Here is a 144179-nt window from a genome sequence, read left to right on the forward strand (position 1 = left end):
CTGAATAAGACCCAATAGGCTGTGATGCAATGCATAACTTAAAATTACTCAAATGGCATTATGTCACAGCAATGAAATGGGATCAAATGGGATTTCAGCAAGTTTAGATCCATTTTATATCGCATAAACTATAAGTGTTTTCATTGCAAGCAGCACATGTAGGATTGATTAGTGGCACACATTGAGTGAGAGTGAATTGTACTCCACAGCCTTTAGATAATCATGTCACTCATAACTCAAGAATCCTAAATATCCTCACTATGTGTTCAGCAGCAGTGAAGTACTGCCTATTTGAGATTTTAATAAGCGTGTATTCTCATACACTGAGACATAAATAAGTAGTCCAAAGTAGTGGCGGATTAGACTCCATTTAATGCGTTCTATACCTCTTTACCTTTCCATGCCATTATTATGAGGTTATGCATAGATAATCAGTATGCCAAGCTGAGCATTTTGAAATTTTATTGTAACATGTACAGTGCATAAAGGCTGAGCTATGAATACAATGTGAGTAAATTGTACTCCAATGTATTCCATATGATATAATGGTTTTTTTTAATGCTTGAATGAAGTGTGTGTTGTTTACAATATACAAAACTATGGATATCTAGTTCATCAAAAAGCAAAATGCAGGGTGATTGCTGATTCAGCAAACGCACTTCTTATAGTAATTAGTGAAAATGAGCAATTTTTCTCCCACAGCAGCCACACAACAGCTGCACTGTGAAGTCAAGCTGTGAGACGCTGAGCTGCTGCATAATAATATAAATAATAATAATAATAATAATAGTAAAAGAACACAGATGTGTAGCAGCACTCAGGGCCAAGTCTCCAGGGATAACAACTGGAGTTTTTTCTCATTCATGCATACCATTTAAAAAGTCCTACTGCTAAAGCACAGTTTGCGATTTATTATATTTATTCCGTTTTATATTCTGATGGAATCACATCATCTGTTTAATATACATGGATTATCTCAGCAAAGTGTTTTTCTTGACTATTAGATGGAAATAAGAGATAATAACCACAGGAACCTGCTGGCATTCACACACATTTTATTATGAATGTATTAGCTGTAATGGTGGATTAAACTAATTTACCACATCGAGATGGGCACTCAAATACCCCCCCCCCCCCCCCTTTACTCCTTAAAGCTGACAAATGAACATGCTTCCGATTTCACCCCGTAAGAGAAAATTAAATGGTAGAGATGAATATCTGTGAGGGAAAGCGAACCAACAGCAGAAAGGAAAAAAAGCTGTTAGACAGCTGTCTTTTATTCATAATTATCCACGTTTTCCTTTGTCTAATTAATCCATTTACACCCCCCCCCTCAACTTGTGGTCTGCGTACCTGTCTACATCGCTCAAGCTGCCAGCCATCTTACAAATGGAGCTGTCTCTATTATAGCTTCCCGCAAAAATATGTGCACATGTACTATTTGGAATTAATTAACCTCCTTGTCCTTTTCACGCAACACAAACACTGCTCCAATTGTGTGTTTCTGTATTGTGTGTGTGTGTGTGGGGGGGGGGTCCACTGATAGCTAATTAATGCGAGATTTTCATCGTATATCCCACCCACGCAAGTCAATATGAACTGCAAGTGGAAAAATGCACAAAAAAATCTCTTATTTTTTATATCTGAAGTTGCTGCTTTAATGGATTTCTACAACTATTTGGCAATTAAGAACTGGATGGTGAGGTAGATTAAATAGAGATGTGTGCTAGACTCGGTAATTGTGTTTGGACCCAGTTTTTAAAATTGTCAGCTGACACTAAAGTCATGGCATCGGTCTTATAATGGACATATATCAATGCTGATATATGTCCTTGTCCACTAGGTGACAGTGTCCTCTTCAGAACAGATGGACACCAATGTTGTCTCCAAAGTGGCTGACAAATTCAAATTGAACAAATCATGCGCTGTCTCTTCTTCTCAGCTCGCTCTCACATGGAGAGGGGAAGAAAGATCTTTAACCAAAACAAGTAATGCAATATATATTGATCATACATATATACATTACAATGCTTTTCCATCTCCTGAACCCAAATCGAAGCTTGGTTTTGAGGTCAGGAAAACTAAAGAACAAGTGTAAAATTTCTTGCATGGGTAATTTTCATGATAGGTTGAATTATTTGAAATCCAGCATCACTCGTGATCCCTTGTCGCTGCTTAGAATGGACAATGTGTCTAAAGACACCGGCCGGGCAGATGTCCCATTATGTTTCAAGGCACAAATCATAACCTGTTACATAAACGCCATAAAGCTCTCCATTCCTAGAATAAAACGTCAGAAATGCCATCAGATACGAGATTTGTTGGTGAAAATGATAACATGAAGTCATACCGCATTCACACAGCTACAACCAGTTCAGCAAATAGAAATAACAATTTCAATCTTGCAAAAACAGAGCTGTATTTAATAAAAACTGCGGAGATGTTGCCAACATGACTTAACATTTTCTTCTGTGGCATATTAACACAAAACAATCTCACTGACCAATATTTCAGATGGTTATAGTGTATGTTAAGTGCATTTGATTCTTCAAAGTTGACACTGTATGCACAGCAATATCATAAACGTGCAAAGGTTGCTGACAACTTTCATGATGCTGTTGACAATAATTACTATAGATGGAAAAATTAAGCATGCAAAATGCTTCCATTAAAGGCACTTAACTATAACTTTTTACTAACTACAGTATATATGACACAATGTACAGTATATACATAATTGATTTGAATAATAAGGCACCCCTGTGTAGGCTGTATAATGACAGATTTCCATGATAAGAATTGTTACAATTAAATATTAAACTTAATTCATAGAACACTTTCTTAAAGTTACAAAGTGCTGTTTGGAAATTAACAGCAGATAAACAGCAAAACAACAAGAATACGATAAACAAAAATTAATAAAAAAAGGAAAAGGATTCCCCATAATTGTATTTCTGGCAGTGTGGAGAGAGCTTTAAAAAAACTAGTTGGACCATCATATTGAGAAATAACATTCAGAAATGGGCCTTTGTCATATTTCAATGACTCATTAATGAAATTTGACGAAGTTAAATCATTTTGTATTCACATCTTTGTGATCAAAAGTGTGTGTGGAGGTGTGTTTGGAAATAAAGAAAAATTCCATCTCTGCATTTAACCCTCATGTTGTCCTCGGGTCAAATTGACCTGTTTTCATATATTAATGTTCGTTTTAATTCCCCAAAATAACATGATTGATTCCACACAACGCTCTTTGCCAAGTACAAATCTCTACTTTCATTAATTTTGGGGCGTCTTATTCAATTTTATAGCATTTGAAAACAAATTGAAGTGTTTTTGAAATAGAATTGAGTAAAAGTTGACATATTCCAGTCTGTGATTATCATCAACATCCATTCCTTTAATTTTAGTCTCAATAATTCCTAATTTCTGCTTTTCTAACCCAAACATTAGGTGTAATTTACTATAAATTAGGTTTATTGACCACAAATTCCAAAAATAACAGTTAAACTTAAGTGAATAAGTTAGTGTTACACAGTGTTTAAAAATGTGACAAACATTGAAAAAAGCATCAAAAGGGTTGAAGAAAAGGACAAAAACTTAAGAAAAAGTTAAAAACATCGATAAAAAGCGTCAATAAATATGTTGATTTTCAATTTTGACGGGACGACAACACAAGGGTTAACCCACCCTATGTGTTAAGAGCAGTGGACAGCTACACACCCTGTTAGGGTTGTGGCTTTTTCTTGTTATATTTTCTGTTATATTTTGTACTTTCTGTATTTTTTGTAGTGTTTGGTTTCACGTGTCTTGGTCTAGCTTTGAGTCTCATTTGTCCAGAAGATGTTTCACCTGTTTGTTTGCCCCTGTATTTAATGTCCTGTTTTATTTTCAGTCTTAAGGCTCGCTCGAGACGAGCTGCACCCTGCCTGTAAAAGTGGACAAAAGAGGGCAGCAGCAGCCAGGGGGGGACGGACAAAAAGCCGCAGTCAAGCTGGACAGTTACCATCCGTTTCCAGCCGTTACCAGCCGTTACCAGCCGTTTCCAGCCGTTACCAGCCGTTTCCAGCCGTTACCAGCCGTTTCCAGCCGTTTCCAACCTTTACCAGCCGTTTCCAGCCGTTTCCAACCGTTACCAGCCGTTTCCAGCTGCCTCCTGTCTGAACAGGAAGTCACAGAAACACCCACACTCTGTTACGGTCCAATCAGATTCAATAAAATGTTATCAGACCCATATATCAGCTTGTACACAATCTCCAGGTTTTTTTTTTTTATGACAGAGCAGCTGGTTAAAATGCTCTGCAGGCGATCATTTGCTGATGTTAGCATACAACAGACTGTAGAAGCTCTGTTATCTGAACGGATTCAGTCTCTGTTGACTAAATGTCACTATCAGACACACAACAAGTGTTCTGTACACAACAAGCCTTTAAATCCGACAAATAGCAATTAAAATCCAAAACAAAACAAAAAGTTTATGTAAAACGTCCTGTTGAGACAATTCTGAACCAATCAGCTGTTAGCCAGACCTTTCCCATCATGCCCTGGGGCTCGCAGTTGGTGGAGAGTACCCGCGATGCCTGGGTCTCAGACCTGCGGCCGCCTTTATATCGTAAGGTTACCGTTGCCCACGTGTGCATGATGTCAGAGCAAGTCAGGATCAAGTCGGACACAAATCTACCCAGCATGCATTGGGCAGCGATCGCCAGTGATCTAATCTAGGCTGGCTGGCTCATCTCGAAGGAGCCTTTTGTCACGTTGTAGTCTATTGTCGAGTGTTTTTGCTTGTTTCCTTGGACCTGTTGTCTACCTAACCCTTGTGTTGGAGCTTTTGATGTCTTTTTGGAGTTTTGGAGTAGGATATTTTCGATTTTCCTCCCTCTGCTTGGATTCACGCGCTTCAGGATTCATGTAAACCGGTATTTTTCTCTTTTAATATATACTTCCCCTGCATCAGATCCTCATGTGTCGTGCATGAGGAACTCCGTTCTCCTGCCTGGGCATCTGGCCAGCCGTGACACATCCAGAGATGGGGTTCAGTGCTCAGGGACACTATGACAAGTGGCCGGAGGAGCCCGGGATCAAACCGCCAATCATGTGGTTTGGGGGACTCAAGTCCTGAGCACTTCTAAAACCTTGGCTCCGGCCCTGTGGTTAACAGAACTGTCACGTTATAGTGAAATATGTTCTTTGAGGGTGAGTTTGGAGCTTTAAGTGTCCCTTGGCCTTGTCAAACGATATTTAACAACTGTAGTCAGACAAGCAAGATGCAAGGAGCTCTGTAGTGCCAGTAGTTACGAGAATTTGGTCCTACCTGCCATAATGATGGAAAGTAACATTGAAGAGATATTTAAAGCATAGTCCAACAGATCCTAGTACTAAAGCTGTTTATGTGAAGCATGCCTCTTCTCTTGTCTGTTCACTCCCACACAGATTGCAGAAGGGATTACACAAAGAAAAGGCAGATTTGCTTTTATCTTGTAGATGGTCTGTCATGTTTATTTTGCAGATGGTCTGTCTTGTCTGAGCACACAAAGACAGAAGCTCTGTAAGTCTGTTTGGACTGTGTTTAAAGGGGAACTTAGGTGTTAGTGTTTAAGTGACTGATTGGAAAAACACTCTTTGAAATCGGTGCAGTATAAAGAAAGAGCGCTGCAGTCGGCAGTCAGCAAAACAAGCTACAATGTTCACAAGTATGTGTTTTGCCATTGACAATATTAATTATTATTCTATATAGTGTCTGACAACATTATAGAAAGGATTTCTAGGGAGTTAAAGAGTAAGATCCTTGCATAAACCATAAAAACATCCCCGAAATTAAATTTGCAAAAGCTTTACAGTGGCTCGCATAAGTTTACCCCCCCCCCCCCATGCTAAAGTTGATTATATAGAGGAATAAAATAAAACATCTTTTGGAAATTGATCTTAATGCCTTAATTCAAAAAAATTTAAAAAATCCAACCTTTTAAAGACACCAATTTTCTTTGTGAATTAAATAAATTAATACATTAAATTAATAAATTAAATATATATTCCTCCTTAAAATACAGGGGGCATAAGTATACACCCCCCTATGTTAAATTCCTATAGAGGCACGCAGATTTTTATTTTTAAAGGCCAGTTATTACATGGATCAGGATACTATGCATCCTGATAAAGTTCCCTTGGCCTTTGGAATCAAAATAGCCCCCCCCCCCCCCACGCACACACACAGAGATAGGCATGGGGAACTTTCCATAAGATCATCTCTCAATGCAAATCAAACCAGCTATTAAGCTAACTGAAATGAAGTCTCTATGTATGGTGAGGGGGGATGTGATGATGTGTGTGTGTGTGTGTGTGTGCCTGCTTCTGTAGGAATTTAGCATAGGGGGGTGTATACTTATGGACACCCTGTATTTTAACATGGGGGGGGGGGGGGGTGTATGCCTTTGCCCCCTGTATTTTAAGGAAGAAGATTTATTTATGTACGATACATTATTCATTCACAAAGAAAATTGGTGTCCTTAAAAGACTGGATTTTCCTAAATTTTTTGAATTAAACGCATTAAGATCAATTTCCAAAAGATGTTTTTTTATTCCTCTTTTTAATCAACTTTAGCATGGGGGGTAAACTTATGAAAACCACTGTATGTAATAAGTAAAAAAGCTTCATTCATACTCGACAGAAACAATGAAATATGAAAAGCCGTTTTTGTTCATCTTTCCACTTTTTCAACAACAACTCTAGTTTAGGTTGAAATAAACACGTAGCGTACCGATTTACATGTGAACATATGTAAATGTGCTGTATTTTTTACAGTTCTATACATGCTAAAAGCAAGTCAGGAGCAGAGTATAAGGGTCCTGACAGTACCTAGGTAAGGACTACTAGCCAGTCAGAAGCAGAGTATGAGGGTCCTGACAGTACCTAGGTAAGGACTACTAGCCAGTCAGAAGCAGAGTATGAGGGCCCTGACAGTACCTAGGTAAGGACTACTAGCCAGTCAGAAGCAGAGTATGAGGTCCTGACAGTACCTAGGTAAGGACTAGCTCAGAAGCAGTCAGACAGTACCTAGGTAGTATGAGTCAGAAGCCCCTGACAGTACCTAGGTAAGGACTACTAGCCAGTCAGAAGCAGAGTATGAGGTCCTGACAGTACCTAGGTAAGGACTACTAGCCAGTCAAGCAGAGCACAGTACCTAGGTAAGGACTGAGTCAGGCAGAGTATGAGGCCTGACAGTACCTAGGTAAGGACTACTAGCCAGTCAGAAGCAGAGTATGAGGGCCTGACAGTACCTAGGTAAGGACTACTAGCCAGTCAGAAGCAGAGTATGAGGCCCTGACAGTACCTAGGTAAGGACTACTAGCCAGTCAGAAGCAGAGTATGAGGCCTGACAGTACCTAGGTAAGGACTACTAGCCAGTCAGAGCAGAGTATGAGGCCCTGACAGTACCTAGGTAAGGACTACTTGCCAGTCAGAAGCAGAGTATGAGGGCCTGACAGTACCTAGGTAAGGACTACTAGCCAGTCAGAAGCAGAGTATGAGGGTCCTGACAGTACCTAGGTAAGGACTACTAGCCAGTCAGAAGCAGAGTATGAGGCCTGACAGTACCTAGGTAAGGACTACTAGCCAGTCAGAAGCAGAGTATGAGGGCCCTGACAGTACCTAGGTAAGGACTACTAGCCAGTCAGGAGCAGAGTATGAGGGCCCTGACAGTACCTAGGTAAGGACTACTAGCCAGTCAGAAGCAGAGTATGAGGGCCTGACAGTACCTAGGTAAGGACTACTAGCCAGTCAGAAGCAGAGTATGAGGGCCCTGACAGTACCTAGGTAAGGACTACTAGCCAGTCAGAAGCAGAGTATGAGGGCCCTGACAGTACCTAGGTAAGGACTACTAGCCAGTCAGAAGCAGAGTATGAGGCCCTGACAGTACCTAGTAAGGACTACTAGACAGTACCCTGACCTAGGTAAGGACTACTAGCCAGTCAGGAGCAGAGTATGAGGGCCCTGACAGTACCTAGGTAAGGACTACTAGCCAGTCAGAAGCAGAGTATGAGGGCCCTGACAGTACCTAGGTAAGGACTACTAGCCAGTCAGAAGCAGAGTATGAGGGCCCTGACAGTACCTAGGTAAGGACTACTAGCCAGTCAGAAGCAGAGTATGAGGCATTATGACGTGTGTTACAGATGATTACACACAGGGGGGGGGGGGGGGGGACTTTGCGCTTTTTCACTTTGTAAACCTATAACGTGCACAAAAAAAGCCAAAAAACACATTATAAGGTCTTTAATAATGTTGTCACACACTTAGAATTATAATCTAAGCCTTTAATTGACAAAATGAAGCACTTTGAGTTGACATAATTAACAATGCACATTGCCCTATATGATAGGACAGTGTTCTCGCTTTGTCCAATTTCAAAGGTTCTTGTTCCCATCAGTCACTTACACACAAAAACATAGGAAAATAGGCTCCACCAAAATTACCATTTAAATACGATCCTAGGTGAAGATAAGGAAAGTGGACAGACCAGAAGAGTTTATTTGACAATGTCTTAGAAAACATGACAAAAAAAAATGTTCTTCCAGCGTGAGGAGGAAGGAGAACTAAACTTTGAAAGGCTGCAGGAGTTGGTGTGGCGATCGTCCCACTGCACATATGGGCTCGGCATCATCTGCCTCTAAACATTTGGATTTTGTGCTTGTCTGCCAACAGCAGAGTGACATTATATTCGTGATCCCCATCATGGACTCCCGTGTGTCGGAACGCTCCGGCCAAATGGTTCTTCTCCCAGTAGTGGTGCCAGTTTCCATTCTGGTCCGCACCGAATCCAAACACACTGACCTGGAGCAGACGAGGGACAAAAGACCTGTGTCAGAAGCAAGGAATTGTGGGAGTGTGTGGAGACATCTAGTTCACGGAGCGCTTTCACACTAAATGTAGTGGTGCTACGCCCAACTGACTCTTCACTTGCAAAATTCTCTTTTAAGTTGATGATCATATGTGTAATTTCCAGAACATGATTAGGGCTACGTGTGAACATTTTGAATTCTCAAAACTACAGAACTAAAACAAACTACAATGGAAGTTAATAGGACAATTAGCCAGCTTTTACCTTCATTATAGTCAGAATAAAAAAAAAAAAATAAAGATTCTGAGAATTCTGACTTCTGAGAAAAGTCAGAATTCTGACATTTTTCTCATAATTTGGACATTTTTCTCAAAATTCGGACATTTTTCACAGAATTCTGACTTTAAACTCAGAGCTCAACATGACATCATGACGTCGCTTAAACATACAGTACACGCCAACTATCTTAAGCCATGTGGCGCGTTATCCGAACGCATTTTACACTCTATACAGATCCGTGCGCATGTAAGTTCTGTATGCAGTGGACATAAACATAAACCACGGGGCGTGTTATTGCGAGATTAAAGCAAAGGTTTAGGAAATGTCACACAGGGTTGGGTTTAGGAAAAGAAGCATGAGGTTGGATTTAGTGAAAGAAGAAACCACCACCCCCACCCCCACCCTCCTTATGTGGATTTTCCCCCTTTCATACTTGCTATGGCATAAATTCACACGCAATCACAGGGTAATGTAAGTCAATGGAGGTTGAACGGCATTGATATACACGCTTATGTGTCTTGATAACACGCCAACAATGGCGTACAAATCGGCGTGTCAAGCATACGCCATTTCATGAGATTAGTCTGCAGAACTTAAGGACTTTTTTCACATGTGGTCCTAATTCATGGCTCAATTCAGACGGGATCAAAAACCCCAACCCTAACCCCATTCACCACCATATTCTGAAATAAGTTCCCATTGGAAAGCAGAGAGACTTTGCTTCTCTGTATTCAATTTTCAGGTCAGATTCCTTATTTTTCAAAACAGTCTTGTGAAAGCGCAATGTACAAGGTTATTCCACTTTACTGAGGAATTTCAGTCGCTCTCATGTGTCGAGGTCCATCATGCTGCGGTTCAACTCACTTCATCGCATATGTGGATGGCGAGCAGTAAGCTGAGGAAGCCGGTGGAAGGATACCGGCCGTGACCGTCGAGCCAACTCTCGTAGACATATTTGAAAAATGTTGGGCTGTAAATCAACACCTGAAAAAGAGTCATAAGATTTATTTATTTTTTTACTCCTTTGGTATTTAGTGAAACAGTAGCAAAATATGTTGTACATTGCTTAAGGACATGTATTTAGTTACTTTCCACCACAGGAAATACCACTAACAATCAGCATGTAAAACAACATTAAGTGTTTTGGAATATGTTCAACAGTCACATGTAAATGTAAGGTTAGAGTGTCCATGTACTTATGGCAATATTGTGTATGCATGTATATATCTATTCATCCAAACCTTGGATTTAACCCTTGTGTTGTCTTCCCGTTAACCAGGTCAAAAATTGAAAATATTTTTTTTATTTTGCTGCTTTTTCTGATTTATTTGTCACTTTTTCCAACTCTTGGTGCTTTTTAAAAAAACCCGAGCTGGTTTAATAACAGGTTTTATTATTCTTATTCTTGGAATTCATGGTCAACAAACCTCATTTATATCAAATTATACATCCGTTTTTAGTTCAAAAGGCAGAAAAGATGAATTATTTTAACTAATAGTTAAGATCAGAGGATGTTGAGTGGATCTCAGATGTCAAAGTTTAGTCCGGATACTGTTTGGAAACCATTAAAAATAATAATTCAAATGCTAAAAGACTAAATAAAACACCCCAAAAAAATTCAATGAAACTAACGTATGGAATCATCTATGTTAATTTTGGGCAATTCGGTTGAAAGAAATCCATATTTCTAAAATAAAACCCATTGATACTGGTCAAATTTGACCCGAGGACAACACGAGGGTTAATGGGACATGGACGAGAATACGTCTTTTTAAAAAAAAAAAAAAAAAAATGTTATGATGGGTGAAAGAAACCCTCTATATGACTCACCTTATCTCTGTTTGCCTTTATCCTGGACATAACCGGTGCATACGTGCTGTAACACAAGAACATTTTGCCTTGAAAATCCTTGAAATTCTATTTTTAGCCAATCACAATTCGTCTACAATCATTATCAAATCCAAGTGTGAGGATCTATAAATTAATAGAATTCTTATCATTCCTTCTTTTCTGCAAATGAAACGCCTTTTTGAGCGTCTTATCATACATTTTTTCATATTACACTAGTTATTGTGAAAGTAAAGAATTAGAATTAGAGCAGTACTTAGAATTACATTACACGTTGTAAAATAATTTCATTGTTAGTTAACAGTCAAATAACTTCACTGAAGTTCAATTAACTATCAATTATTTCTCATTTAACCGAGGACATCAAAATATATTTTCCTTATTCCAACTGTCTGAGGAAAGCTGATTATGAAATCCTCAGTAAAATTAGATTAGATTAAATGCAGTTTGGGTCTAACCAGAAGTGCAATAGCAGCAGGTGCAGGATATACACTGGTTCCGTAAGTGTAGGACATGGATATGTACTGAATAAATATAGAAATGAATACTATTATAAACAGAATGGTAAAGATGGGTTTGTCCTATGAATATAATATGTAGATAACACGTATTGTGAGCAAGATTTACAGCTGGATATGTACTGAATATAATATACAGGTGGATATTACTATAAGTAGAAGTTTTTACAGATATGTGCAAGTAACATACTATACTGATGGTTTACGGAGTTTACATACTGTACGCATGCTGAGTGTCAGATATTTGCATTCTTTCGTGTTGCAATTTTCATATGGGCAAAATGGGTTTTTTCTACAGTTTTTATGAATAAAAAAAGGAGCTACGAATCAATCACAGTGAGCTGAAAAAGCGGAAACGTAACGTCAATGGGAATTCCACACCACGTCTACGTGCAGACTGTTGGAACTTTAAATGGACGGCATGCTAACGACTAAAATGACAAGTTATGATTACACTGCACGATACAATCCAGACAAATGTTCCCAATTTAAGTAGGGTTTATCAAGGCTAATGCCTCTGCAGCAATGTGTCTCATTAAAATTCAAGGATTACACAGACTGGTTTAATGCCGTTTGGATACGTTTGTGGTACAATAAACCAGCTCCTGTCTTCCCGTTTTGCGACGGATATGAAAATGGCCCGGCGTGCGTCTGTTGCATTATGTGATTCGCTACACTGTCCACCCCATGTCAAAAAACTACATCCTTCAACACACAGGCGTGACATATTTGCACAGTGCTTAAAATTCAATGGGAGACACAAACAGTCACTCCTGCGTCCCTTCACACAATTACGTCCTTTCCCACAGCCCCGTTCTATTTAACAAGACTAGAAAAATGTAACCAAATAATTCCCGGCACTCAGTTAAGATCTAACGGCTGTTTGGATAATGCTGCTACTACCGCCAGGGAAATGGAAATGTAATGATGCAGAATGATTGCCTTGGCGGAGTTGGAAGACAACTGCACATTTATTGGAAACATTTGTTTGGATTTAGCCGTCTTTCTACTGTCTAACATGTTGCCGTGTTGGAGTTACCGGCACTGGCTTCATTTTTTTGGGATGTGCAGTAATGAAGCTAATGATAACGGGTCTGTGAGAATGGAGCAGCTGAAGGGGAAATTGACTGGAAGATTAACACTGAGTGATTATCCTGATTATGGCAATCTGACGACTGGCATTACTGAGTGAGTGTCGTCATGACAATCTGGTATTTGAAAGGTGTACGTTGATTTGGGAGCGCGACACACACACACGATGAGTCATCCTATATTGCGTTCTAGGAGTTTACATTTTGAGGACAGTTAGTTTTTAAACTCAATTTTTTAAATTTCAAATGGTGTGCTAAAGAAAGGCACCTCTGCTTTTTGCAAATCCAAGACACACACACACACACACACACACACACACACACACACACACACACACACACACACACAATGCATATGTACATACAGTATCCATGTACAGTGCACACACACATACAGTATATATTATAAACATACACTGTATATCTATACACACAAACTATATATACACACGCACACACACACAGTATATACACATATATACTGTACACGTATACATATACTGTATGCATATATACATACAGTATACATATACAGTGCATACACAACACACACATACTGTATATATACACATACATATATACTGTACACGTATACATATAATGTATACATATACAGTGCATACACAATGTATATCTATACACACACATACTGTATATATACACATACATATATACTGTACACGTATACATATAATGTATACATATACAGTGCATACACAATGTATATCTATACACACACATACTGTATATATACACATACATATATACTGTACGTATACATATAATGTATGCATATATACATACAGTATACATTAGGGTGCATCAAAAAACACAATTCTTGAATTCTGATATGGCTGGGTGCTAAAAGTGTTCCAATATATGTAGAAACAACACATGCAAAATATTTTTCCAATACATGATGATTTAGGGGTGCCACCACACATCTGTTTTTGTTGGATAAAGTGGTAAACAGTGCTCAATGGTCGCCATGGAGATCTGAGGTAAACAACACTGCAGCTCAAGAAAACTAAGGTGATCTTTCTGTTAAATTGTGTTGGGTATGTATTATTACATATTACTAACATATCTGTAGTTGTGTCTTTGTATACTTAAGTCATGTGTATAGGTATTTGGTGTTCATTACATCTAGATAACGTTAGCTAGCAACAGTTTGCTAACCACAGTTAGCTATCCACGTTAGCTAAGCTATTAAGCTTAACATCAACAGTATTCTAGAGTGGACAATGTCATAGTCAGAGTATTGATGTCTCATGTTTATTGAGAGTAGCATTGTAGTTGTTACAGTAAATTAACATTTTAAATATAAGTATATTTGCGAGCACAGCTAGCTACTCTGGTAGTGATGTAACGGTAAGTTATGATGAAGTTAGACTTTGTAAAGCTAAAATTTGAGGCTTATGCAAGCATGGTTTATCATAATTGAGTCATATTAAGTATGCTAAGATATGATTTTAAACACTATCCTTGAGCTTGTATCCTTTTCATTCTCAGGCACTGCACAACACAACCCACCCCAGGATCCAGCTCTAAGATGCTGCCCTCACCAACTGGTCCCTGCCAGACTAGCAGTCGCATCCTGGTTTTTGGTCTGGGCCCCAGCATCACCAGTGAGGATGGCATCATCACCGGTGCCAAACTGCCAACTGGTCGCCAGATCTTACGTTGCATGCTTGCCAAGAAACCTGGTGCAAATGGAGCGTTGTCGCAGTTCGAAGCAGCCAAGGTTGTCCTGGAGCAGGTGCGGCCATTTTACAAGAAAGCCAACATCCCAATGGTGAGCAACAAGCGTGCGTGCCACAAGATGGTAGACTTAGTCAATGCTAACAACAAGCTGCGGAAAATCTCCCAGGCCAAGCGCTCCAGTGAGACTACAGCGAAACAATTGGAGAAAATGGAGTGCAGACTTGATGCTACATTTCCGCTGTGGCCTCCAAATGTGGAAAAGCTAATTGATAATCCAGAAGACCTAGCTTTCTTGGCCAGCATGAAGACCGACAGAGTGGCCACATTTGGTGTATTGGACAAAAAGCTGCAGCTCAAGGTGAAGCGGCGAGTGGAGCGTCAAGCTGCCGCAGCAGCCAGGCTGTTCCACTGTGAAAAGGAGCTGGAGGAGATGACTGCAATGTCCAGCTTGGTGTTGGAGAGTGATGAGGAGCCAGAGGAGGATACTAATACAGTCTGTCCGCCATCTGAGGGCGAACCATCCCACAAGTGTAAGAAGACTGGAGCAAGTGTCAAGCGTAAGAAGACTGGAACAAACGTCTTCATTCCACATGATATCCTTAGCCGACCAAGTGTCGTGTCACTGGCTACAAGGTTGAAGATGTCACCAATGCAACAGGCTGCCTTCACGCGTGGCCTGGTTGCAGAGTCAGGCGGGGAATGTACTCCTTGTGTTTAACAATAAAGTCAATTAAACTTTATATGTGTGGCCGACATCCATCACTGGTGCACAAAACTCAGGGTAAGGCCACGTGAGGCCACCTCCATTCGTTTTGTCTATAGGACAAATGAATGGAGAATCTTGAAAGTTGAATTCTGAGAAATGCCCAAGTTGCCCAAAGGGCAAACATACAACTTTTACTTTGATAACCCTATAGAACATGTTACTGTATAAAAGTTCACTGTACTTAACATTTCCAGGTCAACCTTTTGGCAATTAGACAAAAAATTGCCCATTTTTCGAAATTTCACAAAAGTTCATGTGTTAGGTGGCACCCCTAAATCTCAATGGAATTCCTCAAAACTTTGCAAAAGTCATTTTTATGTTAATTGGAACAAAATGCAATGCCAGCCAAATTGATATTTTGAAATTAAAATTTCCCATTCAAATTTGATGCACCCTAGTATACATATATAGTGCACACACATATTTTTAATGATACCTTCTAGAAAAAGTAATTTTAGAAAGGTGCCTCTTGTTTTGGATCTGTGACAACCAAGTTAAGAAGGAAATATGTCTTCATACACACTGCGTCTTAGAGCAGCAGTGTGTGGGATTTAGAGGCATCTAGTGGTGAGGTTGCAGATGGAAACCCCCCCCTCCCATTCCAAACACGTAGTACAACCTACGGCGACGTAAAAATGTGAAAGGCTCTCTCTACAGCCACTGTTGGGTTTGTCCTGTCCGGGCTACTGTAGGTGACTATGCAATGGTGACAAAATAATTATGAATCTTATTTTCCATTTCCGCCAATAGATCCCCCTTCATCAGGGGTGTCAATTTAGTTCATAGGCTACACACCCCTAATCTGATCTCAAGGGGGCCAGACCAGTAGACAACTCCAGAAAGATCCGAAACTATTACAGAGTTTCTTCTCAGCTTGATGTTGGCAATCACTTCTGAGACAGTGTTCTAAGGCCGTTGTAGGAAATTAAAATAATATTACGGACCCGGGAGAGAGGTGTAATATTCCGAGAAAAAGCACTTCTGAATAATTTCTATGATCAAAGTCGTACATTTCTGGAAAAATAACTTGGATATTCTCCAAGATTAAAGAGGTGAATTTGGAATTCATTACTTCTCTGCAATTTTCACACTTTCATCCAGTGGGCCCGATTAGACCCTTTGGTGGGCCGGTTCGGGCCCATGAGCCATATTTTTTCTTTTTATATTTAATTTCTTGCCTTGTTTTTTTTAAATATACTATTAAAATATTTTTAAGAGCTTGCTTATATTGCCATTGTTTTTATGTGTGACAATAAAATCAGTGAATGGCATGTATGCCTCTATTTTAAACCTCTATTGATAGATATTTTTGGTCCATTGGTGGCAGTGCAACAAACTGTTACACAACACTGACACATTATCACCTTTTTAAATTGATATGGCCAAATTGATATTTACACATCTAGAGTTGTGTTTGTGGCCACCTGCTTAATGCAAGCCCAATTTTGGTCTCCACCAGACAGACAACTCCACTATGTCCACATTAATGGTTTAGATGTGTGGTGCTGGGACGTGTACGGTGTTTTTTTTTTTTTTTAAATATGTTTTGCTGAAATCAGCTGTCTGCGGCAGATGGAAATGAGTTTGATGTATTGCGTAGTTGCTGTAAAAAAACAAAATAATGAGATGAAAGATGCTAAAAAGCTTCTTAGGCCTCTTCTGCAATCCGACTTTAAAACGGATAAAATCTATTTTTTGATCTATCTGGGATTAATACAGTTGAATTGAGAAACTGCATGGGTGATTAGTCTTTGTGAGTTCTATTCTAAGATTAACACATTTCACATTACACAGTCATTTGATTCATTCTTCATATACAAATATGGATTAGTGCAGCTTTAACAGTCAATAAGTCCACTTACTATTTAATAGTGCCCGTGGTCAGGGCGCTAACGATCCACTGCAGGTCCAGAGTCTTGAACGGGATCAGCACCAGAATTGTGCTGTTGTCCAGGTCTATGGCACTTTCTGGATACATGACGTGATGTGTCGTTCTGGTGCCGACATCCTCCTCAAAACCGCTGGTGGGTGCCTGGTTCATTCTGCGGTGACAAAGACGCAGAGATTTTAGGTTTCCGGGCAACTGCCATCTTTATCCTTTCCAGGACAGCTCAAATTGAGATTTATTCCACCCACGTGTTCTAAAGACTGGAACCGTTTGGCTTTGTGTTCTAATAATCCCCCCCAATCAAGAGAGGTTAGTAGTGAAGAATCCACCCAAGCCAGCCAAGCCATATGGCACCGAGACATTCATATCTAGCCACAATCACCATTTTGAAAAATAAGTGTAAACATAAAGACAAAAAAAACACAGGCTTCGGCATGTTTTGGACATCCTAACGGCAATTCAGACCAATCCAGTGTCCATTTAGAGCTCAATAATTACCACTTGGCAAGGTGTCCCTGTCATTATGTCCAACAACACACACTCAGAGCAGTAATTGGCGGTGATATAGCTGGACAATGGCAGTGTGTCGGCCAGTGGAAAGAAGTGACGCTGAGAAGAGATATGAAGCTGACCCCCCCCCCCATGTGACCAGCATCACCTGTTCGGGCACTCCGGTCTGAGCAATATAAGCCCCCTCATTACAGACTCTGAGATGACAGCTATACAACAACTTGACATTTTCAACCTGAGAATGTCAGGACTCAACACAACCTCGTCTTCCAGCTGTTGAGAAATGCGTTGCTATTCACAGCTGCAACATGTAAGATTGGATCATGTATAAAATGAAGCCTCTGGGGTTAAAAATTCACCGTGACCTTTTGGAAATAAATCTGTAGCCTGCCTGTAAAAAAATACTAGTCTTTGGCAAATAAAAAGGAGACAAACCGATCTTCATTATAAAACGAAATGAAATCAACTTTTATAAAAAGTTATTCAGCATTCCAATACATTAGCTTTGAATAAGCACAAATTCAACCATTCAAATGCACCCAACAACCTTTAATATTCATACGAAATAATTCAAAAGCTTTCTTTTGACCCTTTGCAATGGGAAGATTTAACCAGTACTTACACAGCCCAACAAAAACACGAATGTAAAACACGAATGTAATGTAAAACACGAATGTAATGTAAATGCGATTAGAAACATAAATAGGGATATCTTTCACCTTTTATTCATAGAGAATACAATTGTCTTTCCGGGTTAGGGTCTACGTAGTCTGGATCGTCCGGATAAGAAGGGCCGGACATCCCTCGCCTTGCAAAACCTCTGTTCGTTCTGGGAAACAACTAACTTTGAGCTAGTCAGCTACATACTGAAATAGACAAGTTTTGAAGAAAATTTGGATCACGCATCAAGGTACGCCTGCTTTGGTTTTTTTGGAAATGATTGTACAGCTTTACAAAGAATCTGTTAAAGGCGTTTCCTCTGTAACTGGGACGTTTTGGTACCGATGCGTGGGGATTGCTGTGGACGAAGGACACATGGCGGTACACTGGTAAAGGCAAATGTATTTAAATTTTAACCACGTATCAAGCTAATTCATACAAGTCATGTTCCTGTATTGTGTAACAGTTGACTTCATTTAATAAAAATGTGTGTGCCATTTTCTTTTGCGGGGTGCAAATGTCCCACCCAAACAACTTCCTTCCCAAGATTATTTTGCCGAGCCACCGTTAAAAATGAATCACCCTAACAAATAATGCAACATGTGTTAAATAAGCCTTTAAAAACAGGAGACAAAGAGACATGACGCACAGCTGTCTTTCAATGCAACAGCTAACTAAAGCAATGCATTGAGCTGTGAAATGGTGGGAAGGCCAATTAGTCCCAGAGGATAGAAGTGTTGTGTCACCAGTGATAAAGCTGCCACACCAGATGTGTCTGTGGTTATTATCGACACAGCATTGATTATTATGACACCGCATTACAAGTTGGATCATTCTGGGGGAGAAGGTGCATTTTTTACCGATGATGATGTGTCATCTTGCCTTAACAGATCTACAAAACTAACACAGACCGGTTGGTCCATTTTACATCAGCGACGGAGGAGAAAGAGCAATGGGTATGATCTCCATGAACAAGAACTGTATAGTTTCCTCTGTCAACTGTTCAGGGAAGTAAAGCCGGGTTTTGCCCCTGCTGCTTGTTGCTCTATATAGACTAAAACTGCAATGTATGGAAGAAGAGAAGTATTGCCAAGAGGTGTTATGGTTCAATATCTCAAGCGAAGACCCATTTTTGACAGGACCACATTGGAGGATTTCTCTATAAATGGTACAGCTTCTGGGAATTTAAGAATTACTCACCAAATGGATCCCTGCCGCCCAAAGCAGATGAAAAAGGACGGCGGAGGAACACCATGCCACAAATCAAAGAGGATAATGTGAAGAATTCATCACTTCTGCAGCACAGTTAGAGATTTGGGCCTTAACACTATTACTTTATGTTAGTCAGTTTTCCTTAGACTAGGCTTTAATGGAACTTTATATAATGTTCACACACACACACCACACACACACACACCCACACACACACACCCACACACACACAACCACACACACACACACACACACACACACCACACACACACACACACACACACACACACACACACACACACACACACACACCCACACACACACACACACACACACACAACACACACACACACACACACACACACACACACACACCACACACACACACACACACACACACACACACACACACACCTTATTTTCTCCTATTTTCTTTGTCCAAAAGTGACCAAACTATTTCCTATTTGACATTTTACACAACAGCTGAAAAGGAAAGTCACTTCTCTATTGTCTATTGTTGTAGTCAAGTCACCAACGAGTCCAAGTTACCAAAGAAGAGTTGGCGTTGAGTCACCATTAACTACGTTTGAGACAGAGTCGAGTCATAAGTCCAGAGAATAGCGACTTCAGTTGGACTCAAGTCTTAGTCCAGGACTTGAGTAGTCCATCACTGCCTATTACACATAAAAGAAGTCAGAAACTCCATCCCACTCTGAGTCCCATTTCATTAATGCTCAAGTCCAATTTCAAAAATCCTCAAGTCCGAGTCTAAGATATCAGTGCGCCAGTCCAAGGCGAGTCACAAGTCCAGAGAATAGCGACTTGAGTTGGACTCGAGTCCGAGTGCAGGACTTGAGTACTGCATCACTGCCTATTACACATATAAGAAGTCAGAAACTCCATCCAACTCTGAGTCCTATTTCATTAATGCTTAAGTCCAATTTCAAAAATCCTCAAGTCCAAGGAGAGTCACAAGTCCAGAGAATAGCGACTCGAGTCTGAGTCCAGGACTCCACACTGCTATTGTCATTCACCGACAGTCTGTCATTTCTTGAACCTTTGAGCCATTTTTTGTGTTGCTCAAAAGCTCCTCATGAGATCTTTAGAAGACTCTTGTCATTACTCACTGCTGGGGTCAATGCTACATTAAAGGGTCTGTAAAAGGGCACTGCAGAAGGTTGTTAAGTGGATTCAGTGGGCTGCTCCTTCACTTAATCTTGTGGGGGCGTACGGTGTCAACTGTTCTAAGGAGGTGAATATTTCAGATTGGTCTAATCAATATTCAACTTCTGCTCCAACTCCTCTCTTCGCACTGGAAATGTGTACCAGATGGACTTTAAACAAACCGAGGCAGATGCATTGAGCATTTGAAAAGCCCATCTCACCGACAAGATGGTCTGCTCATGCACAGGAAACAAAGGCTTTCTACCAGGAATACACAAACAGTCAGGAAACAGGATGGGAAATGAAAGACGCTTTTAAAATATTTAAGTGTAATGATCAAGGACAAGCGTGTGTCAAGATTTGAATGTGGCCCTCTGTGATAAAAGATCCGTAGACTTATAAAGCTGAGAGGGTCTGTTACTACCTTCCAGGGAAAGTATGAAACCAGAGCAGATGGCTCATTCTCCGTAGAGGAGTGGAGGTCCTTCTACTGATGACAGATGTCTTGCCAATCAATTCGTAGCACGGCTATGGAGGCTACAAGCATAAAGTGCCAGGACATTGAGCATCAATCAGCTTCACTCAATGAAAGTGACTCTTAAAAGCTCAGTTATACAAATAAAATGTATTTTAATTGTTTCTAAGATTTCATATCAATGTATCATTGCAGTTTAGTGTCATTCTTGCGTAACAGGCTGGCGTGGGCTTAATTATGCAGCACATCTCCCAGTGTGGATTATGGGCTGCTGCTGCGAGATCTACTGTATGCAAGTATTGGTCGAACATTAGGCCTCAGTGCTTGGTTATTTATGGATAATATAAAACAGTGTTCAAATGACAGGGTAGTCCTAGGGCGGGGCGTCGCAAATAAAGTGAAAAATGATCAACCATTCTCTCATAGAGAGTCCAATGCTGTAGGGAATGTTTAAGAGAAATGTCCAGTCATCTGTAGTTTGTAATGTGTGCTGCCACTGCGAGCACTGATAACCTTACCACACACACACACACCACACACACACACACACAACACACACACACACACACACAACACCACACACCACACACACACACACCACACCCACACACACACACACACCACACACACACACCACACACACACACACACACAACACACACAACACACACACACACACACAAAACACACACACACACACACACACACCACACACACACACACACCTACACTTTTAAAGAGAGACACACCGTCTAGTAAGAATTATTACACGGTAGTAGCTGTGAACAAACGGGTTCAAGTTTCTCATTTCAACCCAGCCCCCCCCCCCCCTCCCCTCCTGACGCTGCATGTGTCTGACACATTTAATGACTGATATCACTCGCACCGTGCTAGAGACCCTCTGAATGCCACAGAGTAATCCCAACACTTGTATAAAAACATGTAAGGGAAAGGTTGCCAATTTCTCAAGTAATAGAGATTCTGCTCCCAGGGCTTGTAACATGCTAGTTAGCTTTAAATGTTGTTAGCGGTGAGTGTGTGTGTGGGCAGGTTTGGGTCCGTAAATCCATACCAACATATTATTTTGCAGGCTAAAACTGTTTTTAGTATGTCCAGCATTATTGTAAATGTGCCTTGATTTCTTTTTGTCCCATCATTATTTTTTTCTCATTTTTAATGCTCTTATCAACATGGAAAAGTGGATCGGCTTGCTTTGTGCAAATGCTTTTTTATTGAAAACAACGTTAGCATATAGCCTACTGTAGTGTTCAAGACCCCAACCCCCCCAATCATATAGCCTACTGTAGTGTTCAAGACCCCAACCCCCCCAATCATGTAGCCTACTGTAGTGTTCAAGACCCACCCCCAGCATATAGCCTACTGTAGTGTTCAAGACCCCACCCCCCAATCATATAGCCTACTGTAGTGTTCAAGACCCACCCCCCAGCACATAGCCTACTGTAGTGTTCAAGACCCCCACCCCCCCAATCATATAGCCTACTGTAGTGTTCAAGACCCCCACCCCCCCAATCATATAGCCTACTGTAGTTCAAGACCCCAACCCCCCCAATCATATAACCTACTGCAGTGTTCAAGACCCACCCCCCAGCACATAGCCTACTGTAGTGTTCAAGACTCCCATCCCCCCAGCATATAGCCTACTGTAGTGTTCAAGACTCCCACCCCCCAGCATATAGCCTACTGTAGTGTTCAAGACCCCCCACCCCCAACATGTAGCCTACTGTAGTGTTCAAGACCCCCAGCATATAGCCTATTGTAGTGTTCAAGACCCCCCCCCCAGCATATAGCCTACTGTAGTGTTCAAGGGGGGGGGGGAGGGGGGTCATTTGTTTTCAATGGAAGCCGGCTTCTCTCAGCTGCAATGAGTGGCTTCATGTTAATGAGCTCTGACGCGGTTCAGCGGCTAACGCCAGCAACCAATCAGGACACAGACGTCCTTCGCGCTGGCTGATCCCGGAGAAACATACGATGTGAACTTTCGCTCCAACCAAAACATTCATTCTGAGGACGAGGTCAAAATCGCCGTTGCTGGGTTACCTATCGTTTATGATATCACGTTGGTTGTCCATAGGGACCAGTTAGCGTCGCCTGCCGTTCACATCGTCTCTAAACGGTTCGCTCACAGTGAATCCTGCACGGATCACTAGGTTAGTCGGGCTCAGCGGCTAACGAGTGAGTTAAGTGCTAACAGACACCGCTGCGATCAATTAACAATACAAATTCTGTCATTATACCGTACATAATTTATGAAAGGTTTCTACTGTCAGTGTATCGGTCGTGCAATGGCTGCATGTGCTTCCGCAGGTACTCTTTTTCGAAAGGACAGTTGCTCTTTTTCGGAAAGGTAGTTACTGTTTTTCAGAGGGGAGGTTAACCTTTTTCAAAATGGCAGTTACCGTTTTTCAGAAGGGCAGTTACCGTTTTACAGAAGGGCAGTTACCGTTTTACAGAAGGGCAGTTACCGTTTTTCAGAAGGGCAGTTACCGTTTTTCAGAAGGGCAGTTACCGTTTTTCAGAGGGGAGGTTAACCTTTTTCAAAATGGCAGTTACCGTTTTTCAGAAGGGCAGTTACCGTTTTACAGAAGGGCAGTTACCGTTTTACAGAAGGGCAGTTACCGTTTTACAGAAGGGCAGTTACCGTTTTACAGAAGGGCAGTTACCGTTTTTCAGAAGGGCAGTTACCGTTTTTCAGAAGGGCAGTTGCCGTTTTACAGAAGGGCAGTTGCCATTTTACAGAAGGGCAGTTGCCGTTTTTCAGAAGGGCAGTTGCCGTTTTTCAGAAGGGCAGTTGCCGTTTCAGAAGGGCAGTTGCCGTTTTTCAGAAGGGCAGTTACCGTTTTTCAGAAGGGCAGTTACCGTTTTTCAGAAGGGCAGTTACCGTTTTTCAGAAGGGCAGTTACCGTTTTTCAGAAGGGCAGTTACCGTTTTTCAGAAGGGCAGTTACCGTTTTTCAGAAGGGCAGTTGCTGTTTTTCAGAAGGGCAGTTGCCGTTTTTCAGAAGGGCAGTTACTGTTTTTCAGAAGGGCAGTTACTGTTTTTCAGAAGGGCAGTTGCTGTTTTTCAGAAGGGCAGTTACTTTTTTGAAACAGTAACTTATCATTCCTTACCCTTCTAATCATTCGTTATCAATTCAAAAACAGTAACTAATCATCGACTACCTATTTTTGTGTACAGTTGGAAAGTATTGTCAAGTGTGACCGAAGATAGTTATCCTGTCTGCAGAACATGCAGAAAAACTTTGCTACTAAAGGCACTGAACACACTTTTTAAAATAACAACAACAACAACACCGGAAACCGTTTTGTTGGTCACTATAACCGGGAGGTTACATTTTCATACCGTTACATCCCTAAGAACAACCCTTTTGAACCATATACCTGGCGAACGGACCCTTTATTGGTGGATATATACACGCCCTAATCCCACCTGCCCCAGGTGCTTCGCGCTGTGCATTTAGGTCGTTAAAATAGGGCCCTTAATCTCTAAAATGTATTTGATCAAACTAAAATCTCAGATCTGTTCAGTCGGAGAATTTCTTGGCTCTGTTTTTCTCCTCTTGAACAGTTCGAAAAGTGAGACTGATGCTGATAAATGATTAATGGCATCTTTAATGTCAAGGCTGTTTGCCTGCCAGCAGCCTGTTGGACATTTTGTCTAATTATTATTCATATATCCTCAAAATGCTCAAGCCAAGAACCATGGAACTCCCCACCACAGCCCTGTGCTTCAAGGCGCAGTCAGATCACGCAGCATGTAATCGCCATCCAACACTTTAAAAGGTCAGGGGTATTTTAGTACTGTCTCCTTTCTTCACATTCACCAGTTCGCTGCTCTCCTTTGTAAGCTTGATTGTGCGCACAAATGGCCTATGCAGTTCCAGCTGACTAATAATCATGATGTGTAATGAGCGCTGGGTACATTTTTATCAGGTAGGTGAAGCGGGGGGGGGCCCAGAATGAGGCAACAGCACCAGTTGAGATGAAGGCTGAGAGTCTCAGGTGGGGTTTTAAAGGTTGAGGCTTTGCAATTAGCAAGGCGAACACTAAACTTGCTATTGCTATTTGTGAGCGGTGTGGTACTCTGCCTGCTGGCTATAGGCAGCTTGCAGTTACCCTGAAACCACATCTGACATCCACCCGGTGTGGACTGATTAAATACCAGCAGCCCTCTGTAGATGTCTTGTAGGTGAATAGCAGAATGTTGCAATCAATTCTTGATCTCATTGTGAAGAGTTTGAAGAGTAAATCCAATGGTGTTTCATTAAAAGTTGAATGCATAACTCCTTGCCATACTGTAAAGTAAAATAGCCAACAAAAATGAATGTCCTTTTCTGGCTAGTCTGGATCAGCGGAACTACATTTCCAGGATAATTGCCTGACTTTGTCTCCTCCCCTTCCGCTCTCTGGGTGTTGCGGTTCTTAAACTCCCATTTGCCTCTCCGTGTCGGTCTTTCTCTCTCTCTCTCCTTTGTCTCTCTCTCTCACCCCCAACCGGTCGAGGCAGATGCCCACCCACCCTGAGCCATGGTTCTGCTCGAAGTTTCTGCCTCTCAAAGGAAGTTTTTCCTTGCTCTTGCTGGGTACTGTTGGGTTTCTGTAAATACCATCACAAAGTACGGTCTAGAACTGCTCTTTATGGAAAGCACAATGAGATAACTTGTTGTGATTTGGCGCTATACAATTAAATTGAAACAAACTTCGAGCTAGCAAGCTACACACTAAAAACGGCAAGTTTTGAAGAACAATTGTATCGTTCAACAAGGCACGCCTGATTGGTTCTTTCAGAGAATGATTGCAAAGATTTACAAAGAATATGTTCACAGCATTTACTCTCTAACTGAAGTTTTGGGACTGATTGGTGGGAATTGCTATGGACCCCTCATCGTCCACAGGCCCATCATCTTGTGTATGACCATCTCATTAAAGAGGGACTATAGTTGTAAAGGCACACACTTGTTGCTTTCACCTTTGGTTTCATCTAAAACAAAAGTAGTGGTTCATGCAATATGGCTAAACTGGGGTTGTAGACCCACTTATAGCCAAGCAACTTAATCTTATAATAAAATATAAAGAGAGGAATGATGGCCAAAGACTCTGAGCCAGAGTTGCCTACTAGTGATCCCCCATGGAAATCACTTGGAGTAGAGGCAACGTCAGACTGAAGATAGAAACCGAGTGTAACAACTTGACATCAGGCAATATTTTCAGAGCAATGGGCTCTTCGGAACAGTGGGCTTTTGTCTTCAGGATAATAGTTTGTCGGACTAATGGGCTTTCGGTCCAACGGGAACAATATTCAAATAATGGCCTGTCGGACCAATGGCCAGTCCCCGCCGTAGCGCCGCCGCATGCTCCTCCATGAAGAATGGGACTTCACATCAGGGCTGCAGCAGCTGCCGAGACACCACATGGAGATTGGCTGTTTGGGCCTTCCACAACTTTCAAATGCTGTTGCAGATTGGTGGTAGACAACATCAAACAGGTTGAACCAGGCTCGGTAATCTTCTCCATTTCAGTAATACACATTTAACAAAGCAGAGACTCTTCAGGAATAAATGCATGGAAACATGGCGACAGTAGTCAACAACCAGTCAGACAAATGGTGTGGAATACTATTACAGCAAATTATGGCCTGATCACGAAAGAACCATAAATCAAACTTTATGGCATGGGTGTAAATGACGAGACCTCGGTTAACCATTAACCATCCTCTACTTCCCTATGCCTGCCTGACTTTGCACACATTAAAAACCACTGAGATGTAAAAGAAAAAATGTAAAAGTCAGTCACTGCCATACATTTTTAAAAAGGGATTTTGTTATTTTATAGAGCAACTGAAAAATGAGAGGAAATGGCATTTAGCAAAGGGTCGCTTGTTGGATTTGAACCCGGGACGCACATGCTAAAGCTTATAAATGCACCCAGTACATTTCACTGTTGGAGAAAATAAAAAGGATCTTTACCAGTACATCCATACAAGTAGCCAAGCTACTTTAGAGACAATAGACTACATAAATAACATCAAAATAAAAATGAAGGTATGAGTCACCTGAAAATGCTCTGCAGTACAAATTGGCAGTCATTCAAATTCATGTCACAAAATGGACATTTGATGAATGCTCTTGAATTTCTTACAATGCCCCAGTGGCATTTATTTTGTAGCGTGGGTAGCCCGAGTGCCAATCAAGCCCCAGAACTCCATCGTTCTTTGTGTCAAGATAACAAAAAGGTGCCCCGAGCAAACGGACAGGATTGATTACAGAGTGGGAACGTGGAAACAAAGTCTTGATTGGAACATTTTTTGTAATGACGGCTCTTTAAAAGCACCATTCTCGCTGTGCTATAACAATAAGGAAGAACAATGCAGAAACAAGCTTTCAATAGATGACCACTGTTCACGCTTTAGGGGACTGATTGGAAACAAAAAGAGCAGCTGTGTAGGCGGTAGAGGCTGGTAATGGGTAAGAGGCCCTTGTAAGGAGCATTCTGGTCAGACGTGGGCCCCCAGGAGCATCATTACAGTAATAACGCTCTCACAGAGAAAGTAAAAAAGTGAATTTTCTCAATCTTTTTTACCGGTTTTAAAAGGGTCATCATTACTAGTTACGAGGCAAATTCAGGAGACAGCTAAAGCCAGAAAGCTCCTCTATCAGTTGTGTGAAAATCAGGTTTAAAGCCAATTGTGAAACAGGGATTTGGAGTCACAAATGTGACCTGCCTAGCCAACACATCTGCTGGCTTTGCAATCCATCTTAATGAAGTTATTTGCAAAGGCTTACATCATAGTTTAGAACATAAGCTTGACTGATCCTCAATTCAGCGATGTAAATATGAATGATGAGACAATCACACACCCAACACAGCCTACCGCCTCTCAAAAAAAGTATGCTGGTGTGCCACAGAGCGCGCAGAAATATTGCGAGAATATGATTGCATATGAGCAAATGCCCTCTGCTCAAGAGAGATGTGAGTGATTCAACAAAAATGAATCCTTATTTGTCTGGATTGAGAGGGCCCAGTGTTTTATTAAAAAAATGTATCCTAGGCATTTCATCATGCCCTCAAGCATGTTGCCCCGAGCTTTGTGAAATATGTATTCCACACCTAGGTGTTCCACTGATTGTTTCGGTGTAGCTAGGGTGACCTTTTGGCTCAGCACAATGGCTGCCAATCAAGCACGACTCCAAATGCGATTCTCAGGCCTGAATAAATAAAAAGAAAAAAAAAATTGCACATTTCAATAGCACGCTCTTGCAGGAAAGTATTCTGCTAATTGCAAAGAATAACTCTCGTCTCCTGCCATCCAATAATTGAACTGGTAGACAGTGCCATGCCGCTGTCGCAGCGGGGACTGCTAAAGAAGATAAGTGCAGTAATGTGGCTTCATACAGAGGCAACGTGTCACAGCAGGTTGCCAAAGCCACGCTGCGATAAATTAGGAGCCATGCGAGAATACCGCATCAAATTTGCTTTCGGATATTCAAGCGGCGCTCCGGTTCCTCTCCTAATAAGATCTGGGTGTCAGCCACATCATCATGAAGCCCATTTGCCATCAATCTTAACGGAGTCCTCTTTTACCAAGACAATGGTCTCCCACTACTGTACCCAGTGTTAACCTGCCACCTGATGCTGATATAATATGTAGTTTGAACCCTTCCCTTGACATTTCATTTTGATTGTGTAAATTCTGAGTGTAAAATCAATTCCCGGTGCCCTTTAAACTTTGCCCTAGTGCCATTTAAAATTCCCACAAGGGAAACTGTTTGCAAAATTGAATGTTACCACTAGAAAACGGGGAAAGTACTTTCTGGAGGGCTGCCATAGAAGCCATGTACTGTGAACCAACTTATGTCTTATTATTTGATCAAATATTGATCTTTGGTTAACAGTTGCTAGTAGTGGTTACGGTGTTGTTATGTTATTGTAGTGCACATTGTGATTATTTCATCTTGTCAAAATGTTTGTCTAAGGAAGTGGTTCAGAGGAGGGAGGAGGTTTCGGGAATGTGTGTGTGGGGGGGGGGTTCAGTCTCTAAATTATAGTGTGTTCTAGACCTGCTCTAGATCGGTAAAGTGTCCCGGGATAGCTTCTGTTATGATGTGACGCTAATCGCCATCACTCTCCCATTCGCTCCATCACACACTTCCCCCCCCCCCCCCCCCACACACACACGCCTGCCCAGCTAGTCTCTTAAAGAGACACACACACCAACGTACAAGTACAAACTTCAGGCCACTATGGTGAAAGCTCCACGTGAAGCCTCTGCAGAAGCATAAAATCAAGTTATACGCATTTAAATCAAGAGATTATTTATGTTTTTTTACTAAATAGGAGGATGCAATTTGTGATCCTATAAGAAGTTGGTTGAGTTAGACTTTAAACATTTGACACTATTGGTTCTCAAGGGTCCCTTATTATTCAGTTTGTCTCATTTTTGGAAAAAAAAAGGTTTTCAATGACTATTCATTATAGTTTTCCTAACCAAAATTAATAGTATCTATTTACATTGTTGAGAAGCTGTTCTAATTGAGATGCAGGCAGACATGGAAATATTGCCACACAGCAGCAGTCACTCACATAGTTATTCCCTTTGTTGTTTTTGTCTGCTCCATCAAGTTGCATTATTCCATTTGTTTCTGCTATTCATGCTTTATTTGCATGATTACAGTTTTTGTTATGCCCCTCACCTTTAAGTTGCACGTTGTATTATACTTAATTGATCGCAATGCGAGACAAGCGTCTGGTGGACCAGTTTTGTTTGTCGTTGGGTCCAAATTGTTATTTTTCACTATCTCGATGTCTTCCACTCCTTACAATTTCCACATTTACTAGATAAAAGCATCAACTTTTTGGGCCAATTTTTCTTTTAATCAGCAATAAAATATTAAGTGGAAATGGTGATAGTGTGTTATTTTCTCCTAAGTTTCCCTTCTATAAGATGGCCCAAAAAAAAAAAAAATGCCGTTGTGTGCATCGGCCTACCAATTAGTATGTACTCAAAGAACAAAAACTTAATTCACATCTAATTTTCATATTGACTTATTAGTGCTTCAAACAACATATCCGTACACATTCTGTTAAATTTTAAATCTATCAAGCTTATTTTTGTCAGGCGGATGTACAAAGTCTCTTTTCATGACTCAAATCCATTGCAATCTGCTGAGCAAACAAAAGGCTTTAGCCGCTACGCCAATGCATTTAATATTCATAAAGGTCTAAAAAGGAGGCTTTAGAGGATCTGGGAGGATTGCATTGTGGGTATTTGAAAGGCAATGGTTCTCAGTCTCTGGACTGTGTTCCCTTATGATTTGGAGCTGATATCCAATCAATGTCATTGATTTGATACATTCACTTTAAAAAAAAAAAAAAAAAAAAAAAAAAAAAAGGGAGTATTATGTGCAGGTGCTCGTGATAAGTATCTTCAATAACCATTCTGTGCAGGAACAAATTAGGATACTGATTGACTTTTTTTCTTGTATAGTAAACAATAGATTGTAACATATTCCAAATTGTTCTATAATATTTTAAGAGCAATTCAACAAAATTGGCAAAGTTAAGATACTTGCCTAACAGCGCCTGGACGTTCATAACGGTCACACGGCAATCTTTCTCCTCTCAGCTCTCTCTCGCTTTTCAAAATAAATAGACAGGTGAAAACTGGTAATTGTAGCCTGTGTGTGTGTGTGTGTGTGTGTGTGTGTGTGTGTGTGTGTGTGTGTGTGTGTGTGTGTGTGTGTGTGTGTGTGCGCGTCTGTCTGTCTGTCTGTCTGTCTGTCTGTCTGTCGGCCTCTCTCTCTCCCTGTGCCTGATCGCGTGTCTCGCTGTGAGAAGTCAAGACGGGCAAAAAAAAAAAATCACCTTTAACCTAGGTGTTTTATTTTGAAATGTTTTCTTTTGTAAAGTATCCGGCTGCACTGTGGTCTTCCTGAATGGGATTACCGGCCTGGCTTGACGCATTCGCTCGCCTCTCATTCTAGAAATTGAGGAGAAACTGAAACTACCGTAGCGTGCGGGCCGAGCCGGCCGTTCTGCGCCCGAGGTGGCCGGACAGATTGGATAACATTCGCGCAGAAATAAAAATCGATACGCGGCCATACACCAGACAGCTTATATATCTGGTGTGTTTTCACTGTTTTGGCATTTTTCGGCCACTGCAGGTCAGTATTAATGATTAGTATTAATTTTGACAAAATCTGCCAGGCTCAAATGGGTGACCTGTCCAGCATGGAGAAATTGCCTGGACATTGACCTGAAGCCTAAGCGAGAAGTTTGGTTTACCCTTCAACATCCAAATGAACTTCCTTTTATCATGAAGCCAACAGCTCTGCAGCAGAGCGCACTCCCACGACCCCTTCAGAAAATCTCCGTCTTCTGTTTTCCATCTTTTGGTCATGGCCCTCTAGCAGCCGTTTTTGTAAAAGTAGGCTAACAAATGTGTCATAACCACTTCATTTGACTTTCTGTCGCACCGTAGAGAAATTACCGTATAGTCAGGAGAAGCTCACAGCCAATCTGGGAACGTGGAGGCATGCAGTCAAGGGGAGAAGCCCATAGAGAGTCCAGTAAAGCATCGGAACAAAATATTTCATCATGATGGATTGGAAATACTTCAGTGTGTGGCGAGTGAGTTCATAAGAAGTAAAATGCATCCAACAGATTTCTCTTGACACAGCTACTAGAAGACTTACAACTGTCAGTCAGGTTGCTCACATCACAATATTGCGCAATACGCTCAGCCATCACCAGAAAAGAGCTTCTAATCAACTTTGCTGGTCTCTGTCGAAGTCTATGGCGTCACTGTGTCCATTTCTTTCACTGTCTATGGACACCACACTGAAATGAAAGCTTTTCCAGGATTCGTCCGTACTTAACTGATTATGAAACAAAACTAAACCCATGAGATGGATACGTTGCAGCTCACTTGATTGCATATTTGTTTTAGAATAGATCAGTGCTGCAGGAGATAGGAGACAAAATAAAAGCAAAAACTTCCAAACTAAAACTTATGAGTGAACCAAAATGAAACCGATCGTAGTTGTACATACAAAAGTACCTACAAAAGTACATACAAAAGTACTGTGATGACATTGTCCCTGGGACATTGTCGCATGTCATTTCCGCTCTCTGTTCTAATTTTTCACCTCTCTTCTTTCCACCCTTGAATGAAGACATCACCACGAAAAGTACTGAAGAATATGTACGCTAACTAAAGCCAAAACATGCTATAAATTCACCTTTTTAACTGTAAATATTTGCTGGTTTTCACAATCGTCTATGATGGTAAACTGAATGTCAATGGGTTAAGATGTGTTGGCTAGACTGTAGGGAATTGTGATTGGCATATTTCAGTATGCATTTCATTTCATTGTTTCATCTCCAAAAAAACAGAAAAGAAAAAGTGATTTAGACTTAAGCCAATCCAGCTACATGATTTGCTTGTTTCTTGCTAGCTTTCTGGGCTTGTCTCAGCAGTTACTGCAATATGTCCAAGACCTCAACATTTACTTTAGTGGGAACAAAGTCATCGTAACCGATTCAAATTTGGCAAAAGTTAAACAAATAAGTTGTAAAATGATCCTTTAAAACAAAAATGCAGTTAAAGCAGTGGAACTGAAACAAGTTCATGGGAAATGTCAAACGAAAATCACACCCCAGACTGAAGTGCTAACTGACCTTATGATGAAATCCCTGGAGTCGATGAGTTGGCCGTAGTGGGCCCCCTTCAGGTTCCCGGAGTTCCCCACCACGGCGCAGGTCCTGCAGCGCTCGGGGCTGGCGTCCATGTAGAGCACCTCATCAGGAATGACTTGGAACAGCTCCTCCAGCACTTCGTTGAAGTCGGCTGGCTGGCTCTCTGACTGCAGCCACTGGTGACACAGCAGCAGAGACAGACCTCAGAGAGGGGGAGAGACCCCAGGGCTACTTTAAGTTGAAGTGATTGAACAAGGGCAGCGGAGCTCGAGACACCGAGCACATTTCTGAAACAACCTCAGAGGCGGCTAAGCTTCGTCTGCGGGGGCTCTTTTGGCCCGGCCTTCTTCGGGTGGCTTTGAACTCGGAGAGACAGCGAATAAATGCAGGAATGTGTGTGCAGCGTATACTGTTATATATGGGGCTGTGGGGCTGGAAACGCTGAACGGATACAGAATGTTCTGCAATCTCTCATGAGTTTTAACAGAGTTTCAGTGACTCATGCTTTAAATAGCGCTGCTGTCTGGTGAATGCCTCGCGTGTCCAACACTGTTGCTTTACAGGACATGAAAAAGCCTCACTTGAAATTATATTAAGCAATTTACCTTCAGATGAAATCACCTCGTGACCCGACATAAAGGGGGACTAATAGCATTGATTTATGAAAAGATATTAAAATGACAAAATATAAAGGTATAAGGTTTGTGCCCTACGGCTACGTAGTATGACTGTGGGGGCTTTTCCACACTGCCAACACAGCTCTGGGGAAACCATTTTGTAATTTTATTTGGCACTGATAATGAGAAATAAGATCAAATGTTTTGCTATGTGTCTTTCAATCATTGTAATTATCACTACATGAAAAGAAAAAAAACAACAGATTTACTATGTGAAATGTATTGGACGTATTTTCTGCCTAATGCAAAACTGTCATTTGAGGAAATGCCATTTAGCCGAAACATGTCAACTTTAACGTCTCATTGGAGGAAGGAGCCCTGGGTACACCTGGTAGTCACGCAGCCCCAACCATCTGGCCAGAAGGCGTTGATATTTGACATTTGCCTCATCAAATTCCCTGAAATGAGTAGTGACAGGAGGCAACCCTGCAGTAATTTTTCTATTCTTGCCTTAATTGGACATGGTGTGAGGTGAATGTAGGAATGCCTAAGGCGCTGGATGCATTCCAGAGTGAGGTAAGATAACTGTGGACATAAATTTTGTGAATAGACTTTAATTTACAGCGTTGTACTGGGATGTACAGAAAATACAGTAGAACATATATAAAGTATATATTAAATTCTATACACAGTACCAGTCAAAACTTTGGACACGCTTTCCCATTTAAATGAATGAGAAAACGTGTCCAAACTTCTGACTGGTACTGTATATATACTGAATGTATATTGGTTGGATATAATGAAATTGAGGGTGCTTTGTAATTTGTCATATATCTGAAGCGGATTTCAACATGAAATTCTCCATAAAACAGCTATGTCTATTAATCTTGGTATCATTTTTATTCCATGCTGGGTGTTTAATGATCCCCGTGGATGACTGGCCAACTGTAGGTGGAATTACATCCATTAAGATGTTTCCAGTGGAGCGAGTTTAATATGAAGATATGTTTTAGCTCCACTAACAGTCAATACCAGGTTTATGTGTCAGTCACTTGGAATCCGAGGCTTTTCCCCCCCCTGGAGCAGCCATTTAACGCTGACACTGGGCAATCACACAGGTGACAAAATCTATCAGGGAAGAAGCTGAGATAACAATTCGTGCACTGACTGCAGTGTCAGGTAGTGTACGAGTCCAAACTAGATCAGACTTAACTTCACTAACTTGCACAGGAAAGGCTGAAAATGCAACCGACACATTCTCACACCCATAAGGGGGCTTAGTCAGGACCCCTTGGTGTCACATTTTAACGCTCTGGGTACCCCTTTGGTGTACTTTTTCAACATGCAGGTTAGTCTGATAGACTTTTTCAAACCAAACAACTTGGTTAAAGCAAAGACTGATTTACGTTTGTTGCGTAACTCACAATTGTGACATTAAGTATCTTCCAAAATGTAATTTTAAATAAGTCAATGTTGACCTTCGGTTTCACACGGGACACCAGGGGTGGGTAGTAACGAGTTACATTTAGCAACGCGGAGCAGGAGGACCCCCCCCCCCCCCCCCGGCCTCATAGTGAAAGCGTGGTTACCTTTTAGGAAAAGTGCGAAACAGCAGCTACGTCATGCGGCGTCTTCAGTGTCGACCAAAACAAACGGACATGTGAGCGTTCAACAACTCAACCTCTAACCTGAGGAGACGTAGCGGTGGTTTTAGTTTCTGCTGTGGAGAGGTGGATCTTTGTCTTTTAGGTCACATACAGTATGTTTTGCACATGCAGTATCCAAATTTGATGTGACAAGTCTCTTCACTTAAAACTATTTTGTAATTAATAAATACATTTTAATTTATTCTATGGATTGGATGAAGTATAATTTGCCTAAAGATGATTATTTTGTATTTTTGATGCTTGTGTTAAGAAATAAATCAGACATTACTCAACAGTTACTCACTACTTGAGTAGTTTTTTCCATCAAGTACTTTTTTACTCTTACTCAAGTAATTATTTGGATGACTACTTTTACTTTTACTCGAGTCATATTATACTAACAGTACTTTTACTTGAGTACAATTTTGGGCTACTCCACCCACCTCTGCGGGACACAAACCGTGTTCTCCAGGGTGAAAGGCCGGCGTTTGTCGGACCCATCCATCTACTCTACTCTGACCATGGATGTATTACATTATATTAACTAGATAGCAGATTCCAAAATGGCGGCCGTTTACTACAACGGAGTGGCTCGCCTGGCTTAAAAAGGTTTCTTAGCTTCTGGGTTTACTTCTGTAATATGTGGCTCACTAAGTATGCAGTTTAGCATCTGTTCTGACTTCACCTTATTCTCTTCAAATATGGATATTTATACTTTATACTTTTCCCAACTGTATGAACCTAGCTGTTTGTATTTTATATATTTTTTGACGTTATACATTTATATTTACCACTCTACACGCTCTGCACACCCATATAAGCTTTTATTTTACTTCATATGATAACTCGACTTTTCCACGTGTTTTTTAATTTTTTCTATGCTGTATCGTTTTAAGCTGTGAACTCGTAAGCACGTAATTTTGTACTACAGCGTACTGCGGTATGACAATAAAGAAATCTTGAATATCTTGAATATCAGTAGTGTTTCTCCTGTTGGTCCGTCTGAGAGTTCTCGCTAGACCCAAAGACTTCACATTGTGGTGACGTCCCAGGTTTTTAAATCACTTTTCTTAATCCATGGATTGGATGGACCTTGTTTACAGTTCGAAGTGTCCTGACGACAGTTTTACATGTATCTAATAAAAGATCGATACTTGGAATCTGTGTTGGAATACAGTATTTTCCCGGAGAAATCGCAATACTAGATTCCCGTGTTTCATTTACTCCACACACTCTGAATATCTTTACTATCTGTATTTATACATATTTTTTTTCAGTTACAAGTACTTACTTTTTCAGTATTACTTATGGTTACCTACTTTGCTAAACAATTTAAATTACATATTCAATTTAATTTAACGTCACTCACTTACACTGCAATATTGTTTTTCCTGTATCATTGCAACCGCACTTTATTTTGATGTCACTTACATTCAGCCATAAGGTTAAGTTACGTTATCACTTACATATACACACACCTTATCAAATTTGATTGAAAATATCTCCGTCTACAGATGGGTGAGAGTAAAACAACAATTTCAATATCCACCATCTTACTTGTTAAATGTGAACAAACTGTGCGTGGGAGTTTGCTTCACAACTTGATCCTGGTGAAGAGCCCTTGGATTTCAAACAATCAATGTGGCAAAAACCGACCTTTCTTGGGAGCGTTGGAGCATGAGCTCCCTTTTCACTACCTCAGGTGCTCTAAGAAGCTGAATGTGGGGGATTTTCAACTGGGGGGGGGGGGGGGTCCTCAGAGGTTGTATACGTGGGCCGCCAAATTACATTTAAATGAGTATTGTCAATTCAGTTTCTACCCACAAGCCATCTCTCTGATGAACAGTTGACTTCTGACCCACAATTCAATTCTGGTCAATAACCCAGTAACACTGTCTCTACAGCACCTGGTATTGGTTCCACTTATTATTCCACTTATTTAGTATTCATCATTCTCATATCTCACTTATTTAGTATTTATTATTCTCATATCTCAATTATTATTTACTATTTACTCATCATTCCCATTCTCACATCTCTTATTGTTATTTATTCATCATTCTCATTTCCTATTTCAGAACTGTCCATAATGTTCATACGGTTCATATTGTAATGTAATAACATAATAGTATTTATCCCAGTATCCTTGCACTATGCTCCATATTTAAACAATTTTTATTGAACTCTTTGTTCACTCATGCCTCTATATTGTTCCTGTTTAGAGTATGTATATGTTGGGTATATATATTAGTGTGTATATTTTTGTTTTGGTGGTTTTGTGTGTGTGAGCACAGTGTGAGTAACGATGCTCCAAAGAAAAAATCCTCGTATGTGTCCTCATACCTGTCAAATAAAGCTGATTCTGATTATTGAACTTTTTTTTTTTCAAACTTTTTGACATGTCTTAAGATCCATTATGAGTCTAAAATTTTATCATTTGTGGAAAACATTTTATTTACACATTAAAGATAAGCTGGCTGTAGGTAGGGTGGTTACCATGGTAGCCATACTGATAAGCTTAAACATTTAACTCCATTTATTTTTATCCATCCGGCCCAGTTTAATGCAACTAAGTTACATACTACAGCACATGGAGTCCCTACTCAGTCTCTTTCAGCTAAGGGGTTTGTAACTGTCTGAGGGACAGTGCTACTGAGATTACTTGTTAGTACATATTTTGATAATTCCATTGGTGTGTGAATTCATACGATAGTTAGAAACCTTGAAAAAGGTAATAAATAAGTTTAAAAAACGGATGTTGGATTTAAAATTTTACTAAAATATTTCACATTTAAATTTGATTTTGTTTACATTTGGTTCTTTCTTACAAATGCTATTTTTTTTTATGTTGAAGTCAAAAAGTCAAATGACCAGAGTTTAGTGAAGGCCACACCTGTTGCATTGTGGGTAAAATAGATGAACAGAAAGAGCCAACGGAGGAAAAATGTTCAAATGCTCAAACTAAGATTATGCACCATCCAAGAAGCACACACAGTAATTGTGCTTTTGTATTTCAGCCTTGTTATATTTAATATTTGTGGGAATTTCTTTGCATTTAAACGCACTTGTTGGTACTGTTGGGACGCTAACATTGTGGGGCCTGTCTAGTTAAGGAAACGTGTTTAAGAGACTGTAAAATGACTGAAAGAAGTATATTTGACTCATTGTATTGTTTGTGTTGTTTTCACGGTGTCTTACGATGGAACTGTGTAAATAAATGTTAAAAGGACATCTGCATGATGCATGGCAGAATTCAATTGGACCAGTGTAATTACAGGGTTCTTGGACTAAAAAATGTCAAAGACCCCTGCTCTGTAGGACACAAACCCCCCTGAACACATCCCCTGAGACTTACCTGCCACCATTTAAAGGTTTCATCGGAGAGCACGCTGTTCTCCCTGGTCATCAGAGGGTGGACGGACTGATTGAAGTGCTCAGCAAACCAAGGATCCTCGTCCTGCTCCATCATGCACTGGCGACAGGCACATAGCCCTTTGGAGAGAAAGTTGTCCGACAGGCGAAACGCGTGCTTGAAGTAGAGCGATGGGTCCCCGAAAGTGTAACTGAACAGGAATGTTGTAAACGTAATGACGCAAAACAGGAGGGCAAAAGTCCTGATTTTCCTCCGCTTGGGTAGAGACATGTCCTTACAGTCCAAACCAGTTGGTCTCAAATGTATCACCGCCGTCCAATGAGCATGCCCTGTTCTTCTCGTTCAGACCACACGGGACCGGGTTCATGAACGTCCTTCACGAAGTGTATCGCCGCGGTTTCTTTGCAGATTCATCCAAACCAAAAAAGGTAAATCCACTGATTCTGTCTGCTTGACGGCTCCTGGTTAATCAACTCTCAAATGTTGACTCTGCGGGGTGAGTGACTGACGTACTATCCATTCTTTAATGATCCACCTAGAAAGCAAATACAAGGACTTATGTGACACACAGACACTTGGGAAAAACAGCTGGTGGAGCTCTAATACTCTTTAAATGTATAAATACACAAGGGAGTGTAAATAATGCGCGTCGCAGTATTCTTGGTAAATTATTCTTTAATTTCACACCACTAACCCCTTCCATGATGACAGCATCACACTCCAAGATGACAATTTCACACTAATATTTGCTGTGCATGACTGCATGTTTCATTTGCAGTGCTTTGTTATTATTGCTATTTTTTTTCCCCAAGACCAAATTAGACAGGATGTAGTAGTCTCTCAGCTCTTAAAAACGACCATCAAAACACCAAAAGTGTCTGGATTGATTGTGAAAATGATGAGTTTTCCTGGAACAAACAAGCAGCAACCTTGTGGGCGACAACCCCCCCACCCCCCCCCAGCCCACTGTTCGGGACACGTCAATAACTACAAAGAGCTTTTGTTAACGGAGATCAAATCATTGACAAACTGGGATAATAGCAGAATGAGTCATTGATAAAAAGGAACACATTCCACAATCCCAACTCCTAACAAGTGTCCATTTGGAAACCATCTGCGGTCATGTTGCTCTTTCACACCAGTGGGTTACATGATTTAAACCAGTGACTCTAACCTGGTGAGAAAGATTGTGGAGTAGCTCAACTAATGTGGATAAATAGACATTACAAAAAAACGAAATTATAATAGATCTCCCTCATATTAAAAACTATAGAAAAGAATTTCAACATTTGGAAATATCACATATGTGTAAAATTGTAATGAAACAGTCCAAATACTTAAAATAGATAGCTAACATGGATAAATTCCTAAATAAATAAATGGCTAATAGCTGAGAAAAATAATACTGAAAAAGATTAAATTGGCTGAAAAAAAATGTAATGCAAACTTACTGACCATTACTGCAACCATATAGCCTGGAAATCCAGACCCAAATCCAAAAGAGAAAGGGTCTGGCATTGAGCAATGGAAGTTGCCCATCTTGAGGGGCGGGACCAAGCGTGCATTTGAAAATCTCACTGCACGCAATTGGATAACACTAGGACCAATCACAACAACACGCCGGGTGACGTATCCAGAGCCCCGAACTACCAGAGGAGCTAACTGGTAGATTATACTGTCGTCATCTGGCCCCGCCTATATCAGATACACCAATGTGATTGGTGCAGCTCGGCTCTGGCCCCGCCTATATCAGGTACACCGATGTGATTGGTGCAGCTCGGCAACAAGGGTATAGTTAATGAGCAGCATTACTCGATGCCAGAGTAACTCGCTGAGCAAATTGTGCTGTCTAGAGAACACTGGATTTCCAGGGTAGCAACAATATCCACTTAAGTTGATGAATGGTGTAAAATAACATCCAGTTTGCAATCATTTGAAATGAACACCTGAGGGGGGGGCTGTGTTCTGTACTAAGTTGGTCCGACAGGGCTGTAGGGATACATCTGACAAAAAGGGTTAGGAACCGCTGGGTCTTAACCATGTTCCAGCTCCTACAGAGCATACACAGGCTACATTTAGTCAGTAACCTGCTGGTGACAAATAAAATGGTCACAGAATAAATTACAGTCGGGGAATGGTTTTTTTCCCCAGACGCTGTTTTTTTTTTTATGACTGACAAAGCAGGCGGACCTCCTGGGGTTTCATTTTCAACATGAAAAGGCCACCTCTGCCTTTAAACAGGGCCCGGGTTTCATTTTAATGTGCAGCTGTGTTTAGGGTTCTACAAATACTTCTATATTTAGCCAACAGCAGATGATAGACAGTATCCACGCTGGAGATAAAGTGCCATTATCGCCACACACGGGGAGAAATACATCTTGAAAATAAAACACATTATTCCTGCCCTTTGCTCTCCACAATTTCTGAGTGAGCCCTCCATATAAAAGATTTGTGGGAAAGTCTATTACCACAAGAGAAAGGGCTCTGGGTCTTTTCTGATTAGAAATTGATCAGGTCATTCAAATACCACGCTGGAGGGAAGCAAAGAGGATTGGGCTCAACACTGAGAAAGACTATGCAGCAACACAGTTTGCCTGCTGATTTTCATTCTCCCTATTAAAGCAGAAAAACAAACTGTACAGACGTTTCTATCAGCAGCACTGACACAGGCCAATGCACAGAAAGGCTTACAAGTGATCCCGTCGGCTGTTTGGCGCTCCGTGACTCTCAGCAGACTGCTGATTTGCATACAGCCCAAGGTTACTTATTGTCTAAGGCAGCAAGTTTGACAAGGATACCTGGGGACACTTATAATGGACACTTCAATAAAGAGTCCCAGTTGCATGAAGCAGGCTGTTGACTCCACTCGCTGTGAAGCCCCTTGGCATCAAGGGTTCAGCTAGATGTGAGAGCAAGCGCAATTATGTAGTCTCAAACAGGTGGCAACTCCCCGGTTTTGACAACACACGGGCCATCATCTTGTTCCCCTGACCTTGTCCGATTGAAGGCCGGCAACCCCGGCGCTGATCAAAGTTTGCTGAGCTGAGACAGCAAAGCGTCTGTTCACACTTCAGAGAAGGAGGGGAGAGAGAGAGAGAGAGAGAGAGAGAGGGGGGGGGTGGCAAGCAGCGGTGTGTGTGTGAGCTGTGATTTTCACCCTAATCTTCGCTTCTGAGGAGTCATCAACTTTGCAGGGCGTCGTTAGAGCAGAGTGTTTTCACTCCGTGTCGCGTGGAAATTGTTTTTCTCCCCGGCTTACCTCCGCTACTTGTGAGCGGTTTTGAGAAATCAACATTTTGCAGTTTCGAACACTCCTTTGTATTATAGACTCGAGAAAGGTCTCTCTGCTGAGTTGGGAGCAGCGTTGTTGTATCAAGTCTTGGTTTTAAGACCGGTCTCAAGACCACTATTTGAAGGTCACGTAATATTCGTGATTGGTCTTGGATAAAGAGGACTTTAGGATTTTATTTTAAGATCAGTCAAGACCACAACTACAGTAACATCATTGCCTATGCATTGTCAATTTTTTTGTGTTAACATCATTATTGTGATTGGATGCAAGACTTCCTGCTTAAAACGTAACCAATAACTCAACTAATTTCCTACCTGAAATTTGTTACTATTAACCCCATCTCCCCACCTCCCTTAAGAACTTGAATCTTGGAGACAGAAGAACAAAATCTTTCTGTCTAGCACCGGTCTGTTCTTGGTCTTGACTCTGTCTCGCCCTGCCTTGGTCTTGACTCGGTCTTCCCCTGCCTTGTTCTTGGTCTTGACTCAGTCTCAACCCCTCAAAGTCTTGATCTTGTCTCTGTCTCGCCCCACCTTGTTCTTATTCTTGACTCTGTCTAAATTAAAATTTGTTATTAACCCCCTCTCACGCCCCCCTTAAGAATATGAATCTTTGAGCGCCGGTCTGGTCTTGCCCTGCCTTGCTTTTGGTCTTGACTCGGTCTCAACCCCTCAAAGTCTTTATCTTGTCTCGGTCTCGCCCTGCCTTGTTCTTGGTCTTGTCTCGGTCTCGCCCTGTCTTCTTGGTGGTCTTGACTCTGTCTCACTCTGCCTTGGTTTTGGTCTTGACTCGGTCTCAACCCCTCAAAATCTTGGTTGTGTCTTGGTCTTGCCCTGCCTTGTTGTTGTCTCGGTCTTGCCCTGCCTTGCTGTTGTCTCGGTCTTGCCCTGCCTTGTTGTTGTTGTCTCGGTCTCGCCCTGCCTTGTTGTTGTCTCGGTCTCGCCCTGCCTTGTTCTTGGTCTGGACTCGGTCTCGCCCTTCCTTCTTGTTGGTCTTTCCTCGGTCTCGCCCTGCCTTGGTTTTTGTCTTGACACAGTCTCAGCCCCTCAAAGTCTTGGTTGTGTCCCGGGCTCCATACACCCTGGTCTCGGTGATGACTTGGTCTCGGGTTAGGTGGTTGAGAGAGTATTGAACCCAGTTCTCTCCAAGTGGGAGTCAACTATAAGAAGGAACCTTGGTACAGGGACACACCTCATTACATAAGCATGATTGCAATTCAACACGTCAGCATCAGGTCACAATAAGCGCCCGAGTCATTTTACTTAACTACGATGACAAGGTTAAACATGATTTGTTATCAAGAACACCAAATTTAGTATTGATATATTCTTATTATTGATTTATTATATTTATGTTTTTGAAGATAATCTCAATTTGTGAGCCTATAAAAATTGTGTTGCAGCAAAAAGACTTTCCACGAATAATAATCAGACCAGCTGTCACCCTTTTATTTAAATGGTCATTCATGGATGAATTTATGAATATCAAGCAAAATACTTTACATACAGCATGTGAGCAAATGAGAGTCCCTGTTTAAAGCCTTTGCAAATCAAGGCTTGTGCACTGTTGTACTTTGTGAAATAGGCCGCAGAATCAAAATTGAAAGACACTACATGAACAGACAGAAGAACGCAGCAATGTTAGGGTTTCATGTAGAAACAATACAGCAGATTAATAGCCAATATGAACAATATTATGTCAAAAGTAGGAATCAAATCAGAATTTCTGCTGTCATCCACATTCAATATCTGAAACTGCACCAGATGGGATAAATGAGAAAAGTTAAAGTTGAAGACAGCATTGATGAAATCCAGAAGGATTTTCGGTGAGATTTCCGCTTCATAACTAATAATATCACGCAGGGTATAATAAAGGCAAAAAGCTTTTTGATGGCATCAGATCTATGAGTCTTCATGCTCTGGTTTCTGACATGGGTAGAATTTCAATACGTCATTTTCACAGATATTGACTTTCAGTCAGTTATGTTTTTTGTTCAAGCGCATAAAGAGGATTCGAGGCGCATTGAGGGATTGAAAGGTGCGGGCAAGGTCTTCTCATAAGATTAAAATAAATGGAAAAGTGGCCCTGAAGTCAGTTCACAGATAAGAAATACTGGGTCCGTAGTCTGATGCAGTTAATTAAGTTGAAAGGTGGATTGTACGTTTTGTGGTCTTAAAAATATGGTTTTCAGAGGGCTGGCAACAGCGTGGGACCACTGGTTCCATAAACCCCAGAAACATAATCCAGAAGACAAAATGGAAGAATTGCAGAGCGGCCAAACTCAAAGTGCAGCTGTTTATCCATGTCCTGACATTTTGAAGGTGAGAGGGTTTATTTTGGCCCCGCAGCAATGTGTTAGTTATACATTTTTAAACTGGCATAGTGTGCTTTTCTAGCTATTGATGTTTACACATCCTGATTTGTGTATGTGACCGGCATCCTCACACACGTCAGAGGGAACAAACTGCTCTTCATCATCAAAAACAGTCACTGCTGGAAATGGTATTCAGATCTTTTACTCAAGTAAATACTTACAATCAGGAAAATGTACTTAAAGCATTTAAAGTGCACCCCTAAAAATCCTCACATTTTAGATTTCAGTATGTGTTTTGTGTGCAAAAATCTTAATTTGTAAAGTAACTAAAGCTGTCAGATGAATGTAGTGGAGTAAAAATTAGAATATCTTTCTTAGAAATGTAGTGGAGTAAAAGTAAAGACTCAAGTAAAATACAAGTACCTAAAATGTGTACTTAAGTACAGTACTTGAGTACATGTACTTAGTTACAATCCACCACTGAAAACAGTGACACTCCAAAGTGACCATTTGCTTTGGTTGTGACTGACATGAAGGCTAGAGACCACTACTCTACCTTCTTATGTGTTATAGGATAAGGCTAGAGTCATTTTTCTTATTGTCCAAATCCCATGAAAAAACACTAACAAAAATATTGTCTCTGTATTTATGCACAGTGGTGATTCGAGCCAAACGCTAACACTAGCCTGCAGCTAACAGGCCTGGGTAAAGCAGCTTGCACTGACATGTTCCTTCATCATGATGAACATGTACACCAGACCTTTATTTTGAGTCCATCGCACCAATCAATCGCTGCTGCAAATACAGACAGAGCTGATTAATATAGAGGGAATGGAAGGCCATTTTAAAGGATCAATGAAATAGTACGAGGATATTTGTCTCTGAAATTGTTTATAAGTGGTATAGCATTCTCAGCATTTTAACAGTTTTCTTTCTTACTTTCTACATATTTAATTTTAATCTTTAATCTGTTTTTATTGATTACAATTTACACTCTGTGTCCACACTTTGTTAGTTAACACACAACACACACACAACACACACACACACACACACACACACACACACACACACACACACCCACACACAACACACACACACAACACACACCACACACACACACACACCCCACACACACACACACACACACACACACACACACACACACACACACACACACACACAAACACTAATGGTAAACACGTTTATTTCGGATCAGACGGCAGCTGATTTGACATATGAGACTCCAGGATTAATCTTAGCCCGGCTGTTAGCCTGCTCTGGACCAGGCTAGCCGCAAAGACTAAATCTCCATGGTAACTTGGCTGGGTTTAATTCAATCTGGTTTCGTGCAACCGAGTCCAAGCTAAATTCATCCAGGATAACTTGAATATCCCGGCTTAATCCCTTATCCTGGTTTCGTGCAACAGGCCCCTGGTCACTCTTGAAAAAGAAACATGTTTCCAGGTGTGTCAACTGCGGCGCCTGGGCAAGAAGGAACCGGGATGAATGAGGACAGAAACATCAACATAAATATTCTTAAATAAGTCCCATTCACCTTGTCTCACGTCACCGTCAACGGAAATGTTCAGATTAATGGGATTTAGGGAGTTTCCACTCATCCCTCATCTTCAGTTAAAGCCAAACCAAAATTACAGGTGTGAAACCTCAAAAGACCAAGTTTTGGTCAGATAAACAGAGGTGGTCTTGGTGAACCATGGTCTGGTTGGTTTATGGACTTTCGGACCAAATACAATGGCGGCCCCCCCTTGTGTTACAAGACCAGGGAAGCTCCTTTACGGACTAGCCCTAGTGTGTAGGCTACATGAGAGAGAGAGTGAGGGTGAATGCGCTCAGAGCAGACAGCTGACGGCTATCAGACAGCTATCAGGCTACTGGGGGGGGCAGCAGTCAGTAGAAAAAACTGCAACACAGTGGGGGGATACGAGGGGACGGGGAAGCCCGTCTACAGACGGATCAATTCTAAATATCTGGAGACACAGCTCACGTATGTGTAGTTTGGTCACGTGGAGATGCAGTGTGAAACCAAAACTTACCAGATCAAATATATACAATGTAACAAAAACATGGACCTTGGACTTTCATGTGTGAAAACGCCCTTATAGTCTCGCATTACTAGACCTTCCTACACAGCGCTATGGAGGACGGTCTGGCCAGTCCATGCAGCGTTCCCGGGATGGGAATGCCTGTGGTTTATCTTTAAACCAATCACAATCGTCTTGGGTGTTGCTAAGCGCCAGACAGAGCGCCGCTGCAAAATAGCCACGGGAAGTAACTTGTTTTGGTGGAACATGTGTATGTTCAGAAGTTTTAGTCGTGCAACAGAAAACTCCGATTGGACAGATAGATCTCTGCAGGGTAAATCCAGACAGCTAGCTAGACTGAGAACCAGGTAACTATAGTCCTCAGATTGGACAGATAGTCTAGCTAGCTGTCTGGATTTACCCTGCAGAGATCTGAGGACCAGGTAACCATAGTCCTCAGATTGGACAGATAGTCTAGCTAGCTGTCTGGATTTACCCTGCAGAGACCTGAGGACCAGGTAACCATAGTCCTCAGATTGGACAGATAGTCTAGCTAGCTGTCTGGATTTACCCTGCAGAGATCTGAGGACCAGGTAACCATAGTCCTCAGATTGGACAGATAGTCTAGCTAGCTGTCTGGATTTACCCTGCAGAGACCTGAGGACCAGGTAACCATAGTCCTCAGATTGGACAGATAGTCTAGCTAGCTGTCTGGATTTACCCTGCAGAGACGTGAGGACCAGGTAACCATAGTCCTCAGAAATCAGCCAGAGGTTAGAACGCCAACACAAAGAAAGCGGAAGCTAACGGCTGAAAAGATGGACATCTGGCGGAAATTCCGGCAAAAATTGGGGCAATCCTGGAAGTAGAACGTCGTAGATATAGACCATGTGAATTTCAACATTAGGCCACAGAGTTTATGTTGCTATGGACCCAGTCTTCCAAAACGGACAATTTTCTTTAACGAAACAAAATAAAATCCTTTTTAAAAAAAAAAAAAAAAATCAACATTTTGTGTCAAATTCTTGATTTGGTAAGTAGCCAACTAACAAGCGGGATACTGCAGAGCCAGAGGGTAAGGCCTCACCCTGTCGGGGATTGTATTTGCTATAATGACCGGCTCTCTTACATATTTAATGTTTACCTTATTCACCATCATCACAATGGCAATGCACAATGTCATTTATGTGTCAAATATCATGGATGCAAAATGACAATGCTCCCCATGAGGGAATGTCACATCATTTGACTTTAAGGCCGTAGCATGTGTTAGACATGCGATCTAATAGCTGGGTTATGTGGATTTTGATGAAAAAGCATCTCACTAGTACATGGCAACATAAGTAGGAAAAAGAAATTCCCTGTGTCCGGTCCTTTGATTTGTGGTAATTATTGCAGTACTTGGCAACACTGAGTCAAAGCATCGACATTCAGCACCGATCTTTCTATTCACATCATCCCCTGATTCTTTTATTAACTTATTACTGCAGTTTTACTGTTAATAACATCGCTCTAATGGACCTTTACTCATTTGCCCCGGCTCAGCAGCTCTAATTTTATTATTGCAAAATTGTATTATCCACCCACGTAGACATTCTCTTATTGTGTTACCACTGATTACTGCAGACTTGTCTTCGCCACGTCCTTCACACCCAGTCGTGTACCTGTGGTTGCCAGGGGCGATACAGTTTCCCTGGTGTGTTGACTCCCCGTGAGGCTGCGTGCTCACTTCAGGCTGGTGTCGTTGAATGGGAGCACAGAGCACTGCAGTCTGAGATCAAGCCCCACACTGTAGTTCTGAACAACTCGCCCAGCTCTGACTTACTATTGCAAACCCTATAACATACAGCCCCGCCCCCCCCCCCCCCCCCCGTTTTCCTCTTAAGTAGCTTTGATTTGGGAAACATCACATCCATGTAGGACAGTATCAAAGTAAACTGTGTAATGTTCCATCTTCTCATTGGAGATATATGATGTTTACACTGAGTAAAATATTCAGTCCTAAAACTCAATGTTTTTTTACATCAAGTGAAAATATATACTGTTTATCTTTTAAATTCAGTCTGATTTGTTTGGTATCTTTAGGGTTCGGTATTTTATTTTAATAATTTATTTGACAGGGACAGTGTACATTAATCAACATTGCTGTAAATGCACCAGAATTAGCCAAAAGGCTATTTTTCATCCGTTGTCCCTGTTTTTTTTTTTGTTTTTTTCTGATACCGGTGCTAAAATGGTGCCTGAACCAAAATATGTTTATCATATATTTGTAATGTATATAACAAAAATTATAAAAAAGGGAACACAAAATGACAATTGGCGACATTAAAGAACGGCTTGTTTATTGCTACAGCCATATGGTCAAAATTAAATGATTAATAATGTAAAAACTAACTTATAAGAATGACTTATTTCACCAGTAAATTGCTGGTAAACGACAAAAACAAGCACCAGGTGGGGAAAAAGTAATTTACAATAACTGAAAATGCAGCACATGGCTGGCGAGTTTCCAGTAAACGCACCGTCTCTGTGTAGGCAGCGGCAGACTGTTACGTCCCGGTGTTGGAGTCCTTTAAAAAAGGGAAATACAGTCACACTTTACACCGCTTAATTTAAGATGTCAGCATTTTAACCATCCTGTTTAATCCAGCTGCTAGCTAACGGAAACGTAGCGCCTCGGGCAGTGATGCTTCTGAAAAAAATACTTTGGGTTCTCATTTAGTCTCGTTACTACCCTTTACAATGGAACCGGTGCCCTATTGGCACCACGTTTTGGGACCCAACCCCAGGTCTCTTTGGATTCTTTGGCATCTCCATTGGCATTTAAAATGATATCAACAATTTTTGTCCCCAAACGGTGTTTGTTCAGTAATGACTGACCCACTGGTGAGCCAGTGAGGTTTAGAATTTAGTACTAATGACCAGGCTTTAATCTATGCAGAGTCCATAATTTAACATGAAATAAATGCTGTTATGCTTGATCAGCCGCATACTATATGTCTGGTAACATATACAGTACATAGATGGACATCATAAATAATTACAAAATGTATTTCATATCATAGTCGCTATTTGAAAAACTTGAGATTTTCAAAATTCCAATTGCTGCTTTTTAAAATGTGAATTTACAGAGTCTAAGACACAGTTTAACGGTTTGTGTCTGACAAGCTGAAGCAAGTAGTCAGTGTTAAAGCCAGCAACTTTTGGAAATGACAACTGCCGCAAGCAAATTTACCCAGCAGTCAACTCGGCAGTTAGGGAATGTAAATGTCGGAATCTTCCAGTTAAACCCAGTTCAGACTAAAGGGGCATTTTATCAGAATACAGCTTAGAAAAAAGAATCAAGGAAATGATGGATAGGATAGAACATCATAATGGAATTCAGCTCAGTAATACATCACGTCTTGTTCTCAACTCAGTGGATGGATATCCAAATGCAATACCCATTTTCTATAGGCTCAGTCAGATCGTTGTCTTGGAAACATTAATTGGTCATGTGACAAGGGCAGGGAAGATTGGCAGAACAGGCAGCCAATGACAGTACTAGACGTCAAGCTCAAAGCAAAAGAACGGTGGGCTGAGGCAGCGTTGTGCGACTCTAAACCACTGTGTCTGTTTCCAGTTCACAGAGCCAGAGTTGTGTATGAACAGGAAATCTTCCTTCAGCTCACACGCAGAACGGACAGCTGGCGGACAGTGACCGATGTTTGCTGGATTTGAGAAAAAGTATTAGATCAGACTCCCAGACTCTACCTTGACGGACATCATATTACTGTTGAAAGCTCAGAATCTGGACCTTCAAGGTTTAGGGCTGTGAAGCAGCTCATTCTGTTTGTGTGTGAAGATAACGCTAGCTTAAACAACGCAGAGCTGCCAACTGAACAACCAACACTTCTAACTTGCCAACTACTCTCACTTAGCCAGACCATTGACACGCTGCAGAGCTGAGCAAGGTCTGGCAAGTCCACATAGCATTCCGGGATGGGAGAAAATTGTGCTCTGGTTTAATGGAATTTCTTTAAACCAATTACAATCGTCATGGGCGGAGCATCATGAATAGTCATGCAAGAGAAATCTCCGATTGGACAGATAGTCTAGCTAGCTGTCTGGATTTACCCTGCAGAGACCTGAGGACCAGGTAACCATAGTCCTCAGATTGGACAGATAGTCTAGCTAGCTGTCTGGATTTACCCTGCAGAGACCTGAGGACCAGGTAACCATAGTCCTCAGATTGGACAGATAGTCTAGCTAGCTGTCTGGATTTACCCTGCAGAGATCTGAGGACCAGGTAACCATAGTCCTCAGATTGGACAGATAGTCTAGCTAGCTGTCTGGATTTACCCTGCAGAGATCTGAGGACCAGGTAACCATAGTCCTCAGATTGGACAGATAGTCTAGCTAGCTGTCTGGATTTACCCTGCAGAGATCTGAGGACCAGGTAACCATAGTCCTCAGATTGGACAGATAGTCTAGCTAGCTGTCTGGATTTACCCTGCAGAGATCTGAGGACCAGGTAACCATAGTCCTCAGATTGGACAGATAGTCTAGCTAGCTGTCTGGAGTTACCCTGCAGAGATCTGAGGACCAGGTCACCATAGTCCTCAGAAATCAGCCAAAGGTTAAAATTCCTTCACAAAGAAAGCGGAAGGAAACTACCTGCATCCAGTGTTATTTCCTGCAGCATCGGAGTAATCCTGGAAGTGGAACGTCTTAATGTCAAATACACTGTACCTCTACTTTTGAATGTCACGATTATATTTGAACATTAATATAGCACTGATGAAATATATTAAATGGAGCTAAACTGGTTAAATTTGCTGTAGAAAACTAGGAGTTTGCTTGTTTTCTCTAACACACATTTTATCTGATGCTGTAGAAAGATATTGTGATAATACTTGCATAATGATTGCAAGATCAATTACAACTGCAATGCAGGTCTGAAAAATTGTAAATTGATATTTTCCAGAAATTATTTAGGCCTACTCTGTGCTGTATATAAATAGGGGACATTTCTTATAAAAAGGAAGACCAAGAAAGGAATATGGTAATGAAACCCACAAATGTAACCCACATGTTAGCTGTCTGGATACCATCAACCATCAAACCATCAACCAAACTCAGGTAACGGAAGCCGCAGCCCCCTGAAAATTGGTTTTGATGTTTACTTTTGAATTGGAAATTCTCCAACCATTTTGTATGCAGTCAAATGGGATTTTTCTTCCTGCACATCCACTGATAGCAAAGTGGACCGAATGTGAAGCAGCGCCGGTTATTGATGCGTGTTGTCAAGCACTTTCCCTGTCCAAAATGAGACGTCTGTCCCATTAATCATTAACAAAGCGGAAGACGTGGGATGCCTCTGATGAAATAACATGGGCAGTCCGTTTGCACGTTTTTCAACACAGAAGACGTGTTCCCATGATGCTGGGGAGTTTTTTTTCCTCCAGTTTCCTATGTTTTTTTGAAGAGGCCTTTTTGCATGAAGACAAATGTCTCTTCCTGCACTTTTACTGATAGCTAGATGTAGCCAGGAAGAGAATGTCAAACAGGCAGTAGTATTAATGTGTTTCGTCAGGGAAGTTCTCCACAATGCAATGGCCGCCCCATTAATCACGAGCACCGGGTGTGGGAAGCCTCACTCGAAATAAACAAGTCCATTTGCATTTTGTCAACATAACTATGTCCACCACGAGGATGGTGATTTTTTTTTGAAAATGTGAGGAGATCAGATGACAAGGCAGCATGCTTACTGAAGGCTGGCTACTTTATATACCACAGCAAAATAAGTTACAGTGTGAAGGAATACTCCAAGGACTTTGAGAGATTTCTAACACAACTAGGAGAGAGAACTGTCTCCTATGCAACTGCACGGCATAGGGACAGTCTCTTTGTTTCATTTCTGACAATCTTTTTTTCCAGACATGAGTTGGGATGGCAGATCTGCCACGCTAGTACATCAACAGGGCGGATTTCGTTTTGCTGCACTGAATGGTTTCCCTACCGGTGTCAGTCAGATCCACTGAGGAGTTCAGTCTATCTCTGATCTTGCTCCAGATCCACTACACCAAAAACTCAATACGAACATGAAAAGTATACTGTACTTCCCAGAGAATGACAGCATTGGAGGTTTGTTGAAACATAAAAGAACTTCTGGTTATGTTCAGTCGCAGCAGGAAGTGGTGTGATGTCCTTGTTGAACAGACAAAGAATGTCTGGGAGGATGGTACAAAGACCGTGATGCACATCACATCCTTTACCAACACGCAACTATGGGGTCCTTTAACCATGACCACAATTTAACTGGGGACGTTTTGGTGCCTAAACGTACCCAAATCATAGTCTCCATTGCCGGACCTTTCTCCACAGCTCTGTGGAGAAAGGTCTGGCTACACCACACACACATTCTGGGATAGGGACAGGAGAGAAAAAAAAAAAAAAACTTTCAACCAATCCCTATCGTCTTGGGTGGCGCTAAGCTCTGGACGCAGCGACGGCGGCTCTGCAAAATAGTCTCTGGAAGGAACTTGTTTTGGTGGAACATTTGCACCCCGCAAAAGAAAACGCCAAATAATATTAAATGTAGTTAAAGCTTTAGTGCGTAGTTTTTGTCGCCCCCATGAGGAATTCTAAGTAACGACAACCATACTGTGGCGCATCCACATGACGAGCGTATTGGAATCCTGTGCCGCCCCCACCCCTCCTCCACATAGTTTCCTTGAAAAACATGATGTCTCTTCAGAATAGGTAATTATCTTTAGTTGTTTCTTTGTGTGAAAGTCGCCGGACCACTTTATTTTCTCATCATAGTCGTACTGACGGACAGACAGAGCGTTGTGGAGCAGACAGTCTCATTTGGCGATGGCTGAATGTAACAGACATTCATTAATATCAAAAAAGTTACGCACTAAAGCTTTAACTGTTCACACAATCCAGTAACGTCAGCTTTTAAAATTAACTGGATCCATCCAATCCCCACCCATTGGTTCAAAACGTCCGAGAATAAATTCCATATTCTTTGGAAATCTTTGCAATCATTCCCTGAAAAAAAAAAAACAAGCAGGCCTATTTAAGTTTGTCGTTTCTCAACGGGAACACAGTTTCAGAACGGCGACGCACAAAGAGCAGAAGGGAAGGGGACATCAGGCGCCGTTGGATATGAGGCAATCATCCAGACTACCCAGAGCCTAACAATGGGAACTGCAAGGGTTTGAACAGTCCATTTTGTTGATAAGATATTTAACCTTATCAGCAAGACGACTCTAACCCTCCAACTGTCCGCTCCAATCAGCCCAGTGACCATGATACTGTATATCTGCAGGGTATTGATATCGTTGTTGATCAATACCAATCAACAATGCCGACCTTTCAAGCTTTCTTTCCGGCCTGTGCTCTGTTCTGGAACAAAGACTCCCTTACCCCCCAATGATCCAATCTTGTCTCCCAACCCATACGCAGCTCCACAGTATTTCTGTATTCTACAGTAAAATATTTAGGGACCTTTTTTAACGATCTACGTGCAGAGTGTTAGGTGCAGGTGCGTTTAGGGCGAGTCCAAATCCACTTTTGCTAGTTTGATGGCAAAAAAAAAAAAAAGGTCCGGTCACATGGTTCAACAGGGTTGTACTTAGTTTCTTCATTAATTCATAGGTGTGTTTTGGTCGTAACATGCAATCAACCAATCGGAGGTCATCTCCCATTCCCTTTAAAAGCCAGGCGCGTTAGTTTCTACCTTGGCGCATAGCCGTTGTGATGGTGGACGGCACCATTTTTATTTCTAATCTTTTGCATGCGTGTGTGCTGCTGCGTGTCCCTGTGTGTGTGTGTGTGTGTGTGTGTGTGTGTAACAAGCATATTGTACGCGTTGTGCATAAGCCTTTACACATTAAAATAAAATGATGCGTTAATGACTTTAGACCAAGTTTTTTTTTGGTCAATGGCACGATCACCCCCCTCTGCGTCAACATAGCAATACGCCCAGAATGCACCTGAACACCCCTCCTTGTAAGACCAGCACGCCCAGAATGCACCTGAACACCCCTCCTTGTAAGACCAGTACGCCCAGAATGCACCTGAACACCCCTCCTTGTAAGACCAGCACGCCCAGAATGCACCTGAACACCCCTCCTTGTAAGACCAGCACGCCCAGAATGCACCTGAACACACCTCCTTGTAAGACCAGCACGCCCAGAATGCACCTGAACACCCCTCCCTGTAAGACCAGCACGCCCAGAATGCACCTGAACACCCCTCCCTGTAAGACCAGCACGCCCAGAATGTACCTGAACACCCCTCCCTGTAAGACCAGCATGCCCAGAATGCACCTGAACAAATATGTGTGTGTGTGTGTGTGTGTGTGTGTGTGTGTGTGTGTGTGTGTGTGTGTGTTGGGGGGGGGGGGGGGGTCGGTCTTACAATATCAAAGACGCCGGGTGCAAAATAGGGCCCTTCAGCTGTAATGGCTAAAGCTAAAACATAGGGATGTGACACACAACTCAATATGATTTTAACTTAACGATTCAATTTTCTCACGATTTTTATAACTATCATAAAATATTGCTTTATTTATATAAAATGATACATTCTTCATTCAAAAGGAAAATTGGTGTCCTTAAAGGTTGGATTTATTTATTCTTCTTTTTAGTCAACTTTAGCATGGGTTCATAAACTTATGAGTACCACGGTACGGTGCAATTATATTGTAGGTGGTGGCTTGAGCTTCACCTGTTCACCTAGGGGTGCACTTATCTTGACTCACAAAGTAACTTTACATTTTGTAAATCTTTACATCTCTGTGTTCAGTCCAGCGCGGCAGCACTTTGTTGGAGCACATAAAGTACAAAAAACAGTAAGGCTTCTCCCTAAAATATCTCCTAGTAGCAGCTTGTGTCAAGGTAAACGTTTCTGAATTAAAATGATAATGTATTAGTTTTGGTGGATGTCCACCTCCCCTAACACTCTTTGGTGGACTTCACATGTAGCTAGCTGCTACTGATGACTGACTTCCTGTCACGGATTTATTTAACAGTAGATGTGAAAAAAAAAAAAGCTTCAGCCAAAATGGCAAATGGCCCTACAGTCGCAATGCTTTTAAAGTACTTTTCGCTAGAACTTTGGTTGGGTCTCTGCTGTTAACTAGCTTCCTCATCTCTGGAATGAATAAGTGCCGGGGGTGCCAGAAACAGACGAGAGGGGGATCGGGGAGACGGTGTAGAGGCGTGCGTAGGAGGAGAGACTTCATCAGTGCTGTTACAAATTGTACTGGTCCTCAAGAGAAATTGATAGAAACCATATAATGGTTCATGGGCGTGTTAATATGAACTACATGTCTTGAGAAATCACCTTCAAATGAGTGTTACTTCCCTGTGGTAATCTCAAGGGAAGCACAGAAACTGGTTTTGAGAGCCTTATGCTCTCTTTTTACACTCCCCTTCAAAATCAATAGCATCACAGGACCTCAAAACCTTTTTTTTTTCCCCAAAGTTTCAGAACTCTATACGTTAAAGAAACTATATGTGCAGGAATCAGAGGGACTTTTCAGTTACAGTGTGTGGGATTAAGACAGGCTGCATTAAATAACCTGACCATCCTCAGTAAGAACAGCCAACTCTGCCCAGTCTAATCCATTGCCACAGTGTTATCAGACCACTGCAGGTTGTTAATAATGTGACCCCCCCCCCCAACACAAAGTAGTCGCAACTGGGCCGCCATGGACTCGAAGCCTTCTGGCTCTGTCAGAAATGCACCAACAGCTAGTTGGTGACAGTGCTGGGGTCTGGGATCTGTCTATGTCAGGTAGTGCTGTTGGCCAGGGTCTTATGAACAGTACATTAACATCAGCCAGTTCAATTCTCAGCAACGTATAACATCGTACTCCCCTCTGGGTTTAGGAGGAAGGAAATAAGCTATACCACTGGAATGCATGTGAAGCATTTTGCTTTTTAAGCACTTTTTTTTGCCAGGAAATATGTCCAGGAGATAATATGTCCAGGATGTTATATATTATAGTCATTACATGCCATTAAAACTAAAGATTACAATCTAAAAAACAAAACTCAGTCAAATTTTGACAGATGTCTAGGCGGCATCAGCTGCTCAAACAAAGCCTTGATAAAACAAACAGAATAATCTTTTAGCTTTAAAACTGAATTTCTGGGTTTTGGGCCCTTTGGAAAGTACGTCAAAATGTTTTAATTTAAGTAGCATACTTGGAAAAAATAAAAAAAAAGTAGGTTCTTCCATCCAGTACAAATATCATGCATTGCATGTTTGCTTCTAATTATAAAGTGGAAAGAGCTTCCTGCTATTTCCTTCCTGTAATAACTCCAATTTAATATCTGGAGTGTTATTATCCCCCCACCCCCTGTGTGATAACTAATTTCATACTAATGTGAGTCTGAATAACTTTAAATAACTAACACTATTTGAATATGTGTCAGCGGGGGCAACCCAAACATCTCTGCTTTCACTGTGAGCGAAAAATGTGTTTCTTTAAGACTCAGCATTTAAAGTTAACTACCATTTTTTCAAACTGGAAAAAACAAGTTAACAGGGCAATTGTCCAGTTTTTACCTTCACAAAAGTGCTTGTTTTGCCACTGACAGACTCAGATTAATATTCTAGGTGTCTGACAACATTATGGAAAGCATCCCTTCAGAAATACACCTTCAAACCTCTTTGTGACCTTTCTGTTCAACCAGAAACAGCTTTGAAGTTGCTAGTGCTAAACCCACCAGACTCCATTTAAAAAAGCGATACTTTTAATGTGGGTAGAGTCAATGTATTTTCACATGTAAATTGGTAAAATGTGTGTTCATTTCAACCAAAACTAGAGTTGTGATGGATAGAAAAGTGGAAAGACGACCTAAAGACGGCTTTTCATATTTTTATTACGTTGTTGTCGACTTTGAATGAAGTGTATTTTACGATGCTAAAAAGACTGATTATTTACATGGAATCTGGTGGGTTTTGAGAACACAATTTCGGGGATGTTGTTATGTTTAAACAAAGGATCTTACTCTTTAACAAAAAGGTCGACCTCCTTAGAAATCCTTTCCATAATGTTGTCAGACACTTAGAATATTAATCTTAATCTGCCAGCTGCAAAACGAGCACTTTTGTGAAGCTAAATACACACTGCACAAATGCCCAGTTAACATACATTGTAGTTGGTTTTGTTGCAGATGACTGCAGCGATCTTGCTTAATACTAGACCAATGTCACAGATTGTTGTTCCCCTCAGTCACTTAGACTCAAAAACATTGGAACATAGGGCCCAGGTTGATTAAACTGGTAGGTACCATTTAATGGTGGCCCCAGTGTGCACAGCACACTCATAAGCCGGTGGACTAGTCTATGCGAATGGCTGAAAAAAATAACCTGTTGGTATTAACCATAAGCTTAACAACAAACCACATACAGTACATGTTATTGTCATTTTGTACTTTACAGGAGTTTGTGTTTTTTTAGACAATACTTTTACCTTCTAAAAGTCAGTTTAAGAATAAACACGTCCAATTCTATGGGCTCTTGAATGCAAATGCCAATATAAATTCTCTTTTTTATACTTTCAGTCATTAACAATCAATTCCCTGCATCATTATTAATCAAGATGTACCAATCAAACAATTCAATACCAAGGTGCATGCAGGATATACTGGAATAGCCTTCACTGATGCAAAATGAAAGTGGTTTCTCCAACCTGCAAAGACTCGCATCTCAGCTAAAACCATTTTGTGTTAAACTCCTGACACATCAAAACTGGCCTCAAATGGACCCACTGAAAAGTGATTCTCTGGCCTCTCTGAAGATCCCCAAAGTTCCAGTGGAAGTAGATAATTTCCTTTTAGGGCAAGGCCTGTGGAAAACGTGTAAATGAAAAGTACTTTAATCGATATCTAGCTGCAAGTGCACAACCAATGGATCCCGGCTGATAGTGAAGGCGATTAGGGGCCTCTGGGGGGTTATGTGGGTTTGATACAAGCTGAAGCTGACCTGCAGCAGCCGATTCGGGTGTTATCAGCCGATCAAGGGGCCATTATCAGTTGTTTATTACACGCCGTGGATGAATACTTGAGTCTGATTGGTCTATCACAGAAAGCTGCGTTCTGCTAATTCTGTATAACAGACTATTGCTAAGCATAACAGACTATTACAATGAAACGTGCACAGATCCTGTCCTGGCACCACCTGTACAGTCTATGATTGGTACGCAGTAACTTCAGCCGTAGAGACAATAGGTAGTACTAATAATTATACTTTGTATGGGTCCCCAGTGGGGAAATTACAATTTCCACTACTAACAGGCCCAGGTCCTTTTACATGTCAGAGGTGTGAGAGTAAGTGGGCTGCAACTGCTGGACAGGCACCCTTAAGTGGTTGGGGGGTGGGGGCCTTGCTCAAGGGCACCTTGGCAGTACCCCAGAGGTGAACTGACACCTCTCCAGCTACCAGCCCACACGCCGTACTTTGGTCCTTATAGGTACTTTAACTAGCAACCCTCTAGCGCCCAACCGAACTCCGAAAGGAACTGAGCTACTGCCCACCCCCCCATTACATGTTTGTAACATTTCCAGGTGTCAACTGCAGCGCCAGGGCAGGAAAGAAATGGGATAAATGTGAACACAAACAACAAATATTCCCAAATAATTCCCGGTGACGATGTCTCACTTCACCATCCATGGAAATGTTCAGTGTAATGTGAATTATAATCGCCACTGGAGGAGCCTTGATGGAAATTGTTCTTCTAGCTAACGATAACAGGGCGGCACCTCATCGCATCCCAATTCATTGTGTCGGCAAACTATATGGCTACAACAGCCCGTAAGAGGGGATAAAATGAGACCTGGACCGATGGCTTTTGCCCAGAATGTATTTCGGTCGCTTGTCGCACCACTTTGCGTGGGGGTCCTGCATCACCCTGCTGGGGTTGCATTTCTATAATGTACCTCCCTTACTTTTCACCATGCATGAGGTGGTGGGGCCCGACTCTGCCTCTCTACCGTCAACATCTAAGCTGGATCACCAGTGTCAATATTCGATCTGGCGCTGTGAGATGACGTTGTTTGAACAGTGGCATGGTACGGAGTGGTATGAAAAGACTGCAGCTCTGTGAAAGGAGGAAGGTTGGGGGGGGCTAGTGTTTGTGTCCTGTTGGACACCAAATGTCAAGGCGGACTTTTCTTAAGTCAACTTTCTTATGCAACGTTCCTTAAAACACAGCACTTTCACCCAGAAAACCAGAGCTCGTTTCCCATGTGACACTAAATGTCAACGCTGACTTTTTTTAACGTAGTATTCCCTACAAAACTATTAAAAGAGGACTTTTACCCTGGAGATTGGTACTCGTTATACAGAAAGCAGAATTTCTTCTCCTTATTTCAATATGGCACAAATGGGTGCAGTGGTTGGGATACACTCAATTTACAATGCCGTTAAGATTATTTTCAAATATTTGAAGAAGCCAGTTGATTTATTTAACGTCCTTCCACAAACATGTCCTCATTCATCAGGGGGCGTGGTGTCTCCGCGAAGATAAGCGCAGACAGATGGCATCCGACAGCCAACGTTAAGAGGCCATCCAAGGGTTTAATCACCGGCCCACTGGATTGGTTTTAACAGTGTTTGACATCTTGCTACCTGGATGACTAATATGACTCCACACAGACATTTACCAAAGCTATCCTTGTTCCCATCTACGTTAAATCCTGTAACTAATCCTTCGTTTTCTTTAAGGTTGGATGAGGTGTACTTCAAATAGAGAGGCAAAGTCCCTCCCCTTCCAGTCAACCCCATAGGACTGTATTTTGTAAAAAAAAAAAAAACACTATTTATGGTAGTAAATTGAGCCATGAATTTACACATATGATCGTCAATTCAAAAAGATCATTTTGCAAGTTTGTAACTGTGCATCTCATCTCCTTGCTTGATGCTCGCTAGCCGGCTCTGATCCACAACACGTGAAACAGTTTCTTTATCCAGTCTTTTAATCAGCCGGGAAGCAAAAAAACCTGTTGCATTCCGTCACTTCTGAAACAGTTATACTTCAACAGTTATGACAAATTGAGACTTCCTTCACTTGGGAAAATTCTCTTTTGAAGTGCCAAATATATGTTTGATTCATTCCTCAGTGCAAATGGGATATATGAAAAAAAAAAAAAAAAAATTTAAGGTTTTCTCTCCAGCTTCACTACAAAACATACTTTTACCAAAATAAGGTCCCATGGTGGTCCACTGGGGGGAGGGGCTTTGCCTCTCTATTGGAAATAAGACAAGTGAGGGATAACAGGACAGCACCTAGGGGTGAGCCCTGGAATGTTATCCAGGACACTGCACGGGCACCCCCCCCCCCCCCCGCCCGCCCCACGCCATAACCCCAGAGCTGGAATGCAACTTAGTACATTTGCTCATGTACTGTCCTTTAGTACACATTTTAAGTCTAAAGTACTTGTCTTTTCATGCCACTTACTTTTACTCTACTACATGTCAGAGAGAAATATTGTACTTTTTACTTCAAAATATGATGTTTTGTTATAAAGAAACTACCCAAAAATATAAGTACAGCTGAAATGATTATCTGAAGACAACAGTTTTCATCGTTTCTAAAAATTTGAGGATTTTTCTGCATTGAGTACTTTCGCTTTTAATACTTGAAGTAACATTTTCAATGCAGGTCTTACCTGTCACTTCTACAGTGTGATAGTAGTACAGCAGTGTGTGTTGAGGGCAGAGTGAGTTAGGGTTGAGTTTGTTAGCACAAAAAGAAATAACCCTTTCAGTGCAATCGCAGTCATCTACAGTAAATGGAACATGACACTGAGGGGGGGGGGGGGGGGGGGGGGGGGGGGGGCGGAGAGTCTCAGGTGGGGTTTGAGACTGATCCAGGAGAAATGCACCACTATTCTACACCCACTGATTGGACGGACACACACACACACAAAAATCAATGTTAACCTGATAAAGGAAAGACTGCAACATTTCCATTTAGTTAGCTTTATCTGATTAGCTTAATTAGAGTATGCATTCCATTTTTAAATCACTTCTCTCAGGTTGATCGATTCCCACATTTCTTTTGTTATCCTTCATTTTCTCGTTTTTCCGAGCTGTAAACAGACAAGTCCAATCCATTCCAGCTCAGGGTAACCACAGAATTCAGTGGGGCGGTTGTCAACACACCTTATTTCATTGTCACGTGGACATAAAATTCCCTACGTGCATCAAATATATTGTCATCGGGTCACATACAGATTGGATACAAACATCACAATAAAAATGGAGCAGTAATTAAAGAACACGGACGACAAATTCCTCGGCAGTGTTTTTCGGTGGCTTCATCCTTTCAGACCTTTACATCAATTCCATGAACCCATTAGAGAACCAAGTCGTTGGATTAGATTCCCGTTGATCACACCGATTCCCATTTATCCAACGCTGTGTTTGCATAAACCTGCTGAAGGACTTTACACAGCTAGCTGGCACGCCGAGTGTGTTTGCCATCTCTATTTGCAAAGCAGTCTGTTTACATCACAATTGTCACAGTCATTAGGGTTTCCTGCACGTTGGCTGTTGTTTCAACATACTGATATGACATTCCTTTGGTTTTCTCACAGTAGAGCATTGCAATGTTAATAAATCAAAGCGCTTTTCCACCACGGACACTTGCAACTCAATGTGTAGCCATTTCCATGCGTTTAGGGTTCCTATAGTTCCTAGAACTACATTATATCTGTGCTCAGTAGCTAGTCTAACACTGCCAGATCTCCACTGTGCTTTGGAGAAAGGTCTTGCTACACCACACATACATTCTAGGATAGGAGGAAAAAAAACAGCTCTGGATAGTTGGCGTTTCTTTAAATCACGATCGCTTTAAGCGGCGTTAAGCTCTGGACGCAGCGACGGCGGCTCTGCAAAATAGTCTCTGGAAGGGACTTGTTTTGGTGGAACATCTGCACCCCGCAAAAGAAAACTCCACATAAGCTATTAAAAGACGTTAACTGTTCACATAAAACAGTGATGCAAGCTATTTAAATTAGCTGGAGACATGGTTAAACGTCGATTGCTCTTACCACTGTATCGCAGTGTGTATTTCGTCCATAGAAAATCCCACCAATCAGTCCCAGTTAGAGAGTAGGCCGGTCAAAATATTCTTCAAAACTTGAGTGTAGCTCAAAGTTTGTGGTTTCCCGAAACAACAGAGTTTGACAACGTGAGTGAGTGACATGAATGGCCGGTAATCATCCTGGAAATGTACTTCCAGACTACTCCGTCAGCGCTAACGAATGCAAAGTCCAGGTAATTTTGTTGGTAGTCTGCACAGCTGTCCATCAGGACTAGTCAAACACGTGTGACGACAGGGACAGCTACAACACGTCCAGTATGTAACCGCCGTTACATCATCTTTAGCACGGCCCTCGCCGAGTCCTTTTCCTTTCACCAGCAACCAAACAGAGGAATGCTTGCACTTTGTCAATTGTATAAAAATCCCGAATACAAAAACTGCAGTCGCTGCTGACGTTAGCTTGAATATTTAAAAAGGGTGCGTTTGTACAGGCTTCGCATTATCCAGAACCTTTGCTAATGGAAAACCAAAAAAAAAAAAAAAATTCTATTTGAGCCGTACCATGCAGTAAAAACCCAGCTTAGAGTATATGGATTTTATAACAGATTTAAAAGAATTCAAAATGGATGTGCAGCCTCAATCCTGGATTCCTTCTCGATAAGATGCTTAGATGTTTCACACTGATTTGAATGAAGACATCCAAAAATTGTACATGTACAGCAAAAGGAGTTGGTGTGACACTTCATATTACTAAAGTGAGAGCAATTCTTATACTAAGAACATCTTATCATCTACTGCAGATGAAGAATAACCATCAAGTGCCACAAAAGTGATTTGCCAGTGAGCCTCTTCAGCTCATGTGGAGTGGAGGAATATTTCTGCCTACACTTTTCAAATTTCCTGAAAAACCCCCGCTCAGCTCAGACGGACTACTTTGCATAAATGTCAAAGCAAAAGTCAAATAAATGTATTTTATTCTGCAGCTAATGCAAATGTGCAAACCGAACACTTTTTACGGCTAAGTTATGGGACGGCGAGCCGAGGTTACAGGATCCATTTTCACCCATATGTTTTTTTTTGCAGAGCTCTTATTTTGGCAGACACATCTCTCATGAAATGAGTTATCAGGACAGGGCCGATACCTAAAAAGGCCAGACGTTTGAATTTTTCATGTGTGAAGACCAGTGTGCTTTTTAGACATTTTCTATCACACGCACTACTTTCTCTTATTCCCATTTGGCGAATGAAATTATTCATGATGAACAGCGAGTGCGTTTGTATTACTCGGTTTTGACCAAGTCGTATTTAAATGTGTGTTTTTTTAACAAATGTCAGGCATTCTCCTTTCTCCTAGTTCAAAATTGCAAAGTGCTCAGTACAAATGGCAGATACTGCATACTCAAAGACATTTCCCGCATAGTTTCCAATACTCTTAGTTATTTTTGCATTAAAATCCCCGTTCCAGCTGCCAGCCTGTTCTTTCTTATGTAGTTAGAAATTGTGAAAGGTTAGAAATCGCGCAAATATTCAAACTGTAGCGATACATTTTAATGATAAAATGAGAAGTGAATAGTTAGTAATCAAAATCCTATTCAACACCATGCACCGCTGTGGATATTTTCTGCTATTCAAACATGTTAACCCAGCGGTGAAGCCCATCAATAGATAAAAATGACCCGTGTCCGTTAGTGTAGGAGCCACGTTATCTTGTTTATGGTCTCATTTATTGATTATTGTGTTATGTGCTGATATTGTAGGGGGAAGGCGTTTTCATGACGGTTTGAGCAGAAGTGATATATGCGTTTGCTTCACCTGTGCACCTGGGTTCTTTTGGGCTTTGACGGAGGAGGGGGGGGGGGGGGATGGGAGAGAACACTTTTCACAACCGCAGTATCACGCAATTATTTCTACTCACCAGGTAGCAATTACATTAGGTAACAGCAGTGCTAAGTGTATTGTACATATGGAAGAAGAAGAAAACTAAAATCATTGCAATACGATCACGAGCGCGTCACATGTGTGCAACTCGAAGTGTTTAGTCCCTCATGGCAGCATCTTTGGACAATAGTTAGGGTAATAACTAATACTGCTTTTTTAAAGTCTGTCTTATCAAACGGACAAATACGCACATTTCCAGCGTATTAGCTCTGCTCTAATCCCTCTGGATAATTAGCTTCTCGTGCACCACATTCAGTGGACAAGTCCACATCACACACCTGGGATCAGCTGTAATTTGGCGGCAGCAGCAGCATAAAAATGGTCTGAGGATGTGGAACGTGGCCACAGGTCTATCTGGGACTTCTCTTGATTTGTAGTTGTGACGGCAATGTAAAAATACATAATATAAATCTGAATTTGAGCACAAAAAATGTCTGTCATCATACATGAATCATCACCAGAGCCAGGTTACCAGACTAGTGAGATGTTGCCTTCATGTACCCATGCAGTACAGTGGGATTTCTTGACTTCACAGCTTTATTGCGCCTTTCCTTCAGCCCTGGATTTCAAACAATACTACAGGTTTGTTGTGTGTCATTTTAATTAACCATAAATTCACCTTACACTAGTTCCACAATGTTAGATTAATATCAAAGCTTGAAATAGTTTTATCATACTAATACTACTACTATAATACTTGAGGCCAATTCCAATAATGATACACGGCTCATGATATTCTTTATTCTTCTTTAGAACTACGACCAAGATATCCTCCCACTTTGGAACAGCTTTTAGCTAAATGCTAATGTCAGCATGCTAATGTACAGTATAGCAAATGTAATGTTTACCACAGTCACCTAATGCCTACCAAACACTGGAAGACTCTAAAAGACCAACGTTTGACACCATTTCACATCTAAAGACAATCTGCCATGAAGTCACTATACGATTTACACTAAAAACTTAGAAAAAGAAATACTAGTAAGACAGCTCGGGATGAGTTTAATCACCACCTGACACCACATGATTGAGATGATTATTCAATTTTATAGCGTTTGAAAAAACGTTGAAGTGCTTTTCAAATAGTATTGAGTAAAAGTTGACCTATTCCAGTCTGTGATTATCCATCAACATCCATTCCTTTAATTTTAGTCTAAATAATTCCTAATTTCTGCTTTTCTAACTCCAACATTAGGTATAATTTCCTATAAATGAGGTTTATTGACCATAAATTCCAGAAATAACTGTAAAACTAAAGTCAATAAGTCAGTGTTACGTAGTGTTGAAAACGTCAAAAAAGTGACAAACATTCAAAGGGCCCAAATTGTTGAAAAAAGGGACAAAAACATAATTTTACATAACTTCCCATAAATGAGGTTTATTGACCATAAATTCCAAAAATAATTGTAAAACTTTAGTTAAGTTAGTGTTACGTTGTGTTATATTGAAAACTTCAAAAGTGACAAACATTGAAAGAAAGCATCAAAAGTGTTAAAAAAAAAAAAAGGGACAAAAATGTTAGAAAAAGTTAAAAACATTGATAAAAGCATCAACAAAAGTGCTGATTTTCAATTTTGACGGGAAGACAACGCAAGGGTTAAAAAGTCATTTAAGTTAAGGTGGCCATTAGCTTAGGGGGATTTTTTTATTAATTTATGTATTGGACAACCTTTGTCATGTGATGATGGCGCTAAATTAAAAGTCATTAGGCCTCATCCTCTGGGACCATGAATATCCTCACTATACCACACTTAACCCTCATGTTGTCCTTGGGTAAAATTGACTCGTTTTCAGTTAATTATTTTTTTTGTCCCAAAAAAAATGGGCCGTCAAAATAGGCGCTGAAAATGTCAACATTAAAAATATCAAAAAACGTTTGAATCCAAAAACATCCCCAAAAAAAAAAGCACCCACAACATTGAAAAAGTGGGGAAAATAATGTTGAAAAAAACTCCCCCCCCCCCCCAATGGTTGACCGGAAGACAACACAAGGGTTGATAGCAATCCACCCAATAGTTTTTAGTACTGTGGTGAACTTTTGACATGGTGACACTAAACGACCTCAGAACATCCAGTATTTGGGCATTTCTATACTGTAATCACTCAGCTGACATACTGTTATATTTACATGCAATGAGCTAATTTTGGTCGCCATATTGGCCTAGCCAAATGATCAGCATAGCTCTACCCAAGATTTTTTATTGGATCTATTTTTTCACCTAGCAGGACTAGAAAATGAGTGCATTAGAAATACATACAGTTTAGAAATGACCAATACTAATACTACCCAGACAACAGTACAGGTACATGGGTGAGTAAGAGAGGGAGGAACCGTTCAAATATTTAGCTGGAAAAATGATTATGTAGAGAAGCAACTGCATATGTCCGTGAACAAGGATGATGATATGATGGTTTTGAAGGATGAAATGGAAATGAGTTTGCCCACGTTGAGAATCTTTTGCAGAGCATTCCCGTTTGAAAAGATAATGTAAGACGGGAAACAACTTTGAAGGTTTATTGGTTTAATGACACAGATGTTGACATCTGACAGTTTGTTGCTATGGTGTAGCTAGGGCTATAGCGGCTGGATAATGATGTTCATACTGTAGCTTTGTACCACCAAAGCTTGGGTCTTTTGCTAAGCTAACTGTGGCTACGCTCAGCAAATGGAACAGGTTAAGACATGTTCAGCTGAAGACTTGGGTTCCAGGGTGTATTTATTTTGCCTCCTGCATCCTACGCTGCAGATAAACGGAGAGCACCGACTGGGAGGCCGCCTTTGTTTTGATTGGGATTCGTCACACTTTGCTGTGCCTGCAGGGGGCGCTATTTTACATAAATCGTACATAATCTACCTTTGAGCTGATACAGGGAATTTCTGGGGATTTCTTTCAGCGACAAAATATCTGGTCTCATCCTCTGGCGAAGACAGTTTTTTAATATTAAGCAGGAAATGTATTATCCGTATCTGTCGGCAAGCTCTGTTTGCCGTGCCAAACCTTCCTGGAGCTCATAAATCGTGAGTCAACGTGTCCCTCAGTGTGCTCCATATAACTAGGGTGCTTTCAGGGCACTTCAAAGTTTTTTCTCAGGGCTCTGAAGGTTCCAACAGGAGCCCTCGGAGGCTGCTCTCCAGTTTTTAGAAGAATAGTTTGCCTCTCAGCTTACCTTTCCACTCACATTAACTTTAATACAGCTCCGAAAGCAATTGGAAATACGTTTTTATATGTAAAGTCTACGGTTTGTTTGTGTGGGTATTAAATCCCAAGCAGCCGCAGTGACATGCTGGTGTGTAGAAGTCTCCCTTTTTCCACACTTGTAACAGTTCCCTAACTTTAACGCATAAAATGAAGGTAATGGGCGGATCTCTGATATCTATCGGCTATAATCTAGTCCTGCCTACTTTATTTACACAACACCTGAACACCCTCAACCCTACAAACACCCTAATTGCCATTAAGTCGGCTCAATGAACATGCTAAGAAAATAAAAAGACCATGGAATATAAGTTTAACTGCGTGTATTATAGACACAACTTATTAAACATCGGACGCACCCACTCTATACAAACACGTTAAAGCACTCAAAGAATCCCACACATTTAAATACCCCCAAAACACCCCAACGTCCCAACCCTAACCCTTTCCGTCATTCTCCCGAGTCCAATCGATCAGCTGATGAGATCCCTTACGTCACAACCCGGTGTCATTTTATAGAAGCATCAATTAGGGAAGTATTTCAAAACAAAAAGGAACTAATACACCAAAATCAGACAATCCGTGATACAAATCCAGGCCACTGATAACACAGCTCTATATTTTATCTATATGGAAAAATCAATACACTCCTGCATGTTCCCCACACATAAAATAGCCTCTATTGAAGATGGACATGGGCAACCATTACACACTTGAAAGCACCAAGGTTCATGTTTTTGTTGCATTGCATACATTTGGTTTGACCTGAAGAATTATCACACGACATAACTACATTCTGTACATGAGACGTGTCTCCTGATATGTCTAAGAACTACTTGAGGAAGACACAGGAACTTTACATGGGTTTTGAGGAGCTACAGTATTTTTTCAGAGAAAAACTGAAAGTGAAACTATACATATACAACCAATTAACAAGTAAAATTCTAATTTATTCTAAGCTCTGACAGCCGTCAACTGTCTACTCTAGACCCTATAGGAGATGAAGTTCTTATAACACGACGCCTGCCAGAACTTCCTGTATTTGGAGTGAAACTCCGAACCATCCAAAAAAGGACCTTCACACTAGAAACAAACTGGACCATGGTTCAGTTCGATGAGGACCGAAACCACCTCTTCTGGTTGGACCAAATCTCGGCGGTTTCCAGGAGGTTTCACACCTGTAATTTTGGTTCTGACCAAACTGAAGTCTGAAATTGAATGAATTAGGTGTGAAAGCCCCCTTTATGTGTACCGCATCTGTGTTTTAGTCATGTTGTCCCACAATATAACCACAAGGATGTTTGCCGTGATTTAACATTAAGAATCAGCCTGAAAAGGATTCTGCAGATACAACACTGGGTCCACTTGAGTTTCCAGCACGGCACGGCCTTGCCACCTGTAAACGCACACTTAAAACCACTCTGGTGTGCAGCCATGCACACCCCCATACCCCTGATCAGTAAGTCAAAGGGAGCCTTTGACGGGCTTTGAAGGAACATTTGTATTTCAAAGGAAACTTAAGAACAAATGCTAAATATCACTGCACCACAACCAAAGGAGTCCATTTAGCTGCAGTGAAGAGATGAAATCATGGACTGTACATCAATGAGCAATTTTAAGAGACCGTTTGAAATTAATATATTGGAGTGGATACAAAAAAAAAAAAAAACTTGAGTTATATTAGAGTATACTGACTGTATAGTTCCTGGGCTTGTATACTTGTAGACATGCGATACACGTTTGTATGTAAACACGTATAAATATCACTTATTTTATCACTTTAAATTGATTTGTATTTAACCAAAGGATAAAAATAGAAAAAGGGAGTAGGACCAGACAAGTTTTATTTTCTAGCTTCCTAATCCTTTTTGAACATGGTAATTTCTTATTTGAATCACAATAATTTATTAAATAAAGATTGTTCTAAGATGTACTGTGCGTGTTCTTATTGATCTGACACACACACACACACACACACACACACACACACACACACACACACCTATCTACCTTTATACAGTAGATATATGCACATATACATACTGTATATACATACAGTAGATATATGCACAGTATATACACACACATTTCTATAACAAAGCTTTATTGCAGACACAGGTCCATATTACACACAGTATAAAAGTATAAAAAGGAGATTCAAACATGCATAATAATTCCATATTTGCCTATAGGACATACAGGCAATTGCACCAATGTCGTCTTAACCTAGAAGTGTATCTATAACAGCTATACTAGGGCTTCAGTTATATGGTTCTGACTTGTCCAGTTGTCCTAAGAGTGTCTCACAGGTCGGTGCACTAGTGGACACAAACAGCCGACTGGCACTCTGCCCCCTAGGGACCCCAAGCAGCAGCCTCATTGTATCAACGTCTGCTACCTTGAGACTCTGCAGACTCATTTTCTCATAGTTCGACCACCGTTGAGTATATAGCGGTGTGATGCAGGTCCTAAACAAAGAGCACTTCAGAGCCAGAGCCCATAGAAAGCCTTCTTATAACCATGTTAGCATCAGGATAAATTTGACATCGCTGTCGGTAGAGGTCTTTGTCATCCGGCCAGTCATTGGATATGACATGACCTAAATATTTAATTTCCTCACACAGCAAGAGGACTATCTGACAAATAAAGGGTCGGAAAAGGTGATTCCCTGTCATCGCTTCTAACTCTCATTATGTGGATTTTCTTAGCGTCGCACCTTCAGCACTATACGGACGGAGCAGGACCAGACTGTCTGCATACACAAGATGATTAACCACAAGACAGACCGCTTTTACCCCATTTAGCTGATTTAATAATTCATCCATATAAACATAACATAAAACAGGAGACAAAACACCTCCTTGCCGCACTCCATTACTAACACAGAAATGAATGTGTTCCTTTTTGCAGCTCAGGATTGATAACATCATCTGTAACACAAGCTTCCACACAAAACGCAGCCGTTTGAAAATGAAATTGAAAGGCGCTAGTTTGTGCTTTCATTAGTAAGAAATGAGATGTGACGCTCAGTGCGTGAGTCCGGCACGACGGTTAATCAAAGGGCGGAGGAACACAAGCAGCTGCAAATTAAACTCTTTGCTCACTGGATTCAGGCTTTGTAGTAGAAGCTGGACTCTCCAACAGCACTGTCCCCACATCTCGCCTGTGTACCACCGGCATTAACGCAGGAATTTAAAAAAGAGACATGGTTGCACAAATGCCATTTCATAAGAAGATACAGTAATATTCATGCCACGCCTGACTTTGATTACTTGCCGTGGACAACCTAAATGCTCAGCCGAGTCTCAGGAATGGCCTTTATCCGTTTGAGGCCCAAAGACCAAATGAAGGCGATGTCGGAGCCAGATTTGTTGTTTCAAGTGTTCAGACTTTGGCTATTGTTTCTTGTAATGTACATTGGGTGTCGCTGTGGTATTACAGGGCGGGCAAGGTTATAAAAGCTAAGCTCCAAATTGTTGTCAGCAGGTGTTTGGCCCAGAAGGGCAAATATTTTTTGACTGCTGTCGCTGTGACACTGAGCTCTGACGCTGGAGCCAACCTTTGTTCAAAATGCTGTCTTATTGTTTATATATCCAACGCTGAAAACTGAAAGAATAGACGTTGTCATAACTGGCACCCCTATGCTACCGCCTGACTTTTGCACTATTGTGTTCAACTCAAATTTTGCTGCTCTTATTTTCTTCATTGTATGTGCCTTCTTATTTTTACTTTTTATATTGTTTACTTGAATGTTATGTTTGTCTGTGGACCTAATTGGTAAAATATGTCTTGTCTCAACCGTGGGATAGAGGGAAACGTAATTTCGATCTCTTTGTATGTCTTGACATGTGAAGAAATTGACAATAAAGCAGACTTTGATTTTCCTGCTGCATGGTACACTAAATAAAACGTATAGTGCCTAAAAGCCAGGTCATTCTGGGTTAAACCATCTCAGTGGCTAACAGTGTCCGACTGAATTCGTAAGAATTCCTTCCCTAATAAAGGCCAAGGAAGGAGTTACAGTTCACTCGTTAAATTTAACATAAATTCACGCACTAATTCCAACATGCCATATTCCTCCAAGACTGGATAACCAACCAAACAGCCCAAAAAGGTTTGGTTTTTGTGACTTGACAAATTAATCTAATTATTTCGAGAATGTGCACCACTAAAGAACAATATCAACTAAGCCCAGTCCTGCATTATTACTTAAAAGAGATAATTTTGGATATATTAAAGTCAGGTTTGATAAGGTATTTTATTAGTGCTGTCACACGAAACCATTTTAAATGGCGTAGTTTTCTTTAGATAACGAGATTAACGTTCTCTTTGGCCTAGCAAACTTTGTTGGTTTTTTCCCCCACATGCCGTTGCAACAACTAGTAACGTTAGAAAAAAACTACAACACCCACCGGATCTAACTAGACCGGAACCAAGACAACAGGCACGCCACACACGCCGTTTGGGCTTGTGAGCCAGCCAACAAGTAGTAACGTCATGTTTTGAGTGGATGGCGAGCACGAGACGACAAAATGGACGCCGATTAGATTCTGGATGGAAAGTTTCCTTTTTAAAAGTTGCCAAATGTTCCACTGAGCAGACCAAAGGGATCGGAGTGTTTGGTCGTTGTGAACTGAGCTATCATCGCAGCACGGCCAGTCTGAAACACCACTTGACGGCCAAGCACACAGCTGATGCCAATCTCCCACCCCCCCCCCACCCCCCCCCCCACCCTTTGTCAAAGTATTGTTTCCACACTGTTATTGATGTCAGTGTTACATTGTGTGAAAGATTATTGGCTCCAAGGGAGAATGTTAGTGTGAAATTGAACACTACAGTAGGCTATATGCTGAGGGGGAGAGGGGGGGGGGTCTTGAACAACTACAGCAAAAAAACCCAACATTTGCACAAAGCGAGCCAATCCAATTTTCCATGTCAATGAGAGCATTAAAATGAGAAGAAAAAAAATAAAAATAATAATGGGACAAAAAGAAATCAATGGACATTTAGAATAGTTACAAATGTGCAATTAATTGAGAGTTAACAATGAAACTAATGCGATTTTAAATACACAGCAGATACCCGGTAATGAGAAACATTTTACATCTTCTTTCTGGTACACCACTACTACTAATACTACCACCAGTATACTGATAGGGTCATATCCTTCATCATCACTTCCTTTAATCTACATTGTTTTTTACTGGTGCTGATTAGTATTTTATGGTGGGCTACATCTTAGAAGTAAACTAGAAGTACACTGTAATTCGTGGCTTTTAGTACAAAACGTTGGTCCTAAATATGCTTTTATTTAAAAAGAGATTTAAAGACGGAAGTAAGATTTCATAGTCGGAAAACCCAATGAAAACTGTAGTAACAGGCTAGACGTGAGCCAGCAGCAGGGTCTCGCCAGGATCAGTAGGTCCCTCAGAGATGAATGACTCTGCAGGTGTAAGCTCATCAGGGAAGCAGAGAGGCCAGCAGCAACATTAACAACCGCAATATGTACTGTGTGCCGGATTATTCCCGCTTTGTGCATATAAGACCTCATCTGCACGTTTGCAAAGTTTCTGTACTACCAAACCATACATCCCCTTTCCAAACGTTACCCTAACCCTATATGAACATCTATCCCACTCATCGGTCTGTACGGGACATATGAAGCTACAGCCGGCAGCACTACGTTTGACTTAGCATAAAGACTGGAAAACATGTATAGGTGACATTACACAACAAAATATATTATGCTATAAATTCAATTTGATCGTTCAGCCTCAGGGCTTGTACTCTTCCATGAAGCCTCTGGAGGTTTGACTGTATATTTTAAACACAATGGAAGGTGAAATGTTAAACAAGGACACACAACGCCATGGAAACCAATCACCCTGCACAGTTGAGCAGTGCCGAGTGCACGACCCTGGTTCACTGTGTCCTGTGTATATATTTCACTGCCTCCTTCCTTATGATCCCGAAGGACATGGAGAGGTGACGGAAACGGAGGGGCAAACAAAAATGATCACATGCAGAGCTACAGTATTCTAAAAAAAACATGCATTGCAAAATGATTGGGTGCAAGTAAACTCCAGTCACCAGTAATCAATCAACAACTGTAGATGACACTGGTATATATATTAATAAGGGTGTTGGTGCTGCATGCTTCAAGGCTGGACGCAGGTTTTGGTTTATGAAAGAGGGGAAGACAAATGGCTCCAAATACAGAGATGTTTCTCTGGGAAATGTGCTGCCCTCAAAGAAGAATCCCATCTTTCAACTTGACAGTGAAGCAAAGTGCACACCCAAACCAAGCACCAGCTGAGACAAAAGGAGGACCTTTACACTGGACTGTTACATTGGTATAAACTCTGCGGATTGATCAAAAGAGACGTTGGCATAGAGAAACCCCTCCGAGTCTGCAGAGAGGAATGTGGGACAAACCCTCGGTTCAGATCTACCCAGGTGGCAGGAACCTTTCCAAAAAGGTCATTATCAAAGCATATAGTGCAGGGGGTTTGGTTTTTTTTTCCATTTTCGATACATTGTTAAAAATTAGCTGCTGCTCATTTTTTTGCCGTTAGCCTGTTCCTTCGTCATAAGGAATTGAAAACGGGTTCTCATTTCAGCCTTCAAGGCAAAAAAGTAGAAAATTAGACCGAGGCTGTAGACGTCTGATATCCATGGTGTATCCACACACACACACACACACACACACACACACCAGACAGATGTACCTCCAATGCTGATTACAGAATTACTGAAGACAGTAATTATTCACAACCATTATAGATGCCAATTAGGACGTGTGTGGCGCACTGATGAAAACGTACACACATCCTGATGTGCTGCTAAGACTTTTGGCAGAGACCGTGCACAGAAACACTCAGTGAATTCAGCATTGTTAGGAAGAATCACTGTGAATGGATAGATGTATGTAGAGGTGCTTTTTGGAACAGTTCAACACTCTTTTCTTCGAGTGAAATGAGAAAATCAATGACAATCTTCAGTAGCCTACATCAAAGATAGAATCTATATTTTTATATCAACAATGGATCACATGCTTACATGTATGTGAAAATGGGTCGGTGGAAGTAATTATCACATGACTGATCTTTCAGCTTCCCATATTTAAGCTAAGCTATATTAAGCGTTCCACGTCCTGACACCAGCTACGTATTTGCAGTAATGTACAGACAAGATTAAAGGGAACAGGACTTTATGAAGTGGGGTTGCATTAGGGCTGTACCCGACAAATTTCATTCCTTTTCTTGCATGTAGACTATCAAGAGACAATTAATTGGACTGCCGGAATTTTACACAGGGTTCAACAACAGAGGCATTTACGTTATATAGTAAAGCATAGTTAGCCCTCCGAGCTAATGCATGCCAACTACTGAAGCCAAATTAAAACCTCCGTATTCTGAACCAGGACACACTTTTACAAACTCTCATATTGAGAATGGCACCGGATAACGCTAGCTTCATCTTACGCTTTTTACCCTTCACAATAAAAGCCCAAATCCAACCAGAGCATTTTGGAGCACTAAGAAGCAACTCGATGAAATTGCTTACACTGGGCTAACAACATTTTTGCCAAAATGAGATATCAAACAAAGGTCAGACACTATAATGTATGAAGCTGCTGTAAGATGGAAATTCATCGCTTTAGATTAGAAGACAACGTTATCTCGATGAAGTGTTTGTATACACATTATGCAAAAGTATAGTTTGGTGTATCAAAAGTCCTGAGTATTAAATATTGCAGTGTAATGAAATTAAATGGTCAGTATTAATAAATAACTAGTACTATGGTTACCTGGTCCTCAGATCTCTGCAGGGTAAATCCAGACAGCTAGCTAGACTATCTGTCCAATCTGAGGACTATGGTTACCTGGTCCTCAGATCTCTGCAGGGTAAATCCAGACAGCTAGCTAGACTATCTGTCCAATCTGAGGACTATGGTTACCTGGTCCTCAGATCTCTGCAGGGTAAATCCAGACAGCTAGCTAGACTATCTGTCCAATCTGAGGACTATGGTTACCTGGTCCTCAGATCTCTGCAGGGTAAATCCAGACAGCTAGCTAGACTATCTGTCCAATCTGAGGACTATGGTTACCTGGTCCTCAGATCTCTGCAGGGTAAATCCAGACAGCTAGCTAGACTATCTGTCCAATCTGAGGACTATGGTTACCTGGTCCTCAGATCTCTGCAGGGTAAATCCAGACAGCTAGCTAGACTATCTGTCCAATCTGAGGACTATGGTTACCTGGTCCTCAGATCTCTGCAGGGTAAATCCAGAAAGCTAGCTAGACTATCTGTCCAATCTGAGGACTATGGTTACCTGGATTTTTTTGTAGTTGGGGTAGTGTGAGGTACTTATCCACATTCAGTGTATTAGCTACGTGGCGGTCAGCACACACCCAGTTTGAAGAAGCAGGCCGTCGGAAGCTGAGCAATTAATATCTGTATCTAGAATCCTTGCTTAAATCTCGTTGCACAGGTACTGCACTTGTGTATAATGACAATAAAAGGCATTCTATTCTATAGTCCTCAGAATCCACCGGAGATTAAAATGCCAATCCAAAGAAAGCGGAAGGCGACTGGACATTGGGCGGAACTTCCAGCGGCTCCAGAGCGGGACGTCATTTTACCTCACAGGTCACAGGAACTGCAGACATAAGGAGTCTGGAGGCTTTGAAGAGTAAAGTGGTGAAAGGATTCCAGATACAGATATTAATTGCTCAGCTTCAGACTGCCTGCGTCTTCAAACTGGGTGTGGGCTGACCGCCACGTGGCTAATACACTGACCATGGATAAGTACCTCACAGAACCTCAACTACAAAAAAAAATCAGAACTATCCCTTTAATAGCAATCTCCTCGTCTCACTTAAGCAGATAATTAGTAAAGAAAGTAGTAAAATGTAAAATTATTCCATTAACTAGTAAATGAATTTAGACCTTAACCCTTGTGTTTTCCCGTCAAAATTGAAAATCAACACTTTTGACGCTTTTTATCAATATTTTTTTTATCTTTGTCCCTTTTTCAACAATTTTGACGCTTTTTTGAACGTTTGTCACTCTTGACATTTTCAACACTACGTAACACTGACTCATTAACTGTAGTTTTACAGTTAGTTTCGGAATTTATGGTCAATAAACCTCATTTATAGGAAATTATACCTAATGTTTGAGTTAGAAAAGCAGAAATTAGGAATTATTTAGACCAAAATTAAAGGAATGGATGTTGATGATGATCACAGACTGGAATATGTCAACTTTTACTCAATACTATTTCAAAAACACTTCACTTTGTTTTCAAATGCTATGAAATTGAATAAGACGCACCAAAATTAATGAAAGTAGAGATTTGTAATTGGCAAAGAGCGTTGGGTGGAATCAATCATGTTATTTTGGGGAATTAAAAAGAACATTGATATAGGAAAATGGGTCAATTTGACCCGAGGACAACATGAGTGTTAAAAACCATGTTTTTGCATTTTCCCCGAAACTAGCGGGAAAATGCTCTATTGAAAGCGACATTTACATGAAGCTCATTTGTTTTAAAATAACATTTGACAAACTACAGCCTTTTTGTCAGTCCACTCCAACTCTTATGAAAATAAGCAGCTCATCATGGGGCTGAAATTCAAATTGGGCTTGTCTCAGATTTTCCAAGTGACCTGGCTGTTAAGCAGAGAGGAGTATTTACATTTCTATTGCTCATTATTCCTGGAGTGACCTCCAGAGCAAAATTAAGCTAGACTCGAACTCCGAGAAGTCCTTCTTCCTGAACAGAGCTGCTGTTTTCCATAGTATGTTTAATTAATGACCTGTTATTAACGACGGCAGCCGTGAGCTGCATTAGGGAAAGTAATGATTCTACTGTCAGTAATTATAGCAGCAATAGGCCTGTTTATTATGATTAGTTCGTCTAAGGCAATCATTTCTGCTATTACTTGTGGTCTGGGTATTTTATTTCTTTCTTAATTGTCATTTGCAATTTGGTTTTTACTTATTGTTGCCGCTGCTACATTGCCGATTGAACAAGAGCTGTGTATACTGAAAATGACTTGTGTTCTCTTGGGTGGACACACACACACACACACACACACACACACACACACACACACACACACACACACAGTAAAATAAGGAACAACAACATATCACACCGAGCCAGATCTTCCTCTGCTCTACGTTAACACATTCTGCCTCAGGCTGCCAAGACAACAGTTCCAAAGCATTTATTTATATAAGAACTTCAATCTGCTCTGCCCATCAAGAAGCCATACATTGTCTAAATCCCGTTTACATTTCAAATTCCCATTGTGATCCGAGAACAAAAGGGGAGGACACATCTGGGCATCAGTGTGTACTTTCGATGCTGGAGCGGCAAGACAAACACAACCCTATTGACTTTGTGGCATGAAAAGACAAAAAAGGTCTTTTGTCCTCCAAGGCGCTGCGATGCAAGACCCGTTTTAATGCAAGGTTTGTTTGTGGCATGAGGCAGGGCACACGGGGCTAGCCTTTTACAGAGACCCAAGACAAAGCTCAATCATACGTGTGGAAGAATCTCACTGAAGTACAGGTGACTGAGTTACCCGTTCATCACCCTCTCGTAATTAAATCACTGCCAGCTCACTTTTAAAACTGCATTGAATTAAAGACTTCATGTGGATTCCGGCTTGATGAGAACATCTTTCGCTTTAACCCTTGCGTGGTCTTCCCATCAAAATGAATGAAAATCAACACTTTTTGTTGACGCTTTTTAATCTATGTTTTTTAAATTTTTCGTACATTTGTCCCTTTTTTCAATGTTTTGTTCGTTTTACAGTTCTTTTTGGAATCTATGTGCAATAAACCTCAATTAGAGGAAATTACACCTATTGTTTGAGTTAGAAAAGCAGAAATTGGGAATTATTGAGACTAAAATTTAAGGAAAGGATATTGATGGATAATCACAGACAGGAATATGTCAACTTTTGCTCAATACTATTTCAAAACCACTTCAAGTTTTTTCAAATACTATAAATTTAATGAAAGTAGAGATTTGTACTTGCCAAAGAGCATTGTGTGGATAAATTGTTATTTTGGGTGGTTAAAAAAAAAAACCATTGATATAGGAAATGGGTCAATTTGACCCGAGGACAACATGAGGGTTAATAGTTTCTACCTCGGGCTGCACTATATGAGGAAAATATGCGATATTGTTGAATATCGCGATCACGATATCAGGTGCGATAGAGGAACAGTTCAACTGCTTTCAGTATTCTGCTACAATTCCACAAATTGCTCGTTGAATTTAAACGAAAGGGAATAACTTCTCTTTTATTGAACAAATTGAACATTGTATTAAAAAATATAAAGCGACACTAGCAAAAGTACGAGAGCTACATTTAAAGGTGCAGTTTTCTGCAAAATAAGTGTCTCGTCTTGCAGCCTTCGGCGATGCGTTTATTGCGTCAGTTGACACTGCGATGACAATTCAAAAATTATATATTGTGCAGCCTTAATTTTGTTTTTATGTCTCTTGATGAATGGCAAAATAGACTTGACATGATTGTTCCATCATCCTTAATTTACATTGTACAAACAGATGCTGAGACAAACACTACCAGCCTTTTAGACACCGTTATATTCACATATTCACCACCTAAGCTTGATTCCCCCTCAACAAACACAGGTAAACAAACCTGCCACCCCACACCCCCCTGCGGTGTGAGAAATCCGAAACAAAGAGGTGTCCTGTATGCTGACGTGTGTATGAAAAGATGACACTAATTTCCCAGAACGTTATGTCTTTATGCCGGCTCCAGAGGACTTGTACTGCTACGTAGCATGAAATGACCTTTAACTGCTTTTTTTGCCGTTTTAGCAAAGTTGGCCGGCACACTGCTGTCTTTTCTACTCCTTTCCCATCGCTCTCTCTTTCCCTCCCTCGCGCTGCCTGTCCTCTTTTACGAGGCCACATCCACAGAGTGCCGAGGCCGACGGTTTTGCTGCGAGCACCTGGCGAGTTAAAGGCTAGGCCAGGTGGTACGCAGCTTTGACTGCCAATTATAGCGGTGACCATGTGAGCTGCCCGAGATAACTTCTAATTAACAACGGACCTCCGAGACATAACAATTAGCCTTTCCTTCAAATAAACCCACTGACAAAATCTCCCCCTCCTCCCCTCCTTTTTCAGTTGCCAAATATTAGCTGACCGAGAACAAGCAGAGCAACTGGAGAAAACATGCAGGAGGGAACGCTAATCCTGAGCAAAGTCTTGTAGAGTAACGTCTACAAAATTAAATTGATTAAAATAGAAAGTCCTGCAGGTATAGGTTGTAGTCAATTTGTCACAGTTCATCAATAGGGTTAATTTTGAGGGATTGGTTTTTTTCCTTAGCACTTTTCTCATTAAAAGGAGTGTTCTTGATAGGTTGTCTGAGCAATGTACAGCGCACAGGCAAAACATCTAAAAACAAACCCCCAAAAAATACATGTGACAAAAGCATAGGTACAGGTAACTGATTTGGAAGCAAAAGGTATAGCTTCCAAATCAAAATCAATCAAAATCAGAATGCATCATTGATTGATTGATGAGGGAAAATGTTAAGTTGCAGTAGCTCACAGTCAGATTCCAAGTAAAAAAGTAAGAAAAGAGCAAGTCAATAAGTGTATAATACCCATAAATATTGTATGGGTGAGTCCCTGAATAAAGACATTACCCTACTAAGGACTAAGTACTAGATGCCGCCAAACTGTCAACATGACCAGCAGGAGGATTAAAGATACAGAAGGTGCTTTACATCGATGACTGAAGGAGTGATGCGCACTCTCATCCTAACTGATTGCACCATCAGGAAGGCGAGGGGACAACTCTTGGCTCAATTTGACTAACCTGACGAGCCAAGTGGTGTTAATACACAGAACGGCGTCGGAAACTGTTTGGAAAAGAGCAGGCCGTTTCAAAAAAACACCTGGCAGGCGATTGGATGAACCATCTGCCTATCACGTCGGCCATTGTTGTTCTGAACGAACGGTCGCGGCCGCCGCAGACACGCCAACTGAGACGGTTTTTGAAGAGGGAGCCGTCGTGCACTGCACTTTTGACTTTAGCACTATCACTGCACAAGGTCTACAATAGCATCTCACCTTATCATGGTCTTTGCATTTCTGTTTGTGATTTTACATTTTTATTTAACTTTTAATTTTATTCTCATGCATGTGATATATGTGTGTTTGTTGTGTTATGGTTGTCTTGCTACTGGATGCCTACAATTTCCTTTGGGATGAATAAAGTATCTATCTAGTCATGGATAATCTGATGCTCCGGTTGTATTGTGACTTATTGTATTAGTCTGTATTGTGTATTTTGTCTGCATTTCCTTGTGAGATGTTGCATTCCAAGTTGCAGTATATATCCATTGATGAGTTTGTGTTTTTCAATGTCTTTTATGTAAGTGTTAGTGCAAGTTACTGTATTTAAAAATGGCTCCATATAGGGACGTGCATTGCAAATTAGCTTAGACAATAAATGCTGTGGTGTGTGGCAGAGGTCTATGCTACGTACTTGTCTCTATACGAATAAACACGGATGAAGCTGCCAGTAGCTCCTCACCAGGCGCCAATTGGTTTTGGTTGGTAGTTCAGACACAAAGGCATTCAATTATAGGCTGACAAGATGGATTTTTGTATGTCATCCCGCCACCATTCAGGTTGGAGCATGTGTCAATCAAAACTGAAACAAAAGAGGAAACCCCAGAGGACGTAGAGCTCGACAATCTGGAGAAAAATCAAATAAATCACGGTATTTTTGACCAAATACGTCGAAGTTGTTGGCATTGGTTCTTTCACCAAAAAATGTACAGAATGAGATGTGGATGCAATGACTGAGTGGGTAAAGGCTAGAACAGCCTGGTAAATTCAGAAAATCACATCACTTTACTGTGATGCAACATTTAAAACCAGGAAAAGACAACAGTTGTGTCATATCAGGACATCCAAAACTGAAAACAATGTCCAGTCTAGGATCGACCGATACTGGTTTTTCAAGGCTGATACCGATCAGTAGCAGTTAACAAAACTGATACTAGAAACCGATATGGCTTTACAGTGAAAATGATTTTTTTTTTATGTCACACAATCCAACAAAACGTTGTCTAGATGCTTTAAGCAATTATTTAACAAATTAGGAACTTTCAACATAATACCCAGTGAAAAAATTAAGTCAGACTCAGAAGCAGAGGGACAGACAGAGCTGTTTCCAAGCCAAAGTAGTGCACTTTTATTAATGAGCTATATTTATTACTGAGCGTTATCAGGCAAATGAAACATAGATAAATAATCTGCAAACGGCCAAAAAAAAAAACGCCCAATAATCAGCCTATCCCTAACCTAGTCTCACATATCAATGTCGATATAACATCCACATATTGCCCAGCCTATGAGGATGTTTGATATGTATGATAATGTAGCCGAATAAACATCTGCTGCACAGTACAGTATGGGTTTACACATTGCATATATCCCTCTTGAAAAGCCCCAGCTGTGGATTCCCCTCTTCTGCTCCTCCAAAAAAGGTGCACCTGCCAATAAGCATCCCTGAGCATGCAGTCGCAGATAAAAGCCGCGCCGTAATTTGACAAGCCTAATTGCTGGACCAATGTGTGGAGTCTCGAAGACGCCGATTGCACTAGGGGGGGAAAGACCGCAATCACACGATTGCTGTCTTGCTTTTGTGTGCCTAAATTGTCATTTTGTAATCATCTCCGATAACCTCGCAAGCGGGTGAAACGCAGCCAAAGTACAGTGAGAGCTGAAGTGTTTTTTTTTTTTTTTTTTTTAATGCTCACATGAAGTAAAAAGCCATGTTTTCTCCACATGGTCCCAGAGTATAAGAAGTCTGCTCATGCTTGAGTTAAAAAAAATATATAAGAGAAAAGAACATAGAATGGGGCTGAGGTGATTCTTGGGAAATAGCCAGGACTGTTAAGTGGAAACAGAGGGCAAATCAAAAAGCCAGGGAGAAGTCCAAAGGGAACACTGAAGGAAAAAAAAAAAGCTGACAGGCCTGAACAAAAGGCACTAACTATTAGTGAAATATACTTGTACATGCTGCAGACCCGTGCAGACCACCACCCCCGAGGGACTGGAAACGTTTTTTGCTGTTGCTGCTGCAGACCGTGTTGTAAAAGCCGTGTACTTAAAAAAAAAAAAGGGGTCTGATTGAGTCTGGTGAGCCACGGGGATTCCTCTGTCTGGACCTGGGAGTCTGAATGCCAGAGCGGAATAACTGATTACAGTAAAAGGCTGCGCAGACTGAACCGAAGACTAGAGGAAACACCTCATTGGGAAGATCTTAAAGAGCCCGTATTCTGCTCATTTTCAGGTTCATAATTGTATTTTGAGGTTGTACCAGACTAGGTTTCCATGGTGTACTGCACATTGCTGCAGGTCCGGTTTTCACCTTGGTGTGTTTAGGTCTCTGTTTTAGCTCCAGAGTGAGACATCTCTCTTCTTTACTATCTTTGTTGGAAGCTGCACATGCTCAGTAGGTCGGTAAGATCCCATCAGCTAGAGAACTCTTTCTCCAGCTTTGGTCAGTCCAAGGCAGGATCAGCTGGAAGACTTCTTCTAGACCAGGGCCACTTGTGGACTACCTGCACAACAGGGACAGGAAGTAGAACAGGGACAGGAAGTAGTTCTTTTGGAGATTCTGGTCAACTAGTGGCTGTTGGAGCAGTGTTTTGCAATTGAGAACGAGTTAGCATGCTACTGTTAGCCACCTCGTCTCTAGTGACGTAGGAAGCCGTGCAGATGTTGAACAGCTCACCCGGAGACTGAAGACAGGGGACATTCAGAAACCGGATCTCCCTTAAAAAGCATGGATGGTTTTTTTTCCACCAGAGCACCAGAGACACAAAATAAAACCCTATAAATCCCAGAAAAAGGTGTTTTCTTTTTGTAGTATGGGTACTTTAAACTCAAAGATGAAGCGTTGGAGAAACTGGTCCTTTGAAGGAGACGTTACAGGTGCCCTGGTGGAACGCTGGACGTTTCTGTTCGCCGTGGCGTGCTTTGAAGCGGAAACTGCAGCAGGGCTCGCAGTTTCATCAGACTTGTTTGCCTTGCAGCACGTCTTCATCTGGCTGGCAGCTGGTGAGAGTTGCCGTGATTTACGGTGACTCAGTGCTTCTTCCTGGCTCTATTTGGAGGGCTGCACCATGTGAAGGAAATGTGCGATATTGTTGTTGGATATCACGATTACGATGTTACTCACGATGAATATTAAAATATATATTTAAAGTGTACTCAGTTCTGCTTCTCTGCTGCTTTCAGAATTCTCCTAGAACACTACAAAGTACTGGATTGAAATTTTTCCAACACAAATAAAAGGCCCCACTCAAAAAGAATGGCAGTTGCATTTTTAAAGTACTGATATTTTCTTTCAACTAGCATGAAAAAAAATGTGTGATGTGTGGGAACCTTTTGTGATGAGTTTATTTTGACATCCAACATCACTTTATTGTGACATCCCAATGACTATTACAAAAAAAAATGCTGCCCTACTCTATTGTTAGAAAAACAAGCCCAGAAAGGACTTCATCACACAAATGACAATGCAGATACAAATGAGAACGCACAATAGAGTGCATATATTATCAGGATGATACACATTTCTTGTCAAAATAGCCTCTCTCTTTTATAGAGTCATAAATGACAATTGCTTATGGCAACTACAATTTCCAGATGTAATTGGGTTCCTTTGGTAATGGCTGCCACCAGAGCACCCAATCTCCGTCTCTGCCCGTGCCACCCTCCTCTAAATGCTGCAGCGTCGTCCCCCAAGGTTACGCCATCCAATCTGATTGGAGACACGCCGAGGAACCAGCGGGGCTAATGTATTCCACTTGCTTATTAATAACGACGAGAGGTTTGCAGCGGAAAAATTAACCGGCGCGCCGCAGACACCTTCAGTCAAATAAAGTGACATCTCGTGCAAAATACCCCACTAGAGGGGATCATTCGAAAACTCATAACTCAAACCTGGAGGTTGCCCGCACTGGGATGACCCACTGACAGCGAAAGAGTGATTCATGTTTGCTACAAGTTCAGATGATTTCTGTCAGAGGAGAAGTGGTTCACCTAACGAGGCTGCAGCCAGCACACCAGACCAAGGCAGCACAAGATCTCTCTCCTCTGCACAGCTGCTGCATGTTCAACAGTTGCTCAAGCCCAAAGTCCATGAGCATTACAGTGCATGGACATAAAGTCTTTAGGAAGTCAGAAAGCTGAGCAGTGCATGAGTTAACCAGCAGTCCCCACCACAGAATCCACAGCCAAGAAATCCAAAAACATCCAGCCCTCAAAAAGTAGTTACTTTTCCACAATGACACTACATTTCTCACACACCTACACACACACACACACCTGAAAATCAGGACGTTGGCTATGAATTATGGAATTAATTTATGTTAAGCACGGACCAATATTGTCATAAATATGCAGGCGCGGTTAAAACATCCCAACCCCCCCAAAAAAGCACGCTGTTGCTTTCCATTAGACATCCAAGTGTTGCCATTTGTGCAGATCTTTGCGGGAGAAAGTTCCATCGCAACACCTGGTCAGCAGCACTTTAAGACTTTAAGCCGGCGCGCGCACGTCTCTGTTTAACGCACCGGGATTAAAAACTATAATTAGATTGAAAGGTGATACCGGTGTCAGTGTAGAATTGTTAAAAGCATGCGTTTGGGTCTATACTCACTTAAAGTGGTCGTTATTTTCAGCGCGGTGCGACAGCAGCTCCACCACCGCGGAGGACGGAGAGCGAGGTATCAAGCCCGGCCAGTCGTGGCTTGAAGGGTCCAATTTAAGGGGAAGACGAGCTCCAAACTGGCAACCTCACACCGCTGCCCTTCTGCATGAGAAAGCACCGGAAGGTGGTTTTACTCCCCTCCTGGAACGTGCACATCCGTGCGTTTTTCTGCGAAGGAGGAGGAACAGTTCCTCGCGTGTCGCGTTTACCGGTAGGCTCGCTCGCGCTCCCAGGCAATGAGAGGCATGCGTTTTAATTCCTGGGCGCTGACCATGAGGGGCAACACACACACCCACAAACACACAAACACACACACACACACACACACACACACACACATCTAATTATGGGCCATAGTAATATCTCACAGCTGCTTCTTTAATTGTAATTGCAATAGTGAGCTATGATCAATTCTAATTCTCTACATGCCCCCCTAAAGAAGTATCCCTCCTATGGATGAAACCTTTATTATAATTTACACAATATCTGATCCAAATATCTACATATTGTCTATATTATATGTCTATATTTAGACATTCTTAAATGTGTTCAGATTCATTACAGCTTGTTTCCATAAGTGCTGCACACTAATAGGATGACAGGACACTGGAAGCTTAAATGCAGGGAGTCTAAGCACGGGGAAGAAACCCAACTGAAGTTCACTCAGCTGTAGCTCGAGGCCTGCAGAGACCTGTTGGTCAGATTTATGCCCACAGATAGGTGACCGCTTATTATACCTTTCCCCCCCCGAGGCCACTAACAATAGAACATTGCAATATTTACACATACATCCTCAGCCAGGGTGTGCCTCAAAATGTCTGTAACTAATCACTTCTGTCAGCCTTTATCCATCTAAAAAGTGCACTAAATGGTACTGCTCTGCCTGTGTATACTTTCAAAAAAAAGGGTTTGAAGGTGTTTGGTTGCCAGCAGGGAGTTTTGAGTCTAAATGAATGCAATACTTCTTTGTTCTAACAAAGCTTTAGTCTATGTGATTGACGTTGACTAGCCAATTTTCTAAAAAAAAGTTAGTTCTTCAAAAAAAAAAACCTGCAGCTAAAGATATTTTCTGACTGCACACAGGAACACAATAGCTCAACCCCTGTTAGTAATTTCAATAATTGACATTAAAACCATCCTGTACTTAGATGACAATAGCAATACATTAGGTTGAAAGGATAGTTTGCTTAGCCAAGGGCAATACTGTATCTTGCGTCAGCTTGACTTTGCATTGCAGGAAGATGCACAGGCTTTTGCAACGCACCCCGGGGCCCAGGACCCCAGACTTTCCCTGGAAGCCAGTGTTTGCATGCAGATAAGTTCATCGTTTGATAGAACATTTCCTCTCTGGTGGGAATTCGCATGCCGTCTTAGGTTCAACAGATGGGTGGGCACTTTGCTGTGTGTGTGTGTGTGGGTGTGTGGTGTGTGTGTGTGTGTGTGTGTGTGTGTGTGTGTGTGTGTGTGTGTGTGTGTGTATATATATATATATGTATATATATATATATATATATATATATATATATATATATATATATATATATATATATATATATATATGTGTGTGTGTGTGTGTGTGTGGGGGGACTTACAGCCAACATGGTTAAACTGGGACAGGGCAAAGGAAATAGCGCTTGAATTAGAGAGATGCACTTTAAAATCTTGTTCTTTGAAAAATTGCTTTTGGCAATATCTGTGGTGGATATGGTGGCATGCGTTGCCATGGTGTTTTTGCACCAAATGTAGCCACTGGCTCGTGATACTGTGTTTGAAATGTTAAGTTCACTCTCAATGGTTTCCTCTCTCTTCATTCTTATATTTATGACCAATATAAACTAAAAGGAAAGGACTATGAGCTCTAATCTGGAGTCATTAGGACACCACTTAAATGATTTGGCTATAATTTAAATAACTGTTTGTTTGCAAATGACTAAGCCTCTATGGTAATCTTCTCATGGCTCACATGCAGTTTACAGGGGTAACGGAGGAATACTAAGCATTTCACATTCTTAGTATATTAAAAACCAAAACAAAGTGCCCTTGATTGTAGACAATTTTAGGAAAAGCAGCAGTCTAATTTCTAACCAGGCACATAAGAAAGCAGTTTGCTGGATGTTATCAGCTGTGGCTAGCTAGCTAATTAAGCTGTTAGCTACACACATTGGCTGAATTTGACTATTTAAAGTTTCCACTGACTGAGTCTTGCCAAAGGCATCTAAAAAATGCACTTGTTGGCAACATACAGTAGGGAACATTTGGAGCTACATTAGGGGCAGTTCTAGAGGGGGAAAGGGTGGCAAGTACCCCCGTATTAATTAAGCCTCTGGGCCCCCCTTCCCATGTTTTCATACATTTTATCGTCACCTTTATTGCCCAAAGAGGGGATATTAATATGCAGTGATAAATAAAATGTAGACCCGCAGTGAATGAGTATTCTTGCATTTGTGTTCTATCGTTAGTGTATTGTAGAACCAAATCTATGGAAGGTTGGTGGAATGTAACACTTGTGCTTCATATCTTTGGTACCCCTAAAACAACAGGCCGGGCCCCTCCATTTGAAATGTCGTGAACTGACCACTGCCCCTGCGCTAAATTTGTAGCTTGAAGCAAACCTTAGCATCAGGAGGTCAAGCTTTTGTATTTGGAAAGGGTAAAACTACCGTCCAATTTCGTACTCAAAGTCGTGTCTCGCATTGCGAGACCTTCCTCCACAGCGCTGAGGAGGGGGGTTTGACAGGTCCACAGCATTCTGGGATGGGAGAAAACCATGCTCTTGTTTATCGGCATTTCTTTAAACCAATCACTATTGTCTTGGGCCGCAATAAAAACTCAGATTGGACAGATAATCTAGCTAGCTGTCTGGATTTACCCTGCAGAGATCTGAGGACCAGGTCACCATAGTCCTCAGATTGGACAGATAGTCTAGCTAGCTGTCTGGATTTACCCTGCAGAGATCTGAGGACCAGGTCACCATAGTCCTCAGATTGGACAGATAGTCTAGCTAGCTGTCTGGATTTACCCTGCAGAGATCTGAGGACCAGGTAACCATTGTCCTCAGAAATCCACCAGAGGTTAGAACGCTAACAGAGAGAGAGAGAGAGAGAGAACATGGACGGACATTTGGCTAAAAAGAGGGACATCAGGTGGAAAGGTTGGTGGCAACGGATTAATCGCAGAAGTGAAACATCGTAGATATACAGTTGACTACTGAAAGTTTGACAAGCCTTCAGTACTTTGTGGTCAGTTGTCAAACTATAAAAACATGGAAAATACAAGGACAAGGTGCACAAAAAAACACGTTTTTGTGATTTACAATTAACTTGTTCATTCTTCGATTGACAGCCTTGGCTGATTTATTTTTCAGTGGCGTGCCTTTGTCCCCAGGTCATGAAATTTTAATGTAAAGGATAATGTCAGCTCGTAATTACAAAAAAAGGGGCAAGAGATTGGATTTGTGCACTATTTGCAGCGCTGCCAATGTTACTCTGAAGTCCCGGTACAGGCCAATCAATACTGTGAAATTAACAATTCTCTCCAAATGCTAGCCTGGAGAAGTTCAATTAACAAAGAGTAGAAGATAGATTTTGTGGTCTCAAACTTTGTCAGGATTTGTACCTTCAAATGGAGTTTTGTTTTTTATTACGTCTAGCAGTTTTGAATTAGGGAGTATGTTTTCCGGACAGCCTGCAGTCATTTTATTTTGCCATTAGACATCATAGATTAAAAGCCTAGACAATATTTTACTCTTGTCTCAAGTCCCTAATGCGGACCAAAGTGTCCCAAGGCACAGGAATATATGAAATCTGCAATGTATTGCAATGAGTTCAGTGTACTTGATCCCTGTGTGCACAACCCCTAGGAAAGCTGGATATAGACTTATCACTTACAGAAAAGGGGGGTTCAAGTTATTCAATTAATTTGACAGTATATAGCCAGTAATGTTTCCACATCTGAAGTTGACACATTAGATAGAGCTAGTTAATGCATTTCAACATCTGGGGCTGATATTTCAGCTCATTTTATACATCCTTACAGTGGGGAAATGCTGGTCTCATTTCACTACGAGATGATAACAGATGGAACATGATTATTTCTATTGAATAACATTAAATATAATAAAATATGTTCCATACTCTATAGAAAGTGGAACCCCATAACAAACCCTTACAAGAATGTGTTGCGATGCATGCTGGGCTTCAGCTGCAGTATCTGTGCGCCAAATAGCAATATCTCCCAGCATGAGGCGTGCAGCCCTCTGGCAATATCCTTCTCACATAAAGCCAAGGTCACTTGGCTAACTACAGTATCTCATCTCACAATGCAACAGGATTACCGGTTTGTTGGGCTACTCTCACTATCGCTCTCCTTCAACAGACCCGGCATCATGAAAGGCCGTCTAATCAGAACATACGTGTCCTTCACTATTCACTGTGTTAAGACTTGCTCTCATTCTCAGTTTTTCCAACTGATCACATAAAAATAAATAAATCTACTGGGGTTCTTTTAGGTTCTCAAAATATTGTTACTTATCCTTTTTCTTTTTAACGTCTTCAATAATGTATATTCAAAACTGTAGGGTACTGAATTAAAAGGTAGGGTTGGTAATGTTGAAAAGTTAGCAAGATTTGATAATATCTCCTCGGGGCTCCGTCCAACCGCTCCCCTTGATGCCCTCGGGGCTCCGTCCAACCGCTCCCCTTGATGCCCTCGGGGCTCCGTCCAAGCCCTCCCCATGATGCCCTCGGGGCTCCGTCCAACCCCTCCCCATGATGCCCTCGGGGCTCCGTCCAACCCCTCCCCTTGATGCCCTCGGGGCTCCGTCCAACCGCTCCCCTTGATGCCCTCGGGGCTCCGTCCAACCCCTCCCCATGATGCCCTCGGGGCTCCGTCCAACCCCTCCCCATGATGCCCTCGGGGCTCCGTCTAACCCCTCCCCATGATGCCCTCGGGGCTCCGTCCAACCTCTCCCCATGATGCCCTCGGGGCTCCGTCCAACCTCTCCCCTTGATGCCCTCGGGGCTCCGTCTAACCCCTCCCCTTGATGCCCTCGGGGCTCCGTCCAACCTCTCCCCTTGATGCCCTCAGGGCTCCGTCTAACCCCTCCCCTTGCTGCTCCGTCTAGCCCCTCCCCTTGATGCACTCATGGCTCCTCCAACCCCTCCCCTTGATGCTCTCCGGGCTCCGTCTAACCATTCTGAACGGCTTAAGCTGTCAGGGTGTATAGAGCATTTCAAACTTATATTAAAAAAGGTGTACATTTGAAATGGTTACAAACCCTGCCTTTAATATTTATTGCTTCCTCTCACTAGCTTACTCTGAAGTTTCTATTCCAGTGGAGTCTGATAAAATGATCAGTCTTGGAGCTGGGATGATAAAAACAGTCTCCAAGGAGGAGATTCCACAAGGCAACCTTTTTCCAGAGATGCAAGAAAGCTTTGTCGATAAGACAGTGTAGCATTACATGAACGATCCTTGGATAAAAACTTCAGCCCCACAGCGGAAATCTACTCAAGATTAGTGGCTACTGCAACAAATAAGTTAAAGTTTGTGTCATAATTAATTGCATTATTGGCATGGTGCTGTTTTTGTGGTTCCGCAGCCATGGGCAATTAGGATTAGACAGTGGGAGATATGGAGAATTGAGTGTTTTACGGACCTAAGTTCTGCCTCTACCAATTCAGCAGCAACTCCACATGAGAGCAAAGACCCCAGGAGTATTTTAAAGAGTGGATTATCAATTCACTGCTGCCAGGAGAAAAAAAAAAAAAAAAAAAACTACTGGGAGACGCCGTTATTTCAAATCTTTGTCCAATTATATTATGCTTGCAGGGGCTGTGTGTGTGTGTGTGTGTGTGTGTGTGTGTGTGTGTGTGTGTGTAAGACATGCAGGTTGATTGGGCAGGCGCAAGAGGAGGGCACAGAGTACTGGGGATATAATCTAAAGCAGTACGTTTTTGCAGTCAGTAAAAATAGTTGGAGAGCTACACGGCTTTTAAGGAGAGACGAGAAGCAGGGTCTCGGAGGAGGGGGTTGGAATCTTGTCTCGTTAATGGAAAATCATAATCAAAAGTGTTGAGAGCGCTGGGGGGTATAGAGTCAATCTCAAACAGCAGTTGTATCTTTGTGTCATGTTGTGAAAATTGATTTGATCTCAGGAGTAGATTTTGTTCCCACTGTCCACTGTTGTGGATTTGCGTCAGCATTGGATCCCAGCGTGGGTGACAGATGGGTTGTTGGCACGCAGTGACGCTTGCCACCCCTTAGCCTCTTTGAGTCCACAACTTATTGTGCGCTATGCTTTATTGCAGTGGAGAGTAAAGTTTGTAGAAACTTTGCAAAGTTTCTATTAACAAATGCAAATTTGAAAAAGTCGAAAAAAAACCCTGCTAATAGTATGTATAGAGGCTGCAAGGCGTTACTGGTAGAGGGGCTAAAAATGTGATGTTTGTCCTTCAGGAAGGAGCTAAAGTAAAGACTGTGGCCTCATTAAAATCAAAAGCATGTATCCCCTTGGGAGTGTGAATGTGCTCCTTAAACTAATCTGCGGTTAGATTATCACATAATTGCGTGAGAGGGGGACACTTATGACTGATTGTGATGCTGAAGGAAAGCTCATGGTCTTTATAAAATGGAAAAGGTCTAACCTCGGAGGAGCATGTGATGTTTAAGATGAACAAAAGATTCAACAGCCATGCTGTGTGAGGCTGTAGACCAATAACACGTTGCTTTCGGTCGTGGTGGGACCCATAGGTCTGGAAGCTAGGCAGGTGTCTAATTTGGGTTTACATGACAGGTTGACCCCTGCCAGTACCAAACTTCCTCCTTCCCACTACTCTACACCAGATGTCCACTCTGCGTTGTTCAACTCACACCAATGTTCCAAGACAACCTGTAAATTTGATGTTAATATGCCTTGCAAGCAGGCCCGTAGCTACCACTGAGCTAACAGATCTCTAGAAAAAGGTTTTTGTGGCTCTGAGGGAGCTGCACGATATCTGATAAACTGTCTCAAGATAAGTCACTGGAGACAGTATCAGTTGGGGATGGACACTACAAGTTTGAAAATGTAAAACAAAAAACATCTCTTCATTTATCAGCGATTAGCCTAGACTACAGCATAGTTTGATGAGAAGTTGGCTCTATGCATCTACTGGTAAACAAAGTAAGAGTAGAGGTTCCTAAACACAAACAAAACAGGTCGCCATGGCAATGGAGAGAGATCTTCAGGAATTTGGTTCAATTAGGCAACTTTTAATTGTTCCTTCACGTCCGCGAGTATCGACCATGTTTCCGGAGAAAGACACATTATGGGAATATCTGGAAAAATTCCCATAATGTGGAGGAGATGCTGACAGCAGAGACAATCAGTCCAGTGGGTTAAATGTTAGCTACCATTTCCCATTAAGCGCACAAACTCGTTTAGGAAAGGCAAAAACCACCTCAAGCGAGTGTAAAAACTTAAGCGCAAGTGAGTAAGTATGATCAATTGTTGCCATTTCCATCCAGCTTTTTAGTGCAATACTTCAAAATGTGCATAAACACAGTAAGAGACATTCAGTCAATGTGAGTACATCGTTAGAAAATGGCCTAAGACAAAAGGATATATAAAGCAAAGATTAAGTAAAGTAACATGTGTGTTTTACACATTTGAAGGCCTGATGTCAAATGGCTTTCCATAGACAAACAAACATTACACAATGTTTACATGCACATAAATCCACTAATATTCCGGTTTACAGGTAGCCGTAGCGGACTTGTTGCACCATTTCATTCCTTCAACCAGCTTCTTGAAAAGCTCAGCGTAGCGATGTGTGTGCATATCCAAAAACCTGATATGCGAGTCTAAAAGTAGCTTGGTTTCTCCTTATCGGGTCTGCAGCCCTGGAAACTTTTGGCTGGTTGATTTGTTTACAACAAAACACAGCTGACCATAAACCTGCACTACAACCCAGATTGAGGTGCATATTCTGTATATGTACGTACGTATGTATGGTCTGAAAAATACCTGAATATTCCACATGTATTAATTGGAAAATGACACACACCCCTCAAATAGCCTCACGTCCCCTCCACCGGAGTCTCCTTCTCCTTTTTTCCAGAGCCTCTTCTTTCAGACTCTAAACTTCTTAGCTAGAGTGCAGTGTTGTTACCAAGGTACTAACAGGCTCTTTTGCCAGATTGCTAAGAACTTCAAAGTGTGTTTGACATGTACACTTGGGAGGCCTGCGCTGGGAATGAGACCTGAGGACGGGTCTTAAAAGCACCGTCTGTATCTACAATATTAACATTCAAAAGGAGCCCGCACTTTACTGACTCCTACATGGCTCCTTTGAATTAGATATGTGTCATCACTGTCACAGCAGCTCCAGGAATACAGCTACTGAAATGTCCAGCTGACGAGGAGAAAGACAAAAGGCTGCATGGCCTACATATCGATTAAAAGGGATATTTCATTGTTGGAAACATGCCTATATCTTTAAAATGTGGTAGAAATGTGATTTTTTTTCCTTTTAAAAATTGGTGCCTTCTAGGCTGAGGAAAGACAGAATTTTTTTTTGGCTCATGTGGATGAAAGACACCAAATCCCAGAATGCACTTGATTAACTGCTCTAAAAGTCCACACCTAAGCCACGCCAACCATTTACAGACAAACAGTGAGGCATTACACTCAACTTAAGTGTCTTTTGTCATTTTAACCGTATACACAAAATTTCAGAGTGGCGTTAGACATTTAAAATATATATATATTTTTTAAAATGACATATGAAACAGGCTACATTTAGTGCACACATATTATAGGCTCCATAAAATGCATTGGTAGCAGTAGCGCTTGGAGTGATGTAAACGGTGTAAAAGTGATGTAAAAACACAGCCGTGAATTTGCGTGGAATGTAGAATGGTTGGCATTTAACAGTCCCAAATTCCACCAGTGTTGGACAAAAGCCCCCCCCCCCCCCCCCATTTCTGGACCAGTCTCTAGCCAACAGAGCAGCATCTGCTCGGAAGGCTAGCAGGCCTGGTAGCTAGATAGCAGAGTCCGGTACCCTGTTGTACAGCCATGTTTCCATAAAAACCAAAACAGTAGTTTCTGAACTTGTGTTGGGGGTTTCGTTGACGTAGGATGTAGTCCAGTTTGTTTAATGATCGACACTTGTGGGCAGTTTGATTGTCTAGCTTAGTCCACGTAGCTGGAACTCCTGCCCTCATCGATGTCCCCTTACCCGGTTAGCGGCATCGGGGGACACCGCTGGATGAGGTGCTGGACTCCGTAGCAGGCAAACCTTGCGTAGTGTGTTGAGTGGTCCATCCGTAATAAAGTGTCCTTTATATTCTCCAATCTGTACCTACAGTATGTGTCCCGGTGGTACACAATAATGCCTCCAGTGACGATAAATGCCAATTTGTGTGTCATCGCAGGCTTTTTTCCAGACCCACAATACAGACAAATCTAGTCTAAAGGGGACATGAGGGAGGGGAGCATGGCCATTCGAAAATATGACAAATACAAAGCTCAATGCTAAATCGAAGTATCTCTTTAAGGAACTCTTTCTGGCATTTCATTTGACATTTGACACTCTGGAGGCACCTCTTTGTCCCGGCTGCCATGTTGTGTCGGTTCTTTTTAATCTGAAGTGGCTTTTCTTCAGGGAGAGACGTTGAGGGAGCAGGCAAATCTTTTAAAGGGGGGGGCGCCTTTTCAGTATTTAATTTAGCACTTCTTCCACAGAACATGACAAGTCTGCATAGAAAAGCTTTCAATCCACCGGGGTTTTTCTGGCTTGTCTTTTTATCTCGGCAGCCCCCACACTGACTAGTCACAACATTCAATTTAAGTCAAAGCTCAAGAGGGCTTTAAAATATGAAATGTGAAGAGAAATGATTAAAAATGAGACAGCATGAATGAGTAATGAATTCACTAAAGACGGAGAGATTGTAAAAATAAATCAAGAAATCATTCCTTCAAATCTTGTTTCTGTATGTATACCAAAGATGGGGATGGGGGGGGGGGGGGGGGGGGGGGGAAGGGAGAGATGGACCATCTTGAATCTTTCATCTCATAATTGAGCCTGAAGATGAGGATGTACGTACGTTGGGAAAGAAAGTGTGTATTTACTAATAATACCATGGAACCAAAGCCGTCAGGCATGTGGTGGCTATGACTAAGAATATGACATATTTGAATAAGAATGCGACTTAATTTCTCGTCAAAGACCAGAGGCCTGTACTGCCAATCAATATCACCATGCCCCTGGATTTATTTCAGTTACCCTGCTTCAACTGTGTCACGACGGTGGTTAACGACTAGTTCACTCAACCCAGCGACCCACACGTTGACATAAAAGAGCGTTTGCACAGCATGACCAATAGCAAACATAGACCAGGGCCACATGTATTACATGAGAGTAAACTATAATTCTACATAAATAAGAGGAACACAGGTATGTTTAACAGGCAAAATGTAATAAAGTCGCTGCTTCCTAAAACAGGAAGGAAAGCACTTCTCCATCAATCAAGCACAAGCTATGACCATAAAACTTGTTCTCTCCATACACTGTCCTTGCTTTAGCCTATTATTCCTGGCAGTGGGAAACAATCATGCGATTAAAAATATTAAAACATGATTCAAACCGATGTGCGCATTGGCAACACACGGCTCGAGAAGCCGACATATAGTAGCCTATACGAAATCCCTTGGCTAAACTCACTCAGCCGACATTTGAATATGTTTTCATATTTTTTTTTAATTTATTTATTTAACCTCTATTTATCCAGGTAAACTGTTTGAGAACCAATTCTCATTTACAAACATGACCTGGCCAAGAGGCTACAGAAATAAATAGGAACATCCTGTACAACTTTACATAGTCAAACGCATGACACATAGAACAACAAGCAACCGAATTAAAAAAGACAGTCAACGAAAAAAGATAAAGAATAAGAGCTTAAATATGTGTGTATAAATAGGATTCATGATTGTCAGCAGGAACAAGAGTCAGCAATGTAATTTTGGAGGTTTTGCTTAAAGGTGGAGATTGGGATCAGAGATGTAAGTTTCCGGGTATTTTGTAGTGTATTCCAGTCATTTATTTATTTATTCATTTAAGGGCGAAATCAGCCATCACCAAACCCACCAGACTCCATTTAAATAATCAGTACTTTTATCTTCTTAACCCTCATGTTGTCCTTGGGTCAAATTTGGGTTTTCAGGTTTTTTTTTTTTTTTTTTTTAAATCACAAAAAATGGCCGTTGTAAATAAGCGCTGAAAATGTCAACATTAGAAATATCAAATAACTTTGGAAAACAGCAAAAAAAAAAAAAAAAACCCACAAAATTGAAAAAGTGACAAAAATGTCAGAAAAAGCGAAAACTGTTTCATGGTTGACGGGAAGACAACACAAGGGTTGAACACAAATAGCCTATACGCAATTCCCTACGCTGAAACTCTATATCTTTCATAAATTTAGCCATCGGGGGATGTTAACGGGGTTGTCAGTTTCTAAATGGTTTAACTTTTACGAGCCCACCGAGCTCCACCTGATCTTCTAAGAACGGTGAGTTTTGATTGGTCAGTAGGCGGTGCTTTTACACCGGTTGATGTCTAATCTCCAACATTACCTGGGAGCAGATAGGTGACAGTATGAGTTACCATGGCGATTTAACTTACTCTATCAGTAGAGGGTCTCAAGATACCTTATGATTTGATACTGTGAATAAAATTGAATTGTTTCCTCGTTAACCCCTTGCAATCAGGCGGTTATATTTTAACCTTTGTGTATGTCTTGCCCGCAAAATTGAAAAACATTTGACGCTTTTTATCAATATTTTTAACTTGTTCTTACGTTTTTGTCCCTTTCAAAACTTTTGACTCTTTTTTTTTCAATGTTAGTCACTTTTTTTGATGTTTAACACTAACTTATTAATTAATTTAACAGTTATTTTTGGAATTTATGGTCAGTAAACCTCATTTTTAGGAAATTATACCTGCTGTTTGAGTTAGAAAAGCAGAAATTAGGAATTATTGAGACTGAAATTAAAGGAATGGATGTTGATAGATAATCAGAGTAGAATATGTCAACTTTTACTCAATACTATTTCAAAACTCAAATTATAAAATTGAATATGATACCCCAAAATTAATAAAAGTAGAGATTTTGACTTGCCTAAGTTGTGGAATCAATCATGTTATTTTGGGGAATTAAAAAGAACATTGACATAGGAAAACGGGTCAATTTGACCCTAGAACAACAACATCATGAGGGTTAAGCAGCCTACGTCAATGATCATTTTGCTATATTTTTTTGCCACTGACATGTAATAGAAAAATCACATTTTTGGACCCCCTTTCAGCCGGTTCACTGGAACCCATCGCTGATCGTTGGCATGATCAGTCTTGTCAATCCACACAAAAGTCAGTTAACAAAAGCTAAAAAAAAAAAAAAAACTGATTCACTGTGATCATGGATTAAAAATGGAACACAGGAAAAAGAAAAAGGCTATATTGAATGAACCTGCTTGGCCAGCTGACTCCAGCATGCCTCTAAGCTAAATGTAGGGTTGTAGGCTACTATTGCCAAAATCCTGAACCAATTTCCGAGAATTTTGCAAGCTGGCCGACCCAAATCCAAATCAAAGTAGCGATTCCTTTTAAGTGGCTCAAATAATATTTGAGCTCCGATTTTGTTATTTGGGATCTAATCTGGAAGGCAAGAGGCTGTTTCTTGACTTAATTCAAGAGGTTTGGTGCCAAATTCTGTATCTCTCTTCTAGTTTGCTCCTCAGTTTTGAAAACATAACCAGGCGCCTATGCTAATCAATGAAACAGAATAAGAATCCAACTGAAATGTTATTGTTGTGCTCTAAAAGTTTCAGTCATGAATTTTTCCAAAATGTCAACTCTTAGCCTTGTTAGCTCATTTCCTTTACCAATTGTAGTTGTTGATTTCTTGATTTACATTCTGTGCTAATGTAGGAATTATTGTGTCCATTTTGTAGCGAGTGTAATTTACAGATGTGGAGGCTGGGGTGGTAGTTGGTCATTTAACAGGATCATTTAAGTCTCATTAAAGAGTGAAATATAGGGTTTGCTTCAAAAAGAAAACATACAATCTTTTCCTAAACGTGACCACTGTTTGGGGAAAAAACAATTAATTTTGACATATTTTAACCCTTGTGTTGTCCTCGGGTCAAATTGACCCGTTGTCCTATATCAATGTTCTTTTTAATTCCTCAAAATAACATGATTGATTCCACACGATGCTCACTGGCAAGTACAAATCTCTACTTTCATTAATTTTGGGGTGTCTTATTCAATTTTATAGCATTTGAAAAACAAACTGAAGTGGTTTTGAAGTATTGAGTAAAAGTTGACATATTCCAGTCTGTGATTATCATCAACATCCATTCCTTTAGTATACATTTTTCCTAATTTCTACTTTTCTAACTCAAACAGTAGGTATCATTTCCTATAAATGAGGTTCGACCATAAATAACTAAAACTGAAGTTAGGTAAATGTTACGTAGTGTTGAAAACGTCAAAAAAAGTCAGCGTCAAGTGTAAAAAAAAAAAAAGGGACAAAAAAGTTGAAAACATCAATAAAAAACATGGCGATTTTCAGTTTTCACGGGAAGACAACACAGGGGTTAAAAGACACAGAATCATATAATCCATTGTTAGTTGAAACATATCAATTATTATATCTTTAATAATCTCGTTGTCAAGAGATTGTTGAAATAAAACAATGTTAGCACTGAATGTTAAAAAACACTGTCACCGACATGCGTTTCATGGTTATGTAGAGCTAAGTCTCAAATGGCCAGACCAACCCCCACAGCGCTGCGGAGTAAGGTCTGGCCTGTCACTCTGGGTTGTTTGCATTTCTTTTAACCAATCCCAATCGTCGTGGGCAGCGCTAAGCTCCGGACGCACTGACGGTGGCTCGGCACAATAGTCTCGGGAGGGAACTTATTCCGGTGGAACGTTTGCAGCCCACAAAAGAAAACACCACATACAATGTTAAACAAAGTCAACGGTTCACACAATACAGTAACTCGAGCCATTTAAAATTAGCTGGATACATGGTTCATCCACGGGGAATCCCCGCCGATTGGTCCCAAAACGTCCCGTTAGAGAGTAAATGACAAATATAACCTTAGCATATCTTTACAATCATTCACCGAGAGAACCAACGCAGGCCTGCCTCGTTGCTCGATTCCAAATTTTCCATTTTCAGCGTGTAGCTCGCTCAGACCCGCAGAGAGCAGAAGATGCGGGGCGAGGCCTGACATCCGGCGCGTGATGTCATGCTCTATCCTGGAAACGTACTTCTGTGATCTAGACTACTACTCATAATATATATCTATGCGAGTATGGAACCCGTGAGCTTTTCATTTCTTCCTCAACTGTCATTTTAACATAAATGAAAGCACAAAGAGTACATGCAAAAAAACGTTAGTTTGGTGAAACCTGATCATTAATTTGTACTGAGGGTGTGAAGGGAAACATGCATCGGAAGCAGCATAGCAGTGGCTCCAACAAACGGACTCTAGAGTTGGAGAGAACATGCCGTAAAAATGCTTTGCTTAATCATTCCTCGAAAGAACCAATGCAGGGCTGCCTTGATGCACAATCCAGGTGTTCCTCAAAACCTGTCATTTTCTGCCTGTAGCTTGCTAGCTCGAAGGTTCTTCTTGTTCCCCCAAATTGAAGTCGAGTTGGATAACGGCAACCCACAGAGAGGTAGTAGATGGACACCCGACGGAACCAGGCAGTTGCCGTGGAAATCTACGGCCGTTCCAATCCAATCCGATCCAGACTAGGGTCAAATTAACTGTCACATCAATTGTCACAATGCTGTCACATTTAGTCTTTAGTCACACCATCTGAGAGAACTGGTCAATATACCACAGTCCCATGCATGTCCCATCATTCTTAGATGCTGAAAACAAGTGTCAGGGTTTCATAACTGTGAGCATGTCCTTGGCAGAACACTTGTCTGAGCTATTTTCTGCCTTATCCACTACTCAATACACACATATACCACAGGAAAAAATGGTAAATAGGCTATTTTACTTGATCCTCTTTTCATTCTCCTAAACTAAAGGAATCTTTAAGTAATAATTAGCGAGATGACTGCCATCTCAGCAGACAAGAGCCATCCTTTTGTTGAGCAATGAAGCAATGTCAAACATGCTTTTGCATAATAATAATCACCCGCCAGTCAAATGTGTGACAACCGATGAAACAATGTTTCGATGTGCATTTTATTGTTATATTCAGACTCATGATGTTGAAACGTTGCCGTGTGATGAACAAATTAAAATGCCTTGTGAAGAAAAGTCTTGAGACCGGTGCAGTAGTCCGTGAGAAGGGCTCGCCTTGCCTGGTCTTTGCTTACCTTCCTCCAGGATGGGATTTGCGTTGAAGCTAATGATCTGTGCATTACTCAGGGTGACTCGTGCCGTCCTAATAGCATTACCCAGGGGATTGTTCTATTTGATGGCTGCTGATCATAATGTGTTTGGCCTAGTTTGGCAGTGTGACCATCTTCCACCGAAGGACATCTGAAAAACCCGTAGGCCTACGGGGACATGCACTCAGAAACTATTCTATACTGTAGAAACATTTCCATGAAACGCAGCGTTTGCATTGCATCGGACAAGGCTGGTAATGTTAAAAGTCATTCTTTATGTCAAAAAGTCCCAAAAAAGACTGAGTTCTACTAACAAGTGCGACAAAGTGCATCCACCTGTGCTTGTCAACATACATGTGTTCACATTTATTTAGTTATTTTAATATTGCATTCATTCTCAGCTTCCTATTTTACCATTGCTTACTGGTTTAACTTACAGCTAACACCCAGTTTAGTTTCAGTTAGAGTCATTAAGTTGTCGGTTTGAACACACACTCACCTGTCCTCTGTTACTTCGCCTGGTCCACCATTCAGGAATGTTTGGGGAGGAGCCACCGAGCTTTATGTGGCGATGATGTCATCGCTGACATCATTAGACTCAACCAACTGTCGGGGTTTCTTGTGTGTCGAGATATTTCATGTGTTTGTTGATGCATTTGAGGGGTTGTTGTGGGACTCACTTACCTTGTAAAGTGCCTTTTGATCGTGTAGAGGAGCAAAGCGTGACACTAGAGGAATTTTTGGTTTTGTTAGAAGTGTTTTTGTAGGCTCACCTCTGGGGCCCTGTGTACACGTACTTGGTTATTTTTCAAAGAAGTCGTTCTAAAAACTGCGGCCAGAGTGGAGATTTTCGAAATCCTTTCGCACGTTTGCATGTGACCTGAGACCAACGGAGGAAGAGAAGCGAGAGGAAGTGATTTGTTGCTGTTGCGAATACTGCTTCCCCGCTACAGTAATTACAGCGGGCTTTGGGAGGATTCAAGGCACTTCCTCCTCAGATGCTTCCATCCTGAGCATGCCCATTAGAGGTAATTGGATTATTTCTACCCTGTTTATCTCTTAATTCCCCACATCTGTAGTTTGGTCGGGAGTGCAGGGGGGGAAGGGGTTATGGGAGTGTTATACAATGCCATGGTTTAATGCGACTATTTGATCCCCTTGACATAACCACAGATGCTCCCAGACATCATTAGCCTAGGCTCTAACCAGAGATTGTAATTTCTGTATCTCAGATCAATAAAGTGCATATTCTGAGAGAACTCAATCCAAAGCCATCGATTTTTCCCAGCATTCCATTGATGTTTTAGCTTCATCATATCGCTAACAGAGCTAGTCAATTTCTTTCTGTTCCATGTTTCCGTTTTTGCCATCCTTGATGGGATTGAAAATGACCTTTTCTTCTTCTTCTTCTTCTTCCTCCTTTTCTACTGTGTGTTGGGATTTCTGAATACCTGCATATTTCAGGTCCACAAGTGTGGAAAGCAATTCCCCCGAACCGTGTAATGTCGTCACGCTGCTTGACTTCCCTCTTCACTGGAAGTACGCGGCTCGTAAAATGCTTTTACAGAACACACTCTGCAGTTGGGATGTTTGCCTTTGTCCTTCATCCCCCCCTCACTTTTTCACCATTTGATTTCAATACTGATGTTGTTTATACATTCGTTGTCTCTCATTAGTCGAAATTTCCTCCAGTGCTTCAATGCTGCTGATTAATTATGCATTTAGACACAACTGAAAAAGCAGCCTCAACATCACAACAATGAATTAATGATCCGCAGTTGCAAGATTGTCATGTGCGACCTACATTTGTCTCGTGATTGTTTCTGTTCTTTCTGAAGCTTGCGAGAGTAACTGTGCTGCGAAGTCTGTTCCATCCAAATCGATCCTCCGTGTGACGCGATGAGGGAAGACTTGATGTGTGAGTGCTTCAGGGCTTGTTCCTGCAAAATCCCTACACTTCTTAAACACAACAGTCCTTTTACGCAACTGTGACATAAACAGCAGTCTCTCTCAGCCCCCCTCCTCCTCCTCCTCCTCCTCCTCCTCCTCCTCCTCTTCCATTCATTTCATTACTTAGCTGGATGTCATTGTCACTTAGGATAAAGATCCAGATCTACGCACATGACGGACTGCTCCGGTGACCTTTTCTCAAAGTGTGCAGTGTGTGACAACTTCAATGCTGCATGATTTCTGCATGCAGAGCCGATCTGCCAATGTGCAATACTGAAATTAAAGGGAATTGCAAGGTTACAAAGATTCTCAAGAGGGACAAAGAAGTGCGGGAGAGGCGCCTTACATCGGCTACATCTTTCTTTCAACCTTGGCAGACCTTGAAGTACTATCCCTGCATGACTGGCAGCAAGAAAAACAGACTTTGGTTTAGGATGACAGTCTCAAAGAGATGTGAAGGTGGGTGGTATTCCTTCTCCGAGCCCTTTTTATTTTGCCCAGACGTACAACCGCATGAGTCACGATGAAAAGCTCCCGACACATTGTTCATTCGAGGGTATACAAAAATCAGCCTTTTGTTGGGTTTTTATTATTTACCGAACATGCAAACAAAAGTGATTTTCTAAATAATGTGTTAGTATCAACTCCAGCCCACGGCCACATGGTGCACCTAAGGCTACATCTTCACTACTCCCTTTTCATTTTTAACAAAACAATCAACAAAGAGTTCTGGCTCCAGTAGCAGAACCAATCTCTGTTTATGTTAGCAAGTCACATGACCATTTTACATGCACTGGGCTTGAGTGTGCTGGTGGAAACAGGAAGCAGATTGTTTCACATTACTCTACGGGTTTAAAATCATGCATCGATCAGTCAAAAATATCTTGGAGAAAAGAAAGAACGGTGATTTATCAGCTTGGACCGACGATGTGGTGGAACTGTTGTGTCACGGCTGCTGTCAGCACCCTCGTGTGTGTGTGTGTGTGTGTGTAATTAAGAGTGCTACATGTGTGATGCAGAACAGGCCGTGCCATCCCATGCTGCAGAGCAGATGGTAACTGCAAGTCCCGCCCAGTTCCTGGAGGAGGAAGCCGACGGGCCAATCCAGGAGAGCCGCTGAAGTCTGCCACCAGTTTAAAATGCCGGATTTATTGCAGCTAGGGGCAGCGGCTAGACCCGAATTGTTTGCATGGGAGCATGGGAGCATGGGAGCATGGGAGCATGGGAGCATGGGAGCATGGGAGCATGGGAGCATGGGAGCATGGGAGCATGGGAGCATGGGAGCATGGGAGCATGGGAGCATGGGAGCATGGGAGCATGGGAGCATGGGAGCATGGGAGGAATTGGGAGGAATTGGGCCAGGGTTGAGATTTAAAAGCTGATATCTCTCTTGCATCCATAGGACTTGTATTAGTGGCATTAGGTACAGGGATACTGTGAGTATGTCTTTTGTATTTTAAGTTAGAGAGGATTGTTTTTGTTTATTCCTTTGCTCTCAGTCATGTAGTAATAGTCTTCATGTTGAGGGTCTTCTTTTGTTAAATCAAGTTTTTGTTTGCCACAACACCCGTCGGCCCCATTTTTCCGTTAATATACTCTGTTGTTCTGCTTACCTGCTTTCTTTAAATAAATATATTTTCACCTTACCAAATCCATCTGGTTTTATGTTTACGTCCCGTTACCCCTAGCTACGGGACGTAACTGTTTGTAAACCGATAAGTCCGGCTGATGTGCGTTATCCGTTCCAAAATGTCTCCGTTTCTACCCGTCCAGACTTCAACACAACCACCGGAGTTTTCCAACCAAAACGGGGGGAAGCAGTGTTTCCAAATGTCTGTTTTAGGGGGCTTGGAAACGCTCTACTATTGTGATGCACGGCGTATCAATAGCTCAAGTTTTGAAATTAAAATGTTGTGGTGAACAGTAGATACAGCACAACTCGTGGGTGGTATGGTGGCTCAGTGGTTAGCACCACAGCCTCACAGCATGCGAGTACTGCAGCGTTCGATCCCTGGTCCGGTCAGGGCCTTTCTGTGTGGAGGTTGCATGGTCTCCCTGTGTTCGCATGGGTTTTCCTCCCAGCATAGACACGCGTGCTAGGTAACTAGGAGTACAGTGGAGGATTAGCCGGCTGGCTAACACCGGCACATTTACAGTAATGTTGATTAATGAGCGCTGTCCTTGGAAATAAAATAACAAACTCGCAGAGAAAACTCAATCCAATTCTGCAATGTCATTCTCACTTCTTCTAAACAGCATCTCCGTCGGTTCGCCAGTCATCTGATTGTATGAATTACATTCCCAGGAGTAATAAAGTCATTTGCATCGCCCTGGTTAATACAGCAGTGAAGAGGGATGTCCATTTCCCCCTCCCCCCCGCCTCTCTCTCTACTGCAGCAGTGAACTGCTTCAGCGCGTCCCATCAGTCCCAGCTCCTTCCTCGGGCGCCACAGCTGTCCCCCGTCTCCACTTCCACTTCGTCAAAGCGCTAATTTCCCACCCGGAGTTGACATGTGGCTACTGTGGTCTGTCTCCGAACCACCTCCCTGTAGCCTCCCAGCCCGATGAAATCTCATTAGCTATCAAAGCACCTGATAAACAATGTGAAACTGAATCCCGTCCGTTCCGACGTGTTGCTCTGTGTTTCTATTTGCCCCTGAAATGGGTTTCACAGATGGGGAGCGCCAAGGTGCATCACCGGCCGGCTTTGAGTTGTAACTCTGCTGTGATTCTGTGTCAGAGCTGGAATAAATGTCTGACTGGAGGCACAGGTGAGCCAGACAACGGGAGCAGCATTTCCAATTTGATGTATAGTGTTTGGGGGTGTGATTGAAATGTATAATTCATATTAAGATGGGTAGTCCGCAAGAATGATCTTAATGGTTCTCTTTGTCTTACATAGATGAGATCCACAATCCATTCAATTTTTTCCTGTGTGATTATTTATATATAGCTACATTTTAGGGCATATTTATACACTTATAACCAAGAAAGTCTCTCCTTAAATGTCTCCAGGTGACATTGCTCTGCTTCATGTTTATTAATTATAGGCAATATATCCTGAAGCTGTCGGGGGGGGGGGGGGGGAAATACAATTTGCTGCACCACAGGACAAGAAAGTCATCCTCGGGTGCTGCGGGCTCAGTCTTGTTTGTGGATTCAACGTGTGTCTTTCACTTTTACACACAACTCGAGAGGGAGGAGGATCTGAGATTCAATTTACGGACTCGATGGAAAGCCAACAGACGCGTCAGGAGGGAAAGATAGTTTCATTTGGCAAGTGAAAGACGTTTGCCGTGTAGGGGATGTGATGGGGATGTGATGGTGCTGGCAGGTGGGTGTCTGTCCTCGCCACTGCGTTCCAGCTGACATGCCAGGCCCTGGCTGGTGAAATCCTACATCTCCTACAAATCCTACCTATTTTTTTTTTTTTTTTTTTTTGTCTTTAAGGTGCTTGGAAATCCTTCGGCACTACAGGTTGGAGGGACAGTAGGAATATTTGATGTGCAGCATGTGCATAATTTATTTCCCAGCCATCGTGATCAAAAGCAGTCAATGCCATGCTGTCTGTCTGTCTCCCCCCCACTGCACTGTTACAGACAACGAGAATCCTACCTGTAGACGCAAATTCAGCGCCTGGAGTCCACTGATATTCAAGGATATTACATTATCAGCGCTTGTGAGGCAGCAAACGAATGGAGAGGCTTTGTCATATCAGAGGAACCAACTAGACCTTGAACGATTTCCATAAATGAAACAAACGCTCTTAGGCATTCAGTCCCCCACCCTCACATTTTATATTCTTTCCCGTCAAGGTTTGTTTACTTTTAATCTCCTTTTGTTAGCCATCATTTGAAAAATCGTCCCCCCCCCCTATATGGGTGGAGGCGGGACGTGTTTTTCCAGATTTAGAAACTCGTTGGCTCACCTGAGAATACAGCGGGAGGGGCAGGAAGCATCAGCCGCCAGCTGCAAGTCATACATAAAGATGAGACTGCCTTCTGAAGACAAACCAATTATTTGAGCAATTGTTGGGCGTCACACAGTGGACGCAGGTCATTTCATGCTAATTCTCCGGGAAATATACCTTAAAATACAGGATACAGGTCATACTGTAGAGGAGAGAACAGAAAGCATGCACAGGCATGACCACCTATTCATAATGGATCTTCTCGCATCAATGCATGCAGCACACGGTATGTTTCGGCGGCTATACGATCAGTTCCCAGCTACAGCAGTGTTATTTAGGATTGCAATACATGTCTGCATCACTACATACTAAAATATGATATATATATATATATATATATATATATATATATATATATATATATATAACACCAGCAGTCTGTAATGTTGCACTTTTTGAAATTACGGATGGAACTTATTTGGTTGTATCACTTTCAAATTGGGACTGCATAAATAATTATTCATTTTTGTAAGTACTGTAAGCTTCATAGTAGCATTTTCCGTGCAACTTTGTATTGTTTACTGTATTTGGGATGTATTTGAAAATTTTTTAGTTTGGTATCCTATCCATATTTGAATCCCCTTTTTCCCAGTTAATTACCTTTTGTTAAGTGCCATTTGTTGCTATAATATTTGTGCATGATTCCAAGCCTTTGTTAATTTTCTTTCAGTGATTTCACTCTTAATGTATTGCTTTTATGATCATTTCTGTACAAAACACAGCTTGCATGGCACTGTACATATTGGATTAGGTAGCTTGGAGATGCACACCATATTCAGTGACACACACCTGATGCCTCTGTATCTGAAGGTCTTTCTGAATGTAATACAGAACTATATTTTTGAAAGAGCGCATTCTACAGTGTTATGAGTAAGTGTCTACATTTTCTTTAAAGCTATATGGATTGAAATGTTTATATTGGCAACGTTGGGGCAGCAGAGCAAGCAAACACCATCTGTCATCATATTGTAAAGTTGTGATGGCAAACATGTAGCAAACAGTTCTCTATTTACACACCCAGCAGACATGTTAGCACTCATTTGGTTTGGTTGAATGTAAGTCCAACATTTGCTCTTCTTTTTTAATCTCTGATTCTATCAACTCTTCCGCTGTTATATATTCCGATATGTATTATCTGTCTGCTGGTGCTAACTTTGCATTCAGTTTCCAGAGCCTATAGTAATTTCATACATTCTCCGGAGAAACCTATTTATTACTGAAGCTTTGTCGTAGTGGAACAAGCTTGAGACAACATTTGACATATTGCACGCATGGAGCAGACACCCAGCAACATTAGCAGTCATTTGGAGTTGAATGTAAGTCCAATATCCAGCTGCTGTTTAGACTCCAGCAACTCCTGAGAAATCAGTCTGGCTCTTTAGCTGCCTCATATTCAAAGTCCTTCACCAGCTTGTTGCTACCTTTGTCTTTCCTGTTTGGTGCTGGACACGTAGCATACCGTGGGTCGACATTACCTGCCTACTGCGGCGGTGAGTGTACTCGATGAGAGCAGAGTTTGTGGAGCAGAAAATTAAACCATGAGATAAAAGAGGTTAAAAACGCTCCATGAAGCTGAAACCGCAGTAACAATTCTTTGTTGATTTGTCAGTGCAACTTTAAAATTGTCATGTAACCCTAACTTGTGGGGAACCATCAGGGACCTGTAGGGCATAAGATGAAGTCATCAGTCATTTTAATTTATAAATTCACAATTTTACAATCAATATCTAAGTGAAATGTTTTGAGGACATAAAAAATGAATCACAAGCTAGCACAGTCGATAAACTATGTGTAGCTTGCCTGTATTGTTGCCGCTGGTGAGGAGGACCATAGCTCTGAGGAGGACATTAGTGCAAATGTATTATCTATGTCACTTTCAGAACAAAGTTAGAGTTAATCGGCAAAGAAAGACCAACACCAGGACTCAGTTTGGTGCAGAAAACAAAGGCAATTCAACTCCAGTGATTACACATGAACGATGTCTTCCAGTAATACTATCATCATGGGGCGACCTCTAGCTCACCCAGTAAGGGCGTGCGCCCCTGAGGCGGCCCGGGGTTCGAGTCTGACCTGTGGTCCTTTGCTGCGTGTCCTCCACCATCTCTCTCCCACCTTTCCTATCTACTGTCACTATCTAATAAGGGGAAAAATCACCCAAAAATAATCGAATAGGCTGCCACGCCAACTGATTTTATTCTCACCCTAATTTTTTAAATAATAAGGTTTATTTAGGAAAAAGGGTCATCATGCGGAATTATCGGCCAATCTGTACATATACCAACATTACCAGAGTCAGAAAGCAGTTTAATCCCACAGTAGTGGAACTGAATAGGCCTTGGTGATTGGCTGCATAAATACAAATAAACAGACATATTTATCATTATAAACAACAGACAATAAATGCAAATCCAGAAAAATAGACAAATATATACAAAATAGTTAGTGTCAGGTTCTGTCACGGCGAGGGGGGGGGGGGGGGGGGGGGTGATAGCAACAATGAAATGCCATGCAAATCCTCATGCACACACCTGGTGTGAATCCAGTTTCATTGATACTACAACCTAAGTTACTGGGCTTTGCCCTACACTGTCTTAAGTGATAGAGCCACTACGTATATGGCCCCATTCTGGCAAGGCGAGTCCGGGGATCATTAATCATCTATCAGAGGGGCTTGGTTGGTATTTATGGTTATAAAAGCCCAGCCAATATGGGTGAAACAAAGCATTTAATGTCATCAGAGCGTGCAGTATTCTAAAAAGCAAGGTGCTCTATGGGACCGAGGGAACCCTGAAGCTGTTTGATGGTCTTATGCTATGACATGCTGTGCAGCTGTTGCATTTTTTTTCATAATATCACATGAACGTGACAAATGCTTTCTTTGAAAAAAAAAGATTAGTACTTACCTCTGGAGGAATGTTGAATGGATGTTCAATCATACACTTCCCAGTCTGGAGGATTTCACAATTCACTGTTTGAGAATTTGCCATGAGGACTATAATTTGCAGCAGAGATGACTGGATATTTCCATCAGCTGTTATTGAGCCTTGTTAAAAATGTGTATTTGTATATGTAAATCTCTTCCAGTGTGGCTGGGCAATCAGCTGCAAATTTAGCAGGGTTGTTGTTTGTTTTTATTTTCATATTTGACGGCTGCAGGGGGGAAAAAGGCTGACCACAGGGAAATCAAGCCGCCCTCTGGGAGCAAATACGTTCATGTCATGTCAGATTGAGCTCAACGAAAAATGAAGATCCAGTATTAAAGTGCAAAGCAAAACATTATATAATATGTAATGTGGATGATGTGCAAGATTCAATTCTAAGAGTACGGTTATACATTATGTGTGACAGTATGGAAGGTGAGTTTTAAGTGTCCCCTGAGCCAGGAATACAACTTGCTCTCTTAATAATTTGATTATTAACTCATTCTTAGGGCCTGACTGCAGGCTCCATTTGCAGCTTCAGTAAATAGCACATTCATAAATACGGGTATATGAGTTGTGCCAGCCTCATCACAAATGAAATGATCGTTTGTGACGGAACGTAGAACATCGTGTCAAGAGTAAAGATCCTTCTGTCACTTAGCATTTCCCGCAGAAAAACATAGCTTGAAATTAATTTTTGCTTTTTTTAGAGGAGGGATTTTTTTCTGTTGCGCACCACCTGCTGCTCTTCTCATCGGCTCTAACCCCCCCCCCCCCCCGGTCTTAGACTGATCAAAGCGCTGTGTCGGCTTTGCAACTAAGTGTGGAACATTTAGATTTGTGAACTAAAATAATACCTGCTTCAGTATTTTTCAGGAATTGTTTACATATTTATTTGACTTTGAGTGTTGATTGGTCATTAAAAGGGAGGGGATTTTCCTAAAGCATTCAGGTAACAGTGAAAATAAATCACACACAATTTGATTTTGACATGTGGTCGGACAACAAATGTCACATATTTGATTTGTGTCATAATGTGACCTCATTCTGGAAAATGGGACTTGCTAAACAGAATGTTAAAGTTAGCTCCTGATGTCTTGAAATGCTAAATTAATTCTGTTTCTGTAGCAGCCACAGCACTCCTTGCTCTGACCTTGCCTCTCAGCGCAGGACAGCCACCGCTGCTGCACAGTTATTAAAATCTTGGCTCTCTTTTAGCTTTTCAGCCTCAGTAACCTTCATCCAGCATGGAAATGAAAGTACGCATGCAGAGTCATTAGTCAAAGCTGACTCATTTTCATTTCCTTAAATGTGCATGACCATTCTAACTTTACTGTCTTTGTTATTGTTCTCTCACACATGGAAGGAACTTCAGAAGCTTGTATAGGATATCAGCCATGTTTACAACGCAATACACCTGTAAGTGTGCAAACAAGACATTTAAAACAGGATGTAACTGTTCTTGCACAGCATTCCTTCCTTCTAAAATGTGCAGTCATGTCTCTTGTTGCCTTGGTTCACCCATCAGAGACAACTTCTGTAATACCTTCCTTCCCCTAGGTGCACTGTTAGACTTTGCTGTAATTTCTACACTCACTTACCACAAAATGCCCAAAATGCCATAATTTTCTTTTCCGGTTCATTACTGTAATAAACTAATTGCAAATTGCATTGTGGATATTAACATTTCATTTACAGTGATTTACTGCATATTTTGAATTTGTGCTGTGTGTTTGTGATCATTTGATACCATCATATCCAATCCCTGTCTCCTAGAAAGTGCATTATTGCCCTACTCATTTTTAACTGCCCCCAATTACGTTTTTTATCAATTTGTAGCTCAAATGTTGATTGATTTTGATGCCAAGTCACACGCAGGGCTCAGCCAGCCCATCCGCCAGCGCCGACACAGCACTGTGGAGCTACAGGGGGTCTGCCAATGTGAAACTAAGGGAAAATGTAACTGGCAAAACAAGTCAGTAGCAGGCTAACAGCTAATTTCTAGACCACTGTGTTTAATAAAAGACGGAAATAAGAAATGTATTGAAAGTGTATTTTAATATCGTCAGCTTCCTGAAATAATCGCCTAAGTCACTCAGTCACACTTTTTCATGTTTTTCAGAAAACACAAAAAACTGAACCAAATACTGAACATATTTTGACTTAGGCAGTTATACTAAAGGCGTAGAATCACATGACCTGTTCAACTGAGAATGTAGGTAATTTTACCAGAGGTGGCCAACACCATGAGGAGATGATTTAGGCAAGAAAATACTTTTTGTCAAAAAAAGACATAGGCGATTATTTTAGGAAGTTGACAATATATTGCCCTTTAACAAGACGGGACCTCAAGATTATTTAAGAAGACTAATGAAGGTTCGTATGGCTTGGCTTGAGTCACTTTTCTCATTTTGTTTTTCACCGCGTAGAAGTGAAGCGGGATTCTCAGCTGATCGCCATAGCGATGCCGCATGAAACTGCGGTTACATCATTTTCAACGCAACACTCGACAAAGGATCCAAACAAAAGAAGGTATGCACTTCAATTGTCAATTGTGCAGCATAGTGGATGTAGTATATGGCATCATTTCGCAGGCTGAGATTTCTTTTAAATCTGGGTCAATAAATCAAATTGCAGTCGCTATTGACGCATTAAAAAATGCAGAGTTTGTGTCGGATGTCCTATGTCACGCTAGTGATAATTCTCTCTGACCAATCAGCGGTCTGCAGTGTTTCAACCTCTGCTCACTGTAAACCTCGACCGTAGTGATGCCAAAAAAAGAGTGCCAGCTACCAGCGACTATCCTCAACATTTGATGAAGGAAAACCAAAAAGGAATGGTACAAAACAGAAGAAAAAACATGAGAGTTTACAGTCATGCTAACGACTCTGTGAGGTTGTCCTCTAAATGCTAACGTCAGCTCACTGGCATGCTGGTATTTACAGTAGCAGCTCAGTTTAGTGCGTTAGCGTGCAAGAGCACAACATGCAAAGTACAGCTATGGCTGCAACGTCATTAGTTTTGCAGGTATTTGGTGATAAATATACTGTAAGTATTGGAGTAATACCAATTTTGGAAACCAAATGGAAGGACAGCGGATGGCCAAAGTCATTGTCTGGGAATATTGAATGTCTTATCTTATCAGTGTCCCCACACACAGCCTATCAGACATGAATGTCACTGCCATCACACGGACAATAGCAGCTGACACACACCATCCCCTGAATCAATTCTTTTCTCTACTTCCATCCAGCTGCAGACACAGAGCACCGATCTGGACCAAAGTAAATGGACTCTTCTTATATAGCGCTTTTCTAGTCTTAACGACTACTCAAAGCTCTTTTCCATAGTACAAGAACCATTCACCGTTCACACACATTCACACACTGTGACCGAGGCTGCCGTACAAGGTGCCACCTGCTCATCAGACACACACACACACACACATTTACACTCTGATGGTGCAGCATCGGGGCCAACTCAGGGTTAAGTGTCTTACCCAACGACACTTTGACATGGGACTGTAGGGCCAGGGATCAAACCCCTATCCTTCCGATTGGCAGGCGACCGCTCTGCCACTGAGCCACAAAAACTTATTTCAAAAAGGTTTTGTCCCTACCGCAATCACAGTGCTGAACAAACTGTTAATATCGCCCCACCACCTCAGTTACGTGGCTTTGTAATTGTCATAGTTAATGTGTCTATGTGGGTGTCTTTTTGCACATGTGTTACATGTTTTATGTGTCTTCATATGAGTTGTTTTGCTATGGAACATGAAAAGAAGATATGAGTATCTCTATGGGACAATAAAGACTCTCTATCTATCTATCTATCTATCTATCTATCTATCTATCTAGCTAGCTATCTATTTATCTATCTATCTTATAGTTTTCTGTTATTATTATCAAACAGTTGTGGTTCAAAGGTTCATCTACAGTCTGACCTAGTGACAGGCTTTTTCACAGTTGCTCGGTCAGCATTCCCTATTGATGGCATTGACTTTATGATGGGGAATGATGTTGCAGGGGGGGGGAAGTGTATCCTGTTCCTGAGGTTGTGTGCACTCCCATTCCTGAATAGGAAAGCGATGAGCTGGAAGTTGTGGTCCAACCACCTACCTATGCTATAGAGGATGCACCAATTGCTTAAAATATGCAGGAGCGCCCTGAAGGCTCTTATCATTTCAGCTGATGTCATACTTTAGTGGTGCATATTTCCTGACAAATGTGCAATTAATCATATTAACACCTACTAATTGGCATCAACTGAACCTGGGCACTGTGGGGCATCTGAGCGTCTGGGTCTCCCCAGGTAGTCAGCTGCTTTGACTGATTGATAATCCAACCTTGTCAGCATGAATAAAAAGAAAAAAAATACAGAAAGCGTATGCTTACACACAGCTGGACAGGTCTCCATAACTGAGAAACCGTTGAAAGTAAAAAGACATGCTGTATGCTTAGGTTTGTCTTTTAGCTGTTCATCATGAGTGGACCATTGTGTATGGATGGAGGTGTTTTTAAGCAAAGAAAATTAACAATAGGGAAGATTAATCTTTCATTGCCAGACCTTCCTCCACAGCGCTGTGGAAGTGGGTCTGGATAGTGCACACAACATTCATGGATGGGAGAGAAACATGCTCTGGTTTATTGTCATTTACTTTAAACCAATCACAAGCTAAACTAAGCTAAGAACTTGTTTTGGTGGAACGTGGAACTTCAAAGTTGACTTAGTCATGCATCAGAAAACTCAGATTGGACAGATAGTCTAGCTCGCTGTCTGGATTTACCCTGCAGAGATCTGAGGACCAGGTAACCATAGTCCTCAGATTGGACAGATAGTCTAGCTCGCTGTCTGGATTTACCCTGCAGAGATCTGAGGACCAGGTAACCATAGTCCTCAAATTGGACAGATGCAGGGCTGCCAACTTTTCCCAAAACCTTGGAGTGAGATTTGGGGGGGCAACCCATATTTTGCCACGTACAAAGCAATTTTTTGGGGTCTTTATCCTTCAGGGTTTAAATTGTGATTTGTGATATGTGGGGGGGTGGGGTTCTCCCTAGGGGGGTCTGGGGGTATGCTCCCCCAGGAAAAAAAATTGAAAAATAAACCATTAAAGGGCACTTTCTGGAGAGTTTTTTTGCAAAAAAATGGAGAAATCAAGTCTTACATGATATGTGCAAAACTGTAGGGTTAAGAACCTTTGCATTGTTGTAGTATCAACAGGTTTTAGCATTCAGCATTTACATTATTAACTTCTTCTTATATAAGAACTGACCCAGACAACGTGCCAAACATAATGAACCACATGAAGAGACAGTAGCAAATCTCATCAACAGCTGAGAAGATTTGGGTCTGTGGTGAACAGGTCCAGGGGTCCCTGGTGTTGGGACAAGGGACCCAAAGTTAAATTAATGTTGAGGGATCAACTAAGACCACTGAAATTCTAAAGAATAAGAACCACTGATCTACATAAATTCTAATCCTTTAACCTTTGTGCCAAGGCTCAGTAATGTTTGGCCCTCGTCCTCTGGGCCCCCCTTACTGGATTTACTTTTTGGGGAAAAAAAGACTATTTGTTCATTTCATAAAACATCAAATTAATTATTTACAGTTACATTTAGAGATGCACCGAGGTTAGAGAAGCACAATAGTGGCCCAATGTTGCAGTATAGTATATATAGTATAGTGTATATATGTAGTATATATAGTATAGTATATATAGTATAGTATATATAGTATAGCTCAGATGTGTTTCACCAGATTTCTGCCCATGTTTACAACTTTGTGCACATTCAAAATATAACTCCTCCCATCTCTGTTGGCCGAGATTTGGAGAGTTGTAATAGTCTGCTGTGCATGTCATTGCTCCGCTGATATGGTGGATCTCATTCAGACCGTCTGACTGACACAGACGCCCATTCGGGTCTCTGGTCTCTGACAAAGTTTAGAGGAGGCTGTACGCTGCGCATTATCGGAGGACTACACGGATGCAACGCGTCACCGTCCACAGCAGAGCAGGTCCACTAACATGAACTGAAGCTGCTACGCTACCAGCCGCGCTGCTCACCTCTATTGTTACAGAGAGAGTGGACACGAAGCGACGGACGGGTCTGTGATACTCAGAGCTCATACCTAAAGCCGGGGAAATGGGATGGATCGTAAAAAAATATTCTCAGTTTGCGACAATTCGAAACTTTCACAGACAGGGAGCGCTCTTGAACCCCCTCACAGTCTCTGAAAGCACAACTAGTGGCTAAACAGATAAATCTATAGATAAACTCATCTATCAGAAATTTGACCGACCGGGTTGACACTTCAGCGTGAGAAATCGGGGGTGTGGCGTGTGAGCGTGTGAAACCAGTCAAATGCGTGTGTCTCACGGTCAATGCGTGAGAGTTGGCAGCCCTGCAGATGGTCTAGCTAGCTGTCTGGATTTACCCTGCAGAGATCTGAGGACCAGGTAACCATAGTCCTCAAATTGGACAGATAGTCCAGCTAGCTGTCTGGATTTACCCTGCAGAGATCTGAGGACCAGGTAACCATAGTCCTCAGATTGGACAGATAGTCTAGCTAGCTGTCTGGATTTACCCTGCAGAGATCTGAGGACCAGGTAACCATAGTCCTCAAATTGGACAGATAGTCTAGCTAGCTGTCTGGATTTACCCTGCAGAGATCTGAGGACCAGGTAACCATAGTCCTCAAATTGGACAGATAGTCCAGCTAGCTGTCTGGATTTACCCTGCAGAGATCTGAGGACCAGGTAACCATAGTCCTCAGATTGGACAAATAGTCCAGCTAGCTGTCTGGATTTACCCTGCAGAGATCTGAGGACCAGGTAACCATAGTCCTCAGATTGGACAGATAGTCTAGCTAGCTGTCTGGATTTACCCTGCAGAGATCTGAGGACCAGGTAACCATAGTCCTCAGATTGGACAGATAGTCTAGCTAGCTGTCTGGATTTACCCTGCAGAGACCTGAGGACCAGGTAACCATAGTCCTCAGATTGGACAGATAGTCTAGCTAGCTGTCTGGATTTACCCTACAGAGACCTGAGGACCAGGTAACCATAGTCCTCAGATTGGACAGATAGTCTGGCTAGCTGTCTGGATTTACCCTGCAGAGATCTGAGGACCAGGGAACCATAGTCGCCAACACAGAGACAGAGGAAGGTGAGGGACATCCGGCCTAAATGAGGGACATCCAGCGGCATCAGAACAACCCTATTAATGTCTTCAACATAGCATAAGGGAAGATAAGAAATGCCTTTCACACATTAAAATGCAATACAGTTTATGGTTGTCCACCATGAATGTATTCACAATGTGAGGTAATGAATATGATAAGCCAACTATCAGTTAAATGAGATTAAATGTGGCAACTGGAGACAAATCAGCCCTGCAAAGCTTTGATGCCCAAATCAAAGGGACACCAACAGACCCAAGTTCCCCATAACTGTTTGCACGACTGTTTCTTGATAAAACAGGGAGGAGGTGGAGGGAGCAGCCTGTCAAATACTTTTCACGTCTTTTTTTCCCCCTGCTTGTCGTTACCTTGTCCACAAAAGAGAGAAAAAAAACTGTTAAACTTTACTGTGATGAGTTCCTGACTGCTATTTAATTAAACACATCCAGGGTTGAACCAGAGACTTGCACTTTAAATAGCAATACTAAGGTTCAGGTGCTTTGTAATTCCCCGCAACACTATCAGCTCTGCTTCACACTGCTTTAATTAGAAATTTAACTCCTTACACGCCACACATGGGCTACTTGTTTATACAGACATCAAGCTCACTTTGCTTAAATGAATACTCCCTGCTTAGAAGGCATTGGATGACAATAAAGCAGCAGGAGAATATATTGTCACAATGTTTTATTAGTGAAATTCATCATGTATGGTGACAAATGTGCATGTTGGGAAGCCATTATTTATGCTACACCGACTAGGTTCACACACATATATCATTCAGTTTTTTGCCTCCTATTCCGAAAGACAATATTCCGACTAAGCTGTTCGCATGGCTAATGAAAACAAATAGTCCGATAATGCTCCAATCTACATGCAGCAATGCATAATAATAAGGCTCCAGAACCAAATGTTTTCTCAAAACCCCTGACTCTTTCAGGGTCTTGAAATACCTTCAACGTGGTGTCATTTTCTCTCTGACTGGCAAATTAATGAGTCAAACTTATTTTACTGGGGAAATAACATTCATTCTGTGAACTCAACTTCAAACAGGTTTCAATATTAAGTCCTACCTACCCTACGTCTTATACCCATAAAAATAGTAGCATTAGACACATTTTTGCCCCTTATTTTCAGGTGGCAGGAGTGACAGTGACTCATCCTTTCATTTTCTGGAATAATTTAGACATTTGGAAAATTAGATACAACATATCATGTAGGATCTACAGGATGATTCTTTTCCTTGGCAACTTTCATGCTTTTCCCTAATGATGTACAGATTTTTAGGCATTTTATTATCAATTGGCTTGGGAAACACGTCTATATAAAAAAATACATCTATATAAAGTCTATATAAAACGTCTGACTCTGCCGCTGGTCTTTTATAATAAGTAATGCAATGAGCCAGGTCGGCGCAGAATCGATCACCGGCGATCGCCGCCCGATGCATGCTGGGTAGATTTGAGTCCGACTTGATCCGACTCGCTCTGATGTGATCAAGGCGGCCGCGGGTCTGAGACCCAGACAGCGCAGTTGCTTTTCACCGAGTGCAAGACCCAGGAGGACCCAGGGCATGCTGGGGCCTCTCAGCTGATCTAACAGCTGATTGGTTCAGAATCGCCCCAACATAATGACGTTTTACATAAACTTTTTAGTGGTTTTGAATCTGAGGGATTTTAACTGCTAACTTCGGCTTATTCCGTACAGAACACAGTGTGTGGCTGATAGTGACGTAAAGAAGTCAGAGAGACTACATCTGATCAGATTACAGAGTCTGGTATTAACATCTGCATCAGATCGCATGTAGAGCATTATGAGAGCTACTCTGTCTGAATTCAAAGAACTGGAGGCTGTGGACAAGCTGATACATGCGTCTGATAACACTTTATTAAATCTGAATCGGACCACAGGGGTTATGTCACTTCCTGTTCCGCCTGGAGGCTGGAAACTGTCCGACTTTACCGCTGCTTTTTGTCCCCCCCTAATGTATACATGTAGGTGTGTTTCTCCTTCCGACCACAAATATGTGCTTTCCTTCTGGGCATGCGTCTCAATTTTAATTTAATTTATACTCTTTATGGATCCCCTGTGGGGAAATTACAATTTACACTCTGGGAATACAGGCCTGGAATACACACACATGCTCAGGTCCTATACATGCACTAATGGAGAAATGTCAGAGTGGGGGGGCTGCCAGTGCTGGACCAGCACCCAGAGCGGCTGAGGGGGTCCGGTGCTTTGCTCAAGAGCACCTTGGCAGTGCCCAGGAGGTGAACTGGCATCTCTCCAGCTACCAGCCCATACTCAGTACTCTGAACCAGCGACCCAACTCCCTACGGACTGAGCTACTGCCCCCCCAAATCCCAACCTTGCAAACTTATGGTTTGTGTACAAAAACCACAGCAACACACAGAGGTAAGCCATAAACATGAAAGAGTCCATAAATTGTCTCAAATTGGGGTAAAAACAGTAGCCTATCGCTGTATTGCACAGGAAAAATCTACCTATATCTTCTATGTTATCTAATATAATATAATGACTAATATCTGTCAATGACTAGTATCTAATATACCTACGTTTTCCCTATAGGCAACCATTGTAATAGAGATGTCCGTAAAACTGTTTATGGGACACTTCGAACTGTAAACAAGGGTGGTTATGACTCTTTTGTGTGATGAATTTTTAATCCATGGACTTTTTTTTATTTGAAAAACTTCTCATGAGCTGAGAAAAGTGACTTAAAAACAGTCACCACAATGTAAAGTGGGCCGCATATCACGGAAGTAAGAAGGCGTATGCACTAGGTGCGAGCAGCTTCATTTAACTAAACAGGCGCCAATTTCAGATCTAGTATCCATTGAATTTAATACATCCATGATTTAGATCCATGATTCAGTTGAGGTGGTTCGGGCATCTGGTGAGGATGCCTCCTGGGCGCCTCCCTAGGGAGGTGGTCCAGGCATGTCCAGCTGGGAGGAGGCCTCAGGGGAAGACACAGGACTGGGTGGAGGGATTATATCTCTAACCTGGCCTGGGAACGCCTCGGGATCCCCCAGTCGGAGCTGGTTGATGTGGCTCGGGAAAGGGAAGTTTGGGGTCCCCTGCTGGAGCTGCTGCCCCCGCGACCCGATACCGGATAAGCGGTCGAAGATGGATGGATGATTTAGATGCATATTCCAAATGCGCTGTAAAGATGTCCAAAGAAAGCTTCTAAAACCCAAAGAGTACCGGCATAGCCCACATTGCTTAATCAGAAAAATTGGAAAAAGGCTTCTGATTAATTCTGTAATATTGTCATGATGATAAATGTTCACAAAACACGTGTTCCCTTATCTACGTATAAATAAAGGAACCATGAACCCTACAAAGCGAGATATTTTTTTCTTGCTGTACCTGTGTTGCCTCCTGTGTGGGAGTCAAAGCGTTAGAGACTAAACTGCATGATTGCTTGACATTTGGAATGTAAATGCCCTCTAAAATGTCATAAATCTCACACGCTCCTCAGTGAAAAGCAACAGATTATTAAAGATGCAAGAATAAATTCATAAAAATTAAAATGCCACCCTTGGAAATGATTCATTGTGTTTACCCAGAATGCCTTTTAAAAGACTCCCCAGAGGGGGTGGGAATGATTACAGGTTGCAGTATAGTCATAAAAGCTAGTTAATGGTTAAACTGGGCTTTTTTACAGAAGGGAAAGTGATGTTGTGAGTCTGGAACAAAGCTTTATTGAAGCGTGTTGAGCGGAGAGGCCCCCTTGTTGCTATGTGCACCAAGACCACGTGGGAGAATACCTGGACTCAAATGGTCCACCATGTAGGGTACAGGGACTCCATGTACTGTATGAGGTACCCAAAAGTCTGGGGTCACTTAGAAATTCCCATTGAACTCCATTATAGACAGAACACCAGCTGAGATCAGTTGCATTGGTTTTTTTTCAACCAGGCCAGCAGTATTCAGATTACATTATGTGCTTACATAATAAAAGGGTTCTCCAATGTTTCCTCAGTAAGTTTAAAAAAATAAATAATATCAGATTAGTGAAGAGAATGAGCCTCTGGAACGTTGGATGAATGGCTGCTGAAAATGGACAATGTAGATATTGCATTAAAGATCAGCCCCCCCACTCAGATCAGCTGGTATTCTGTCTTTAATGGGGTAGTAAGAGTATATATATATATATGTATATACTGTACATACATATATACAATATATAGTACATGTGTATATACATACGGAAATACTAAAATCTGAAAAAGGATTGGCATGTTTCATCAAAAATAACACATGATAATGTAATTATGAACTGTGTCTAGAACAATTACAGTGACAATTATTATTATTATTTGTTAATTTGTTAATTAATTATTATTTGTAACTTAAATTAATTATTTAACAATGACATTATGTTTCCCCCCAGCCCCCCCCCCATATAGTAGATATTTGAGACATATCTACTTAACTTCAGCCAATGGACATTTTAATGAAACCATTATCATCAGTGTTCAGAACATATCAGAGGTAAGTGATTGTTATGACCTGTGGTTAACGTGACATATTGTTAGATAAAATGTGTTTTATGTTTTTTTTTTTTAAGTGAATAAAAAAATTCTGATTGAAAGAAGTAGACAAAAATAGACCTTACAATCTATAAAATCCTACAACTCACCTCCACAATCTGATTAGCGTGCACACACGCATACACAGACACAGACACACACACACACACACACACACACACACACACACACACACACACACACACACACACTACTGACTTATTGACTACTGTAGAAAAATGCTGCTGCTGTAATAAGGGAATTTCCCCACTGTGGGATGAATAAAGTATTATCTAATCTAATCTAATTATGAATTATAATAATAAAGTGGATGAATATAAATTAAGCGTGACTTGAATGTGTTCTGTATATGTTTATAACTTTTCCCTGGCCTGTGAGCCAAGCCTTAGTTAATACATCAGTTACAGTACCCCAGTACTGAATACTTTCTATTCCCATTGACCATGCTAATAACTCTGAACTCTGAATTTTAACAGTTACCATTATTGTATACATGTCAGGAAATAGTCTGTTTCCTGGGTATCCATATATAGCATAGGATTTATTTATCAGTATATGATGCTGTTTACATCTTAGCTCTGGACATCCATCCTTTTTCTAATTCTTTATTTTTTTGCACAAAGTCCATCATCCACATATCATTTAAACTGCACTGCACATAAACCTAGTCTTATCTATAATGAAACCCCAGACCCACCCTGTTAGAAAAACTGACTCAGGGTGCCCGGAGAGCTCACTTGGTAGAGCAGGTGCCCAGGTCCACCTCTCAATGCAGCGAGCCCAGGTTCCACCCCTACCAGCTGGTCTTTGCTGCTTTGATGTCATTTCCCCCCCCCCCCCCTTCTCTCTCCTTTGTCTTCAGCGGGCCAAAAAATGCCTAAAAAATAATCTTTAAAAAAAACAACACCACCCGGCTCAACTGACTTTGTACAAAGACGCATGTATCCTTCCTATTTTGCACCCAACACACAGCGGACTTTTCCCTCCACAGAGTCACGTTGCTAAATTAGGGAATGAAGTTGCGTTCCTGGGGGGGTTTAGCCGAAAGAGGAGGAGTGTTACGGCACAAACGTTACAAGGTGCTATTTTGTAGTTTCAGAAAAAGATTCCACCACAGACCAGGAGTCTGAAGTCAGTGACGCGTTATTCACATCCACTTTGCTTCTCTCACCTCACTGACCCACTAGTTCCCTTTTTACAAACCATATAATATGACCTTGTTTTACCCAACATTTCCATGAATCGTGGCTGTGTTGATGACATGATGAGGAACTATTAGAGGACCTAAGGCGATGTGATGTTGAAGTGCATGTGCCGATGCCCCTAACCCAAATGCCCCAGCAGCAGGAGAAGAGCTGCATCGTCTATAGTGAGGTCGTCTCCGTCTAATGTTACACTACATCGCAGAATTATCACCATGCATTCATAACCTGGTGATTCAGTGAGAGTGGGCCCAAAACATCGGGAAGTACGTTTCTGTGACATTTCTTTATTTACATTTTGCCAAAAAGAAAAATCCATAGCAAGCATCGGTCTCCTCGGTTGTGGACCCCTCCTGGCGTGTGCCCATGGATGTATTAAGAGCGTGTTCTGTTATGGGACATAATAGGAGGAGGACCCAAAAGCAGAGGCGGGGCAGGCGGGTAGAACTCAAAAACGTGTTTATTACAGTCCAAGGAAAACACAGGAAAGGCAAAGTCCCAAAAAACAGGTAAGCCAAGGAACAACAAAAAACCTCAAAACAAAAAACAGAGCAGGGCTGGTTCCAGGGGAATACTCACAGGAAACAAAAACCAAACAGACGGAACGGGAAAACTCCGGGAGCGAGGACACATGTAGCACAACGGGCTCGTGGACAAAACCAATGGTGCAGCACAAGACAATGGGAACACAGAGGTTAAATAATAGAGGTAACGAGGTAATGGGGAACAGGTGAGACGTCAGGTGAATCACATTAGGGCGGGGCTAGACAATCAGACAAACAAAGTGAAGTTAGACAAGACAAGACAAGACAAGACAAGAAGCTGACTACCAAAATAAAGCGGAAGCATAACAAACACACACATGGAAACATAAGACTGAATCTATGACACCAGACTAGGGAGAAAACCGGGACGAAAACACAGGGAAGGCCAGACGGGAAAATAACCCCAAACAAAAACCCCAACCCACAACAGTGTTCTAGCAAATCCACCGTTATAATAGCAATCCACCATGGACCATGGAACAAGCACGCCTGCTTTTAAAGGGAATGTGAGATAACGCTCTGATTGGTTTATTTCACGTTACGCCCAAACCACACCTATGAGTAATGTACTACTTCAGACCAACCCATTTTAGATTTGTCCACACAGCTGCTTGCGTATTGCGTTTGATACCTGCGTTTCAGATCGGGCCCTATATCCTGTAGGTCTTTATTTCTTCAAAATAAGCTGGAACATGAAGTTTTGAAGTTTGTATTATATTGTACTATGCCAGAGATTGACATATAACTAGCCCTGAATGAACCGTTTGAGGAAATTATAATTCTGAGTCTATAATCACTTCTTCTTTTCTTCTAACTGATGCTTGCTGCAGTGTCACAGCAGGGCTCCATCTATATAAGGTAGGATAAACGATTTTCCCAGAGGAAGATTTCTCATGGGCAAATGTGCTGACAACAGCTACACACAAACACATTCATTACTTTACCAATCCTACAGTACAATACATGACAGTATGTACACCTCTCAGAGATTTGAAACCAAAACAAATCAGACGCCGGAGCGTGAGACAACAAACTGGCAACCGACGAGGGACACAAGGTGAGGATGCACACACTAAGGTGGGTGGGGACAAATACACACATTAGGGAATCACACGGGCGAGAAGGCAAATGACAAATGACCTGTAACAGAAAGAGACGGTGAGTTTTTCGAAACAAAACAGGAAGTCAACACAAACCAAACAAACCTTGACCTGACCACGTGTGGAGGAGGAGCCAGAGTTACTCATTTCCAAGCCATTTGATTGACACTCAAGCCACGCTTGCTGCCACCTTATTGCCTAGAAACTGCTGCTACAATTTATCAGTTTACGACAGCAGACCAGAAGAACCTAAACCCATCACTTTATCAGTTTATCATCCGAGCCAGAAGCACGGCTACACAGAGTGATTAAAGACTGACTAAGCAGGCCAACACAGCACTTAACAGGGATGTTGGAGACGTAGCTGCTTGGAGCTAAACTCTGAATAAGGATGCATGTCTATGTTGAATGTTGGAGAATGTATTTCTTTGGAAAAGATTGTTTTTTTTTATGATCCATAAAGCTGTTGGTGCAGTGCTGAGTTAATAGGTGTAGCGCCAATGAAATAAAACCAGGTTGTCGTGCCCGGGTTGGATCAGTGGGTAGAGCAGGCACACATAAACTGGGAGGTTTATCCGACGTGGGACGATTCCCTGCATGTCTTCCCCTTCTCTCTCCCCTTCTCACCTAGCTTTCCTATCAAAGAAAGGCGGAAAAGACCAAAAATAATCTTTAAAAAAAGGCTTCATGCATGTTTTTCTTGTAGGATAATTAAGGCAAGAGTCTGACAGCATGAACACTAGTTAACAGTAAGTGTGGTTTGAACAAAGTATACAAAAAGCCAAAGCTTTTTAGCATCCATTGCAGATTTTTGTAATTATTTTCAATGACTGAAGCTTGTTTCTTGCTGCTTTTGCGGTGCTGACTGCCTCAGGTATTTCCACTCTATGTGCCTCGCATTATTGCAGGAGCGCCCTGGGCGCTTAAGGTTGACATTTTTTTTTTTTAACTCAGGGCGCCCAACGTCATCATTTTTCCCCATCCCATAGGAAAATAATCTTTTGCTTATCTGTTGTTTATTCTGATCTCTCCAGACTTACCGGAGCTGCCACCTGCAAAAAGTGCTCAAGGGGTTTAAGGTTGCCTTCCATAATGACAATGGAATTCCATTTGTATTCCGTACTTTTCTCTGATGCCCTCAAATCTCAGCTGATGCTAGCTGAAATTAACACAACAAAAAAGAACAATGAACACGTTCTGTGGCGGTTCCACTTGTGCCTGAAACAAACAAGAACATGTTCAAGCCCGCCCTGATAAAGCACCCTGATAAATCTCATTTCACTGATCGAGTGCTTGACCCATTAAACCACGAGACCAAAAAGAGGCATCCATCCATCTTCATCCATCTTCATCCTCTTATCCAGTGTCAGGCCGCAGGGGGCAGCAGCTCCAGCAGGGGACCCCAAACTTCCCTTCCCCGAGCCACATCAACCAGCTCCGACTGGGGGATCCCAGGCCAGGTGGGAGATATAATCTAGTCCTAGTCCTGGGTCTTGCCAGAGGCCTCCTCCAAGCTGGACGTCCCTCCACCTAGTCCTGGGTCTTCCCCGAGGCCTCCTCCCACAAAACTAGGCATGAAAGTATTAAAAGTAAGTGCTGCAGTACAACTAGCAGGAGACAAGGTACAATTAATAGATGTGTTCGATGTATCTCCTTTCAGGGTTGAAGTTTGTGGACGATCCCTGATCCCTAACACCGGAGCTACACAGAGCTGAACTAACTTTAGTAGTTTTCTGTCACATCCACTGCAGCCAGATTCCCTCTGTTCACTCTGAAGGAATCACTCCACATGGGGAGGCACTTGTAATGACATTACAAACACATTAAGAGGCAAAAACCACGTTTATAACTGTTTCAGCGTCCTGGGTGCAAACTCTAGAAGAAGGATAACTCGGTGTAGGTAGCACCGATTATTACAATGTGTGGTACAGTTACATGAGAAATGAATCGCTCCAAATTAAGGTAGTTTAAAACATGACAACCGTATTGTCAACGCCTGGTTGCCAAGCCAACAACCACTTTAACCCTATTGTTTTCTTCCCGTCAAAATTAAAAATGTGTATGCTTTTTGTCAATGTTTTAAACTTTTTCTTACGTTCATGTCCCTTTTTTCAACACTTATGACACTTTTCTTCAATGTTTGTCACCTTTTTGACGTTTTCAAACCAACATAACACTAACTTTAGGTTTACAGTTATTTTTGGAATTTATGGTCATTAAATGTTTGAGTTAGAAAAGCAGAAATTAGGATTTATTTAGACTAAAATTAAAGAAATGGATGTTGATGGATAATCACAGACTGGAATATGTCAACTTTTACTCAATACTATTTCAAAACCACTTCAAATTTGTTTTTCAAATGCTATACAATTGAATAAGACGTCCCAAAATGAATGAAAGTAGAGATTTGTACTTGCCAAAGAGCATTGTGTGGAATCAACCATGTTGTTTTGGGGTATTAAAAAGAACATTGATACATGAAAACGGGTCAATTTGACCCGAGGACAACATGAGGGTTAAACAATTGTCATTACTTTACAATATGGCTACTGTACCTGCCGTGTACTGCTATTATCTTTGAATGTGGTCAGCCAATCAACTGTGGCTTGAATGACTAAAATGCTCTTGCAAGATCCGCAAAACCCTGTACAAACCAGTCTGTGAGATATGAAAATAGAAATTGTGAGCAGCTTTGTGAGACGGGAGGTCATGAAGGAAATCACAGGGCAATTATTGCTCCAAATGGACTCGGGTGAGATCGGAGAGCAATTAGCCGAGACTTCCCTTAACCAGACCCGTGCCGTTTAATTCCTTCATCCACAGAGAGCACAACTGGTGAAGCAGCCTAATTTTAAATGCAATCTCCCGTTCCCATCATAAGCCTGGGATTTTCATTAGCATCCTGTTACTGCTCAACAGCACTGCAATTACCCCTTAATTGGAGCTAATTTTGCGTTATTTATGGAAAAAGGATCAAGACTTGCATGCCAATGACCTTAAAAAGGGGAAAATGGTTACATGTTCAAAGACTTTGCCGAGGTATGCCATTACTGCGTTTGAATAAATGTGACACACTTACTGTGAAAAGTAGATAATGTGTAGAAAAACAATATTAAGAGTCTATTACCATGTGAGCAAAGCTGGGAGTCTCTACTCTCTAAAGGCTCATGTCAACGTGGCAACATACTCACATAACCATGCCACCATGCTGATGTTTAGCAGGTCATGTTAAGCAAGGTCAAGATTTTGTTTAATTTGTTCGCATGCTATGTGCTAATTAGCACTAAACACAAAGTAGGGCTGAGGCTGATGGGAATGTTGTTAGTTTTGCAGGTATTTGGGCTCAAACTAAGGGGTTAGATGAAGAGTTATAGGGATCGCCACAGTTACAATTCATTCTGTGTGGACATGAATATCTGTAACAACGTTTATACCGAGATATTAAGTTGAAAAGTCAGATTATCCCCAACGCCAGTCGGATTCATCCTCTGGGGACCATGAATGTCTGAACAAAACCATGACAACCCAACCAGTAGTTGGACCAACATCGCCATCCGTCATGTGGCTAGCATGCAACTGTTAGTTTCACTGGCCGCCCTGCTGGACTGGGCGGCGGCCTAACTGCGTCACGGAGCTCAATACTGAAGTGAAACAGGGGGACGGGGTCAGTTTGAGGACATGTGACGGCAGAAACATCAACATCTCCAGAGCTTAGGGACGTTCAACCCAATCAAGTTATGTTACTGCTATGTCTGCAATTGTTTAAATAAAAAAAAAAAAAAAGTACATTTAAAAACAGCATCTGTTGTGCATCGTATTTGAATAAAACTGCATACTGTACAGACACTGTACTCATAGATGATTGTGTGTGGCATTAAATTCCAATGGGGAAAATCGCACAAAAAAGGCCATAATTCCTACATTTCCATACCGAGTGACAGTGGAATCTCCCAACAACTCTTTGCAAAGACTGCCTAGCTAGGAATTTCCCAACCTACCAAACATGCCACAAAACTTGCCATGCGTCATCTTACTGATGACACGTGGCAAGACAGAAAGAAATGACCAAGCCTTCGCTGGGCTCTATTTTAAATGCATCCCATAGATCAGGTAGACAGAGCTGGAGCCCGAACTAATTGAGCACGGCTGGTTCTCCTGCTGGACTTGGGCAGTTCCCCCCCAATGACTGATGGCCGCGTCTCAGAGAAAGAGCCTGGTCCTTCTGCTACTATCACACTGTCTTATAATACCTGTTGGATCACACTCTCAACCTGATGGAAAATATGGACATGTACTATTGTATAATAACAATAAAGTAATGCAGGTCGGCTGAGGGGATAGCACACAGTGAGGCGCTCATGGAATCATTTCCCTGCCTTGCGTGCCTGGTGTGAATGTTTACCTGCTGAGACAGCAGTCAGAAAATATGACAGCTCTGCAGTTTCATCCATTAATTAACGCAATCCCAAATATTTCTTCATGAGTGCCCAAAGATTATTGGTGGTCGGATCGATCCAAATATGAGAATATCGATACCAACGTTGGTATTGATATTATCGATATGAGATTGACAAGCTGTGTAATTTGTAAAAAGGCTGTAAGAGACAGTGTCAACACGACAAATTTATACAAGCATATGAAAATTAGGTCCTGGGTATTAACGTATTAATAATCCAAAAGGAAAAATCACAAAAATCACTCAAAGGTCATGAAAAGTCATTCAGATTTGGCGATACTGGCCTTGGATTTACTTGGTATCAGATCAATACCAAATTTTGCAGTATCGCACACCACTACCAAATATGTCTAATTCATATTTATCTGCATTGACAGCATATAGTATGCTATATCAGTGCTATCTGGACAAGCTGTATTGTCTTTGGGTTTTAGGTTTTAATCGTTGAAATGATTTTCATTGGTCATTCAATCATTATTTTCTTTTTTCCCTTGTTTATTTTCGGTTGGCTTGTACTGTATTGTTACAAATGTTGTTCATGTGAAAAAAATATTTAAAAAGGTCTATATAAAAGAGACTTCAGATACAGTGTTAGGGGACCACTAAGGTCTATATAAAAGAGACTTCAGATACAGTATTAGGGGACCACTAAGGTCTATATAAAAGAGACTTCAGATACAGTGTTAGGGACCACTAAGGTCTATATAAAAGAGACTTCAGATACAGTATTAGGGACCACTAAGGTCTATATAAAAGAGACTTCAGATACAGTATTAGGGACCACTAAGGTCTATATAAAAGAGACTTCAGATACAGTATTAGGGACCACTAAGGTCTATATAAAAGAGACTTCAGATACAGTATTAGGGGACCACTAAGGTCTATATAAAAGAAACTTCAGATACAGTATTGGGGACCACTAAGGTCTATGTCAAAGAGACTTCAGATACAGTATTAGAGGACCAGTAAGGTCTATATAAAAGCATCCAAAGACATGGCACCTTTAAAGGTGCAGTGTCTGTGTTAGTTTTTGCCAACATGGATGGAAGAGGTCTAAGGCAGATGAGAGTGAGAGGAAGAGGGGTCAGAGTGCGAGGTGGAGGTATAATGGAAGCGCTCAGGTTTGGCTAGCCCAAGACAGATGCAGACAAATGTCACGGTTGGATAAGGCATGCAAGAAGATTTTTCCCATGGTGCAAGAGAGGATATTGAATGTGATGTGGATGAGGATCGTCAAAACAGAAAAGACTGAGTATCAATAGTGGCTATTTATTACTCTACAGTAATAAATGTTTATACTTTACTGTAATATTATTTATTTTCTTAATTTGTTATAGTCGAAGAGATTTTATTTTGGTAATGTTTAATAATGTATGTAATGTATTTTGTGCAATATTTACAGTACATAAGTTTTCAGCCACAGTTTGAAAATAAGACTCAATGGAATCAATAAGATTTGCATGAAAGCATTTCTGATTCTGGATCCAATTCTTTGCAAGATTTGACAACAAATGGCACTGGCATAAAAGCTACGGACAGTAATAGGCTACAATAAGTGCTATATTTTCTAATTCGTTGTCCACAGTGTACTTTGAGAGAGGTCATACACTTGTTTGCAAGTTGTGTTGTTTTTGCAAAATTTGCTTTTGTTGCTTTTTTTGAATTTTTTGGCACCGTTAGAAGCTCTTGCAAACCAAATGCTTCATTTTGACCATAGGGCCACTGTTTCGGCCTGTGTGTTAACTGTTTTGAAAATGTGGAGTTTGAGTTGACTGCTGCATTAAAGTTAGTTAGTTTTCACTAACACCACCTTGCCACCACTAGTTTAACAATACTTTTTGGTATTCATGGTCAATAAGCCTCATTTAAATGGAATTATACCTAATATTTGAGTAACAATTTTGAATTATTTTTTATTCGTCAGGAATGAAAGTGATCAAATGGATTTGCAAAGAGCGTTGTATGGAATCCAATCCATTTTTTGTGGTAATTTGGTTAAAAAGAAACCCATATTTCAGAGATAGACATTTTTTAAAGGGGTTAAATTTGAACCAAGGACAACAGGAGGGTTAACAGGTTTCATTCTTATCTAACTGATAGAACAGAGTACATTTCCTTTCAAAGTGCAAGGTACGGGTTACACACAATCACCTGCGGGGTCCCCCAAGGGTCAGTCCTTGGCCCCATCCTTTTCACGCTACACATGGTCCCCTTTGGCAATGCCATTAGTTGCTATGGAATCACATTTGCTGACACACAACTCTACTTGAAAATTGATACACAATCCTCTGCAGCTTTGCCAACGTCATCATCATCCTCACTACTCACTGCCTGTCTGGAGGAGATAACGGTGTGGATGAAACACAACAATCTCCAAAACTGAAGCAATGTTTGTTGGCACCCCACGTCAGATCCAGTCATCCTCCATAGCATCATTCAACAATCCTGGTGTAAGATTTGACTTCCAACTCACCTTTCGAGCCCATATCAAACACCTCTGCAAGATCTCCTTTCATCTTCTCAGAAAGCTTGCCAAACTCCGTTCTACACTCACCTTAACTAATGCTGACTTAGTATACTCCAGACTGGATTAATGCAATGCACTGCTAATTAGGATCCCTAACAAGAGTCTTCAGAGACTACAATGTGCAGAACAGCGCGGCAAGGATCCTGATGAGAGTGCGGAAATTTGGACACATCACACCCCTTCTCCATCCACTTCACTGGCTTCCCATCTCCATCAGGATTGAACTTAAGGTCTCTCTCTCTTTTCACTCATCATTGCATCCATGGCAATGTCCCCATTTACTTAAAAGAAATATTCACCCCTCTAGCCACACAATCCCTCTTTTCTGCCAACACAAATCACCTCTTTACCCCAGGATTAAGTTCACTGGTGAGTGGGCTTTCTGTACTGCCGCCCCTCGTCTCTGGAATGCCCCTCCCTGATCATCTGAGGGCACTTCAGACTATTGAAAGGACTTAAAATATTTCTTTTTAGCAAGACTTATGACTTTTAATTAACCTTGCTGGTTGCTGCTTTTATTCTCCCATTTTTATGTTTAATATCTATCTCTTTTATATGAATGATTTAACCCTGTGGATCTTTGAGATTTGTTTTAAATGTCAAAAACAAGTGGGGATGGTAGACAAGATTCTTTATTTTACACCAGTATGAATAAACAGGGTGGAGTTGTTAATAAATATCCTAAGGAGGAGTGCAGGTATTGCGTGAGAGAGAGAGTGACGGTGGATGCCCTCAGAGCAGACAGCTGTCGGCAATCAGAGCAGAGAATAAATTAGAAGTTTACTTGTTAAGTAGTAAATGTACAGTGCAGGTTTAAGTTTGTCTCTGAATAAACACCACAGCTCCTCATAACCCGAGTTTTCTTTCTCAACTTGCAACAAAACAATCAGAGCAGCGGTAGCACAGGGAGAGCAGGAGTCACCTGGGAAAAACCCTGACGCCAGAGAGAGAATACTACTAAGCCTCTATGGTAACAGGTGCGCTATGGGGTGATGCATTTGAAAGTTTTGTTGTTGACCATATAACAGGCTCAAAATATGGTCATCTGCTAAATAGCAAACCATGCAAATCCAACGGACAAACTCAAGCACTTCTGCAAATGGGTAATGGTTAAGATTAAATTGAACTTTATTGTCATTGTTTACCAGTGGATTAAACTGCTGCTTAGATACTAAGCAGCAGGTGCAAAGAGAAGCAAAGTAGAGCATGATTAGTCCTCTACTGCATACTGAGATGTTTTTCAAGGTGGCAGGGGATTCTGATGCTGAAACTGGTTGGCAACCTGCTGGGAAACAACCTGATTTCCCATACACAGTGCTCTAAGGGAGTTGCACAGTATTTACCCAGCATGACTCCTGTGTGCCATAGGAATACAATTAGGATGACTCTAAAACAACCCCAGACATCCCAGGTACTGTACACTTTGAAGAAGGTAAATCCCACCTTGAGTTCAGTTGGAGCTTGTTGTGAAAACATGGATCAAATAACTACATGAAATCTACTTTTACTCAAACAGCACAGTGACTTAATTTGACATTTGTATCACTGTTTTCAATGTGTCTATCTAACAGCTATGTTGTTTTAATGTTGCGCATCCGGGTTGCACTTAAACATAGCTAGATACATCACCCATCTCCTTGGGGAAATTTAGAATTTAGCAATAGCAGAAACACCATGCATCAGTGGAAACTTTGACGTCAGCTAAGACAATGAAAAGGAATGTCATGGTATGGCAGAGGAGGGCCATTCGATGACAACCCTGACACTTGAGACTCTACTTTGTCTGGAAACAGTAGAGCGAGTTGTGCCAATGTGCTGAGTCACGCTACAATCACATTACTGTTACAGCAGCCAGCACATCCCACTGTACTGCTGTGGCCCTGTTCCCATATCCACATGCTTTAACCCTGCTGTGCTTGCATGTAAACTTGGAAAGTCTCAAATGTGCCATGCATAATGCCAACAAGTCCTCCAAACCTTACATCAATATGGGTCAGTTTTTCCCTAGCCTCTAATGCGATCCACAAGAGCGTTTCATAACCCTAGTGGTGGCGGATTCCCACCTCCTATCAAAACCAGAGAATCTCGTTTGTGGTGTTTAAATGTAAAAGTCACGATTTTACACGTTACTGTATGTTCAGGCAGAAGAGCGACTTGGACATGTTTAGGCACCGAAACGGTACAAATCAGAATCAGAATCAGCTTTACAATATAGAGGCAATAGTGCAATGAGGAGTGCGAAGTCTGCAGGAGTGAATTGTGATAGTTGTTATTTTAAAGTGGAGCACGGTGCAAAGGATGCTGGAATAACTCGTATTATGTTATTATATTGACAGTTATGTTTAGGCACCAAAAAGAGATTGAGGTTTGGGTTTAAATCAGATGTCACTTCTCTTCCTGTGGGTTATGCATGTGACGCAGAATGTGACGTTCGTTAAGATTAACAACAACAACAAAAACTTGACGTTACTTTTATTTTAAAAGGGGACTCAAACCCCACTCACCCGTGTGACAGTCATGTGCTTGTTTGTCCATCTAGCCTCTGTGGAGACCAGTTGAGTACAGTGAACTCTTTGTCATGTTCCAAAAACCAGTCTGAGATGATTTACGCTGAATCTCATTTCTCTATTTTATTTTTTTTCCCCTAGGTTTTGCCCGTTCACGTGAGACCTAGTGCTGTCCCGTTACTCTTTTTGATTAAGGGCTAGGGCTAAGACAACGGGCTGTACACCCCTTCAAACCTAGGGAGGACGCAAGCTTACTGACATGGATTGGGATCTTGCTGGAAGTAGTAGAAGGGTACACGTTGGTCCTAAAGAGATGAACATGGTCACCAACAATACTCAGGTAGGCTGTGGCATTTAAACTCAATTGGTACCACGGCCCTGTGCCAAGCGTGCCAAGAAAATACCATTACCATTACACCACCACCAGCCTGAACTGTTGATAGAAAGCAGGATGAATCTGTGCTTTTATGTTGTCTGCGTCAAGTTCTGACCCTTCTATTTGCAACAGAAATCAAGACTCATCAGAACCAGGCGAGTCTTTTCCAATCCTCTACTGTCTAACATTGACCCGGTGTGGTCTTCTGCTGCCGATCTACTTCAAGGTTTGATGTCTTGTGCCTTCAGAAATTCTTCTACATACCTCAATAGTGGTTATTTGAATTACTCTTGGCTTTCTATCAGCTCGAACCAGTCTGACCACATCACCTCTGCCATCAACAGGGTGTTATCACCCGCAGACCTGTCACTCAATGGATAGTTAATCCCTTGAATCACCTATTCTGATGTTTGGATTGAACTTTAGCCAACCTTTGACCATGTCTACATGCCTAAATGCATTGAGTTAAATATATGCGTTAAAGGGCTGTTGAACTGGTGTGCCGCTGAGAGTATATAGCTTGTGACTGTACTGTACTGTCAAATACAAAAATCTTTTTTCTTTTAGCCACAATCCATGTTACACTGATGCATGTTTTATGTAGTGATAGCATTCCCATTACCATGAAGCCCATTTTACAGACTGGTCTTTTCTGGTCTCAGAAACTAATCTGGCCATCAAGTGCAGCCTATACTCTTCTGTAGAAAACACTGTTAAAAGCTAGTGTATTACTTAATGAAAAAATGTCATTTTGTCTCTGTGAATAATGGATGGGCTCACTAAACCACGGTGACAGCTCCATCAGTCGTTGTGATCACATCACAATCCATCTGTTGGGAACAATTACATTATCATTCATTTCACCAAATAAATGACATCACTACTCATTTAGCTTAGTTTGTCATCCATGACCCGGACCTGCAATCATTCAGTGTACTTCTAGCATGATAAAGCTGAACCTGTACTCTACAGTAATGATAGGATCTGTCAACTGCTTAACACATACCATCTGTCAAGACGTCAGTAGCTTAGTTTCCACCCACTTGTCAATGAAATAATCTGAAGTTAAGTCGGTGAAAGTGTGTTTCCAGCAGACGGCTTAAAAGCAAATAAAAACTTTAAATAAAAATTCTGTTTTGTAATCAAATTGGTACAACGTATTGACTTACAGTATATTATATTTGATGGTGTTTCCCATCATTTTTGCACTGAATTACACAACATTCAAACTAAGATTTGCAAACAAACAGACAAAATGGATCATGCCGTCCACCTTTTTCGCGTTCAGTGTTTTCTTTAGACTACATACTTTCTTGTTTAACCTCTCCCGCCTGCCTCCCTCATCTCTGCGTTAGGGCCAGATAACCAGATAAAAACAGGTTGGATAACAGATTAACAGAAATTGGATATTGCTTGTTGGGCACGGGCCAGGACTCGCACAATTGAATTTGTTCCTCCTTTCTTGGTCGTGAGAACTGGAGGTTTAGCTGACTATGTTCAAAAATGAGGAAGAACCACTTGAGTATGAAACGTAACACCACATACAATAAATCCTTCAATTCAAGTCTGTCAGGTGTCCAAACTGGGTTAAACATGAAGGTATTGAATAGCACACATGACTTGTTTGCATAGATTTTGTCCTTGAGAAGCCTGTGTTAAGTAAAATAGTTACATGAATGTGTTCAACTTATCATGTAATTGACCAAACATTTCACTCGCTACATCTCATGAGGCACATCTGTACACAGCACAGTGTCAAGTCTAATGTGACTTAAACTTAAAAAATCAATTCAAGCTGAAATTATACTGTCCGCTGCTGCTGGAAAACACGCCATATGTTCTTTTGAGTTTACACATGTTCCACAACATGTTCCTTCCCAAGGTTTTTTTTCAGAGGCACATAGGATCCTTAGCAGGTGAATTATTATCAGCAAAATGTATTTAAGTTCTAGGCTATAGAGTGAAGTAAAATGTTACCTTTTGGTAGTTTATCACGATATTTCTGGATTAATGTTAGCCTACTGTTACATCAATGTTTATTTTGCATCAACTGTTTGCTTTTGCATGCCAGTGTCAAATGTAGTTGGTTATGTTCATAGTGAGGTAGGATGTTTTATGTTAAAGCATATCATCATAAAGTCAATACATTTCAGTGTATAGTATGACGGCCATGCCCTACATCAGGTCAGTCCCATTGAGTCCCTTCTCAGCTGTGGCATAAAACTATGCATCTTGCCATGCTAACATGTGCCACTTTATTGATGTTCTGTTATTAATGTTCTTTTTTATGTCTATAGCTCCAAGTAGCATGTGATTCCAGGCAGCAGTTTGCTCCTACGGTTGGGCTATAGCCACTAAGGACAGTATCTTCACCTCAACAGCTCTGAGTATAGCAAACCACAAAGTCCAGCGTGCTTCATTTTTTCCCCCAGAACTGTTAAAGTGTATTGTGTTAATCTATACAGATCTTTTTCTCTAACTCTAGCCACAGCCATCACTATTCCTCCCTATCTCTCTCCCCTCTTCACTTTATTTCCCCACCCTTGTTTTCTGAATCTGGTGCCTTGTTGTGTTAAGTTGCAGCTCTTTGTGTCCATGTCTCCTGGAAGCATGTCCCTCTGCCTCGGCTGTAACAAGCAGGGTGGACATTACATCAGGTCGCAGTCCCAGTGAGCCCCTTCTCAGCAGTATCCGCAAGCTTTGACTCTCTCTCCTCCATAACTCAGGAATCCCACAGATTGTAGATCTCGCTGTTATGATTTAAAAAAAAATTAAACTTACTCTTTTATGCACATTGTGTTGTAGTCTTTATACTATGACATACTTCTCCTTTATCTCCTTGCTTACAGTGTTGTGATACATCGTAATATATTAAACAGCAACGTCGGTCATGGTTTGGGTTTTTATCTTGTTTCTTTGTCGTGTTTTCTGTTATTTCTCAGTGTTTCCTCCCTGGTCTTGTAGTGTTGTTCCTGTCCTGTGTTCCCCGTGAGTCTCTGCGTGTTCTGTTTCCTGTTTTATTTTGAAGTCTGGATCTCTGTCTCGTCTTGTCTTTGGTTTTACTTCCTGTGTCTACCACAGCCTGTGATTACCTGAGATTTCCGTTTGTTCCTGTTCCTGTGGCCTGTGTTTTCCCCGTGAGTTTTTCCCTGCCTTTGCATTCTGTTTTTTGTCTTGCCTTTTTCCCCTTGACCTTTTTTGGGATGTCAGACTTTGTTTTTTTGCATTTTTTGTACCCTGTGTTAGTTTGGACCTTTTTGTTGAATAAATCCTGGACATAAACTTTCTCTTGCCTGCCTGCATATCCCTGCGTTTTGGTCCTCATTCCCTGCACCCTTAACATCTCTATTATTGCCTATACACAGCCCTAATGTTGTGGTGTTTTAAATTTGGGTACCATGTGCCCCTTTTTTAACTTTGAGCACCTGCCCTTTCAGACATATCTGCACGGAAGGGGCAAAGTGAGACCAAGGATCTGGACCGTCACTGTAGGGATATCACAGATATATCGGGAATTGATGACTGCATAACACACCATGCCACTCACCCCTTCCAGTCAAGCTGGCGAGTGCAGTCCACCAGACCGCAACAGATCATATATCTATTGCTCGGTCTGTCTGAATAATCAATCCATCTAAGCAGGTATGCTTCTACAGTTCAAAACAATTATTCGTCACATCGGATAGTACAATTACTAGATTTAACCCATCCGTATTAGGGGGCAGACCAGGATAATTGTTACATTTTTCACATTTCTGTCTGTATCTTGTAGCTCTTAAGCCATTAATGTTATCTCTGCAACCCAAATGGAAAATTCATGGCTCCCTCTCTAAGACAAGGAGGAAAATGGTCCAATTTAGCCCATAGTCTGAGTTACACTCTTAGAACTGATGTTTTCATGTGTTACATTTTAACATGTGCTGGATTAGCTCAGGTACAACTCTTGTGTCCATTTCTTTAAGACATTTGTGTCAAATAGGTCAACACAGGTGTGTTATTTTTTTTGATGGATTAATGTGGAATTACAAATGTAGGATTGAAAACATTTTGTGTGATCGAGAAAGAAACATGTGCATCTGTTCAAGTACATTTATTACAGGTTACATTTTGGACTTTCACATTAAAACAATCATGTAATTAAATCTCTGTAATCGGTAAAACATTACACTTAAAATAATCATCTATTTGAATTACTAAATCATATGTGAACATTGTTGTTTTAGGGAATCTCATCCATGTCCATATCATTAAGTAGCTCATGCCTGACTGGTTAACTCTGTTTTGGGAATACTTTGTACACTGTCCTTATAATGAGTTGTTTCTTCAAAACTTGACAGTTGGCTAACAGTGTAAAGTTCTTAAAAAAAACACAAGTTGTAACTTTTCTTGGGGTTTGAAGAAACTTTACTTTCCATATTATACTGTAACAAAGAGCAAAAGACAAACACATGAGATGAAACTAATACAGATACACAAACATAGTGAAAACCCACAATTTATGGCAACAGAAAATGCAACTGTCAATTTAGTGATTTGACAGTAGAAAACTAGAAAAGATATGCCATGTACAATTACTTTTTTTATTATCATACACAGTACACATGGACAAATAGTATCAAAGGCAACAATGTAAGAAGGAAAAATGCAGCAGGAGAAAACAGTGGCACCCTGCTCTGCTGCACACTCAAGTAACATCTGATGGGAATGGACGACTGAAGGTGAAACTTAAATTAAAGCTACTGCTGCTGGTTAGCCAGAAGGTGGCGCTGCTGTACTCACTATTAGAACACTTTGGATTGGTAAAATGTCCACAACCATAGAAACAGGGCACTTATATTTACTATGTCTATTCTGGTATGATGGGACAGAATACATGGCATTAAAAAACACATAAAAACCAGTTAATAGGCAGCATTTGTCATCTTAGTGCTTTCAACATTAAACAATTGGAAAGTTGCGTCCAAAGGGCAAAACGTATTGATATAGTGTAGTGAACATAACAAGCTATATAATTGTGAACCTTGGTTCAAATACAGCTCACTGGTGTCATATCTCGTCATGATATCTAAAGGCCGAACATCTGAAGTTTCAGCCAGTGTTATCAGTTCATGATATGTTGTTCTTTGGACTTTATTGGCATAACAATGGAACAAAGTGCTTGACTTTTAGGATCTGTTGGGATTTAAAATGTTATATGTGCTTAAACATTGTGTGTGATTTGCATTATACATTTAGGCTAAAAGGTAAAAGCATTATTTCAGCATAAATGAAGACATGTTGGTCATGCATTAAGTTTGTTGTTATAAGTATATAGTTTGTTGTTTGTTGCATTACGTTGTTTTGCAATACTTCTGTTTTATAATATAAGATGTTCTGGTATATTCCGTTATAATCCAGCTCTCCTAAATGTGTTAGAAGTAGAATTGATTGTTAGGGATGCTTCCTGTCTCTGGTTTCAGTCCCTTTTTATGGCCCAACTGCTCTTTTGCTTTCCAGTCCTAAACTGAGAGTCATAAACCTTCAGTCACATTCAAATTGAAGGATAACATATAAGCACACACACACATCACTGTGGTCTAAAGACCCCACCCTTTTGTGAGATAATACTGGGGGTCCAAGAGCCAGAGAGTCAGACAAATTTGGGGGAGAGCCGTGTTAGGTTGACTCTGTATTTGTCTCTAGGATGTCCTATGTAATAAAATGAATTCACACATCAACATCTGAGATTTTGACTACTAATTGAATGAACCCTGAGAATGGAGCAGGATTTAGCTCCAACAGATCCTAACATAAGAATAGACTTATTTACAGCCTGGGGCAAGCAATGAATGGCTTCACCAAACAAAGTCTTCTGCATGGTTGGTTCTCAGTGCTTGTGAGACACAAATATGGTACTGGTCCAAGAAAGGTCCGTTTTCTAACCAAAAATCGTCTTTTTTCAATGACCCTACACTAACAATATAGGCATTGGTCGCGTCTATTTATTTTCTTAGACATATTATCACAATGCTTATAGTTGAACCTAACGTTTAAAAGCCAATCTCTTTGACACATTGATGCAGGGAAGACCAAGGAGACGGCGGTCTGCTCCCTTCCTTTGGTGAACATCCAGGGAATGGACATTGAAAGAGTGGACACTTAGAAGTACCTGGGTGTTCACCTGAACAACAAACTGGACTGGACTCACCACACAGATGCTCTGTACAAGAGGGGTCAGAGCAGGTTGGACTTCCTGAGGAGACTTTGGAGTGACAGAGCCCCCCTTAAAGACTTTTTGTGATTCTGTGGGGGCGTCAGCCATCCACCACAATGTGGTCTGCTGGAGCAGCAGCATCACTGAGAGGGACAAGGTGATCAAGAGATCCAGCACTGTCCCGGGCTGTCCTCTGGACTCAGTGAGGGAGGTGGGAGGTAGTAGGGTCCTGGTTAAACTGACAGCTAGGCTTGTCCATGAGTCCCCCCCCCCCCCCTGCACTGGAGAGCAGTTTCATTGACAGGCTGCTCCCCCCCCCCCCCCCCCCCCCCGCTGTGTGAAGGAGAGACACCGCAGATCTTTCCTTCCATCGGCCGTCACACTGTCCAACGAACACTGTTATATATATATATCCTGAATCCCATGTGCCATTATCATTACATCTGTACATAATTTTTCATTTGGGCAGTTTTAAAAGTGGGATTTAATAATTCATGTGTGATTTACTGTATAGTACTGTTTGCCATGTTTTGTTCTCTTATCTATCTCTGTACACTTACCTATCTCTGCTCTTATCTTTTAAAACCGCAATTTCCCCAATGTGGGACAAACAAAGGTTTTTCTTATCTTAAGTTACAAACTGCATGTCTGTCTTTCAAATTGATTGTGCTTCAAATCGCATGCACCAAAGTTTAGACAGAGGTCCAAACTAAATCATGAAGGCAGAGAGGCGACATCATGCTAACTTACTCAGAAATCCTTCCTGTTTTTGTGGCAGTAACACAGTGCATGGGCACTCCAATGACTAGCTGTGCAATATTCCTAGCTTTAAGAGTTATTTTTAACTCAATCAACATGTCATACAGCTACTGTACGTACAGACCTCCCTCCACACACACACCCCATAACCCTCTCAGACGTTAGCTCAGACACAGCTACGACACAGACTCTTATAAGTGTCACAAATATCCTGCTAATGACAGTTAATGACATAACGTTAGCGGTTATAATAACACAGCTAACCGAGGCTCATAGAAGCCCATGCAATGTTACTGTCAATTCCCAACATATTTAACACTGACATTCACCTTATCCTTGTGAAATAAAATAATAACTCAACTGTTAGGTGCACCACTTGTTATGGGGTTTCCAATAACTGCAGGGCAACTGCAGCAACTCCGCGCTATCAGACGTTAGCTAATGTTCACATTGATGACTGTGTTATGAGGCGCTTTTAAACTGCTAACTTCTAACTCAACAATATTATATTAAATTTAACCTTACCACGTTTCAGGCCAACTTTATTGATAGAGGTGGTAACTTCATGTCCCACTCTGAATAAACTGATTTTTATGTCGTGTAACTTCACAACACGCAATGGAAATTTGATCCGTTTGGTTCACTTTATGCTCAAAATCACACATTGTAAACTAAACTCCAAGACTTATTTTTTAAATACAATAAATCCACTAACAGAATACACCATGTCTACCAAAACATGTCTCCAAATCCCATAATTCTTCCAAAAACGTCTTCTCCCCAACAGGAACCTTTAGTCAGTAAAAGCCCAATGTCATTAAAACACTAATATCAGGGGGAATTACAGAAACTGCATTATATGCATTTATATGTGTAAGGTTGGCTCTTATACATTAAATAATAGTCTATTGTATTGATCATAGATTGTCTTAGTTTTTACTCTGCAGTTTCTCTTGAAGCCTCTCTACATTTTTGATTTGTTGGGTTTAGTAAATGCTGCTTTTTGTTTCTTTTGCGTCAGAAATTCAACCAAAAAATGAACGAACCATAGCAGAGTAGCTTTATAGAATGTACGATTTATGAAAAAAAAGTCAGAGTCAGCATTGTCCTGGTACTCGTCTTCCTCTCCCTCATGCAGGATTTTTTCTATCTTTCTTCTATCTTTGCTGTATTGTTCCTTTTCCACACAAAATAAGCCCAAATGTGTCCTCTTTTACTGTGTGTACTACTGTAACACATCCCAATCAGAATCAGCTGTGGCCAGAGTTGTGACTTGGGTTACTGTAATCCTTGCTGTCAAAGAACACTCACTTACTGTAACATATTTAAAGAATACTGTAAAAACCGATGGTCATGTGATTGAAAGAACCTGAACAGCTGAGTGTGTTTCCTAGATGGGAATCAGCTGTGATTGATCTATTTGCATAACTTCAATCAGCTGTTTTTCTCATTAACAGTGAAAATGGAACACTGTAAAATGCAGGGGATACATTTGTGTTTCAGTTTACAATATGAACAGCTGTTCACTTTGACTTAAGCCTGTAAGTTAGCTTCAGTTAGCTTCAGTTAGCTTTTTACATGAAACATCTGTCCTGGCTTACAGTGTGAAAGCATTAGCAGATTTGTCAGTGAAAATCCTTTGTTTTGGTCTCGGTTGATGTTCAAATATTTTAAATGTGTTAACTGTATGCATTTTGTGTCGAAGCAACAAGAAATGTGATAATTCCACAGCCCACAGAGACAGATGTGTTAACTGTGTTAAGAGCTTAGAAAGTTGTTAAAAGTATTGAAAAAACTGTCACAGCAATCGTAAAAAACGAGAGTAACGTTACTTAATGTTACAGTTATTGCTGAACAAAATGTCAATTTCATTGTGGATTTACTTAAAAATACTATTTAGTTAGTTTGTGTATTTTAACGTTATACATGCCGAATTTACCTCAACACGTAAATCTTAGATTTGGTGATTTGATGAAGATTATGATGATAACTGGACATGTCATTTGGCTTTTATGGTTGATTTAGGCCTACAATGTAAGTGAGTATGGTCCGACACCAGACAAAGACAACACAAGGGTTAAATTCACCAGGTAACAAGAGCTAAAAACGACACCCCCCCCCTCTTCTGGACATAGATTTCGAAAACCCCTAACAAACGAGGAGCATTCAGTCACTGAATAGATCACACATAGACATTTAATATTGGCCACTTTTTTATTATCTTTGTTTTTCTGTATTGCCTCTAATCGTCCCTGCTCTGGGATGTTGATGTGGTTTTATTGTCTTGCTGTTGTATGGGCTTAATGTTTAAATGTGGCTCCCCTGAGGGCAAAAAAAAATCCCCTGGGGGCAATAAAAGTTTCATTTATTCAGTAACATAAAAACAGGACCAACAGTTACTGAGAAACTTGTTTTTGGAGAGGCTGAAAATACCACATCAGTTGTGTTAAAATACATGGTGTGAAAAGCTATTTTTACACATCTTATGTTGATAGTCACACAAAATGTGTAAAATGTACGACACATTTTTTATGTCTTATTTAACACAACCCAACAGAGTGTCGTTGTACCCCACCCTGGGGTGAAATGTAACATCATCCAATTAGGATTATGACTAAACTTGATACTAAAGTCTTCATTCCAAACTTGAATTGCTTTTTAACATAATATTTGTGTGCGTGTGTATGTGTCGAGAGGCCCTCCTCGGTCCGTCTTTCACAGAATTCTTAAGAGAAAAAAAAGATAAATTCAACCAAAATTTTTTGCAAAAACAGTTTGTAACATTTTCTAACTCAGATTCTTCCTCCAACTCACCCAGTCTATTGTCATCTTAATTTACAGATAACAGCTTAGCACTAGCAACATGCATGAAAGATATCTACATACTGTAGACACCCAATAAACAGGATTTAAGTTTGTTGAATTTAACTATAAAGCCGGTAATGCTATTAAAAAAAAAAAAAAGTTCCTACCTAACAAATAGTTTTTCCTTTTTCACATGTGTAAAAAGGACCAAACAGAGCATGGGAATCAGGGGATTTGAAACTTGTGGATTTATTTGGAGGCATTGGAACTGACCCGTGTTATCTCTATCAACTACCTCCCTTATTAGGAGCTGTGGACAGCTATACACACAGCATCCTGTGAGCAACTCGGGGTTGATTGTCTTGCTCAGGGACACTTTGACATGTGGTTGGGGGGGCTGCGATTGAACTGCCAATCATGTGTTTGAGGGGACAACTTTAGCTCAGAGCCACAAGCCGCCAGTTATCACGGGTACATATTAATGTGTCTGACATCTGTATAGGGTTGTATCTGTCTTACTGTTTACCCCTGTGTTTTATCTGTTTTATGATTTTTTTTTGAGGAAAAGGAATAAGTACAAAGGTTGTGTAATTCAGAGAAAGAAAGACTCAAAGGGTAACACTTTAAAGAAAAAGTGTGAACGTGTAGTGTCGAAAATAGACACGAAAGGCAGCGCTAGATCGGCTTAATTAGTGTGAAGAAGAGTCCGAGGAGACGAAAGGTAACGTCTTTAAAAATAGAGTCGTGAAGGGTAGAGAC

The 144179-nt window shown here is 41.3% G+C and overlaps 1 protein-coding gene across 2 annotated transcripts; it reads right to left on the bottom strand.

The window, feature by feature from the left end:
- Positions 1–8248: 8248 nt before the first annotated feature.
- LOC116694326 (CMP-N-acetylneuraminate-beta-galactosamide-alpha-2,3-sialyltransferase 1) lies at positions 8249–85146 on the bottom strand. 2 transcript variants are annotated; one of them, XM_032524009.1, is made up of 7 exons: positions 84886–85146; positions 38279–38831; positions 32643–32836; positions 16903–17082; positions 10944–10989; positions 9978–10097; positions 8250–8827 (listed from the first exon to the last, which is right to left on the bottom strand). In XM_032524009.1, the coding sequence occupies exons 2-7, from the start codon at positions 38564–38566 to the stop codon at positions 8654–8656; spliced, it is 1002 nt and encodes a 333-aa protein (XP_032379900.1). In that variant the 5' UTR covers positions 38567–38831; positions 84886–85146; the 3' UTR covers positions 8250–8653. The 2 variants fall into 2 exon arrangements, with proteins under 2 accessions (XP_032379899.1, XP_032379900.1); XM_032524008.1 differs by lacking the exon at positions 84886–85146 and having other exon boundaries at positions 8249–8827; positions 38279–38566.
- Between the last annotated feature and the right edge of the window lie 59033 nt (positions 85147–144179).

The sequence above is a fragment of the Etheostoma spectabile genome, chromosome 8, assembly GCF_008692095.1.
Source record: "Etheostoma spectabile isolate EspeVRDwgs_2016 chromosome 8, UIUC_Espe_1.0, whole genome shotgun sequence".
In the NCBI taxonomy this organism is placed as follows: domain Eukaryota; kingdom Metazoa; phylum Chordata; class Actinopteri; order Perciformes; family Percidae; genus Etheostoma; species Etheostoma spectabile.

Coding starts and splice junctions, on each gene's coding strand:
- LOC116694326 (XM_032524008.1), bottom strand. CDS start 38,566: ATGTCTCTACCCAAGCGGAGGAAAATCAGGACTTTTGCCCTCCTGTTT. Junction 32,837..38,278: donor AAACCTTTAAATGGTGGCAG/GTAAGTCTCAGG, acceptor CTGTGTCACCAG/TGGCTGCAGTCAGAGAGCCA. Junction 10,098..10,943: donor TAAAGGCAAACAGAGATAAG/GTGAGTCATATA, acceptor ACTCTTTTTCAG/GTGTTGATTTACAGCCCAAC.